General features: G+C 46.7%; 4 protein-coding genes across 6 annotated transcripts; 1 reads left to right on the top strand and 3 right to left on the bottom strand.

Annotated features, from left to right (window-relative positions):
- Nucleotides 1-87,913: 87,913 nt before the first annotated feature.
- Nucleotides 87,914-114,805, bottom strand: BUD13 (BUD13 homolog). Of its 2 annotated transcripts, none has more exons than XM_045556440.1 (10): nucleotides 114,309-114,805; nucleotides 111,564-111,657; nucleotides 107,965-108,049; nucleotides 103,235-104,218; nucleotides 101,399-101,616; nucleotides 99,721-99,826; nucleotides 99,226-99,364; nucleotides 98,724-98,908; nucleotides 98,407-98,488; nucleotides 87,914-88,325 (listed from the first exon to the last, which is right to left on the bottom strand). In XM_045556440.1, exons 1-10 carry the CDS (start codon nucleotides 114,692-114,694, stop codon nucleotides 88,232-88,234), a joined length of 2,373 nt encoding a protein of 790 aa, XP_045412396.1. In that variant the 5' UTR covers nucleotides 114,695-114,805; the 3' UTR covers nucleotides 87,914-88,231. The 2 variants fall into 2 exon arrangements, with proteins under 2 accessions (XP_045412396.1, XP_045412397.1); XM_045556441.1 differs by having other exon boundaries at nucleotides 107,965-108,068; nucleotides 114,309-114,396.
- A 3,271-nt stretch (nucleotides 114,806-118,076) lies between these two features.
- LOC123641568 (dynein light chain roadblock-type 1-like) lies at nucleotides 118,077-118,519 on the top strand. Its single transcript, XM_045556446.1, has one exon. The coding sequence runs from the start codon at nucleotides 118,118-118,120 to the stop codon at nucleotides 118,406-118,408; it is 291 nt and encodes a 96-aa protein (XP_045412402.1). The 5' UTR covers nucleotides 118,077-118,117; the 3' UTR covers nucleotides 118,409-118,519.
- Nucleotides 118,520-119,483: 964 nt separating this feature from the next.
- ZPR1 (ZPR1 zinc finger) lies at nucleotides 119,484-128,569 on the bottom strand. The gene is made up of 14 exons (XM_045556443.1): nucleotides 127,911-128,569; nucleotides 127,581-127,742; nucleotides 127,072-127,162; nucleotides 126,626-126,696; nucleotides 125,882-125,968; nucleotides 125,596-125,718; nucleotides 125,186-125,233; nucleotides 124,947-125,013; nucleotides 124,472-124,542; nucleotides 123,633-123,722; nucleotides 123,030-123,140; nucleotides 122,275-122,361; nucleotides 120,777-120,842; nucleotides 119,484-120,098 (listed from the first exon to the last, which is right to left on the bottom strand). Exons 1-14 carry the CDS (start codon nucleotides 128,079-128,081, stop codon nucleotides 119,964-119,966), a joined length of 1,380 nt encoding a protein of 459 aa, XP_045412399.1. The 5' UTR covers nucleotides 128,082-128,569; the 3' UTR covers nucleotides 119,484-119,963.
- A 1,426-nt stretch (nucleotides 128,570-129,995) lies between these two features.
- On the bottom strand, nucleotides 129,996-133,819 carry APOA5 (apolipoprotein A5). 2 transcript variants are annotated; one of them, XM_045556444.1, is made up of 4 exons: nucleotides 133,670-133,819; nucleotides 131,920-131,976; nucleotides 131,695-131,806; nucleotides 129,996-131,166 (listed from the first exon to the last, which is right to left on the bottom strand). In XM_045556444.1, the coding sequence occupies exons 1-4, from the start codon at nucleotides 133,761-133,763 to the stop codon at nucleotides 130,212-130,214; spliced, it is 1,218 nt and encodes a 405-aa protein (XP_045412400.1). In that variant the 5' UTR covers nucleotides 133,764-133,819; the 3' UTR covers nucleotides 129,996-130,211. The 2 variants fall into 2 exon arrangements, with proteins under 2 accessions (XP_045412400.1, XP_045412401.1); XM_045556445.1 differs by lacking the exon at nucleotides 133,670-133,819 and adding an exon at nucleotides 132,474-132,495.
- Between the last annotated feature and the right edge of the window lie 9,597 nt (nucleotides 133,820-143,416).

Genomic DNA, 143,416 nt, shown 5'->3' with positions numbered 1-143,416 from the left:
AGACCACGCCCTCGTTTCACTTGCTCAATCTTTGCTCTGCCTTCACCAACCACACAGCATTTCCAGTTCACTCCAGCAGCTCCCTACGGGCCACCAGGACACTCCTAATGTCCCCTGTCCATGGTGGACCCATTTGGGGAAAATTGTTATGGGTGGAATAGCAGGGAAGTAAGATTTCTGGAGATTGGAGGAGCCAGAAGAGAACAAGCAAGGCAGCTGGGCACCGCCACGTCCCTCCTAGGAAACGCCCAGAGAGAATGGTCCTGTCCTGCCTCCTTCCCTCTGGGCTCATCATCCTTCACTCTCCAGCACCACTCCTGTTCTTCTGCCCATTGCCTGAGCCTGGGATGTCTGTGTGAACGAGCAAACAGCTGGAGGCCATCCCCTCCCGGGGCCATGTTGCTGGGCACATGCCATGCTCACTGGAGGCTGGGGCCTCCTCCCTCCCAATGAGCCAAAATGAATAACCTGATTCTCAGGAAGGAGTGTCAATGAAGCCATGTGAAAGGAGAGGACTTGGATACTTCATGGAGGTGATGTGTGAGCACAGAAGGCGAGAGAGACAGGGGCTGGGGGAAGGAGGAGTAGAGCAGAAGCTGCCCTTTCTCTCACCACCCAAGAGTTCTATCCACCAACCCCACTCCTAACCCGGGCCTACAGACAACCTTCAAAGCCCTCCTCCTCCATGGAACCTTCCCTGCCTGCCCCAGCCTAACCAAGGTTGAGGACCACTCCCTCTAGTCCAGCAGTCCCCAACCTTTTCAGCACCAGGAACCGGTTTCATGGGAGACAATTTTTCCATGAACGGGGAGTTGGGGGAGATGGTTTCAGGATGATTCAAGCGCATTACATTTATTGTGCAATCAACCTCTCTGCTAATGTTGATCTGTATTTGCAGCTGCTCCCCAGTGCAAGCATCACAACCTCAGCTCCACCTCGGATCATCAGGCATCAGATTTTCATAAGGAGTGCACAACCTAGATCCCTCACATGTACAGTTTGCAGTAGGTTAGCCCTCATATGAGAATCTAATGCCACAGCTGATCTGACAGGAGGCAGAACTTATGTGGTGATGCGAGCAATGGGGAACGGCTGTAAATACAGATGAAGCTTCACTCTCCCACTGCTCACCTCCTGCTGTGCAGCGCAGTTCCTAACAGGCCACAGACCAATACCAGCCTGTGGTCCACGGGTTGGGGACCTCAGCTCTAGTCCACTGTCCAATGAAGCAGGACCATGTGGTGGAATTAACAAGGGCTCGGGAGGCTGAATGTCAATTTTATTTCCAGTTCCACCTCAACCAAGTAGGTGACCTTGGACAAGGTCCTCATCCTTAACAAACACAGGTTTTTCATCTGACAGTGGAGACTTGATCACAGCACCTACCTCCCCATATTGAGGGGATTAAATAAGATATTTGTAAAGCCCAAGAACTTAGCAGATGCTTGATCAATGGACTTCTCTAGTAATGGGCTATGTTTTCCAGTGCACCCCTCACCTCCTCACCTAGATTGCAAGCTCCAGGAGGGAAGTTTTGTAGCCCCCACCCACCCCCCTCACACACAGTGTGTGCCGGCACAATGCCTGGCACGTGGACAGCTTAATCCCAGCCTTCTGCACATAACAACTGATAGAGCAAGAGGGAGGAAAAGCAAGCAGAATCCTGGGAAGGGTGCTTTGACCCCCGAGGCTGAGCAGGAGGCAGAGTCGCATCCTTCTCATCTAGTTGTAAAGCGCCTGTGTTCATTATTTTAACAGTTATTCGTGATCAAACGATTTGGTGTTAATGTGGATCTAATGTATAAATCCATACGGGTCCCACAGTCATTTAACATTAATTAAATGAGGCCATTATAAGGCTGGGATTCCACTGAGTTTATTGCGCTTAGCAATTAATGACAGGAAACAATGGCCACTGTGCTTTCTTTTTGCTCCTGCCTTGTCCCTTTTCCCTCCGGGGGGAGGGGCGGCACAGGCTGGCAGCTGCCCTGGGATAGAGAGTGGTGCCCAGGGAGGACCCCGGCTGGGGTCCAGAGAGATGACTGACAGGTGGGGAGTTCAGTGCAGGCCCAGCTTGCCCTCGAGGAGCTGATAGCTCATAAAGAAGAAGTAAGGGCTTCATTGGCAGAGCACTGGCCTGGGAGTCCAGAAAACAGGATTTTCGTCCTGCTCTGCTGCTGATGCCTAGCTGTGCAACTTGCCACTCTCTGGATTCTCTCTGCATTGGTACTCATTTGCTTACTTGTGGATTGTCTCTGACTCCTCCCCGTTACCAGCTCCAAGAGACCGAGGGCTTCCTCTGTCTTACCACTTCAACACCAGTTCCCAGAACAGTACCTGGCACAGGGTAGGGGCTCAAAAAATTATTTTTCCATCGACTGAATCTCTATGTGATCACTAAGACAACTCCAAGACGGGTACTCAGTGCCCCTTGACATCTGCTCCAGAAAGCAACGGTCGGAGGGGGTGCAGGAAGAGCTGGGTTTATCCAGGAAGATTCGTAGCAGAAGGATGGTTGGGACCGAGTGCTAAGGGACAGAAGGAAGTCAGCCCGGAGAAGAGGAAAAGGTGGGTGTAGCCTGGCAAAGGCAGGAGCCACAGTGGTGAAGAGCTCCGAGTCTCAGCAGCTGCTACACCTTCAGGCTCCCCGCCAAGACCATTTGGTGCAACTATATTAATACTCACAATGCAAGACTCTCCCGTGGGCTGGAAAATTTCCCTTCCAAGGCAGTGATGTGCGTATCACTTCACTTTATTTTCCTTCTGTTGCCTTGATACAGGGAAGGGGAAAATATCTTCTGCTGTTTATACATATAAAACCAATGACAATAATTGTCGATTTGTATAGTACCTTTCAGTTTCCAGGACACATTTTCCTACACAGGAATGATAGTTGTATCCCCATTTGGCAGAGGAAGAGACTCAGAGAGGTGAAGTGACTTATCCAAGGTCACTCATAGAATACACAGCCTGAAACCTGAAAACCTCAGACCCCAAACTACAAATTTTTCCACAACCCAATGGGCTTTTCCAAATGAGGAAACTAAGAGAGAGAGAGAGGTGTACACGGCTAGCTGACAACAGCCCAACACACACATTCAGGGGGGCTAAGTTATCTGCAGGGCCAGAATGAGGCACAAGGACGACAGGGAGAAGGTGATAATGGCCCTTCCAGATCTGAGCGTGGAGACGGAGGTGACTTCAAATGAAAAATTCCATTATCATAGATCAGGGAGACAGGGTCAGAGACTTACGGTATTACAGAATCCTAGAATTCTCTGCTGACAAGGATGTTAGAGATGTCTACCATCTCATCATACACAGGACTCAGTTCCTCGTCCTAAGCTCTTTGATTTATCCTCATAATTTCTGGCATGAAAAGCATGATGCCATGCACAGAGCGGGCCTTCAGTGAATCTCTGATGCAGAGTGGGGCACGGCATGCAGGTAAGGCAGATTAGGTGCAATGAGTCAAATCACCACTGGCGCTCAGACTCTATGTGGGAGATCAGTAGGGAGTGGTGGGGACTGTGGCAAGTTGGAGAATATAAACTCTGTGTGAGGGCAGTATTACTACAGACAATTGTTGCCATGTGGACATGCAGGCCAAGTGTTACCGATTCTGACAATTTTTAAAAAAAGGTCAGAAATCTGGATCTCTATTAGAAATTCTAGAATTTTAAATGTTGGCATTTACATTTAAAGCACTGTGTGAGCCAAGCAAAATATGTCTAAGAGCAAGTTTCTTTTGTTTTAACAGCTTTATTGAGGTGTCATTGATATACAGAGAACTGCCCATATTTAATGTGTACAATTTGGTGAGTGTGGACACATGGAAACATCCGTAATACTGTCCCCACGATCAAGGTAACACATATCTAACACCTCCCAAAGTTTCCTGTGTCCCTTTGTTTTTCATTTGTTTGTTTGGGTTTTTGTGGGAAGAGCACTTAATATGAGATCTACCCTCTTAACCAATTTTGAAGTGCACAACACCATACTCTTAACGACAGGCACTGGGCTGTACAGCAGATCTCTAGAACTTACTCACCTAGAATAACTGAAACTCTATACTCATTGAATAATAACTCCCATTTCCCTCTTCCCCCATTCCCTGACAATTTGCTCTAAACCCTGGTGCTGTTGGTGCAGCCAACTGTTTTCTCTGCTTTCATGAGTTTGACTATTTTAGACACCTCATGTAAGTAGAATTATGCAGCATCTGTCTTTCTGTGACTGGCATGTTTCATTTAGCATAATGTCCTACAGATTCATGCGTGCCGCTGCAAATGGCATGATTTCCTTCTTTTTCAAGGCCGAATAATATTCCATTGTACATAGCTACCACATTTTCTTTATCTGTTCATCTAACAGCAAGTTTCTATCCATTGTCCATTGTTTTGACACTTGTAGTTAAGTGAGTTAACCCTGTTCAAACTCTTCCTTGTGAAAATGGGGCAACTTGAAGAGTTAAGCCGTGTTCCTAAGATTACAAATAATTAGCAGCAAAGCTTAAACCCCGAGCTTCCAGATTTCCAACTCAATTCTTAAACCATTGACCCAGGGATAAAGTCAGTGAGAGAGATCATGTACATAAGGACCCAGCAGGTTTGGGGACACATCATTACATAGTCTGCCATCCTTCACCCACACATCCCATCCAGCCCAGACCCTGACCCAGAATCAGGGTCCAGAAAGGCCTTGCCCACAGAAGAGGCACAGGCAGCACCTCCTGGCCTCCCTCCATCCAAAGCCTTGGAAAAGCCCCTCACACCCTCCCCAGGGACCATCCTCAGACCACTTAGAATGCAGCACCATGGCACAAGCCAGCTGTCACTTAGGCACTTACAGGCAGAACCACGGAAAAACCAAACCACTGTTATTACACTTAATAACCAGTTTCCACATCATCAACTCATTGGAGTCTGACAGGCGCTGTTAGGGTGTCAGCTCCCTCGGCCTAACAAGTCAGCGCTAGCTGGGGCGGGGGGAGCACCAGGCAGACTGGGCACCACCCTTCTGGGAGTCATTTCGTCCCCTCTTCTGCCCCACGCAGAGGATGCACGCCCAAGGGCAGCTGAGACTCAGACCTGCCTTCTGCCCCCACATACTCAGCAGCTTAGCAGCTGCACCAACAGCACCCAGGCTTTGGAGCAGGATCAGAGCCCTAGAGAAAGGGGCCCAGGGCCCGGGGCCCTGACTGATGAGATCAGGACCAGGACTCCTGGTCGGATCCCACCTCTACTGTGTGACCTTGAGTAAGTTACTCCATCTTCCTGAGTCCCCCTTCCCCATTTGTAAAAGGTGGTGCCTCAAAGGTTTGTTACACGGGCTGATTGGAATGCGTGCATAGTGCTGAGCATGGTGTCCACGCCCAATAAATCTCACGTAATACTGAGCTGTTACTGAAGGGAAGGGTGCAGAGGTTGGGGGTCCTGAAGGGAGGAAGCAGGAACTATTAGGAAATAAAACCACTGGGAAATGCTTCTGAATTGGCCTAACATACTGCGGGAGAGGAGATCTCTTAGAGCTGTCATTAAAATAGCTAATAATAATCAAACCTAACATTATTCCCACTGTCCCCTCTTCAGAAATGAGAAAACTCAGAGAGGTTAGCTTACTTACCCAAGGTAACCCAGCAAGCAAGAGGTGGAACTGGGCTTAGAAGCCAGGCAGTGAGACTGGAGCCTGAGATCTTGGCCATCCTTGCCCCTTCTCCCTGTCTCCTCCCTTTCCAGTCTAAGCACCAAGCACCAGGGTATAACAGGGCAGATCTGCTGGAGGTGGGGCAGGAGGAGCCACGTACAGGTCGGTAGAGTCTTAAGCTCCCACCCCCAGATTGTTCTGCACTGAGATTGCAAACGACCCTGGAGGTTTAGGGAGCAAGTCATGGATGGAGGCCAGGGCTTGAGGCCTGCAGAACACAGTAATCTGCCTGTCTCTCTGGGTCGAGGCCACACAAGCCACACTTCTGTGAGTCCCAGCCAAAGTGGTGGTCCCCACCCAGAGCCTCAGGAGACAAAGGGCCAGCCCCCTGACCAGGCCCTGGCACACACACCTGCCCGGTGGGCTCCTCCTGCAGGCTCCTCCTGCAGCCCCTCTGCAGCACTGGCCTGAGGTAGTGCAGTGCTGCCATCTTTTGGCTGCATGCTGTACTGCATCCCCACATACCAGGTGGGGCAAACCCACCCAGAGCCACAGCCCCAGGCCTGCCAGCTGCCCGTTTGCCTGTCCTCCCCCATCTCCGTACCTGGAAAGGGTCCAGCCAGCCAGCCCTGGCAGCGCAGCCTCTCCATCAAGTGTGGCCCAAGACACCAGACTAGCCTGGCAGCCTTAGATGCCCAGAGATGGTGGGCCAAGACCCCCAGGGGCTCAGGGCTGGCTGGAGTTGCCCCTGTCCCCCACCCCACCCCGAGCGTGTGCGTGGATGGCAGAGCAGAGACAAGGGCGGTGGGTGAGTGGGACAGAGCACCTCTCCAGGGACCCTGGAGAGAGGGTTTGCTGCCAGCTTTGACATGAGGTGAGATTCCCAAAGTGCCAGGAGCAGTTGTCCCTGAGAGGTAGAATTGTGGGTGATGAGTGGGGGCCAAGTTTCGCCTTAGCCCTCTGAAGGTACGCTAAAAAATCACTGATGAGAGGCAGATTAATTGAAGAAAAGGCACACAAAGTTATTTAACATGTGTACACAGGAGCCTTCAGAATGAAGACCCAAAGATACAGGGGAAATTGTCCATTTCTATGCTTAGGTTCAACAAAGTACAGACAGCCGTGTAGACATATGATTGGACGAAAAGGGCAGGACCTAATGCTCACAGAGTGGGGAACCCAGCAAGGCCTGTCTGTCTAGATTCTTCTCGGCCTCTCTGGGCAGCGCTCCTTCCTTCTCGGTATGGGCAGGGTCCCCTCTGGAACAGGGGTCTTGTGGCCTACAGTCAAACAACGTAGGTCAGATAACTTCTTTATGGCCAGTTTTTACACAGATAGGGCAGAGGGAAGTTAGAGTCATATTTTTAGGTTTTATGGCTGGCTTTGGGGGAAAAAGGCGTTCTAGTTTCTGAGAGCCACCTTGGGGAAGAGGGGTTCTAGTTTCTACGGCTAACTTTGGGGAAGAGTCGGACTGGGAGACAGGAGGGCAGGAGAAGGTCAGGGAAAATCTCTTGCTTCTGAGGCCTTTGTTTTGGGGTGCTGCTACTCCGGGTGGGTGAGCCTGGCTAAGCTGGGAGCCCCAACAGCATGGGGTTGTTAAGTTGTTTGACTGTTTCATTGTGATTATTCTATTATTTTTCTTTCTTTTGTCTTTATGCTTAATTAGAATTGCATATTTTTCTACAATACCTGAAGTGTCAAGAAATAATTTATGTTTATAAATTTGTCAGAAAATAAATTGGCCTTTAAGTAAAAACACAATAATTCTAGAGCAGAAAAGGACTCTTTCTTTCGCAGATGAGGAAATAAGCTCAGGGATAGGTCACTTGCCCAAGGTCACACCACCAGTTGTGACCAAGATGGACTAGAACTTCCCTGTCAGGACTTTTCTCCTTTGAGAGTTGAGGTGGGCCTTTTCTGGCCCCCCAGCTAGGGTAGGATCCCCTATTAGTGCCCACGACACCTGGCTTTCTGTCTACTCTGTCTCTCCCATGCAAGCTTCATAGGGGCAGGAACTTTATCCATTCTGTTAACTAAGGTATTCCCAGGGTCCGTGATAGTGCCTGGTATGTGACAGGCACTCCATAAATATGTATTGAATGGATGCATGGAGTTAATCAGGGAAGGCTTCCATGAGGAGGTGTGTTATACGTCCATTTTTGAAAAGGCACTGGTAATCAATCGACAGAGAAGACTGGAAGCATTCCCAGGGCTGGGGGATGGCCCAGAGCTGGCACACAGTAAACACTTGTTGGGGTGGGGGAGAAGAATGGCAGAATGGTGTGGATTGTCCTTCTGTATGTACAGGGGCCTGAGCTAGGATCCCATTTCTGGCCCTAATTCCTTGCCTCATCCTGGGAATCTAGGACAGAAGTCAAAAAACAGTCCCTCTCTGGGACAGGAAGGACACTAAGCACTGAAGGCTCAGTTCAGCCTGGCTGGGTCTGATGGGGTCTGGCCAGCCTGGTTGAACCTGGCCATATGGTCACACTGGGTGGGGCTGATGGGATCGTCTGGGTGGGTGAGCCTGGCTCAGCTGGGAGCCTCCCTCCTGCTCCTGGGTTTAGGATACCCTAGTACCTATCACGTCAGCCCGATCTCCCAGGGCTCTGATCTAAAGACATATGGGGGAGAGGGGGACCCAAAAGCATTGAGGCCAAGAGAAAATGTAAGGGGGTCCAAATAAGGTCTTGTTTTTTAGGGTCCTTTATAACATCACTCTTACTTTAGGAACATAAAGATACATTAAGATGTAATGATCATGTTGAAATATGGAAGCCATTTACTATGTTTAGGTACAGATATGAAAGTCTGAGAGAAAAATGGAAAATTTCAGCAGGGGGGAAATGAACACGTCTGAAAGGAAAAAAATTCTTCTCTTAATTTTTCTGGAAAAGTCCCTCAAAAGCTTCTTGGAAAAAGCTTCATTTCTCCTAGAACATTACATAATGTCTGTCTGACAAGGAGGCCAGAAGCCCTGCACACCTCCCTCAGACCCCGATGAGAAAGGAGCCACACACTCACTAAGCACCTGCTGTATGCCAGGCTCTGGGCTAGCTCACGACGTGCATTGTCTGGTGGGACAAAAGTAGGGCCACCTGGAGACCACAGGTACATGCAAACTGCAGAAAACCCCAGTGGACCAACAGCAATCGCCCTGACACTTGGGCTGGGGGTCTCTCAGCCTTGGCTTGCCTTGTCACAGAGAGGAGTGGGGTGACGCTAGTCTGTCCCAAGGCCTGGTATATTTGGAAAGCAGGGTGCACATGCTAGGGTGGGGTCCTGCCCTCTCCCCGCCTCAAACACCTCATGACAGCCCTGAACAGAACTCACCAGGCTTTGGGCTTCAGACTTTCCATTCCCTCCTGCAAAGCCCTTTAGCACCAAAACCTGAAGAGCCCAGGGTGCTGATGAGGGGCCCTCCGGGAGCTGGGACCAGGGATAATTTTTATTGTTTCTGAATTCGAAACAAGGATTCAGGGAGGGAGAGAGCAAAGACAAAAAGATGGAGAGCGGCTCTGACAAAGAGACTGGGAGAGAAAGAGAGATGGAAATTGACAGAGATGGAGAGAAGAAAGATGGAGAAACAAAGATGATCGAGAAAAAAGAAATGAAAGAGACAAAGAGACAGAGAAACAAGGAGAGAAGATTACACAGCACAGAGGGAAGGAAAGAGACAGAGACAAAGGACAGACCAGCAGCTGCAGGGCCAGGGGGAAGGGGGGAAGCTCCGCCTCTCCCGGCCGCCCCCCAGGGCCCCTCAACCCTCCCTGGAGGAACAGCTAAGAAATGGGAGGCGGGAGAGGAAGCGGAGACAGGCAGAGTCGTGGGTAACCTTGGAGACAGAGCCAGGGAGATGGGGTGGGGCAGCGCGCTGCAGGGGGTGGGGGCGGCTGGCCAGCAACAGGTCCTGCCACCCACCAGGGAGGGGGCAGTGTGGGGAACAGAGGCCAAGGAGAGTGACTTGGATAAGCTGGGGGAGGGAGGAGGACAAAAGATTACAGGAACAAATCTAAAGAGGCCAGAGGAGTCGGAATAAAGAGAGAGATTGTACTGAGAATCAATTTGGGAAAGAAAGAGCAGGGAGTTGGGAGCTGTGATAACAGGAAGAGGGGTGAGGCCGCAGGGCAGGTGGCAGTGGAGAGGGGACCGGGAAGAGCCAGCCCAGATGGCTGCACTGAAGTGAGGAGGGGCCGGGACCTTGGCGCTGGGCAGGGGGACACAGGCGGAAACCGGTCACAGCAGTCTGGCTGGGGAGCTCTGACCTTTAACCTGAGATCTGCTGGGGACATCCCTGCAGGGGCCACCCCAGCTGGGGACACACAGCCTCTGAATCCCCGCTGTCTGGCTCATTTGCTTGTGTCCCAAATTCTAGCTGAGCTCCCACTGTGTGACAGGTGCAGTGCTAGGCACTCTGGAGGACACGCATAGGCTAATAGGGAAAAGGAGGTGTGTTCACAAATAACAGAAAGATGACAATGACACAGAGGTACTCTGGGATCGCTCATTGCCAGCTGGGGGCCCAGCAGAGGAAGCCTCCCCCTGGGGTCATGCTTGAGCCAGGCCCTGAAGACAGGCAGAGCTGAGCCAGGGGAAGCTTCCCAGGTGGAAGGATAGCAGGAGCCCAGTGGCAGGCAGTAAAGGGATCCCGGTGTGAATCCTGGGCCTGCCACTGACCAGTGTGTGGCTGGGACAGGTCATCTCACTTTTCCGAGCCTCTTTCTCCATCTTGCAGAATTGCTTAAGGATTATGGGTAATATCTGTATAGTGCCTGGCACATAGTAGGTACTCAAGAAATGGTAGCTATCATTTTTATAAAGAATGAGTAGAAAACAGCGAGCTAGAATACAGGTTGGAAAAGGGGGGCTTAAGTCACAGCGTGGAAGCCTAGAACCCCAGGAATCAGACTTGGTGCACAGGGAAGATGCTGCCACAGGAGAAGCTGTGAGCCACACTTGGCGGAGCTGTCCCCAAAAAGCATTTGGTGGCATGCTGGTTGGTGGTTGGTAAAGAGCTGGGGGGCTTATCTTCACCAGCCAAAAAGAATAGCTAGTTGAGAGTGTGCTAGATTTAAAATGTGTCCACAATTTTTTAAAATACAAAGAAGTATTTCACTTCAAAAAGTGAAGCCAAAGTCCCCTCCACTTGAATGTGGCCAGACTTAGGGACTCACTTCCATCAGAAAGAATGTGGCAGAAGTGACAGCCTGGCCTCTGAAACTAGGCCATACAAGACCTTGCAGCTTCCCCTTTGCTCGTCACCCACTCTGGGGGAAGACGTGCCCTGAAGACACTCAAGCAGTCCTATGGAGAGGCCCACGTGGCAAGGAACTGAGGCCTCCGGCCAACAGCCAGTACTGACTTGCCAGCCATGCAAGTAAGTCACCTTGCAAGTGGACCCCGAAGCCCCAGTCAAGTCTTCAGATGACACTGCAGCCCTGGCCAACATCTTGACTGCAACCTCATGAGAGACCTCGAGCCAAAAACATCTGGCTAAGCCACTCCTGAGTTTCGGGCCCACAGAAACTGTGAGATGATCAATGTTTATTATTGTTTAAAGCCACTAAGTGCTAGAATAATTCATTACACAGCAATGGGTAGCTAATAAAGGGGGCTGTGATTGGGTCTGGACCACAACCCCCAACAGGGCATCAAACCCACCGCAGTGGCCACTGGGGCCCGGGTTTGAAACAACGGAGCCCAATCAGTGCCCACAGTTGGTGGGGTAGGGGCAGTGAGAGGACAATGCAGAGACACCCAGGCAGGACACCAATAGGTCCTGCCACAGATGGAGCTCTGAGGGGCACAGGCTGGGTCTGGACTGTTCAGCATTCCCAGGAAAGGCAGCAAGACTGAGTAGGTCCTCCTCGTCCCTGGCTCTTCCCGTGTTGACACAGCTATGCAGCTTGCCTGGGCCGGCAGGCAGCCCAAGGTGGGAGTGAGCACAAGGTGGCATTTGGTGGAGTGCTGGGGTTGGTACTCCGTGAAAATCTCACCTGGCCTCAAACCCCAGTCTCCCACTTATGATCTGGGTTATCTTGCACAAGTCACCTTGACTCCCTGCCTCAGTTTCTCATCTATGAAATGGCAATAATAAACCCTGCCTCATGGGGTAATATTCTCATGGTGCGGCAAAAAGCCTCATTACATGACAATCAAATGAGAAAAATATCCGGCATCAAGTGCAAAGTTAGAGGTCCATAAGCTAGGTGCACCCAGCCCCTGAAGCCAGGAGAGCAGGCACAGCTGGGGTCTCCCGTTTTCCTTTGCCTTCTCACTCCCATGTGACCTGCATCCTTTAGGATAGGAATTAATTCATACAAAAGCTTACAAGGAAAGATTTACCAAGAAGCAAAGAAAAGAAAAGCACACTGGTTGTTTCTGTCCCATGACAATCTTCCCACTTGTTTGCATAGTAAATCTCGGCCTTGACCTCATTCCATTCTCGTCACAACCTCGGTTGCTCACTGAGGCACGTTTGCTCACCTCTCTAAGCCTCAGTCTCCTCATCTGTGAGATCAGGCTAATAACTACTGGAGCCATCCAGTTGTTGTAAGGGTTAAATGAGGTCATGGGGAATGGGCCTCCAGGGCTCTCCGAATGTTCAGGATGATGGTGACAATGATGAAATTTCACCAGGGCCTGCAACACTGAATATACTTTTATAGCACAGAATTTAAACAACTTGGAGATCCTGATTTCTTTTATAGAAAGAAGCCCATTCTCTTTCTGAGGCCTTCTCCTTGAGTAATTAAATGTTGGGAACCCCAAGAAATTCTGACATGGTGTAAGAATCTGTCCTCCTCCCTGCACACCTGCTGCCCTGCTCTGTCCAGCATTCTTCATCTCTGGACCTGCTAGTATACCTCCCACGTCAGTGCCTCTGCATGTAGGGGAAGGGCATATTAGATGGGTAGATGGACGGATGGGAGGGTGAGTAGGTGGATGGATGGATGGATGGGTAGATGGATGGATGGGAGAGTGGGTGGGTGGATAGATGGATGGGTGGGTGAGTGAGTAGATGGATAGGTGAGTGGGTGGGTGGATGGGTGGAAGGGCAGGTGGATGGATGGAAGGGCAGTTGGGTGGATGGATGGATGGATGGATGGATGGGAGGGTGGATGGATGGATGGATGGATGGGTGAGTGGGTAGATGGATAGGTGAATGTGTGGATGGATGGGTGGGAGGGCACGTGGATGGATGGAAGGGCGATTGGGTGGATGGATGGATGGATGGATGGATGGATGGATGGATGGATGGATGGATGGATGGGAGGGTGGGTGGGCAGGTAGATGGATGGATGGATGGAAGGCAGGTGGAGAGATGTAAGGATGATTTGAGGCTGTCCATCACTCCAGGCCCTGTGGCAGACCTCACCTTAGGTCTTTCTTGGGGCTCAGTTTTACAAAGAGAATTCCTCTCCTTCAGGGACAGAGGAGAGAGAGGAACATCAACCATCCCACCATAATTAGTTCTCAATCTTAATTATACACATTTCTGATACACACATCAAGTTCACCTAATTAGGCTGTCCTAGCACCATCTCTTCCTGGAGTGTGCTGAGGGAGGCTGGGCTGTTCTCCCCAGAAGGGAGGGAGGCTGGGGTCCTAGCTAGGTCTAGAAGCCTGTGCTCTTCAGGCTTCAGGGGGCCCAGCAGCCCAGGGGAACACACAGTGAGCAAAGCAGGAGCTTCCACCATGTCCTCAATCCCACTGAAGTCTCAGGATTCTCTGGGTGAGGACAGAGAGTGGGGAAGGAGAGCAGAGCCCCCTCACAGGAGCCCCCATCACCACCACCCACCCCGGAGATGCCCCAAGAGGAAAGGACTGGCCAGTGGCCGGGAGATTATTTTGGTATCATGGAAAGAGCCCTGTACTTGGGTCCAGAAGCCTTGGACTAAAGATTTAGCTCTGACACCTAGTGGCCGTGTGACCTTGGACAAGCCATATGACCTTGCTGAGCCTCATTTTGGCCAGGATGTTAGATTGGATGATCTGGTAAGATCCCTCCCATCTCTCAAGACTTATCGAATCAAGAACATAAGCATCAAGGTCATTCAGGAGCTTGTGATCTGGACACTGGGATCGAGTCAGGAGAGTTCCACCCACCAGCTGGCCGCCAGGGGGGCTGGATAGGTCAGAGAAGCCTCCCAGGCCCCCCTCTCAAGACTATGACTGGTACCAGGAAGGACCCCCTAGCAGAGCCCGCAGGCTGCACACTATGGACTGGGGTCGCAAGGAGGCTGTGGCAGCGAAAGGAGCCCTGGGCATGCCACACACCCTGTCCTCTCTGCCCTGTGTGGAGCAGGTACACTGCTAGCCACAGAGATCCCAGGGGATGAAGAGCCAGAGCCACCGCCTAGCACCCGAGAAGGGCTCGTGGCCACATCCTCCGCGCAGCAAGTCCTCAAGAGCCAGGCAGCAGCTCCAGCCACAGGCAGGGCTGAGCTACCTATCCTGCTCCAGCCACCACCTTGAACTCTGAGCCCCGTTCTCCCTGCTGTGAGTGCCACCTGGCAAACCCAGACAGCCCTAGCAAGGACATGGAGACAGGCCAGGTCCCCAGCATGGACAGCGATTCATGGTGTTTCAGCTCCGCCTGGCCAGACTCCACCAATCAGGAGATAGGTCTCCCTGGACCTTGCCCTCCGCTGCTCCAAACAGAGCCGGGGAAGAAGGACGGGGAACACGAATGGCCAGCCCTCGCCTTCTGCCGTGATCAGGGAAGGAGAAGAGGGCTGGCACCACCCAGGTACCTTCCAGGTAGCAGCCTGAAGACAGTATCGGGATCCTTTGCCTCCTTCTGGGTTCCAACCCAGCCTGTCACCCTGTGGCCAAGAGCATCCCGTGCCCCTGGCTCCAGCCACAGCTCCCAAAGTCAGCTCACCCTGAGGTGAAAGCGCTGAGGCCAGGAGGGAAGACGACTCTCCCACACAGCAGCAACGGAGAGCAGGCAGCCATTCACAGTCAAGGGGTCATGTGGCTCTAAGGTGGAGGGACAGCATCAGACTCCCCCTGGGGTCCGACTGATCCACATGGGAGGGTCTCTAGACAGACAAGAGATGGAGGCCCGAGGCACGCCTGGCTTGCAGACTGGCTCCCCCTGTCCCCATCACGTCCTTGCCACTAACCTGCCACATGAACTTCCCTGAGAGACCTGGCCCCTCTGTGTCTAAGCTTCCTCATCTGTAAAATGGGGGTCATTTCTGCCCAGCCTCCCCCTCAGCTCAGGCCTTCTTGGGAGGCCCCCTGAGCAAATGCCTTGCATCACTCATAGATGCCAGAGCTGAAAAGAGACTTCCGGAACATCCACCCCAACTTCCTGGTTTTGCAGTTGTGGAAGAGGCTCAGATAAGTCAGGTAACTTCTCCAAGGTCACACAGCATGTTGTGCAAGAATGTGAATTCAAACACTCATCCCTGTACAAATACAAGGTATTAGTAACAGAAAAAATGTTTATGTAACAAATATTTGTATCAGTGATAATCTGATGAAAGCTATAGACTTTCCCTCTGAAAAACACTCCTATGTGTCAACCTGCTGACTGCTCATGTGATCTTAGGCTCCTGAAGCCCATTCATGGACTAGCTGGTGGTCAAGGATTCTAGCTCTGCCACTGTGTGAGCTTAGACAACTTACTTAACCTTTCTGTGCCTCATTTCTTCAACAGCCAAAGGGGACAATAATAGTGCATGTCTCCTAGGTTGTTTTGAGGGTTTAATGAGTTTGTTTATAAAGTACTTGGAACAATGCCTGGCACATAATAAATGCTGAATGTAAGTTTGCTATTGGTATTCCCTAAAGATAGTCTTGGCATCCCAGGAGCCCCAGATGCCAGGGCAGCCATCCTCCCAGGGGTCCTTTCAAATATCCAGGTGTACCTGCTCAGGTCTCCCCCAACTCCCAGCCTCTCCTGGGCTGGGTCAATAAACTCTGTGAGATTAGGATCCCACCCGCCCCTGCCTTCCACAACGACCAGGCAAATGCCCCTCACTCAAGCCCTGCCCATCCCCCACCTGCCCACTGCTCACCTGGGCAGCCACTGCCTGCAGTTCCAGGAAGCCACCTCTCCCCTCCACCCCTGCCCTGCCCTCCCCACTGCCCAGGAATCAATGCAATCCCCTAAAAGCTCATAACTCGGAGGTAATTATAAGAAGCATCAATTACCCAGCAATGTGGATTTCATGAATTCAATTAATTTGCATGGCGATCGATACAGGAGGGTTTGCTGGGGTCCCCAGGGGGAGTTAGGACATTGTTCTGCACGCTATTGATTTTACAATGTAAAACAAAACCTCTCTCCTCGAATTCATAGATGCCCATTCAGCCATATTAACTTTCAGATCATTTATTTTTGTATGTCTTTCAACTCTGTTTGTTGCTATCACACAAATGCAGAGTATTACATTGTAGGGAATAATTGAATCAATACAGTCATGCTACACCAGGCCTCCCGGCTGGAGCAGGAGGAACTAGTCAGCAAGCTGCTCTTCTCCCCACTCCTGCCCTCTGCCTTGCCCAGACAGCTGCCCCCCTCACCCCACCCCAAACTCTCCTCTCCCGACCAGGCCACTCCCCTAATCCTAGGTCTCCCACTCTGTCCCATGTATCTACTTCATTCAAGATAGACTTAAAGTGGAGGTGGAAGAATGTGGTTAGACAATAAGAAGAACTTTTCTGGCAGTGGATGGAAGTTCAAGGAGGGTTGGAGGGAATACAGGCTCCCATTTTCTGAAGGGTTTTCAGAACCCAAAAGATTCCAGCATGAGAGAGGATTAAGTCAAGGGTGTGGGCTCAGGGACCGCTCAGGGACCCTGGGCAGGGGGAAGAGTATTGCTTTTCCTTCCCCAGAAGCAATAAGATCGAGGAGACAGCATTTCCTGAAATTTAACCCACCCCATTCTCTCCAAGAAGGCCAAATTTTATAGGAGGAATGGCATGGAAAAAGTCAAGGGCCCCCCAGCCTTAGCCTCCCGGGCTCCCTGGCTCAGGTGCCCCAGCCCTGCTCTGTGCCTGAATCCTGCCCCTTCCACACCCAGCCAGCCAGCTCCCTTGGGTGCTCCTTGAGGCCAGGCTATACTCTGAGCAGCGTCTGGGGACTCCTGCACACCCTACACACACACACACACACACACACACACACACACACACACACCCCAACAGTCCAGATACAAGGCTGGGGGCCACCAACCCAGCCACGCCCCCAAGAGAGCCAGGGCCACCCTGCCTGCCCCGACCCAGCCCCAACCCCGCACACTGCCCTAAGCTCCCCATGTCTAGAGAAGGAGAGAGAAGCCTTTTTAATTTGCCTCTGCCCCCCGCCCCCGTCAGGATATTAGACAGCTAAACAGCCCGGCGCCTGTTTCCCTCAGATAACCAGCTCCTGACGAGCCCCCTAATTGTCCCCGGAATCTCAGCGCCAGTGTATAGAGTAGGTCATTTAACCAACAGTACACACAACTAAATAAAAATCCATTTTCCAAGAGAAAATTCTATTCTTATCAGAGTTTTGCAAGAGGGTTGCAAGCGGCCCATGTTAATTGAAGCTTTGATGTTTGCAGGAGGAAGCCTCTAATCAACGCCACAAAGGGGGCTGACTCACCACGGTGTGCCCCTCGGCTGGGCGGGCCCTGGGGAGTATGGGGTGCCGAGGGCTGGGGCGAGGACAGAGGGCTCAGGCCAGTCACCAGACACCATGCGCCCCAGCCACCGCCCGGGCCCAGGGCCAGGCACGAGGACGTCAGGGAGGCAGGTGGCCGGGTCAGAGAGGCCAGCGAGGCCGGAGGTGAGCAGGATGGTGTTAGACAAGCCTGGGGTCTAAATCCACCGTGCCATTTGCTCACTGTGTGGCCTTGGGCAAGTCACTTGACATTTCTGAGCCTCAGTTTCTCCTCTGGACAGCCATAACCCTCTTTGCATATCCTGAAAAGCCATTTGGTAATGATCAAACAAAAGTAAAACCAAGAAAAGGAAGTGTCATTTTTGAGAACATCCTCTGACCCAGACTAGCTGCTGAGCACCCCACAATGTGGGTAGTATACATAGCGCGTCCTGCATGCTTACTGCTCTCTGATGACTGCTCCATAATACTCCGTATCCCGTTTAATCTTCAAGGTGGGGAAAATTAGCCCATTTTGCAGGGAAGGAAACGGAGGTTGAGAGCAGCTAAGTATCTTGCCCCTAACATCCAGGCACACAAGCGCATCGTTTCCTTTGCTCCTCACAGCAATCTCCAAAGCAGGCGGGTAGGTACCTGGAAACAAGAAGACAGGCCCTTGGGAATGTGTGTGGGTTAGTGAGATATTATTCATAAAGAGCCAACTCCAGCTGGACCATAGCAAGCTCTCAAGGACTGGCAGCTCCAGCCCTGTGATCATGGCGGTGGTGGTGATGGTTTTCATACCCAGCACACGAGAGCTGCTCAAAGAGACAGTTAACAGTAGCCATAAAATTATCATCCCATTTTCTAGATGCAGAAACTGCAGCTCAGAGGATTTCAGTGAGTTCCCGGTGAGTGGCAGTGTCAAGATGTCTTGCACCCTGCAGAGCCACGACCAGTCCACTGTGGCCCTGCTGCCCAGTGCTTTATAAAGGCCCCCGTGGACTGGGGCTGAGGTGGGAGGGAGGAGAAATCCCAACACGGGCCTGTCTGGCTTGGGCACTCGGGGTGTGAAGCCTGGTCGCGGGCACCAGTCATGAGGAGGAAGTGTCTTCAGAAGAGAGAGGAGGAGGAGTGGGCGGATGTGCCAGGACATTAGGCTAGAAAGAGTTTACGCTCACATTCAACTATTTCCCTGTGACCTGCCAGTTCTGTGCCAGGGCCTGCGGGCTCGGAGATGCAAAGACATGTGGACAAGAGGCTTCCATTCCCATATGAGCCATGTCTAAAGCCATGAGAGCTTCAGCAGAGCCTGCCTGGGCCCTCGGGGAAGACGAGGGAGCTTTTAACTGCCATTCCCAGGATGCTTAGGGGTGTCAAGGCAGGGAAGTGAGGGGTGAGAGGTTCACTGGGAACTTCCGCACTCACGACTGCATTTGTTAGCTTTACCAGCTGAGATCAACCAACAAGGGGGACACCGAGGCCCAGAGGGCTCCAGCGACTTGCTCAAGATTACAGGGCCTGCAGGATCTGATTGGAACCCAACCCCAGGTCTTTGGACTCTGAGTACACTGCCTTTTCCACTAGGCAGTCAGGTATAAAGTGTAAGTGGCCAGCTCGAAATCAGGAGTTAAACGCAGGTGGGCAGGAAATGGGCACTGGGCAGAGCCTGGGTAGCCTGCCCTCCCCACAGTGCACCAGGACCCGAGGTCGCCAACAGGTGGTACCTCTGCCCAGCTGTGTCTGCAGCGCGTCAGTGACACTTGGCCCCCAAAGGGAGTGGCCATGGGGAAGGGAGGCAGTGGCCATGAGGAAGGGAAGGTGCAGCAGGCCACCTGGGGGTGAGCTGAGCAGTCCTACAAGGGTGGCAGCCTCCAGCTTCTGCCTTCCCAAGAGCTGTGGGGCCTGAAAAAAGACGACAGGGAGGTTCAGGGACCCAGTTATCGAGTCCAGCTAAGATGGTGGGATACATCGGGACTGGCAAGCGTCCTGCTCCTTAACCAGCTCCACTGATTCCATTTGCTGTGGCAGCAGCAGGGCTTTTTGCTATGAGCTGGCATGCCAGGAGTCAAAGATCCACAAGCGTTTAGAAAAATCCTTATAAAGCAGAATGTCACAACCTGAGTCTCCTGATCATGAAATCAACTTCCAGGAAAGCCTGACGACTCCAAGTCTCCTAACTGGTCTCCGAACTCTGTCCCTCTGTCCCCTCCACTCTGTACTCTGAAGCCAGACAGGGCAAAGTCTGACAACGTCCCTCCCCACCCTGAAACCCATCAGTGCTTCCTCACTGTCCTGGACATAAAATCCAAAGATTTTGCTGACAGATGAGACCTTTCTCTTCTCCTGCAGGCCTGTCCAGGAGCCTTTAGTCTCGCAGGCCCCTCCCCATAACCATCCCCCTACAGACAGCGACCTGCGCACCCGGCCCTATCCTGCCCACGCTGTCCCTCATCCTGCAACATCCCTCCCCCATTGCTGTGTCCCTCCCATGTGTAATGGGCTGCATGAATGGCCACCATTCTGAAGAGGTGGAGTGTGTAATCCCCCGAAAGAAGTATAATATATTTCCCTGCCTCTTAACCTCGGGTGCAGGCATATGACTTGATTTGGCCAATGGCAAGCAAGCATGTTGATTTTAATTAAAGAATCCGAAACTGAACAAACAGTTCCTAGCAGGTGGCCATACAAGTGTGAAATAAGCAAACTGTTTTATCTGCCACAAACTCTGCTTGTAAATTTCTTCAAATTAATCCCAGCGGAAGTGACATAACTAGAAGTTTGGAAAGTGCTTGTGTGATTGTGCTTGCTGTCTTCTGCTGTCTCCATCACCATTAGAAGACAGTGCCAGGTGAGCCTCCTGCTCTCTGGAGGAGGATAAGAGACCCATGGAGCAGAGTTGCCTAATCGGGCCCGGCCAAGGTCAGCGGACCCTCAGCCAACACACAGAAGCATGAACTAGATAAACGGTATCATTATATGCTCCTGAGATATTGTAAATGAGGTATTGTAAATGTTTGTTACACAGCATGTTGTAGTGGTAGCTAACTGATATATCATTTTAACGTGAATCATTTCTATCTACTCATTAGATCTCAGCTGAGATAGATGTCACGTCTTGTTGGAAGTCTGACCTGAGCCCCTCACCTCTTCCATAGTTCAGAGCATGTGCTCTCACAACACCCAGCATTTACCCTTTCTGCAGCACGTAGCACACATTAGATTATAACTGCTATTTCACTTTCATGTCTCTCTTACTGATTCTGAGCTTCTTGAGGTCAAGGACTGCATGTTGTTCACAGTTTCTGACACGGAGGAATTCCATGACTATTTGTTGGAAGAATAAATGTGGAGTTTGCCTTTTCCAAGGGGTGGAAGCAAAGAGGACCTCTCACTTTTCCACCCCAGACTCGTGTGAGTTCTCTACACTTCCTGTCAGCCCCTGACACATGCACACCTGCACACTTGGACCGCACAGTTACCCAGGCTGCACTTCCCTACCCTCCTGCTTGCTTGGTGACGAAGCGCTTTTTGAACCACTTTGCTCCATCTTTCTGCAATATCCTCCAGCAAATCAAGCATCCCCTTCTTGGGATGTTTTCAATCTGTTTTATGTTGATTTTAATTAAAGAATCCGAAACTGAACAAACAGTTCCTAGCAGGTGGCCATACAAGTGTGAAATAAGCAAACTGTTTTATCTGCCACAAACTCTGCTAGTAAATTTCTTCAAATTAATCCCAGCCTCCGAGAGTCTGCTGATTCCAAGGAGAAAGCTAAGCAATCCCAGCCTCCAAATATTTGCTTTTGTTACAGTTCCTGGAGCCAATGACAAGTGGTGTCCACCGTTGCTCCACCCTATCTACCTTGTCTCCCAGACCCATCTCTGCCAGTCTATTGGCCCAAGCCATCTGCCCAGAACAAGGCTGATGCGGCCACACCACTGGGCTCCACAGCCAGAACTCCTGTGGGGTGTCAGATGTCCAGGGAGAGCTCCTAGCTCGCCTTCTTCTGAGCACCATCGTCCCCCAGCCCCAGCCATCCACTTCCGCTGCCAGCCCTCCCCCTGAGCCTGGCCCATCTCACCGATGCCTGCCCATCCCAGGGAGGAACAGGCTTGGGGGCTCAGGACAAGCCTGGCTTTCCTTCCCCTGGTACAACTCAGAAATGCAAGGAGCCCTGGGGAAATGATAACCACCCGGTCTCGGCCAGGGGTGTAAGGAAATGGGCCACCTCCTTCTCCGCTGATCAAAGGGTAAATTTTCTCCGCATTTCCGGAGACCAGTTTGTCTATGCATATCAAAAGTGTTAGAAAAAATTCCACATGTAGGACTTAACCCCAAAAGATAATCATCAATGTGCGTGATCAATGTTCACCTCAGAGCTGTTGATGACAACAAGAACTGGGAACAACGTGCTGTTCAACAACAAGGGTTAAATAAGTGGTGGTACAGCCATACAAAACATTGCAAAATAATACGTAATAATGTGGAAAATAATCCTGTGATTTTAGTGGACAAAGCAGGTTATAAGACAACATGTACAGAATGAATTTATTTTCCTTTTAGTTTTTTAAATGTATACATAGAACCTATTATATTCTATATGTAGTATTACATATTCTTTATGTAGTATATATCCTACATGTATATGTAGTATATTATTCTATATGTAGCATAAATATCCCATGTTATATTCTATATGCATAATATATTATATATTCTACATGTAGTATAGATATTGCATAGGTATTATTCTTGATCTGTAATGTGTGTGCACATAAGAAAAAAGGACTGGAAGGATATAAACTAAAATGTTAAAAATGGTTGTCTCTCTAGGTATTAGGACTATAACTAATATCTTTCTTTTCTTTCTTTTTTTAAAAACTATCATTTTGATAGTTTTCTAATTTTGAGAGCCCTGGTTAGGGAGGCAGGAGACCTGGGTTATGACCTAGCGGTGACACTGACACAAACAGCGTTATGCCATCTCCTGGCCTGACTCTAGAGCCCGCTTTGGAGTCATTAATATCACACTGTGTCAATTTCCTGATCTACATACAATGTGGAAGAGAAACCAGGTCACCTGTAAGGTTGCACCCAGCCTCCAGTCTACGGTGTGTCCTGAAGCACATTTGGGAGAGAAAGACAAGCATAGAAATAAAAGGCACAAACTCAGCAGAACCGCATCCAGTGCAACCTGTTTTCCTGGCTCACACCAGCCTCGGAGCCGTAAATAAGCATCCACCATGTGCCAGGCGCTGCTCTGTTACACACTCTGTACAAGGGGATTGCAGAGTAATAACCTGCATTTCTGCCCCATTGTCACTGCAGGACCATCCCTAGAGCATGGTGGTATTTCTGGTCATACCCAGGAAAAGTGTCACATGTGCTCAAGTACAAAGTACAGGTCCAGTCATTGGCTACCACCCCTTCTGCTGGTGGCACCAACACTTCTCCTGAACACCTCCCCACCAGTCCCCTCCAGCCCACGCAGGGCCAGCACTGCTCTCAAGACTCAAGGTGCCACATCTGCATGGCAGTTGTCAGCAAAGGGGAGAAATTCTCCATATCTGTTAAGGTGACACTAGCTGCTGTATGGAAAAACACCTAAATCTCATCGAACACAATAAAAGTTCGCCTTGTGCTTATAGCACAGCCCAATGGGGAGTCTGCCCCACAAGGTCACTCAGAACCCCAGTCTCCTTCCAGCTTGTAGCTCCACCCTCCTCTGGGACCCCGGAGTCCTCTCAGGTCTGCTGGCAAATGGAGGAACAGAGCAAGGATTGCACAAGGGAGCTTCTTTATACAAAGCCACTGTTGGAAGTGCCACGTACCTGCTCACATCCCACTGGCCAGAACTGTCACGTGGCCACACCCAGCTACAGAGGAGGCTGGAAAATGTAGCTCAGCATGTACAGCCAGGGAGGAAAGGAGGCCGTGGACTCTGGTGAGCAACCGCGGCTGTGTCCCCTCCTCTCTCCCTACTTTCTGGTGGAGTAAATGCAAAATGAGTTTCTATACATATAAATGCTTTTCTATGGAGAGGATCCATGCCTGTCATAAGATACTCAAAAGGGTAAGAGTCCAAGGAACTAGAAAAAGAAAGAGGGGGACAGCCAGGGACACTCTGTGTGGTCCCTGTCCCAGCAGGAGGGCCGAGTGGTAGCTCACAGGCAGGCACAAACCCGACCAGATGCCAATGAGACAGAAGTGCTCGCCCAAGTGAGCGAGCACACAGGAACAGGCAGGGCTGTCGGGAAGGCTTCCCCGGGGTGAGCAGAGCAGGCCCCGGAGGATGAGGATGGGCAGACAAGAGGCCTTCGGCGCAGGTGCTCATCCCTCTTGGCCCTGAAGGAAGGGACGCGGGAGGAGAGGGGTCTGGGAAGGGGTGGGGGAGGTCAGCGGGGGCTTAGGAAATGGGATGGGGGCAGGTGACCTGCTTTGTAGCCTGACCTGGGCAAACATTTCCAGGGCTGGCAGCAGAGCAGGGTGGTACGGAGCAGAGCCTCTAGGGTCCCACAGGATTGATGTTACGTATTTAAAGCCGTGAGATTGAATGCAAGCACCTGGGAAGAGAGAGAAGTTCAATAACTGAGCCCTCAGAGTTTGCGGAGCTCAGGGAGAGGCAGCAAAGGAGATGAGAAGGAGCATGCGGAGCCCCAGGAGAGGCTCACTGGGCCTGAAATGTCCCTTGGTAGCTCAGACAACAATCACAGAATCTTATAAACTGAAAAACTAAGGGATGAGACAAATGATAACTGACTTTGTGGACCTAAGAATGCTGAATCCCCAGCTAGCAATGAGAAAAGCTGAGAATTAGCCCAATTTACACTGCAAAAATCCACAAAAGCCTCAGGGACTGACAGGGCCAGGCACCGCTGGAACTAGGGGTGGAGGGGAACTAAAGGGGGGAAGAGTAGAAGCACCGGGCTGGGTGGCCAAAGGCATGTTCACTTAAACCCCTCTGAGGCTCAGTTCCCTCAACTACAAACCTATAACATGGGCATGGTTGCCTTGCTCACAGGGGTGTTTTGCAAAGGAATTAAACAAAATGGCAAGAATTGTTTGTACACACTGCTGCCACTTCCTCTCCTACCATTCTCTCTAGAACTCATCCAACCAGCTTTTGTCCCCATGACTTGAGAAGACACCACTCATCAAGGTCACCAATGACCTCTGCACTGCCAGACCCAATGGCTGCTTCTGAATCTTCATCTTGCTCTTCAGACTATTGGACACAAGCGATCACTCCCTTTCCTGAAAGCTTTTCTTCACTTGCCTCAGGGATGCCACTCTCTCCTGGCTGTCCCCCTCCTGCACTGGCCACTCCTTCTCAGTCTTCTTTGCTGATTCTTCCCTCCCTCACTCTGTGATGCTGGACGACCTCTCCTCCCACCCCCCACTGGCAGAACCCTGAGGGTTTACTATCCAGAAAGGGTAAACCAGAGGTCTGTATGGGCCAAACAACACAACTGATAGGGCGAGTACCAGACTATAAACAATGAAAATCATTTAACGTGCAATTCTAAATTTGGGAACCAGCAACTTCCAGCCCTGATCATCTGCTTGGTTCCAGAGTGCTGGCAACCACACCTTGATCCTTCAGGCAGGAGTTCAGTACTTTCTGGGAAATATGACCAGCCCAAGGGGAGATACCCAAGACCCTGACACTGTTCTCCAACACACAGCCCATTGAAGTTGGCAAGCACCCCTCAAGCTCAGAGCTCATAATCAGCTCTTTAATTTGCTGCTTAACTTATGAGCTGACAGCCAAGGATTATCAGATACTTGAGGGAAGAAAGCCTCTAATGCTAAAGATAGAGGCCAAAGCAAATAAACAAGAGAAAAGTAACCTGGAGGAAAAAATTGTTCAGAGGAAAGAAAATTTCAAAAAAAAAAAAAAATTAACATCTTCGGAGAGGTAACAGAAGATACTGCATCCACAAAATAAGAATAGAATGCTATAGGAAAAGAGTATTGAATGAAAAAAAAAGAGCTCTTAGAAATTTGTGATAGCAAAAAATGAAAAATTCAATAGAAAAAAAAAAGAAGATAAATTTAGGGAAATACCCCAGGAAATAGAGCAAAAAGGTGGAAAATAAGAGAGAAAAAAGTGGCTGGCCATGGTAGCATGTGCCTATAGTCCCAGATACCTGGGAGGCTGAGGCAGAAGTTCGAGACACTATGATCATGCCTATGAGTAGTCACTGCACTCCATCCTGGGCAACATAGTAAGGCTCCATCTCTTAAAAAAAAAAAAAGTATAAAACTTAGAACACTAGATTCAGAAGATTCAGCACCAAATAATAAGACAAGAAGGAAAAGCATGGAAAAATAAATCAATAAAACAATTCATAAGATTTCCCCAAAACTAAAGAGCACAGTCAGGGTGGGCTTGGTTATGCTGCACTAACAGACAACTCCAAAATCTCAAATGCTACACATCATCTCAGTTCAGCAGGAATCCAGGCTGTTGGAGTTTCCACCTATTTCAGTAATAGAAAAGGGACCATGACAAATGGCTGACCAGCTCTTTAAAAAGTTCTGTCAGGGTGCTGTCCCAAAATGGCAGAGTAAAAGCAATCTGGCTTCACTCTCCCCCACAGAAAATCCAAAACAAACATTCAGTGCCAAGATTATCACTGGCAATATCTCAGAACTCAAATCTGAGACTAAGACAATCCCCTCGGCCACAAAGAAGTGAAAAACTCCAAGCAGATAGAAAGAGAAACAGGTTTCTCTATCCATAATTCCCCTTCCCCAATCTGTCAGGCACCACACATGGAAAATTTCTCCTGGACTCATAGTTTCTACGCTAGAAAAAGTGAAGTCAAGATGGAGAGCTTCCCCACCATCTTGGATCCCCTTGCAAGAAAATTTTTCCTGCCTCAACCCACAGGAAGCATCTGAGTGACTGCAGGGAGAAAAAAACCCCGGGGGCAGCTAGAGACAAAGAGATGAAGGCAGGACTAGAAACCCCAGCCCATGAAACTCTTCTTTATCTCAGCTAAAGGAGATGCCAAATTGGAGTAACTGTTCAGCAGCACCATGCTGTAGAAGGCATACTCCATGGGTCTACTGAGTACAAACTCCTAGCCAGCCTTCCCACACAGCCAGGGTATACCTCCCCACTCCCCATGCAGGACAAGCAGTACTCTGAATGTTTGGATGGGCAGTCTTCTGAATGTTTGTGAGAACCAAGGTAAACCCGGGCTTAAGGCACTATCTAGTGCCAAAAAGGAGGCAGCAATCTAGGATTATGGGAACTCACAAGCAACTACAAAGAACTTTTAAGCAAATATACCCTAGAAAGATCAAAACATGCCAGACAGTGAAGACTGGAATAAATAACTAATCCTTCAGTGGAAGGCCATAGACATATGTTCACAAGAAACAACAGCAAACAGGAAACTATGACTTCCCCAAACAGACAAAGCAAAGAACCAGTGACCAACCCAAATGAGGTGGTAATGTGTGAGCTCTCGGATCAAGAATTCAAAATAGCAATTCTAAGGAAACCCAGCAAACTCCAAGATAATACAGAAAAAACAATTCAGAAAATTATCAGAGAAATGTAACAAAGAGATTGAAATCAAACAGAAATCCTAGAACTAAGAAATATATTTGCTGAACCGAAAAATGCATTAAAGGCTCTCAACAGCAGAAGTATCAAGCAGAAGAAAGAATCAGTCAGTTTGGAGAGAGATTATTGGAAAATACACAGTCAGAGGAGAAAAAAGAAAAGAATGAAAAGGAACAAAGAATGCCTACAAGATATGGAGAATAATCGCAAAAGAGCAAATATAAGTCATTGGCATTCAAGAGGGAGTTGAAAAAGAGCAAGGGGTAGAAACTTATTCAAAGAAATAATAAGAGAAAGTTTTACAAGCCCAGAAAGATATGAACATACAGCTAAAGAAATCATCAAACAGATCACAAACCCAAAGAAGACTACCTCTAGACATATAATAATCAAACTCAAAGGTCAAGGACAAAGAGGAGATCCTAAAAGCAACAAGAGAAAAGAAGCAAATAAAATATAAAGGAGCTCTGATTTGTCTGGAAACAGACTTCTCAGCAGAAATCATAGAGGCCAAGAGGGAGTGGGACAAAATATTCAAAGCACTAAAGAAAAAAAAACTGCCAACTGAGAATACTTACCCAGCAAAGCTTTCCTTCCAAGATGAAAGGATAAAGTCTTTCCCAGACAAATAAAGGCTGATGGAATTGATCACAACTATACCAATCTTACAAAAATTGCCAAAGGGAGTTCTTCAATCCAAAAGAGAAGGATGCTAGCATGCAAAAAGAAAACATCTGAAAGTATAAAACTCAGTGATAAAAGTAAGTAAATAGACAAATTCAAAATACTCTAATACTGTAATTGTGGTATGTAATCAACTCACATCTCTAGTATAGACTAAAAGACAAAACTATCAAAAATATTAATAACTATAGCAACCTGTTAAGAGAGAGATAGGCAATATAAAAAGATGTAAATTGAGAAAACAAAAGTCAAAATGTAGGGGGGAGCTAGGCATGGTGGTACACGCCTGTAATCCCAGCTACTCAGGAGGCTGAGGCAGGAGGATCACTTGAGCCCAGGAGTTCAAGACCAGCCTGGGCAACATAGTAAGATCCCATCTCCAACCAAAAAAAAAAAAGTAGGGAGGGATGGAGTTAAAGTGTAGAGGTTTTTTTACCTTTTCCTTTCTTTCTTTTCTTATCTTTGTGATCAAATTTACGCTGTCATTTGTTTAATATAGCTTTCTATATCTATATGATGTTTTTTGTAAGCTTTATGGTAACCACAAAGCAAAAACCTATAATAGATACACTAAAAATAAAAAGCAATGAATTGAAACATACTTCCAGAGAAAATTACCTAGCCACAAAGGAAGAAAGGAAGAGACGAGTTACAAAACTACCAGGAAACAACTAGGCCCTTATCTACTAATAATAATATTGAATGTTAATGGACTAAAACCTCCAATTAAAAGACACAGAGTGGCTAACTGGATTTTAAAAACAAGACCTATATGCTACCTACAAGAAACTCACTTCACCTATGAAGAAATCCACATACTGAAAGTGAAGGGATGCAAAAATATATTCCACACAAATGGAAACCACAAAAGAGTAGGAGTAGGCTATATTTACTTCTGATAAAATAGACTTCAAGTCAAAGACTGTGAAAAGAAACAAAGAAGGTGACTGTATAATGATAAAGGGGTCAATTCAGTAAGAGGATATAATAATTATCAATATTAATATATATACACCCAACACCAGAGCACCCAAATATAGAAAGCAAACATTAATAGTTCTAAAGGGATGCACTGCAATACAATAATAGTAGGGGACTTCCACATCCCACTCTCAGTAATGGACAAATTATCCAGACAGAAAATCAACAAAGAAACATTGCAGTTAAACTACACTCTAGACAAAATGGACCTAACTGACATTTGCAGAACATTTTATCCAACTGCTGCAGAATACACATTCTTCTCATCAGCACATGGAACATTCTCCAGGATAGACCATAAGTTAGGCCATAAAACAAGTCTCAAGAAATTCAAAAAAGCCAAAATCATATTAAGTGTCTTCTCTGTTCACAATGGAATAAAACTAGAAATCAATAACAAGAGGAACTTTGGAAACTATACAAGTACATAGAAACCAAATAACATGCTCCTGAACAGTCAATTGGTTAATAAATAAATTAAGAAGGAAATTAAAAATGTCTTGAAACAAATGGAAACAGATACACAACATGCCAAAATCTATGGGATACCGAAAAACTGTACTAAGAGGAAAGTTTATAGCAATAGACACCTATATCAAAAAGTAAAAAGTCTTTAAATAAACAACCTAATTATGTACCTCAAGAAACTAGAAAAGCAAGAATAAGGCAAACCCAAAGTTAGTAGAATGAAAGAAATAATAAACATTAGAGCAAAAATAAATGAAATGGAGACTTAAAAGATCATCAAAATGAAAAGTTGCCTTTTTGAAAAGATAAACAAAATTGACAAACTTTTAGCTAGACTAACAAAAAAAAAGAGAGAAAACACAAATAAAATCATAAATGAAAAAGGAGACATAATTGAGACCACAGACATACAAAGGATCATTAGAGGCTATTATTAACAACTATACACCAACACAGCGAAAACCCAGAAGAAATAGATAAATTCCTGTACACACACAACCTGCCAAAATTAAACCATGAAGATATAGAAAATCCCAATAAACCAGTAACAAGTAATGAGATCAAACCCATAATAAAAAGTCTCCAAGCAAAGTAAAGCCAAAAAACTGAAGGCTTCACTGCCAAATTCTACTAAACATTAAAGAACTAATACCAATTCTACTCAAACTCTTCAAAAAAACTGAAGAGAAGGAAATACTTCCAAACTCATTCTACCAGGTCAGTGTTACCTTGAAATTAAAACAGAAAAAGACACAACAATAAAAAAAACCACAGGCCAATAGGTCAATATCATTGATGAAAATAGACCCCAAAATTCTCAACAAATGCAGCAAACTGAATTCAAAAACACATTAAAAAGATCATTCACTATGATCAAGTGGGATTCATCTCAGAGATGCTAGCATGGTTCAACACACGTAAATCAATAAATGTGATATGTCACATTAACAGAACCAAGAGAAAAACCCATATGGCTATTTCAATAGATGCTGAAAAAAAAACACTTGATAAAATTCAACATCCGTTTATAATAAAAACCCTCATCAAACTGGGTATAGAAGGAACATACCTCAAAATAATAAAGGCCATATGTAACAAACCCACAACTTACATCATACTGAACAGAGAAAAACTGAAGGCCTTTCCTTTAAGATCTGAAACAAGACAAGGATGCTCACTTGCAACACCTTTATTCAATATAGTACTGGAAGTCCTGGCCAAAGCAAATAGGCAAGAGAAAGAAATAAAAGGCATCCAAACTGGAAAGGAAGAAGTCAAATTAGCCTTTTTCTCAGATGACACAATCTTATACTTAGAAAAACCTAAAGACACCACCAAAAAACTTGGAACTGACAAGTAAATTCAATAAAGTTGCAGGATACAAAATCAACATATAAAAATAAGTAGCATTTATATACACTAACATCAAACAATCTGAAAAAGAATTCAAGAGAGCAATAACACTTACAATAGCTACAAAAAGTATAAAATACCTAGGAATCAATTTAATTAAAGAAGTGAAAGATCTATACAAGGAAAACTATAAAACACTGATGAAAGAAGGAGGCCACAAAAAAATAGAAAGATAGTCCATGCTCTTCCATTAATTGGAAGAGTTAATATTGTTAAAATGACAATATGACCCAAATAATTTACAGATTCAATGCAATCCCTATCAAAACACCACTGACATTCTTCACAGAAATAGAAAAAAAAAAAACACTAAAATTTGTAGAGAACCACAAAAGACCCTACCAAAGCAATCCTGAGCAAAAAGAACAAAGCTGGATGCATTATATAAGCTGACTTCATTAAACTTTACTATGAAGCTATAATAACCAAATCAGCATGGTACTAGCATAAAAACAGACACATAGGACCAATGGAACAGCATAGAGAACCCAGGTATAAGTTCATGCATTTATAGCCAACTCGTTTTTGACAAAGGCACCATGAACATACATTGAGGAAAGGACTATCTCTTCAATAAATGGTGCTGGGAAAACTGGATAACTATATGCAAAAGAATGAAAGTAGACCCCTCTCCCTCACCATACATAAAAAAACAAATAAAAATGGATTAAAGGCTTAAATCTAATACCTAAAACTTATAAGAAAATATTGGGGAAATCCTCCAGGATATTGGTCTGTGCAAAAAATAATAATAATAATACTTCAAAAGCACAGGCAACCAAAGCAAAAATAGACAAAAGGGATTATATCAAGCTAAAAAGCTTCTGTACAGCAAAAGACACAATCAACAAAGTGAAGAGACAAGCCACAGAATGGAAGAAAATATTTGCAAACTACTCATCTGACAAGGGATTAATAACCAGAATATATAAGGAACTCAAACAACTCAATAGCAAAAATAATAATAATAAAAACAAATAACTCAATTTAAAAATGGAAAAAAGATCTGAATAGATATTTCTCAAAATAAGACATGCAAATGGCCAACAAATATATGAAAAAATGCTCAACATCACTAATCATCAGGGAAATGCAAATCAAAACCACAGTGAGGTATCTTCTCACCCCATTTAGGATGGCTACTATCAAAAAGACAGGAAATAATGAATGCTGGCAAGGATGTGAGAAAGAGGAATGTTCATACACTGTTGGTGGGAATGCGAATTAGTATAGCCACTATGGAAAACAGAATGAAGCTTCCTCAAAAAACTAAAAACAGAACTAACATATGATCCAGCAATCCCACTGCTGGGCATATATCCAAAAGAAAGGAAATCAGTATATCAAAGAGATATCTGCACTTTCATGTTTATTTATTGTAGCACTATTCACAATAGCCAACATATGGAATCAATCTAAGTGTCCATAAACAAATGAATGGATAAAAAAAATGTGGTACATATATACAAGGGAATATTATTTGGCCATAAAAATGAAATCCTGTCATTTGCAGCAACATGAATGAAACTGGAGGTCATTGTGTTAAGTGAAATAAATTAGGCACAGAAAGACAAATACCACATTCTCACTCATATGTGGAAGCTTGAAAAGTGGATCTCATGGAAGTAGAGAGCTGATTGGTAGTTACTAGAGGCTGGGAAGGGGAAGGCAGGGGAGGAGATGAAGACAGGTTGGTTAATGGGTTAAAAAATACAGTTAGGTAGAAGAAATAAGATCTAGTGTTCAAAATAGTACCGTAGAGTAACTATAGTTAACAATAATGTATTGTATAGTTCAAAATAGCTAGAAGAGAATTGGAATGTTCCCAACATAAAGAAAAGATAAATGTTTAAGGTGATGATATACCAATTACCCTGATTTGACCATTACACATTGTATGCATATCAAAATATCACATGTACCCCAAAATAAGTATAACAATTATATATCAAGTTTTAAAACTCAGCAGAAGTGGCACACATCATTTCTATTCGCATCGCCTTGGCCAGTTAGTAATACAGACTTGTGTAACTTCAAAGAGTCAAAGAAGTGCAACCTTACCATGTACTCAGAGAGAGAAGAACTAGAGATATGTATATAATTACCAGTCCATCCTCTGGTCACCAAATACTTGGCTCACTCTCCTTACCAAGCAACATACACTCACTCTTTCCCCAAAGACAACAACCCAAAAACTCCATCTAGTCATAGCAACAAACACAAAGTTCAGGACCCCTGGCTGAAGTGTCATGGTGTGTACACTAGATCCAGATGTGGCTCTCCTCTTAATTTAGAGACCTATAAGCTAAACATAAATTTTCTGTTCCACACATCCATGACACAATGTTGGAACGGTGATAGGATAACCACAACAGCCAGTCCCACCGAGAAATGGGAAGACTGGGAAGACACATCAGACACTGGTTCATAGCAGTTTTGAAATCCTGCTGGGCAGACATTTTGAGGGCCCAATCCCCGGGAGCAAGGATGCTGTTGGACTGGGCTCCCATTACGCTACCTAGGTACAGCTTCTTTGTTCATTATACTCCATTGCTCTTGACTCTTTTCTCTGACAAGGAATGAATGTCTTTTCCATTATTCTCCTTGGCCCTATCTGAAGTGAAGACAGGGGAATATTCTCTCCTTGAGGACTGAGTCCTTTTCTCAGATCAGTTTCTACTGATAAGTGGGGTCATTTTAGGTCTTGAGTAGCCTTTCTAGGTCCAGACTGGTGATTCTTTTGGCAATACAACCGCCTCAATAACTTCTTACCTATTTGAGTCTGCCAGCAGTAGAATCCTGTTGCCATGCCCGTATTTCTTTCAGAGACATAGATCCCAAAGTCACATGTCTTTGATTTCTCATCTCCATATCTTCTCTCTTCATCTAAAGATCAATGTACCTTGAGCCTATCAGGATTATCTAAGGGGTACACAGCATTGGTCTCTTTTCCTCGATGCATTTGTCCTATTTAAAGGAATAACTGGGTGCACATCCTTGAAGGATCTTTACTCTGAAACAATCTCAACCTATTTAGAGTTTACAACAGTGGCCATACCCTTATTTTGACCCTTGCCACAAGAATACATTTTAAGTGGTCTTTATCATTCAAAACTTTTCTCAATTTTATCTCTTACCATTTGGAATCCAAAATTATGGCTTTCCCAAATGTTTCAAGGCCCAGAAACTTTGGAAACTCTCTATTTACTTTGCTTTTTTCTTGCATATTGGCCAATTCTTTTCTGAGCACACTCTTTCTTATAATACTTTGCCAAGCTGCCAAGCACAGTCAATAATAACCAAACATATGCTAACATACCGTTTCCCCATATCTTCATCTTGAGTTACAATTTCCTTAAGAATGTGATCTGACTCCCAGACAATTTTAATGAATATTTCCCACTGCATAATATAAATTTCCATCTTATCACCTCCAATACAGTTTTCTTGCATTCACCACACAGCCCCTAGGCCAGGCCATTTATTTTAAGCTTTCTCGTTCATTAGTACTGTACTCCTTTTCTAGGAGTCAATCTTTGTATCAGTCAAGATGAACCGGATTGTGCTGTGACAACAAACAATCCCTAAATCTTGATGGCTTAACACAATGAAAGTTTGTTTCTTGCTCAGCCACATGGTGGGGAGGAATATGTTCCAAGTCATTCTCACTCAGGGATCTAGGCTGACAGAGCCTCCAGCATCTCAACTGTGTCCATCAGCAGCAGAGAGGAAATACAGTGAAGTACATGCCATCTCTTAAAGCCTTATATCCAAGGGATACCTTTCATTCTGCTCATGTTTTTTTTCTACAGCAAATCACATCTCAATGCCTAACTTTAAGAAGATGAGGGTCTACAATCCTTTCCTGTGTCCAAAAAACGAAGAGCTAGAAACATTGGTGAATAATACCAATTGCTACCACAAATGCTATACCTAGACAAATTATCACCTACTATGAAGTAGAATAATTACACTTTTCAATTTTGCAAGATCTCAAAAATTTTATCTCCCATATTTTTTCATGAGGCTACAGAGCTTGTCTTCCACCAAAACAAGAGAATAAGCCAAGCAAGGGGAAAGCCTAGAGAGAAGCAAAGGGAATCTCCTAGATGGAGGTGAAAATAGATCCTAGAGTGACCGCTGTTCACAGCACATGGAAGACAACTGATCTGGACTGGAGCACTATGACTCAAGATAGGAATGTCATCACCATACCTTTGCATTTACGCCATCAATCTGATAAGACAGACAAAGATATGAGATTTAGAAACAAGAAATTCAACCCAGGAGAGAGGTGAGGGAAACCCAAAAATGGCAGCAAAGACCCAGGGCAACAGGGGTGCAACAAGCCTTTAGAGTAATCAACCAAGGTAGAAGGAAGGTCTTCAGGAGGGATGGCTCTAATTTTTTAAAAAATGGAACTAACATATTACTTCGTGATACTGGCCTTGTCGTAAATCACACTGAAAGGCTGTTAGGAAGTGTAGGGAAGAATTGGCGATGGGTACGCATAAAACTAAGCAAATTAAAAACCAGGGCAATCTAACTCTAAAGGAAATACAAAAGACCTAGAATAAGGAGAGGGAACTAAGTTGGAGGTATCACCCTACTTGATTGCAAGACTTACTTGTCAGGGTGGTATTTGGATAAGGACAGACATACAGATCAATGAAATAGAAGAGTCCAGAAATACACCCAACATATACGTACGATCAATTGATTTTTGACAAGGGTGCCAAGGTAATTCAATAAGAAAAGGAAAGTATTTTTAACAAACTGGTGGAAAATTGGATACCCATATGCAAAAAAGAAAAAGAAAAGAAAGAAAAAAGAACCTCAACATCTATCTTACACCTTACACAAGAGTTAACTTGAAAGGAATCATAGACTGAAATGTAAGAGCTAAAAATTCTAGAAGAAAACAGGAGAAAATCTTTATCACCTTCAGTTAGGCAAAGAGTTCTCAGGACACAAAATTTAAATACTAGAGCTCATGGCCACCTTTAAATTTTGACCAAGGTATGTTTTAGGCAGATAAAAAGAGGTCTTTCTTTACACAGCTGAATCCAATTACTTTCAGTCCCCCCACTCTCTCTCCTGGAACATTTCCCTCTTCCCCAACCCAAACCCACAGCCAACTCTTATTTATCATCCTGTCTCAGCTTCAGTGTCACTTCCTCCAAGAAGCCTTTCCTGACACCCTAAACTGGGTTAAGTTCTCCTCCCTCCACTCCTGTCTCTTCCTGGATTGGTTGATTGATTGACTGATTGATTGATTTAGTACGGATGTGGTCTCGCTGTGTTGCCCAGGGAGGTCTCAAACTCCTGGCCCCAAGCCATCCTCCCACCTCGGCCTCCCGAAGTGTTGGAATGACAAGAATGAGCCACCACGTCCAGCCACTTCCTGGATTTAGCACCTACCCCTCTCTATTGCAGTGGCCTGTAACACCTTCTAGACTGGAAGCCCCACAAGGAACTGGGACAGTGTCTGACTCGTTCCCACTCTTATTCCCAGTGCCTGACAGATGGTGGGTTCTTAGAATGTTTTATTAGATGAACAATTGTGGAATCACATCCGTTATTATTACCATCAGGACCAGCGTGAGAAGAAGACAGGGCAGAATTATTACTTCCTTTTGTAGATGGAAAACCTGAGGCCCAGAGAAGTAAGGTGATTTGCCCAAGGCCACACAGCTGATAAGAACTCACCTGACTCCTCGGCAGGTGCTTTTTCTCCTTGGTACGTTGCACCACCTCTCAACCGTGGCACCCCAGGTTGCCCCCACCAGGCATATAAGGGCGCTGAGATGGACATCTGGCCTCACTTTCTCGCCTCTCAATTTCCTTGTCTCACTCACCCCGGCTTCCCTCTCCTTAGCAGGAAGGCTTGGTGGCATAATGGGTGAGAACAGACACAATGGATTTGAATCATCCCCTAACCACCACCAGCTGGGTGATCTTGAACAAGATGCTTAACTTCTCTGAGCCTGTTTCCTTAACTCTAAAATAGGGATACCTCAAAGAGTCATAGTAAGGACTTAGCACAATGTCAGCACATATCAGCTCTGGTTATCTGCTTTATACTCTTTCTCTAACACACGCAATCTTCATGTCTCTCTTCCTCTCTGTCTTTCCTCCTTTTCCACCGGCTATTGGTCTGTCCGTCTGTCTATCTCCCAAACAAGCTGCAGTCTCCTTGAACATACTGGGCCAGGCCTGAGAGACTCAGGGGGTTCTAAGGGCTGAGACTTCCGTCTGTCTATTGGCCTGGATCAGGAAGAGACCTTGTTGCAGGAATGGAGCCACACCCACACACATGGACATCTCCCTCACCTGTCCCAGGCAAGGCCATGAGGGACCTGTGCTGTCCAGAGGCAGTTGGAAGAAAGGCTTGGGAGGTTGTGGGCATGGAGGAGCTAAGGCTGAGTGGTGGGGACAGCCCTAGGGGTCTCAGGCCTGGCTGAGAAGGAAACAGGTGACACAGCAGTGGCCCTGCCCTCAGGGAGAAGCAGAGGGCCAAGCTTAGCCCCGTGCCCCTTTCCCAAGAGTGGGATCACCCAGCAGCAGGCCCTTAGCGTGGAAGGCACAGGGGCCACTGCCCGTGCCCGGCTCTGGGTCTTATAGGTGGAGGGTCATCGGGCCCCTGGAGAGGCTGCATCGGGGGGAAGCCATCCTGGCCTCTGCACCCCGGGCCAGTGGAAGGAGCCAGGACCAGTCTCAGAAGACGTAGGTTTGGGTGAATGCACAGCCACTTACTGGTCACGTGACCATGGGAAAATCATGCAATCTCTCTAAACCTCAGTTTCCTCGTGTGCAAATGTAATAACAATATATGCCTTGCTGAGCGGCTATGAAAATTAAATTTAGAGACAGCAGGTAAGAAGGCATTGAAACTACATGGTGCTCTGTGACATTGGGCGTCATTGTCGGCACAAGCTGGACGGCTCCTGCAACTACCCGTCATCATCCTGCCCCATTGTCACAGAGGACTCATTATCAACGGTGACACAAGACACACCAACACAGTCTGGCAACATAGTCCAGCTGAGCCCCCAGTCGGCTGCTCCGTGACCTTGGGCTATTCCACCTGTGGGCCAAAGTTTCTTCTTTATATGAGGGGGACGGGACACAGTATTAAATTTTCAGGAGTGCTGTGTGCCCATTAGCCCCGTGTTGGTAGCTTGAACTCAGCCATGGTGGGAGTATTTACACCACAGACACCAGCAGACACGACATATCAGGGCGCCACGGTTTAGGCTAACACTCCAAATCTCCTCCTTCCAGTGGCTGGCCAGGGACGGAGCAGCTGGGCCAAGCAGATTGCCCGCCATGCTCAGCATCCGGCTGCTTCCCGGGGACTCACCCCTGATAAATATGGATGCACACCTGGCCGGCAGCAGGCAGAACCCCCTGCCCCTACACACGCACACGCACATACACACGCAGACACACACCCCCTCCGCCTGGTGGATCCCTGGGCACAGACAGGGGCAGGCGGGAGGCAGCCCGTGCACTCGCCAATTACAGGAACAAGGCTTGGAGCCCCGCCTGGCCTGAATATTACATGAGGCCCTTTCTCCCTCATATCCCTGCTCTCCCACCTCTCCCCACACGCGAACACGCGACAAGGCAGAAGGGGAGCTTGCCTAACCTGTGGCATCCCACCCGGTTTGTAGCTGAAGGGCACCACGAGCAGACCCTGCCCCCTCCCGTTATGACTTCCCCCTCCACAGACCTCCACATCGTGCAAGAGCAGTGCTCAGGGTGTGTCATCCATCCAGATTGCGAGTGCCTGGTGCCCCCTGGAGTAGGGCCACGCCACACTCTGTCCCCTTCACCCTCCCACCACACACACCCCATAACGTAGAAGGCAAATCACATGCAGCCAGGCAAGGGAGGAGGAGGTGCAGAGATGTGTGGCAGGTTGTTCCGAGAGGGAAGCTGGGCCGTGTCCCTGCCCTGCCCCACCCCCTCCATCCCCATCCCCCCACCGTGTCCCCTTAGAGTGTTTTTTGTTTGTTGCTCTTGTTGCTCTCTTCTGAATCAAGCACTCGGGCACTCTGGCTCTCTGTTACGGGTTGAATTGTGTCCTCCAAAAATGCCGTGTAGAAGTCCCAACCCCCGCACCTCAGAATGTGACCTTATTTGGAGATGAGTCCTTGATTATCTTTACAGAGGTAATCGAGCCAAAATCAGGTCATTAAAAATCAAGTTACAAGTTAAAAAGATCATTAGGGTGGACCCTAATCCAGTATGACTGGTGTCCTTATAAAAAAGGAAGAATTGGACACAGAGACACATAAAGGGAAGACGACAAGAGGCAGAAGACAACCATCGGCAGCCAGGCAGAGACCTGGGACAGACCCTCTGCTCGCAGCCGTCAGAAGCGACCAGCTCTGCCACACCTGGATTGTGAAATCTTGTATTCTAGCCTCCAGATCTATGAGACAGTAAATTCTGTTGTTTCAGCCACGCAGTTTGCGGTGCTTTGTTATAGCAGCCCCGGCAAAGGAACACACCCCTCGCTCTGAAAGAGCCAGGTGAGAGAAAACTGCCTGTGGGTACCTCGGTTCCAGACTGTTCCAAAGCATTCACACTCTCATAGCCACGCCTGATCCTCACATCGGATGATTCCTTAGGCCCAACAGGTGCTGCTCCTCCCACTCAACAGATGAGGAGACTGAGGTCCAGAGAGGCCCACCAGAGTTAATGACCAAGCAAGGACAAGAGCCAAGGCCTCCTCACTAACAACCCAAAGGGATTTCCCATGCCAAGCTAAACTTCTCTTCCTAAATTTGTACAGAATTCTATGAGACCATGGTGATGGGGGAGGTAGAGGCATCTCCCTCCACCGGAGGAAAACTTTCAGACACAGGCCCTCCACCCTGGGTGCACCATGGAGTCACCCAGGCAGCTTCTAATCAGTCTCACGCCTGGGCCCCGCCACAGACCAAGCACATTGGCATCTTTGGGGGCAGGGCTCAGGCACCGGTATTTTTTACAGCTCTCCAGATTGTTCTAATGTGCAGCTGAGGCAGGGGGCCAGGAGCTGGAGGGTTCCCTGGTGGGTCCACTGGCTCACAGCATCATCATCCTACGATGCAGCAAGGGAGTGGGGCCTCAGCAGGCAATCACACCTCAGGAAATGTGACATAAATTAAGGTGCGAATTGGTACTCGTTTTTGTATGAATGCCTAGAAAATGTCAGGGTTGGTGGAAGTTTTTCCAATTCTTTTGGGGGGAGGTGGGTCTTTAAAGTACTAATGGGAGGAAAAATCATGGTTTTGCTTTAAGTGTGGGCCCTGACTTTTCCATCTTAATCAAATATAATTGCTCACCATGAAAATGAAAGAGCTACACTGGCACACTCGCTAGAGCCAGGCATGTGTTAAGTGATCCTTACAGCATTTATTCTTACAACAACTCTACGAGGCACACATTATAATCCACGTTTTACAGATGGAGCAACCGGCTTAGAGATGTTACGAATATTTAGCCTGCCCAAGGTCATCCAGCAACCAGGGTGGTGGAGCTGGAATTCCAGCCAGGCAGTCTGACACCAAAGCCTGTGACTTCGACCACCAACTACACAGTCTTCTACAAAGCCCTTTAGCATTCATAGCACTCATAACCCATTTTTGGAAAAGGCCCTAAAATAAGTATTGTATTGATAGACATTAAATGTTTAAGCAAAACGCCTTTTTCCCATGACTTCAAAATTTCCAAAGGTTTTTCGTCTCTAATTTGGAATCGAAGAACTCAGGCACTAGTAGGTCCCAGCCCAAGAGGGAGCAGAACAGGCTCCTTCGTTCCCAGCCTGGTCACGGGCCCTGGCATCCCCCACCCCCACCCGCTAGCTCCAGGGCCCTCTGTCGCTGGAAGGAGAGCGAAACACGGGCCTGGACTGCCCTCTAGTGGCCACAAGTATACCTGCAAGCGACACCTCCACACCCACCCCGGACCAGCAGGTGCACAGGGCAAAGCCCCATGGGCACAGCCACCGCGGCTGAAGACTTTATCCAGGCCCTGGAGCTGAGAGGCCTGGGCGCTGCGGCCCCAAAGGCCAAACCAGGCCGGACTCATCCTTTTCACCTCATCCGCCTCCCATCCCTCCTCAGCGGATGGGGGTGTTACGAGTCACCAGGAAGGTGCTTCTCTGCTGGCACTGGGGGAAAAAATCATAATTAAATTAAATTTTTAAACATGCTTTTCCGCTGGCATTGGAAAATAAATAAATAAATAAAAGTCAGAAGGAAGCCCCGCCGCCACCACCAGAGAGCAGCACTCTGGCCCTGGGGCGATGACCAGAACTCTGAAGGAACGTCCTCGGTGCTTCCCCAAAGCTGGCCTGTGGCCTCCTGCCAACACTCCCGCCCCCTCCTCTCCCTGTGCCCGGTGTAGACCTGCGCCCGAGCACGCTGCCTCTGCAGGGAGCCTTCTCTGCGCCCCTCCACAGTCTCTGCCCACCGGAACTCCTGCCCTGGTACCGGCAGTCCCTCTCAGCTGGCCAGAACACCTTTCAGGACAGTCAGTTTTCCCTCCTCCCCCATCCCCCTTCAGGGTCAGGCTGATTGGGGTGTGACCTCCCCAGGGGCTGGGGGGCACCTCGGCATGAAGCCCTCCTCCTGCTCCCCTCCCCTTCCTCCCCACCCCCCAGGCCTGAGTGCATTAGCCGCCTTCAGGTTGTCAGGAGCAATTCCAAATGCCCCATTTATATTCCTGAGTAGAGGACTTGTTAATATGGAGCCTGCCTCTGGGGACATGGGAATGCACTGGGTGCAAGATGACAGATCACAGCCCCACGGCCAGGCTGAGAGCACTAATACTCACTTGCATCTCATTCGTCAGGGCTGCCCCCCCAGCCACTGGGCATCAGCTACTGCAGGGGCTGCGGGCGGGGCCCTCGAGGACCCCTGTGGGCTCCAAGAAGCTCAGGCTTGGTGGGAGATGGCAGAGGGATCTGTCCCACCAGCAGGCCAGGGAAGGGCCCAGCAGTGGGGCGGGGGGGACAACCCCACCCCTAGGCCCCCAAAGTGAATATGGGTGAGGCCCAAACCAGAACATTCCTTGGGACAAAACTCCCAGTCCTGGCTCCAATGAGAGAACCAAAGGCCCAGAACGCCAGCAGTTCCATCTTGGGCCACCAGCCAGTCTCTGCCTAGACAAGTGTCCAGTCAGGCCAGTGGGCCACGACAGGCCCAGGACAGTTGCTGCTCTGGTTCCAGCCTGGAGGACAGAGTGTGGCTTTACACACACACGCACACATCCCAACCCAGACGCAGGGCAGGGCACGCGGCCACCCTGACGGGCATCAGCATAGTGTGCCTGGTGCCCGGTCCCCGGCAGGGCGGGTGCGCAGCGTGAGTAATGGCGGGCGAGGGATGCACCCGAATCCTGATAAGGGAGAATAATAACTTGTCAAAGATATATATGATATGTGTTTGCTTTCCCGACGGAATATCTATGGGGCTAATTCATCAAGCCGGCGGGCTGGCTGGAGACCCATGGAGGGAGAGAGGAGCATGTGACGGGGCAGCCGCCCAAGCAGTGCCGGGAGCGGGACTGTGGCCCGCTGGGGCCTCCTGCCCCTCCAGTGCTCAAGGGGCCTGTGGGCTGGAGACACCCCAGGGCCCCAGAAAGCACTGAAACTGGCCCTGCCCACCAGGGTTCCCCGTGCTCCCCCAGGTGCATTTTTGGGTCTGTAATTCGTAGTAGGTGTCCTGGTAATTCAGGAAGTTCCCCGTTCTGTCATGTGCTCCTTCTCTCCTCCCCTTCTGTCTTTCTTCCTACCAGTCTGTGCAAAGCCCCTGGTTTGAGAAGCTGAACGATGATCAGAAAATGTCTCCCCTTCTGGAGAAAACAGAACCTGGTCTCTGGGTAGGACAAAGCCAAGAGGGCAGCTCCTGTCTGGGTCCCGTCTTCTCCTAATCCGTGCATCTCTCTCCTCCGCTCCCCTCTCCCTGCCGCACGCTGTCCCCCACACCCCAACCCTCCCAGGCCTTGGCAGAAGAAGGAAGAGAAAGAAAGAAGACAAGAGGGCCTGTTCCCCTTGCCTAGGTCATTTCAAGGACACCGAAGCCAGAAAACCCACCTAGAAACACACAGTGCCCATAGGAGGCTCCACCGGCCACAGAAACGCAGAGGGGCCCAGAGAAAACTCCTAACCAGAGAAAACTCCCTCATCTATGTCTTCATGTTCACCAGGGGATCAGAGCTCCCTTTCTAGTCCCTTCTCTGCCTTGTTCCTCTCTTTTTGCCATAGTAATGAAAAGACATTGAATTTGCATGCGTCCCAGACCTCCCCCAGCTGTCTCCTGGAGTTCTGCCTGTCCCTAGCACCTGCACCCTGAGCCCCAGCCAGCCAGCCTGGGTGTAGCCAGGGACCAATCTCCGGAAGGGGAACCCCAAAATTCAAGGTCTTGAAGGAAGGGTCCTCAATACATCCTCCCCAGGACTGACCCCCAACACCCAGACCTCAGCGGGGTGCCTGACTCACTGTGTGTTCCACCACCTACTACTGATTGCAACTCCGTCATCTGCGTTGGCTCCTGACACTCATCACCCACCTGTACCCACTCATTCAACAAAGGATGGAGCCCCCGCTACGCACCGGGCCTGGTCTTGGCGCTGAAGACACATGAGTGAGCAAAACAGATGAAGAGCCCTGATGCTGGGGAGCTTAGATTGTTAAAATATTGAAACGTTTCCACACTGGTAGGTAGACACCCACTCACCCAGCTCTTTCCGCCCCTACCTCCCCATGCCCAGCAGCTAAAGGGTTAACTGCTGGCACTGCTCAGAAGGCTTCTAGGACCCTGCCCAGGTCCTTGCCTGGCACCCATCCTGATTACTCAGAGCCGATGTCACGCTGTTGTTAAATATTTTGATGTGCACCCCTGGATAGCACATTCGTAGCCCATCCTGTGGGAATTAAATGAGAGCTTCTTGTGAAAGAATTACCATTGGCTTTTTTCCTTCCCTTCCTCTTTCCTTCTCCTTCCTTCCTCCTTTTCTTTCTTCTTCCCTTCCTTCCCTCTTTCCCTCCCTCCTTCTCTCCTTCCTTCCTTTTTTCCCTCTTTCCCTCCTTCCCTTCCTACCTGTTTGGGGACTAAGGTCTCCCTCTCAGCACCATTACCCGCTCCCAGCCCTCAGCTCCGGGCACAGATCTGGGAGACCACCTCCCGGTTCACACAGCTTCTCCCCCACCCCAACATACACACCCAGGGCCATCCCAGCAGCGGATCCTGAGCGCCAGGAAATACGAGGCCGGGCTACAAGAGTGCCGGCCTCTCCTCCTCCCTCTCCCTCCCCATTTCTCCCTAAGGGACACTGATAGCCCATTCCCCTCTCTGCCGCCTCTGCCCCTCTCCCTAACCCCCCACCCTGCCCTGTCCACAGGGTGCAGGCCCAGAGCTGGAGGGCACTGGCCTGTCCCCCTCCCAGGGTGTGGGGAATGGGAGAGGAAAAGGGGGGCCGTGCCCTCTGCCAATGCAGCCTGAAGCCGGAGAGCAATTAACTTGGCATTTTCAAACAAGGGCAGAGGAAGTGGGAGCCACAGGACTGAGTCAGCACATCGGAGAGGCGGGCGCCAAGCTGGCTCAGCTCGTTAGCAGGACGGGGCTGAGCCAACGAAAAACAAGGTCATGGAGAAGGGGATGGAAGCCCCCAAACAGAGACGGGGTCAAGGAGGGCAAGTGAGAAATGGCTGCAGGCCCCCCTCCCCATCTCCACCCTGCAGCCAGCCCGATACAGTCCTGATTGCCAACTGCCCCAAGACCCACCCTCACCTGCTCACATCACCAGGCAGTGCCTGCCCCTGCCCACCAATAAGCACACATTCCCCAGGTATCTGCTTCACCGGGAGTAAAAGGTGAATCAGACACACACACCCTTCCAGGAGCTGGCCTCCCAGAAAGGCTGGCCCAGGCCCCGGGGCCTAAGGAACAGCACAGGGCTAGAGACAATGGAGGAGGAGAGATCCCGTGGCTGGGAGACTTCATGGAAGGGGTGGTCTTTTTAGTAGCTACATTTAAAATAAGGTATGCATAGCTGGCCTTTTTCCAAAAGGAAGCAAAGCAGCTGAATCCAGCCATCGGTACTACCCGCATCATCTGTGACCCTCACATCGGCCTGCAAAGTGCCTCTCACCTAGGAGGAAAAGAGGCTGGGGAGTGAGGGCGTGGGAGGGGTAAATGACTCGCCCAAACTCATGCCGCTAGAAAATGGCAGAGCTAAGATTTACACGTGGGTTTGTCTGACTCCAAAGCCTGTGTTCTTTGTAATTCAGGGCTTCTGCAGGAAGGATTCAGCTAGGCTCAGAGCAGGGGAAGGCACTGAAGGAGGGGAGGGGACAAGCTGGAGAAAGGCCCAGATGTGAGAATGAATGAGGTGACTTCTAGCAATTAGGCTACCAGCCTGTGAGGCTGAGCGTGTCTCCAGCACCCCCAGGACAGGGCTTCACACTCAGGGGGTTAATGAGCTTGCCACAGCTTGAGAAGATCACCTAAGCCACCTAGCAAAGCATCCTGGCAGACAAGAACCAGGAATTTACCAGAACATGGACCATATCATCAGGATTGCCAATTCTACCGGCCTTGATTAATTTTTGATCCTTGAGAGAGGGATGTCCAAGAGGCTGTGTGTGGTTCTCTCTGGTCTGGTGTGACTGGTCTTTTCTGGGTAAGGAAGGTTTAGGGAGTGGGCTTAAGGCAGGTCCTACAGGCTGGGAGGAAGGCCAGTGACAATCAAGAACTGGGCAAAATCTGTGCCCCAGCCACAGCCACACTGGCCATGAGACTCAGGCTCCCAGATGGGTGAAGGGATTCCATTGCTCGGCTAAATTCCTGGCCCAAATTTCCCATTAGCATCAGCCTCAGAATTCCCCTCCCTCCAAGATTTCCAGCCTGGGGACAGCCTGGGAGCTGCCACTGTTGATACCATCACCCCTGGTCTTATGATGCCACCTGTCCCCACAGTCTCATTTCTCCTCATCTAAATGTGGATAGATTTTTCCCTTTTCTTCATAGTCTGCTCACATGAGGTTAGAACATTCTGAAAGTGACTTTTATTTAAAAACAAAGATCAGATAAATACAAAATCATGCAACGGACAAGTGCTCCAAACATGTTTGTTGAATGATAAAATTATTCCACTAGAGTAAGTTCTTAGAGACAGGGGTTTTGACATTTTTGTCTACTGTTGTTTCCCTGGTCCCTAGAACAGTGCCTGGCATATAGGAGATGCTCCATACATCTTTGTTGAACGAATAAATGGATGAGGAAGGAATGAATGAGCCGAATGAATGCCCTGCTTGGTGCTAAACGTGGTTCTCCCCTTCGCTGAAGCTCATTCTTCTCCCTTTCAGCTCTACATGTCACTGACTCCCTGCTCCCCTCAGCATGACTTCCAAACAAGCCTCACCACCAACCCACCCCCTCTTCCTGCGCAGACTCCTCTCTCCAGCCCCTCAACTGTGCACTGCACCCCTTCCGCCCTGCTGACCACACCACCCGTACCCGCTCTTGCTGCCATCCTGAACAACCGCTGCTTGCTATGTACCAGGCACGGCACTGAGCACTCCACGTGAACCGTCTCGTGTGAGCCTGTGCTACACACAGGTACTACCACTGCACCCATTTGAGAGACAAAGAAACCAAGGATTAAAGAGGCCCAAGGTCATGTAGCTGGTAAATACCAGAGCAAGGACCCCAGATCCTTACCTGTCTGTTTCCAAAACCCAGGCTGTCTACCGCTAAGAGTGATGGCAGACCTCTGACATCCACCAGGCTACCTCCTAACGTCTTCACGTAGCACCGCAGTCAAGAATATCAATGACATTGAATTTGCCCCAAAGATGTTCATTCAGTAAATACTGAGCACCGACTATGTGTTCAGTGGATGTATGAACTATAGGAATGACGAGCATTGGATCCTTGCCCTGGAGTCGTTATGGTCCTTGTGGTAGGTATCACCTCTGCCTGGGGTCTGTTGTCCCGATCAGGCCTTCCGTCTCTAACGCTGGATTCTCTGCACCAGACGGTCCTAGGGAAATCCCTCTCACGTGGTTTTCCTGGTCCCCACCTAAGGCAGCCTGCAGTTCTCAGCTTGCTTGCAGAGCGGACCTGCCCAGCAGGTCCTGTGCTTCAAGAACAATCAAACACAGGTTACCTTGTTTCCCCGGGGGCTCTCTAGTGAGTTATTGCTCAGGGGCCTGCCGGGGAGAAGGTGTTCTGGGACCCCAGCACTACACTCTTGCAACATCAAAAACACTTTACATACTTTCATAGTGAGAAACACCATCACCACCAAGCAAAGCAGCATGGTATCCTAACAAAAGCGCCCAGCAGGCGTGGGTCACAGATAAACGAATCATTCCACCCGAAAGGGGCAAAAGATTCTACCTGGAAATTTCCTAAGCGATTACCGGTCTAACCCTTCACTTTAGAGATAAGGACGCCTGAGACATGTCGGGGAAGGTTAGACTCATTCTACCTCCTAAGAGATGGAGCCAGGATGTGGACTTGCTTTTATGGTCAAGGGCTCCTTCCCAGGTCAAGGGCTACTTCTGTGTCTCACTAATCTGTGTCTCTACCATCTGGGTTAAGACATCAAATGCTATTAGTACCTTGGAAGCTCCTTTTCCCCCATCCCTCCACCCCCCAGCTGTGACCCTCCCTGCATTGCCCTAGAGTTAACCATTATCCCAACTATTGTGTTAATCCTTCCCTTGCTTTGTTTCATGGCTGTGCCACTTTTCTGTGTCTCTGTAACAATGTACTGCCCTTTGCTTACACAGCTAGGTTTGTGCTTGCTACTCCGTTTTTCAAAACCAAACAGGATCTGTGATCTCTTCAATGCTTAACACTGTTATGTTCAAGTTTTCCCAACACAGTGAACTCTGAGCAGATGCCTATTATAAAACCAGGCCACAAAAACATGTACAGAGTCCTCCCATCAGATAGCACCAGCTCTCTCCTAAAAGCCACTTTATTTTAGGCACTGAATTAATAGTGTACAAATGACATGCACAGTAATGTGGAATTAGCATATGTCTTGAATTTTTTTTTCAGGAAAGGATTTTGTGTGTGTGAACAAGTCAGGTTCTTTTCTAACAGGGCTGTTTTGATCCCAGTTGTCTGACATCAGGGACCTGCCCTCGTGTTTGGAAGCAGAAAAGAGACCCCAGGAGGGTGTGAGGAAAAACAGGCTCAGAGGGTCTCCTAGACCCCTCCTCTGCCCCCACCCTGCCAGCTCTCAATACGATGGCTTTGGCCCACAGCTGCCCTAGCCCAGGGACCCGGTGGCAGACAGAAGCAGACCTACTTTGGTTTCCATGGCAACTGCAGGCATCAGGAGGCCAACTGAGTGAGCCGCAGCCAACAAGGCAGCTGGTTTGAAGGGTGTTGATCTCTCTGCGGACCAGCAAGGCAGAACCACCAGGGACCAGAGGTAGCAACCAAGCCAGGAGGAGCCATAGGAGCTGGGCATACAAAGCCCACAGGGACCTGTCTGCAGAGCTCACCCACTCACCCATAACCCTCCCTCCCTGACCCACCCAGGCAGAAGCACGTGCTGAGCAACGCATATCCAGGCTCCCCGTGAACACAAGCTCAGACCCACATTCGCACTAGATACATCCCAGTTTTACACCCGGACCCATCTTCACACACACAAATACAGACCCCTGCATGTAAATGCTCATTCACACATAATGTATAAGACTGACACCCAGAAAGATCCAGATTCTCTATACAGACATACTCCCACTCCACCAACACTGCACAAGCAGGGCACATGCTATTTGCACCTGACACACGCACAGGCCTGTATTTCCTGGACACGCCCATGCTCACCTGTGTACTCACAGGGACACCCCCAGACACGTACATAAAGATGCTGATCACAACCTCCAAATGCTAAAACTCAGAAGCGAAGGAGCCCAAGCTTTCTGAAATGACTCAGAAGCAAGACTGTGGTCCCATTCAGTGCTGTAGCCAAATCACAAAAGCCTAGCAACGACTCCCCTGGCTGGTTGCCTCATAAACCATGCCCACCCTGGAGGTAGGCCTTTAATCTTCTCTGTTTATTTACTCAGAGCAGTTCTTTTTTGTGTCCTCCATAAATGCCAAAAGGATAAAAATGTGTTGTTCGGGCTTGAAATAAAAATGTTGATGACGGACTCGCAGAGACACCCATTCCTCTTTAAAATGCCCAAGTGTTCCCTGGGCACACCCTGCTAGGGTCCCTGCCTGCTGACCCCTGCAAGGCAAGGAGAAAAGGCCTGCTGGTTACCGCTCCCGGAGGGGCTCATGCACAGAGCATGGACCATCTCGCTAGGCCAGGGGGCAGCTCCTGACCTGACAGGGACACCTGATAGCCACAGGCTGCATCCACAGGGGTCCTTGAAAACAGGAGGTCACAGAGATACTTTGTTGGGAATCTCTTGAAGCACATTTGAAGATTCACGACATAATTTCAATATTTTCTTAATGGCAACTTGTTAATTAATGTGCAGAAACTGAAAGATGTATGTAGTACGTACGTGTGTCTCTATAATTATTGTAATAATAACAATACTAATACTGGGCACAAAAAGTCAACACCTGTTAGCTACTGTCATTATTGTGATTTTACATGGATAACGAAAATAATCTAGAACTTAAAAGTAGGGGGTTGTTGAGATGAACATCCTTTATTCCCTGGGGTTTTAACTCAATAAACAGTTTTCGGTTTTAGCAGTATCGGCATTAGCACCATTATGTGGCACTTTACAAAACAATTTCACATACACCATCTCACCTGTATGCCTGAGCATCTCCTGAGAGAGGGGGTGATGCTGGGGGTGGGAACAAGTCACCACCCAGTCCCAGGCTTGGTAAGCCCCAGTCCCAGGCCTGGAAGAGCCCACAGTCTAGTGAGGGAGCAGCCCTGAAACAATGCCAGAGGACACTGGGTTGTCACAAAGGCCCTGCAAAGGGCACTGAAGCACCGGAATAGGAGTCATTCATTGATAGGGAAGAATCAGGAAAGGCTGGAGAATCAAAGAAAGCTTTGAAGAAGAAGCCACATTGGAGCCAGGCCCGAAAGCACAAGTAGATTTAGACAATCCAAGTTCCGGGCTGGAAAAGGGCACGCACTGAAGTCCCGGCACCGCTGTAGAACGGAGGGTGGTGAACCAGTGGGGTGGGGGCTGGGGGCAGCATGGGGAAGTGAAGCCATCACGGTAAACTGAGGCCAGATTCAGAAAGGCCTTGCACCGGAAAGCCAAAGAGTTTGTCCCCAGAGAATCACCAGGAGTGTGAACCGGCCAGATCTGGGCTCTGCTCTGGCGAAAGCCCTCGGGTAGCCTGGTGGCGGGAGCCTCAGGTCCAAGCAGGAGGGTTACGATTGTGCCCTCGCATGCGCAGAGCCAGAGGCCCAGTGGGAATCCCCGCACCAGCTGGGGGCCTGCCCCATGGAAGGCTCTCCACAGGTGTTTCCTGAACTGCACGGCCGCGGGCTCACGCGAGGAAAGTGGAATTAAGAGTCGGGTGACCCCGAGGGCTAGTTCGGGCGCGCTATTGACTGGCTGCAGGGCCTTGGGCCGGAGATTTAACCTCTCTGGTTGTCGATTTCTACGCTGGTGAAACGAATCCGATAATGCCCTGACCTCCCTTGCGTAGCTGTTGCGAGGCACGAGACGGAGCAGGCTGGAGGCGCAGCAAAGGCGCCGAGCGCGGCTCCGGGCCGGGACCCAGGCGGGCCGCCTCCCCCAGCGCCCGCGCCGGGACTCGCCTCGCTCCAGGACCATATGCTAGGAGAGGGGGCTCGGCCGTCAGCAATTACCTGCGCCCCAAACGCGACACCTGCGCTCCATTTCTGCACAGCCAGATGGTGCAATCTGACCGCGCCGCACACCCCCTCCGCCCCGCTGCGGCCGCTGTGCGGGGACAGTCCGGGCGCCAGGCGCCAGCGCGTAGGCCGGTCCCGGGACGCCCACGCCGGCGAACCTCGGGGCGGACCGCAGTCACCGGGACCCGCGCGGCCGGCGGAGGCGCGGCGGCCGGCACCAGCGAGGACGCGGGCAGGCCCGTGGGCCGCCAGGCCGGGATGCCCGAGGCGCCCCTTCCCTCCCTGGAACAGCGCCCCCCCCCCTCCAAGTCCAAGGGAACAGCTTCTCCCCGCTCTCACAACTGCGCTGAAAGGTGAGCAGGGAAAGTACTGGCTCCCTGCTTTCAGGTGGAGAAGCTGAGGCTCAGAGAGGTTAGGTGGCTTGTGGGTGGACACGCACATATTAAGAGATGGAGGCAGATGGAAACCCAAGTCTCCGCAACTCCAAGTTCGCTGTCCTGTCGGTGGGCGCTGCTCTGGCTCCACAGACCACGTTGGCTAAATCCGGCAGGCAGCAGGAACTAGCTTTGCCTCCTTCCACCCCGGTGGCCTTGCCCTCCCTGTGCTGCAGGGCCCCGTCCTGAACACCGTGCCCATCCCCCTCAGGTTAATGAGGATCTGAGTGAAGCACAGGATTAAATCACAGCATATACACAAAGAACACCTTTAAAAATATAGATTCTTTGATACCATTGAACAACCCACTCTTCTTGCCCCCTATCAGGAATAATGGGGAGCTGGCTCTACTACTCGTGGAATTTTAGATTCTCCAGCGTGAAAGAGAAGAAGACTTTTTTAAAATATCTGATCTCAATGTCACCCGTGGGTGAGGTTGCTATTTCTTCTTTGCCCCGTGCTGGTGATTAGAAACTTCTTGCTCCTCACTAGCTGAAATCCATCAGTCTCCATGTAGACCCAGTCATCCCTATTGGAGCCACACAGAGCAAGTCAACTCTGTCATTCTTTTCACAATGCAGCCTCTGTTAGGAGGCAGCCTTCTCTCTTCCCAGCTAAAGGGCCTGGTTTCTCTAACCATTCCTCAGAAGTCAGGCTTGTGAGTTCCTTTCTCTGTCTGGTCATGTCCTTCAGGGCTCAGCACAAACCTGAGTTCTTACCACGCACCAAGTAGTGTGCTAAGTGCATTCCCTTCATCGTCTCATTGCCTCTGACAACCACCCCAGAGGGCAGGTGCTATCATTAGCCCCATTTTACAGGTGAGGAAGCTAGGAACGGAAGGAACTTGCCAAGGGTCACACAGCAAGTGGCAGAGCCCACTCTGCTGCCCTTCGTAGCCCCCAGAGAACTGTACTCTTACCAGCAGCTCCAGCAGAGGGACAAGAGTGCTGTACTCGGAGTCAAGACGTCTGGCTTTGCATCCCACTCTGCCACTTATTATTGTGTGACCCACGCAAGCCACCTATCTCAGTCTCCTGATCTGTGAAGTGGGGATAATTGTAGTGTTACCTAGGCCATTAGAGATTAAGACAGATTTGTCCACATGACCTGCCTGACCTTAGGCCTGATACTCCCCATGAGCTCGCCTGCCCCTCCAAGAGTCCCCTGCAACTGGATTCACAGGAACTAGAGCAAGTGAGGGGATTCATGCCACACCCTACGGGGCTGGGCCCCTTCCAGGTTGGGGAGCCAGGTTCTAATCTCCAGGCCCCCCAACCTGGCCTGAAGTCACTCTCTAAAATGATCTGTCAAATGACAAGCAAAAATATATTACCAATTTAAGAGCGTGATTTGCCTGCAACTTTTTAATCCTCAGGCTGTTGTTGAATAGATTAAAGTGTCTGCTTTGATCCATGCATTTAGATGGAAACATAAATATAGCCATCACTTATTCTCTCAGCCGCCAGGATGGGTGTCATGCTGCATCACTCCGGCTTCCGATCCAGCCAGGCTAATGCATGAGAATGACCTTTTTGCCATTCAAATCCCTCTTGCATTTCAGCCCTGACTTTTCTGCTCGGGCCAGTGCCCATCAGCCGCTACCTAATTTGACCACCACTCACGCTGGGACAAAGTCACCCGGGAAAGGGTTGGGGCAGCTGGGCTGCGGCGGGCGGGAGCAGCGGCCTCCCGGTCGCCTGGTGCCGCGAACTTCCCCCCGCTCGGCCGGGCCCTGCAAGAATAAATCTCGGGAGAAATAGATTTTGAAGAGGAATTTGGTACATAGATCTTCTGTCAGCGGAGCAGACTCCGGCTCAGCCGTTTTTCAGGCTCGCTGCTTATCCAGAAATACATCTATTTTTACATGGATCTCTGGCGAGATTTCCTCTTCCCTCGCGGGGTGGGAGGCCGCAGAGGGAGCCGGAGGGCCGGGCGCAGCGACACGGAGAGGGGGGGGGGGTCGGTGCAGAGCCCTGGGCTTCCCCCGCTTCCCTCCATCCCCGGCGTCCTCCCTTGGCCCTTCTGCCGAGCAGTGGGGCCGGCCTCCCTCTGCCTCCGTCCCCGCGCCGGCCCCTCTGCGCCCCCTCGGCCCACCCCCCCCCAAGCCTGAAGTCCCCCGAGGGTCCGAGGCTTGGTCTGAGCTGTGGACACCGCCCACCCCCATAAGTGCGGGGTGTGGAAGCCACAAACACGCACACTCCAAGCTCCCTCCGGAGCACCCGCAAAGACCGGCTGGGCAGTGCAGGGTTTTTTCTGGGCCTGCCTGGGGGTGCCCACGACCAGTGGCAGCCGGCTCTGAGCGGCCGCCAGAGGAGAAGTGGCTGTGGGGAATCCCAGAAGTGGGTTCTGGCAGGCAGTTAGGCCTCAAACAACGGCCTGCGAAATGTCAGAAATGGCAGGGAAGCTGAGATGCAGGGGGTGGGGGGCTTGGGCATATGGAGGGGCACTGGGGTGACCACGTGCCACGTGCTGATGAAGCCAAGGGCCCTAGAGCCAGTGTTCTCCTGCTCCCATGGGGCCCTTTGGCAGGCTGGACACCCTTACACCTCCTTTTCCCAATCCCCCTTGAAAAAATTAACACCTCTTACCCCAGGAAGCTTTGTGCTACAGAGACCCAGCCCCCCAAGATAATCGGGCGAGAGAAGATAGTCCCAGGATAGGAATAACCCCGCAGTGGCTCCATCTGTTGCTCTGCCTGGCTCTGGCCTCTGTCCCTTCCCCACAGGCCATCCCGCCACCTCCAAAGTCTGCCTGTTCTAAGATGCCCAGGGGTCCAGACCCAGCCAGTCCTACCCAAGTACCCAGGCCCTAGCTCCAGACTTCAGGAGGCAGCACAAGGCCAGTGTGCAAACCTCCACCTCCCAGCCAGGCAGGTGGGCCCTTTGTGAGCTCAGCCCTACCCACCAATGTTTATGAATCCACCCTTGGTCTCTTCCCCCTGAAGCTTCTGGTTCTATTCTTAACCTCATCAGCCCATGCCACTGTGGGGGCCGGGTCTCTAAAATTATGCACCCCTTCCTTCCAGCTGTGCCAGTCTCTTTCTCCGTCCTGCTTTCCAATGCCCTGTGCCTGCCCCCATCCCTCCCACGTGCCCCCCCAGTCTCTGGGGGCCCTACTGAGCCTCCTATGTGTTCTCACTCCTTCCCTCCTTCCACACCACCCGGTCTTTCCACAGCCGCCTGCGCCCAGAAATGCACATCCCCATCACCACCAACCATCTCATTACCAATGCATGGCCTTTGTCCCACCCTCCTGCCTGGCCTCTGCCCTTCCTAACTCTGCCCATCAGCCCTCCCCGGCCTCACAGATGGAACCTTGCCTAGTTCCTTTCCTTCCTATATCTGCGGGTGCTCGCTCTCTCTCTCCTTCCTCCTACCTTTTCTTTGGTCATCCCTCAAGGCTCTCTCCCCAAGCCTTCAACCATGGCTTCCATGTGAATAGCTCACAGACTTGTAGCACTGGGTCTGGCATTTTTGGTAAGTGTTCTCAGGTGCTCCTAAGACAGTTCCAGGTTGGCAAGAACTCTACTCCCTTCCCTAAGTCATCCTGAAACAAATGCATCATCTACCCTCGCTAACTAGCTCCTCCTCCTGGAGTGACCAATAAGCCTTTTCCCTTGTTCCCAAGCCTGGATCCTAAGTTAACTTCACCTTTCCCCTCACTCTTGCACACCCCCAACACACACACACAACCAACCACCAAGCATCCTCTAGTTCTCTCTGAAATGACTCAGCACCTGCCTGGCCTTTCCATTCTCGCTACACCCCAGCCTATAGCCCTTATTTCCATTTGCCAGGACTATTGGGGGAGCCACCTAGTCTGTCCTGCCCCATGTGGTAGGCAGAATACTGCCTCTCCCTGAAGATACCCATGCACTAACCCTGGGACCTGTGAATATGTTAGAACACATTACACGACAAAGGAGACTTTGTAGATGTAATTAAGGTTACAGACCCTCAAACAGAGATTATCTTGAATTATCCAAGTGAGCCCAATCTAATCATATGAGCCCTTACAAGCAGAGAATATTCTTCAGCTGCAGTCAGAGAGATGCAGCAAAAGAGGAAGTAACAAAAGAAATGTGGCAGAAGGAAAAGTCAGAGCTCAAAAGCATGAGAAGGATGTTGGCTCTGAGACGTGGGAGCCCAGGTGCAAGAAAGGATGAAGCCTCTAGAGGATATGGGTGGTCCCAGTTTACAGCCAGCAAGAAAATGGGAGTCCTATAGTCACAAGGAACCTGAATGAATTTGGAAGCAGACTCTTCCCAGAGCCTCCCCATAAGAGCCCAACCAGTTGACATCTCGATTTCAGTCTCGTGTAACCCAGAGCAGAGAAACCAGTCAACCCATCCTGGACTTCTGACCTGCAGAACTCTGAGATAATAAATTTGTGTTGTTTTAATCTGCCAGCCAGTTCCATGGTAGTTTGTTGTAGCAGCAATAGAAAACTAATTGTCTTAGTTCTTTCCTGCTGCGGTAACAAAAATACCTTTGACAGGATAATTTATTACCATAAGCAACAGAAATTTATTTCTCACAATTCTGGAGGCCAGGAAGTCTAAGATCAAGGCACCAGCAGATTCAGTGTCTGGGGAAGGCACCCTCTCTGTGTCCTCTTATGGCAAAAGGGATGAAGGCCAAACAGGCTCCCTCAAGCCCTTTGATAAGGGCACTAATTCCACTCATAATGGCAGAGCCCTCATGGCCTAATCACCTCCCACAGGCCCCACCTCCTAAGACCATCACCGTGGGGGTTAAGTTCCAACATGTGAATTCTGAGGACACCAACATTCAGACCATAGCACGAACATACCCCACCATTATCCATTTAGCAAACTGGCTGCTATAAGATCAACCTCACATCCCAGCACCTTTCAGGACTCCCGACTGCATATCACATATGTCCCAAATCCTCAGTCTGACAATCAAGAGGGTCAGCCTGCAATTTCCTTTTTAGCTTACCTCCTGCAAAAACCTCCACTTGAAATACACCGGCCACCTTCACATCTCCAGAATTGCTTCCAACGTCCCACCCCCAGCTCTGTGCTCACACTGTGCCCTTATCTAGAATTCCGTCTCCTTTCCCCTCCTCTCAGCCTCCCCTGAGTGCCCCCCCCCAGGGCAGTCTCCCTCCAGTCTGCACAGGCCTCTCTCCCCTGGTCTCTCTGCTCGTCCACGTGGCTCTCAGTGCACACAGCCTGCTGTTAGATTCTGTCCGCCCCGGAGATCCTTCCCAACCTAACGGCAAGACCCACGGCTTTCATCTCTCGTATACCCACAGTTCTGGTACAGAGCTGGGGTCAACAGAAAGCTATGGAGTTACAGATAAAATGAAAATGTTTCCAGCCAGCATCCTATTGAGCACTGGGTCACAGATGTGAGAATCTGAGTGGTCCCATCCGTCCTAGAGCTGGCTGCCAGGGGTCAGCAGGGAGGGCAGAGGCCTCGGGCCGGGAGGCCCCTCTGAGTGTGGTGAGGTGGGAAGGGGGCAAGAACAATTCCAAACCACGCAGCAGCCCCTGCGAAGGCCCAGAGCAGGGCCTCTGAACCCTGCCAGAAGCAAACCTGGACACAGGGAGCAGGGCAGGGCAGCCAGGGCCTGCAAACTAGCCAGGACCAACCCACCTGGCAGTGCAAGGGGAACAGCGTGGGCTCTTGCACAAAAGTGCCAGTCAGACACCTTTGAGGACTAGGGGAAGGCTAAAGAGGGAAGGGAAAAAGAGAAAAGAAGAGATTAGGAGGGAAAGGAAAGGGAGGCTGGAGGGGGGAGGGTGAATGAAGACAGGGGAAGGACAAGAGGAGGGGAGAGAGAAGGGAAGTGGGAGCAGAGGCGGGGACTTCTCCCTCGATGGCCACAGTGGAAGTGCCACAAGCCCTAGAGTGCTCCCAGCCCACCGGGGTTACGGTGAGGTGAGGAGAGGGCAACAGCCCACCCCACTGGCCACCACAACTAAGAAATTATGTAATTAATCAAAAGCTAATGAGAAATGTGTTTTCTCTCCCAGCCTAGCCCCACATCATATTCTTATTAGCTGAGGTTATTACAATAGTAATCATGCGTGCTCCAGGCGCAAATTGGGTTTTTTGCTCCACTGCCACCAATTTAGAAAACCATTAATGGCAAGATAAAGCCCCCATGGCTCCCACCAGGCTGAGCTGAATGAACCTGCTGCTGGTCCCCTGCTCCCACGGCCACACGCCCATTGTCCCCAGGGGTGCACTCCAGAGCACCCCAGGAACCAGGACATCGCACAGAGGGGGCTAAAAGTGGGGGGTGGGAGAGGTGCCGGGCCTGGGATGAGGGATCCTGGATTTCACACACAGCCTCCAGTGCAGCCACTAGGGCAGAGACAGCCCCCGTGAAACCAAGCACAGAGCCAAGTTCGCCTCTGGGATCCAAGTCATCCCAGTTTTCTCCTGAGCCCTTCTCCCCTCAGAATATGTTCTCTAGAAAGAGTTAGCTAAATTTATGGTTCCCAAACCCAAGTGTATAATCAGGCGCTGACCTTTGATGAAGTTTCCACTAGCAAAAAGAAGGATAACATAGTTTTTCATAAAGCTAAATGTACTCAATTTTAAAGATGTTCTTAATTCTAAAATTGTCCCTTCCTATTTTGTTTCTGGTTTTACATGTGCACACACGTATGTGTGTGTGTGTGTGTGTGTGTGTGTGTGTGTGTCTGTAAAATATATATAACCTTACTTGGCTATTATTCAGGACTCTTTCAGTTAGTTACCAGGGATGGATTTAAACTGCTATTGTAAAACTAGAGATGTATTGGCTCGTGTAACTAGGAAGGACAGGGGTAAGACCAGAAAGTCAGATGGTATTGTCAGGAAATGGCTCTCTCCCTTTCTCCATCTCTCTTTGCATTGCCCTTGTTGTTGTCTCTTACTAAATTTGCACTTCCTCCCTGGGATGTGGTCACGGGTGGAATGGCCCCTGGGTTGGCACAGCCAAAGCCTGCTCTGGGCTTACATTATCCCTGTGCAAGATCTCAGAGGAGAGAGATCTTCGTTCACCCTCAGCACCCACATATGAAGTCCAGCTCAGGGTTCTGACTGTCCCACCTTGGGCCACACATACATTCTAAGGCCAATCACCGTGGCCAGGGACACCATGGTGGCCAGATCTGAGTAAGAGGACTACTCCTGAGGCCAAAGTGACCGTTCTGTGCCTCTGCCCCACTAGAACCCTAGTGCCCTAGAGGGAGCAGGGATGTGGTAACCTATAAAGAGGGGTGAGGAACGCTGGCCAGACAAGGACCACAGACATCCACTACACCTGACGAGATAAAAACAGTAATAAGATGTCAGTCCACACACACCCCCTGCAAGTTTTTTTTTCTAAAAGTCTTGGGAACCACTGAGTCAAACACTGAGCCACTGGAAAATGTCAAAGACCATTTTGCCCATGTAAATCTCCCGGGATTCACAGAGAAGGAAGTTACACTCCACCACCCAGAGCAATGAGGTGCTGATGGTAAGGTCTTAGCAAACTCACTGGAGGAGCTGAATATCAGAGGACCTGTATACGACAGCAGAACATGTTGGTGACTCCTCCAACCCATTCCAGATTATTCTCCATGAAAACCGAGCTGTGAATCTGAAAGGTTCTCATAGTGCTATGAAGGTAAGGTCAGCAATTTCACTACAGCGGGAACTTTCCAGGGGCCTAAAGACCATGTGGAAATCCAATCAAGACAGCTTAAACACACTTCCAGAACACTGGGCCCTGGGGCAAAATCTCCAGAATACCGGCGCCTCAGCCCTGCAGTGTCAGTATCCCCATGGCTTGTCCAATCAATCAATCAATCAATCAGAAGTATGGCCACTAGGACAGCCTTCTCTTAAGGGATGCTAGTTATCTATCATTTATTATTATTTAGTTGTTTAAACTTGTTCTCTACAGAGTCCCCCAAAATAATAAACTGCCCCATCTGGTAGAAAGTGTGAAGGATTTGGAACAAAATACACCTGACATTGAAATCTATCTCTACTTCTTACTGGCTGTATGGCTTCGAGCAAAACTATTGGACCTTTCTGATCCTCAATTTCTTCATCTGTAAATGGAAATATACCTCCATGCACCTTCAGAAATGGTCCATGAGCACCCAGGAGGCCCAGAGACATCCTTGCATCTTTTGATATACCTTATTGAGCACTTACTAAGTATCAGGCACTATGTGAGGTACTGAGTCTGAAGAAAAGACTCAGCTGGAGGTCTCACTAAGAATGGTGGGGAGAAAAGACAGATACCCAACATGCATGGCACAAAGGAGAACAGGATTCATGTCGTAAGTGAGGCACGATCCAAGTGCTGTGGGCATTTAGAAGAAGGTGTTGCTTCCAGCTAAGGGGTAGGGCAGATTTGGTGAGGGAAGTGCCTGTCCTGGTCTGGAAGGGCAAATGAGATGTGGTGATGAAGAAAGGGCACTCCCTACAGGGGGGATGGGCCAAGCAGGGGTCTGGAGACAAGAATACTTCTCTAGAATCTGGAGAAGGCCACGGTTGTAAGAGTCCTCCTTTCTGGGCCATCCGCTTCCCCTTCTGCTACCATAGCTCTACCCTCTCCACTGTGCATTCATGGGTGACATTGGCTGGGCATGGCCAAGGGGTGGCATGGCAGAGGGGTTACCTCAGGACCTGTCCCTGGAGGATCTTGGGTCAATGACACCCTCAGCAGGACCATGGATGTCCTGCCCTCCTCCTGCCACCTCCCTTTATCTCTCTCTCCAGCTTGGCCAAGGTTCAGTGCTGCTAATTAGCAGCAGTCAGCTCAGTTCCCCCATGCCCACCCCTTGCCAGGGCGAGGACAAAGCTGATCACTGAGGCTTCCTTTCCCTGCTGCAGGGAAGGCACAGCGGGCGGCTGGAGGCAGGGGGCAAAAGGGAAGTAGTAGCAGCTCCCGGAGTTGGCTGTGTGGATAATAAGGAGGGAATGGAGGTTCATTTGGACTAAATATTGTCCTAGGCTTAACAAGCTAAAGGTCTCTCTAGCTCCTGCTTGGGCTAAGCCTCTGTAATAACTAGAAATCCTAGCAAGAAAGTGCTTGTAAAAGCCCTTTTCCACAGTGTCTCATTAGTTTAGTCCCCAAACAACCATGGAAGACATGTACTATTATTAAATTATAATTATTATTGTTATTATTATTTGATGTCTTTCTTGCTTGGTCAACTCTAGGATCCACAAGAGAAGGGACATGTCAGCCTTGTCACTACTGTGTATCCTCAGTGCTACATACAGTGCCCAGCATAGCGTTGGCATTTGATAAATATTTGCTGGGTGGGTAGATGGATGGATGGAATAATAGATGGACAGGCAGGCAGATGGATGAGTGATTAATTATCCCATTTTACAGATTCAGTAACTGAGGCCTGGAAGGAAAAAGTGACTTACTCAAGACCAATTAGTCGGCTAGTGGAAGATCGGCCCCAAGTCCCAGTTCATCAGCCTCCCCATCTGGCATGCTTCCCAACACCCAAAACTGTCTTTCTTCTTTATTTTTTGAACATGCTCAGCCAAGAAAGGCTCATCCTCCTGAAGCTCTGCTCCCAATCCTTCCCCTGGCAGTTGGTCAGAAGCCAAGCAACTGCCAACTCAGCTCCGACAAAAAGAGCAGGATTCCCAGAGCCCATGACCATGGACTAGACACACGGAGGCCCTCTCTGATCACCATTCTGGGAACACCTGACTGCTGACTGGTGGCAGGAAGGTAGGCAGTGGCATCTAGAGCCTGAGCCCCCACAGAAGAGCTGGTCACTGATGGCGCAGGGTGAGCAGCACAGCACTTGGAATCACACAAACAGTTAAAAACCAGCTCCTTTCCTTCCACAAGCACCTGCCTCTCCTCTCTCTCCATCTCCACGAGCCTGGCTCCCAGCCTCTCCAACCTCAGCGTCTTTATCGATAACATGGAATAACGATTCCTATCACACAAGGTTAAACTCAATGAGATGACGGGCGAAGCCCCGGCTTATCTCAGATCCCGGCGCTGCCTGTCTGCCCTCCTGGCTGCTCTGAGGCCCCCACGTCACACAGACATGGGCCCAGTCCTTTCATGCTAATCTGGAGGTCTCCCTGCAGCCTCACTGCCCCCCTCCCAGCCTCACATGCCACCCTAAGGGCCGGGAGTTCTCCCTTCCTGCCTGGTTCTGTCCCCACCTCTGCACCCAGTGCCGAGTCAGGGCCCTTTCTCCTTTGGCTCCCGTGTTCTGGGGCAGCAGCCGGCTTGCCCTCAGGGTCCCGGGTCAGTCCTCAGGCTCCAGACAAAACCTCTCCCATGGTGAGTTCTGTCTGCCCAGGAGGCCACCCTCAGATTCCCCACGTAGACCCTGGGCAGGTCATCTGACTCCCCCTGAACCTGTTGTCCCCTCTTCCCCTCTGGTTTTTGAGAAACCCCCAGATTTCTTTGCCCAGACCGAGCAAGAGTCCTTTGCCTCAGGCCCAGGAGCCATTTGGGGTTTACGGGAGCAGAGGTACATTTTATAGGAAAAGGGTCTCTAGCTAGAGGGGTCTTTCCCAAGAAAGCTTGCGATTCCCTGCCGGGAGACCCCATCTCACCTTCCACTCCGCCCACGACAGGCAGCTCGGGTTCAATCCATTGTAACTCAGTGTGAATTGTGTCCCTTCAGAAGCCCACTTGACAGGACTCCTCCTGCCTACCTGAATTTCAAGGGCACAAGGCTTTGCCACTTAAATTACCTGAACACCACAGACTTTAGGTCCCTTCCCCCGACCCTGGCCTCAGCACAAGGCATGGCCTCATCACTCGCTCTTCCAGGGGCTTCGTACATGAACCATCCTTCCTGCCATGTCTCCTCCAAAGCAGAGTCTTCTGGGGTGTGGCCTGCAAGGCCCTGGTGGATTTCCTTGATGGGAACCGGGTTCTATACACAGTGGATGCTGCCTTGATGCTGTGACCAGTCAGAGGTGAGAGGGCCTGTGGTTACAGCAGGTGGAACCGGGGGCCATGGGGAAGGTGGGGATTCCATAGGGTCCTAGAGTTAACATCTTAAAGGATCCAAAGAGACCACTTGATTGAGCCAATCATGCAAAAAACCACTTTAGCTCCTTCCACATACTCAACACCAGAGACACAAAGATAGACAAGACACGGTCCACTGGGATGATATTAGTGGCATTCCCACTTTACAGAAAAGGCAACTGAAGCCAGGGAGAGGTCAATGCCTATCTAAGGTCAAACGATAAGCAAAGGAGAGGAACTAGATAAAATACAAGTGTCTTGGCTTCTTAGGTTGGCTCGAGGGTTCACAAAACATGGCCCCAACATCGTGGCCAGCCTGTATGTCCTGCTCCAGATGTGGCAAAATGCCCGGGAGGGTTGCCTGAGAGTGGACAGTTACCAGCGTTAGCAAGTCTCTGTTTTGCCTGAGGCACATACAGGGCTCTTGGCAGAGGAGGGTGGGCAAGAAGCCGGGAAGCCACAGCCTGTGCATGCAAATGAGGCAGCTGCATAATTAATTAACATCAAACAGTTTCATTAAGAGATGGAGCTTTGCGGCTGTTTCTCTTGGAAAAAAAAAAAAACTGAAACAGCAGGAAGGGGACAAGAGAATGGAGGCTCCAACTGCTCGGGCCCAACGCAGAAGCTAATGATTCTGCCCTCTGGGGGTGTCAATGATCTCTTAGGAAAGAAGACTTCAGCCCCCAAATCTTAGACCTGGGCTTTCTGGAGGTCTCTCCTCCCTCCTGGCACCAGTTACCTCCATCCAGGCCTCCTCCAGGAGCTGAGGTTTGGAAAAGGAAGGTGGTCATCACCAGGCTGAGCTGAGGGACATCCCATCCCAGCAGAGTGAGAGCTCACTGGGAACAGAGATCTCTGGCTTCCGAACAGTGGCTTCCCCAGGGACGGGGCAGATGCCCTAAATACCCCAGGACTCAGATGCTTAGGCTCCAACATGGTGTCAAAGCACTGTGGGACGGAAAGAAGCCACTTGAAAAAACCAAACCTGGGGACCTATTTATCCTTAAACCTCCAGCTCCCCTCCCCACTTCCCCTCAACAACAACTATTCTTTACAATGGAAAGAGGAAGGCAGGAGAATGGAGAGCTCCTTGTCAAACTTCCCAGGAGCTAATGCCACAAGGTTGGAGCCTCCCTGGGCACCAGGCATAGGATATGGCCCCCAGTTGCCCTGTCTACAATCCCACGGGCAAGGGGGATGACCTCTCGGAAGAAATGCCACCAACTCTTCTCGACCCAGCTCTGCTTCTCTTTCCAGCCGCCTTCTCATCCTACGCTCGCCCTGTCTTCCATCCACATCAGAGCACTTGCTCTCCCCTGGCAGCCATGGCCTCCCCCGCTTCCTGCGGCTCCTTCTGCTGGGAAGGGTCCTGCCCTCCAGATCCACTGATGCCCAGTTCAAACAGCCCCTCCTTGTGAAGCCTGCCCCGCCTTCCGCCCTCCCTGCCTGCCGTACCCTGCAAGGTGAGGTGTTTTCTTCCCTGCGCTCCATATTTGTATTGTCATTATGAATTTGCTTGACAGACTCTGGCCAGGAAACAATGAGCTCCCTGAAGGCAGGAACTATATCTTTCCGCATCTTTGTATCACGAACACCTGGGCTCAACTTCAAACGTGTGCCAAATGAGTAAAATCTCTTGGACTGAAAAAGATCACAGATACCCACCTCATGCAGGCCTGACACTTGGCAAATGTCTCAACCATCCCGAACAAGATGTTTATTCTCCTTTTAACTATATCTTAAATCCCTGAGATTGGGAAGGGGTGGGGGTAGGGAAGAGGCCCTCAGCAGGCTGGGTTTCCGGGATCATGAGCCCAAATACAAGTGGTGCTCCTAGCAGGGAGGTGCCTTAGGCTGAGCACCGGACAACGGCAAAGGCCTAGGGTGCTGGGAGAGCCAGGCTGCGGGCCCAGGGGACCCATCCAGGTGTCGTCCAGAAGTGCGGACTCCAGGGACTGAAGGAATCCAATGCCTCTGGACTTCCACGGCCACAGTGCTCCACACAACCAGCTGGCTCCACACAGCCGCCAGCCCTGCCCGGCTACACGGGGCCTCTTGCCCAGCATCCTCTCTGCTGCCCTCACCCGCCCTGTCCTGCTCCTCCAAACCTGCTGACCAGAAGGGAAGGGATCCATTTCAAATTAACAAGGTTATTAGCAGTTAATCACCTGAGGTATCAATGTAATTGAAAAGAAAAAGAGAGAAAAGAGGCTCATAAACATTCCCAGCCTCCCACTTTCTTCACCAGCCCTGGTTGGGGGGGCGGGGGGGGGGGGGAGGGCGAAGAGGGACCCTCCCCCACACAGGCCTGCACAGACCTTGTCTTTCCTTCTCTCTCGGTATTTCTCCACAGGCTTCCGCCCGTTTCCACAGGGCTGTTTGGTGCAGGGAACCAGACCCAAGCAGAGCAAGCTACCTGCCCTGCAGACACTTCAGAGTTGCGGAGAAATGCTCGGAAGAAGCCACACAGATGCAGAGAGATTTATTTCGTGTTGGAGGTGTGCAGGGAGGAGGCACAAATCTGAAACCTCAAGTTGTTATTTTTCATGATTTTTATCTTAGATTGTCCTGTTATTCTACAATTAAGCATGGATGGCATATGTCAGCATTATTAATTTTTAGTCCCAAAATCACTGCCACCAGAGATACCATGACAGTCAGGGATCATCTCCCTTCCCCTCCTCCCCACTGCCACCCACCCTGCCAGGAAGTACTCAGGGCTGCAGGGAGGGGTAGGGCAGAGAGGACGAGGCCCCTCCCTTTAGGCTGACCATGCTGCCTCTAGTGCTTGCTAAGGAGGTCCTGAGACAAGGATGCCAGATGCCCACAGTTCTTATCAAAGGTGGGCTGCAGAAAGTTCGCCAGAGGCCATCCTGTAGCTGAGACCCCCCCAGGAGCCCGGGCCCACAGAATCCATGAAGTGGCCCACCCCATGGGAGACCCAACCCTCACAGCGGTCTCCCAGTCTCACCAAATTGTTCCCTGTTTAGGATAAACTAGTAGGAGGAGCATAACCTGAAAGAGCCAAAAATCCCTCTACCCCCCAAAACTTTAGCCCCGAGGCGAGTGGCAGGTGCAGATGGCCCATGCTTGCTGGCCAGGAGCCTTGGCAGAAGCACTGCTGGGCCTCTGCTGTGGAGGGAGGAGGGGTGAGCCCCAGCGGGAAGGCAGCACCCCCGCTGCGCCACACCTCTGCACGCCCTGGCTCCTGCCACACCCCACCCTCCCTACCTGCCTCCTCCCCACCCCGTTCCTTTCCCTCAGCCAGGCCCTGGCTCCCCAGCTTAGGCTATGTCGTCTCCCCTCTGCCACCTGATTTTCCTGGGCAGTTCTCAGCCCTGAGCTGCCAGAGTTGTCAGGAACAGACCCCCTCACCTCCCTCCCAACCTTCCAGAAGCAACAAGAACAAAGAGCAGAGCTGGGGAAGGGAAGAGTGCATACAAAGCTCCTGCATAATCACACATGTGTACCAGTGTGATCGTAAGAAGCGTAACATACATACAGAAAATTGCATGTATCATAAGTTCGTTTTCTAAATTGAGCATTTACTATGTGACAGGTAAGTAACATTATTAGCCACATTTTACAAATGGGGAAATTGGGGTTCAGAGACCCTCAGTAATACGTCCAAGGTCACACAGTTAGTATGAGGGAGGAAGGGACATGAACCCAGGCAGTCTCTCCAAACCGAGTAAACCCTCCATTCATATGCCTGCCAGTAAAGCCTGCCATGGGGGGTGAGGGGAGATGGTCGGGAGCCAAGGTGTATTAAGACTCCCCCCACCCAACTCCACATGGGGAGGCTGCTGCCTACCACAGGGCAGGAGCCCGTCCTCTCCTCCCCGTGCCCAGGCTGAAGCAGGGGGCAGAGCTCTTGGTAAGGGGAAGCCAACCCACCTGGCCAGACTTCCCCAACCAGTGCCTTCAGCCAGGGCTCTGGACCTCATCCTCCTTGCTGACTTCCTTCCCTTCAACCTCTCTGCCCTTCCATCCACACTCCCAAGGGCAAAGGGACCCAGACGGGGGAAGGAAAGACCCAGGCTAGTTCTCCTCCTTCCCTGTCTGCAGGGCTGCTCCCATCCCCCCACCCGCTGAGTTGGCACCTTGCAAAGTCACCTTGCACTCACAAGGTCTCCCATGCCAGGGAAGGCAGCCAGTGGAAGCCCAGCAGATGGGCCCTGACATGGGCAGCATGGGGGGCACCAGCTGCTTGCATAGGGGAGGGGGCTTGGGGGAGCTGATGCACAATCCAGACCTGGAGTTTGAGGCCGTGACCAGGGCTGAGGGCAGGCCCCAGGAGGGTGCCCAAAACCTTCAGCTGACCCTGGAACTGGATTCATCTGGGCTGGGCTGTGCATCTGGTGAGCCACTAAATGTAGAATATGGACCCTGAGTGGGTGGGTGAAACTAGAGAAAGTGACTCTGACCCCCACAGCCCCCAGGAACCAGAGCTTCACTCCAAAGGAACCAGGACAGCTCAACCAGTCCTAACCACTTTCCTTTCTTTCCTGGGAACCGAGACTCCTGTGATTCAAAGGAGAAAACAAAGTAGGGAGGGAAGGAAGGAGCCCAGAGCCCACTGCCTCCTCCTCACCACCCTGTGCATCTCTGGCCCTGGGATTTGCCTTCTCTCTGGTTCTCTGCAGGCTCTGGACAGACGGGGGTGTAGTCAGATCCATCTGAGCTGCCTTCAGAGCTCTCCCTGCCACTTACTGACTCTGGGAAAAATCACTCCACTCTCTGGATAACAGTTTCTGCATCTAAAAAGGTGGGGGTACTACCCACCTTGTGGTTTATTGTACAAATGAAATGTAGGCATGTAGGGCACAGAAGAGGCAGGACTGTTGTCAGGAAGGGCCTCGCAGGGCTGAAGTAGTGAGCCTCAGTAGGGCTGGCAGGGGACTTACTCAACAGCAAAGCCCAGTCTTGGAGCTTGAGCACCCCGGGGATCTAGAAAGGATTTCATAGCAGTACCTGCCTGTTAGGCCTCATCGGATAATGGCCTTCTTCCCTGTGGCCCAGAACAGAGGTAACAACCCCCCAAGACCAAGGCTATAGGGTCATATGTGGGTTCTTCCAGGAGCCTACGGGGGAGGCTGTGGCAATGCAGGCCCAACTGAGTGGCAGAAATCTCCTAAGTCCTGCTACAAGCAGGCAGGCAGCACAGATGCCCACTAACCAAATGTTTGAAAGGTAGAAGGTCAGGATCAAGTTCCAGGAAAGGGTCAAGCCCCCTTTTCAAGACCTAGACATGGTCAGAGCAAGAAATAATAAAGGCGGGATGGACAAAGCGCCAAACTTGGGCATATTCAATATCAGCTAGCAGATATTTAATTCCTACTCTGTCCCAGGTGACCACCCAGTTTTAGTCATTCTCAAGATTCCCAAAGCAACATGATCATCTCTCCTTCCCCGGGTGCCTCTTCTCAGGAAATAGCAGCCCTCCATGCGAAAAGCCCAGGTGTCATCCTGGATCCATCTCTCTCACCCCCACAGTCCCCCAGGCGCCAGCTTCTCTCCCCCTTCTGTGACTCCTGAGCCGCCCACCATGGCCACAGCTCATCATCTATGACACAGATGGCGGCACTGCCTGCAGGTGAGACCCTGCCCCCAGCCGTGCTCCTCTCCACACTGCTGGTCTTTCTAAAACACAATTTTAGTCATGCCTGCCCCCTGCATAAAGTCCTTTCTTGCCTCCTCAGAGCCCACAGAATAGTACTGAAATTCCACGGAACCAAAGCCCCTTCAGCCCTACCACTCCCCAACACAATCTGTCCTCCACTCAGCCCAAACTCCCTGCCAGTCTCCAAACCTCCATCCTCCCTCCGCTGGGCCTCTGCACATGCTGTTCCTTTGTCTGTTTCCTAAAGAGGCTCAACTTCCTTGAGACCATCTGGAGCTCTGCATCCCCAGCACTTGGTACACAGAAGTGGTGTCTTGACTAAATGAATGGGTGAGATGGGAAAGGATAAGTAAAAAAATCCCATGAGGTTGCAGTATTTTCCCCATTGTAACAATGAGGAAATGGATTCAGAGAGACGAAGCACCTTGTCCATGGTCACACAGAATCAGCACCACGTCCCATCACCCTTTGCTACCTCACAAGAGCCCTGCAAGGACCAAGACAAAAGTAAAATAGGGTAAGAACCCAGTATGGGTTTAGGGCAGCACAGGGCAGGAGCCGTAGTATCGAGATAGGAGACGGAGAATGAAGACTGTTTCCCTGTTCACGGCTCACGGGGAAAGAAGAGCCTTCAGAATCTAGGAGGTTTTAATCAGAAGTCAGAGGAGTAGAGCCGCGGTCCCAGTAGGAAAGAACTTTCCTCCTCCAGGAATCAGGATGGGACTAGAAAAACCCTGTGTCTGGAGTGAAGACAGGACACTGGCAGGACCGGGGTGGGGCGTGGTAGGGGGACTAGTGGCCACGGTGGCAAGACTGCATGCAGGTTATTAAGTCTGGGGAACCGTGTGATTCTGTAAACAGAAGTAACCCTTTCTTATCCGTAAACCCTCACCAGGGGAAAAAAAAATTAATTATCTATCACAGTCTCAGGAAAAGAAATTTGGGGACACTCAGCCTAGGCCTTTGGCCTGTGAAAACCTCAGCTTCTTAGCCCTGTTAGAAAAATCTGGGCTCCTTGGGGAGAAGATAAAGGCTCGGATAACCCTGTTATCCCTACTCCCCACCTCTAACCCTCTTTGCAAAGCGCTCCCCAACTCTCAAAGGCCAGCTCCCCGCCTTAGCCCTTTCCAGAAGCCTCCCTCCTGCCAGCATCCACGGCTCCTCTGAATGGCAAGAGTTCATCCTCAGGCTCCTGACCTTCCAGTTTGTTCTGTGGTCTTCTCTGGACATGGAAGACCATCTCCCTAAGGCCCAGGGTAACTGGGGAGAGCAGGGAGATGATCTTCCATCATCAGCCACCTCAGCCTAAGCCTAGGCCCAGCCCCAGCCCCATCCACACCTGTGCAGAGCTCAGGGCTCCACGGCCTGGCGGGGGCAGCAGTGCTGTGGCTGGCTAGCATGCTTTGTCGAGATGTCAGCTGCTGCCCTACTTCACCAGGTGGAGCCCAGGATGGCAGCACGCCCTGGACAGCACCAATGCTGCTGCTGGGCTGCAGGAGCTTGGGCTCTTCTGCCCCAACTTTGCAGCAACCAAGCCAAGCCAAGCCAAAGCCACTCCCATGCATGCCCCGCTGCAGGACGCTTGGCTGCAGATTGAACACCAGGAAGGGAAAGTCACTTGACTCAGGACACTGACTTAGTTCCTTTGTGCCCCACAGAGTTAGGGAAACGTGGACGCAGGGTAACTGTGAGGCCCTGGGCAACACCAGGTGCCCATCCATCCTCACGGTGAACTTGCAGCACTGTTAGCATGCTCCGTATGTCACTTCACTAGACCCTGAGGAATCTGCCTGGCTGAACCAGAATATGCCCACCAGTCCCCGACCCAGCGGGCTCCTCACCATCACCCTAGCCCAGACCTGAAGGCTTAAGTGACAGAGGTGGCAACTGGTAAAAGGTCAGTGGAAAGTAGCAAAGAAGCTCTGCACAGCTCCCGCCCCTCCATGGTGGGCAGCCTTCCCCTCACCCCAGCCCACCCCTCCTCCTGCTCAGCCAGTTCCAGCCCCGCCATGGAGCAGCGAGGAGGAACTGGAGAGGGAATGAGGATCCAGCGCAGACCGCGGGGCCCTGGCCACCCACTCCTCCACCCCTGGCAGCACCGAGCCCCATCATCAGGCGCTAATTAAATCCCCCTAATGAGGAAATAAGGATGCAGGAGCCAGCTCCACCATGGCCTCCCCGGCCCACCGCTCTCGCCTCTCCATCGGACTTATCGCTCGTCACAGGATGTTTACAATAATTTTTAATTTGTGCAATTATTAATCACTTTTCTATCTGCCTCATTTGCATAATAATTAGTCATCTCACTGTTTGGCATGCCTGTGAATGACAGTGTTTTAAATTGAATTAAGATTTTAATATTCTATTTTCCTGCTTTCTTCCCCCTCCACACGCTAATCAAAGTCAGATTTGGCAGCCAGAGGGAGGGTGGGGCGGAGGTTGGCAAGCGCTGGACTTGGCCCGCTCTGCACTCCCGAGAACTGTGCCGGGAGAAGGGCATGTCTGGAGAAGGCAACGGCAGCCACCCCTCCCCCAAACCCTGGCACTTGAGGGGTCAACCCAGCCTTGGCTAACGGAAGTAGCGGTAATGAGTGAGGAGTGGGCAAAGGCAACTGGGGAGGGAGGGGATCACACTGGCTCAGTGGCACCAGAGATCCAGAAAAGTACTTTCATTTATTTTTTTTCCCCAAATAGGCTGCTTTTTAAAGGGAAGTTGAAAAGCATATTACAAGCCAGTAATTGATCCCTGGTTACTAGTCTAGGTTAACTTTGATGGCTCAGAATGCCCCAGGTAGAGAAGCAGGCCGGAGCAGTCTAAAACCCATTGCCATTCTTCAGATGTACTGAGAAAACAAATCTCTGCAGTGAGTGTGATTCCCCCGCCTGCACACGGCAGCAGGCCTCTGCCTGGGCGGCTTGCTCGCAGAGGCGTACCAGGGAGCGTGCGCTCCCACTGACAAGGGGCAACGAGCAGGGGCCCACTGTCCTGCATCAGGGGGCAGCTGTGGGTTTACAGATCTCTTGCTTTCTGCAAGCCCCCTCTGACCACTGTAGGAATTCTGCTCCAGCCTAGAAAAAGGCCTGCTCCACCTCAGCCTCCCGCTGCTATTGCCTCGCATGTTGCCATGGCAATCCCCGCGGCAACCAGGGATACCCATCGCTGTTCCAGAATTCTCTGCTTAGGCAGGGCAGCTCTGCCGCAGTCTGCTTAAGACACCTCCCCTTCTGCCATGGTATGACCACCAGCACATGGTCGGCAAAGCCTGGTACTGGCCTCTCCCTTCAGGTGAGTAGGGAGAGGAGATGGGCGCGAGGGACCCGTGCCGGACAAGCAACCAGGGGCCAGGCCATCACGGCTCAGGAAGGACCAAACTCCAGCTCAGCTTTCCCCGAGCCGGAGTAGGGCAAGGACCCCATCCTAGTACAGGATCCCTTCCTCCCAACTCTGCACTTAGGGGTCAAGGGAGGGAAAGCCCCTAGATGGGGAAGGCTAATTTTTCTATTTTCTGTACAGACAGGGTCTCACTCTTGCTCAGGCAGGCCCCAAACTCCTTAGCTCAAACCATCCTCCCACCTCGGCCTCCCAGAGTGCTAGGATTACAGGCGTGAGCTACCACACCTGGCCTACAGGGAGTTTTTGAGAAACTGGGCCCTAAGGCTTTGGGCTGTGTCCCCAACCCAAATGAGAGGAAGCACATAGCCTTCGTATGCTATTGTAAACCAGAGGAGGCAATACTTCGCTCCGGTACATCATTTCTCCGGGCACCCCAGCCCTGTAACTGCAACCAACTTCACCCACCACAGCCCTTCCTCCCACAGCCCCTGAACGGGGAAGGGAGCCTTTTAGGCAGTGAGACACATAGCTGGTGCTGCAGCAGCCTCTGCTGGCCACCTTGGCCTTCCACAGCTCACCTTGGGACGAAAAGAAGGCCAGGGACCCTCAGAACTATGCTTACCATGAGTTCCAGCTGACCTGGGACAATTCTGGTTTACACCTGCTGTCTCGGCATAATTATTAATAGCAAACACACGCACACACCCTTCACTCTCAGTATCCCAGTTTGGATGATAAATTAAATGGTCTCTAATCACAGCCAAGTTCAGGGTCCCAGAATGCCTGGGGAGAAGCAGGCGAAACGCTGAGCATAGAGATGAACAACCTCCTCTCCGGCCCCACCCAGAGGAGGAGCTACTCCCTTTTAGGAAATTCAGAGTTCGCTGCCCTGAGCCAGGGCAAAGGCATCTTGATAGTCCTACCTGGGGCAGGAGGGAAAGCAGACAGTGGGGAGAAATACTTGACGGAGGGAACAGAAAGAAGAAAGAAAGAAGAGCAGATGCAGCAGGAGGGCGGGAAGCATGCAGGGAGTAGAATGCTGTCACCTCATGTGTCCAGCAGGTGGCGACACTGAGTCGTGTGCAGTGCACCTCCCCATTGCAGCCGGGCAGCCTCGTCCACCTCGTTGCCTTGTAAGGCTCGGGGAGGGGCTCCTGCCCTTCTGCAAAGCCCACCTAGATGGCAAAGCCTCTCTCCCCTTTACCCTACTCTTCATCTGCTTTTCTCCAAATGATCCCCTCACCTGAACCACAAAATTTGTAAGTTAAGACATTTCACAAGCCCACACACCTCCTCCCTCACCCACCCAAGAGACAAGGAGACAAGGAAGAGAAGCCAGAGCTCCAGGGAACGAGACCCCAGACTCCTTCCTCCTGCACTGGCGCCTGGTTGATGAAAGGCTCCTTGGGAACCCCTTTTTCTCCACCCATCTGGGTCAGGAGTTTCCGAGAACAGAGGTATAGGGACCACTGTGGGTTTTTTGTAGGGTGGGAGTGAGGTCATAGAAATCAGAAACCATCATTCAGAGAAGTTAATGCAAATTAGCTGCAAAGTAATTAGCTGCAAAGTAAACAAATGCACATTTTTTATATCAGGAGTCACCAGTTGTGGCATTTGGAGGACCAAGAGAGCAGCGACAGTCCCCACTCCACAGAGCCTTGGCAAAGGCAATGAGAACAGAGCCCTGGGCTGGTGCAGAAAACCTGGTGCAGACAGGTTTTCTGCACCACTGTCCCATTCCCGAGTCCCCACTCCTGAGTCCCTCCACGTGATGCAGTGGCCAGACCTGCAGGAAGCAGGGGAAGTCACATCCTGCACTCAATCCGCTGGGAGTCTAGTTGACTGGTCCTTGGGCCTCAGTCCCATGGCCCCTCCCACCATTGCCCCTCCAGGCTAATGCCAACATTCTCCCCAGGGATGTGGCTGGAGCCAATTTGGGATTTTGTCCCCCTTTTCTCTGTGCAGGAAAGGATTATTGTGAAAAGGAAAAATTAGGATCACAAAATTCTTGGGAAGATTTCAAAGATGCCCTGCCTACATCTGCACATCATTAATAAAATAGCTGCTGAGTTCTGGAACCCTTGCCCAGTTCTTACCTGCAGTGGAACCTCAACCTAGCATTTAGTTGAATTCAGCAAATATTTGAGTGTCTTCTAAAGGCCAGTCCTTGTGCTGGAGACTGTGGTCTCTGCCTTGAATATGCTCTTAGTTTGGCAGGGGGAGAAAATCACATCATAATCATTGTATAATGAGATTGATACTGGAATCAGGTAGGTACAAGTATTACGAGAGTGAGCCCAAAGAGGAAGCATTTAATTCTGCCACTCTACCAACAGCAAGGGAGCCAGGGAAAACTTCACGAAGGAAATGACATTTGAGCTGGGCCCTGAAGGAGGAGTAAAGGTTTGCTAGGCAGAGGAAGACTAAGGCAGAAGCAGTAGCTTGGAAAAAGCAGAGGCCTGAAAGACTGGTGTTTGGCCAGGCGCAGCACAAGGTTCGGAGAATGCAGGGAAGAGGTCGGTAAGCCAGGCTGCCAGTGGCCTTGAGAGAATGCTGAGGAGATCGGACACACCCTCTAGACAAGGGCTTCATCCTGAATCCGCTTCCTGCATAACCCTGGCGGACGCTCCTGTCCTCAGCCTCCCCTGTCGATATTGGGATAATCGTGCTTCCCCCACTCTGTTCCCAAAGGCTCCCTGTCGCTGGCCCTGGGTTGGCTGGCAGAGCCACTCCAGGAATATCTGACAGGGAAGTTCATGTGCTAATTCATCACTCATCTGATATCACACACATGACCATCAATTAGCGCAGCTGATTAGAAACCTCCACTCAGGAGCTGTGGGGGCTCCTGAAGGCACTGAGTGCACTCGGGCCTCCTCTCACCCAGAGTAATCACCCCCACACTCATTCATTCATCTGAAGAAAGAGCATAGGCTTTGGTATTTCTGTGGTCTTTAGCCTCAGTTTCCTGACCTACACAATGAAGATGTTAGCATCAGCTTTGTTAGGTGGTTGTAAGATTAATGTATGGAAAGTGCCTCCATTTAGTGCCCACAGTAGTACTAAATAAATGATAGCTATTAGTTCTGGAGTGTAAGGCCTTGGGCCAGGAGCTAGGGATTTGAAAATGAGTAAGAGACAGTTCCTGACCATTGGACCTCACAATCCGCAAAACAGCGTGATAAATGTCTTCAAACTGCCATGAAAACTCAAAGAAAGGCTGAGTCAGTAAGCAGATCCTGTCCTGGGGGCAGCAACAAGTTTCAATTCTGAGTTCCTATGTAGAAGTGGGCAGACAGGGCCCTTCTAGCCCCTGCCATGTAAGCTGGGGGTCTCCCAGTATCTCAGATGGTTGCTTCAGCAGTAGCTTTGTCTCTGTCAGCACTTTCTCTTTAGTTCACACTGAAAGACTTTCCAAATTGGGACTCAGAAGCTAAGTCCTCTCCAGCATGAGGCCAGGCTAATCTGAGCCTCAGGAGGAGGAATGGGTCCAAATAACCCCCAACTCAGCCTCCTCCTCTCCTGGACCAAGAAAAACCAGGAAAAAGCCCAGCATCCCACCACTTTTCATGTTGAAAAAGTGTAGAAGAACAAGAAAGGGGGATTTCTAGAGACTAAAAGTAACTATATTGGGTCCAAAATACCAACTGCACAAGTAAGAGATGGGGGCAACACGGCTCCCTCTCCTCTCTCACAGGATGTGTAAGGGAGTCACGGGAGCTTCTGATAACAGGTCGAGCAGTGGGAATCAATGGTGTGGTCTGGTCACCATGAAAGCTAAGTCAATCTTAAAGACACTGATTAAAACGCAGGGTGTCCCAAAAGTCACCATACATAGGGAAAATGGGAAATTGTAGCTAAATGTACCTTCATTTTACAAAATACTCATTACAAAATTTTACATAGTTTTTCCCTTGTATGGAGACTTTCAGGACACCCTGTGTAATATCTAGACTGAGGGAAGTGACACTTACTGTACTCTGATCAGAGCCCCCTGGGCATTATGGCCCCGCTGTAACCGGAGTGAGTTCAGAGAGGATGGTGTGGGGCTCAAACTCATGCGTAAAATGGATAGCTGAAGAAACCGGAAAAGAAAGGCAAATGGACCCAACAGCTTTCTTCTAATGGCCCTGTAACTGTGACACTACTTCCCGAACACAAAGGAGGTATCACAATAAAGGCGGGAAATGCCTTACTGTCAGCCATTCAGCCACAGAAATCCTAGAGACAGTTCTATCAGTTTTGCTCAAGGCCCGTGTGACATATTCCAACCCACACCAATCCACCACTGCGGGATGGTGCAGATTCAGGAATAGTCCCTCTAGTCCTTTCAGTCTGTCCCTGAGCTCCGTTTATGACTCTTGGGACCCATCTTGAGATCACCCTCCAGGGTTAACCTCCAGGCATCCCTCCAGACCTCTGCTGACCTCCAATCTCTCCTAGGATCCTTCATCCTTTTCCTCCTGCCTCTTCCTCTTGTGTCAGCCCCAGCATGGTTGTCATGCTTGGTTCTGCTGTTGGATTGGGGGTGGAGGAGAAGAAAGTGGCCCTCTATGAGAAGTGTCTGTAAACACAATTAAACCTTCTGTGTATGAAGATTAATGTCCTACTATCTTACTATGTAAAAGATTGTCTGCTTCCTTTCTTAAGTTTCAATACAAAACCCTGTTCCTGCTACCTTAACCTTGTGGCCCCAAGAAGGGAAGCAGGTAGGGCACAGGAAGAAGATTTATCCTAACACATCTAAAATGTTGTTAGATAGAAAAGGGTTAGTCTGTTTTTATAAGCTGCAAGATGGATAATTCAGACAAATGGTGAAGCCACGGGGAAAGACAATTGAAAATATCTAGAGTTGCTCAGGAATGGAATACATTATGGCCCAGGAGGGGTGACAGAGTGGAAAGTGTTCAAACAGGGGTGGGAACAGCACTTCACAGAAATGCGTGTTGCCAGGGGATGCCAGCACTGGAGTAGGTGTAAGAATTAGCTCTTGTTGAAGACCCTTCGAACTTTGATTCTAGAATCAATAAAATTAACACTGCATTTCCATGGGACTAGAGCGGGGACTGGCATTGAGCTAGTAAACTGATGGAAAATACTTTAAATTAATTGGTATGGAGAAAGTGGAGTGAACAGAAGTCCTTTAAGGTATCTTCCGACTCTGAGATTCCTATTTTGTGATTCCAGGTTCTCAAAGGGAGCCAGCGACTGGCAAATCTATACAGCTGACAAGATGCAGCTCGACCTTCAGGACAACAGCTGGTGAGTGCACGTGGGGGTGGAGGGACGGAGTGGAGATGAGGGCAGGAAAAGAAAGATACCTGAAGGGCCAGAACTTGGACATGAACACACGCACATACACACACACACCCACGCACACACACACACACACACACACAGTAGAGATCCAGAACCAGACTTGAGGCTGGTGGCAGAGGCAAGGCCCAAAAATCTTGAGGCCTAATTCCACAATCACCCCCTGCCCTAGCTGCTGGTCATGGTAGTCTGTTGCTGGTGACACAGCTCTGCCTCCACCTCCTCTCCCAAAGCCAGTGCAGTGGTTTTCACATGCACAGAAGGCCCACGGCAACCTAAGACACCAAACCTCAGAACCAGTCCATTTGCCAAAGCACAGGAGCCCACTCAGGAGCTGGGGACAGCAGATAGGGCTGAGCAGAGAAGCTACAGCCAATATGACCCAGCCACTGGGTCAAAGTGTCCCCTTTAGCCATCTCTGTAGGCTCTGAGACTGTGGGTAAGTGTCCCCTAGGCACATCACTACCTGGCATCCCCCTTCTTACTCCCGTCCCTGTCCCAAAGCTCCTGCTCTTTGCCTCCCTCTCTCCAAAGCAGGGAGCACAGGCAGACGACATAGTACGCTCCCTGTCCTGGGCCCTGCCCAGACCTAGTGATTCAGACACAGCCCTCTCAGGGTTCCCATTGCCTGCCCCCACTGTGACTGCAGGCTCCCCACATCAACCGCAGGTAAGATGGCCCTCAGTAGCCCACTCTCTCCATCCTGCAGGACACCTACGTTCCTCACCCCACTCTGTCTCCTCCCATTCACACAGGCAAAAAGGGGGGCTTTCTTCACCAGTCAAAAAGCTGCCCACCCTCTCCCAATCTCCCACTCTTCAACCTCAAACACTGAGTCGTGAGTTCTACTTGTGTCCAAAACGTGGCCAGTACAGAGGACCACCCTTCCTCCCTCTCCCTGAGGAACTAGAGAGGGTTCCTCAAGGTCTCATGGGGTGTAGCCTTGGAAGCAACCCCTGCCTCAGCTCGACCCATCTTATGCTCCTAGAGACCATTCTTTTCCCCGCCCCTTAGGAGACACCATGGCAACTGCACCAAGCCCAGGGGTGGGGTGCCCTTCTATCTGGAGCCCCAGGAGATCCACCCGTCTATTCAGGAGTCCACCACTGACCATCTTTGTGGTAAGCCACCCTGCCCCCAACCAGCACTACCTTCAAGGCCAAATGAAACAACCAAAAAACCTCAAATCCTCATTAAAAAATAACTGCTTTTGAAATGCCATATGCCCTTAAATGCAGAGAACTATCCACCCCACCCTACTCTTGCCACCAGTTCTTACTGATCTAGCCTCAAATAAATTCAAATTAGAAAGCCAGACATGGTGGCTCATGCCTGTAATGCCAGCGACTCAGAGGGTCACTTGAGGCCAGGAGTTTGAGACCAGCCTGAGCTACATAGCAAGACTGCCTCTAAAAGAGTAACAAAAAATTAGCTGGGTATGGTGGTACATGCCTGTTGCCCCAGCTATTTGGGAGGCTGAGGCAGGAGGATCACTTAAGCTCAGGAGTTCAAGGTTGTAGTGACCTATGATTGCAACACTCTAGCCCAGGTGACAGAGCAAGACTCCATCCCATCTCTTAAAAAAAAAAAAAATTGGGTCCTGTATGGACACTACCACCAGCACCTACCTATCCCTCAGTAGGGGCAGTGGGTAACAGAAGGCTGCCACGGGGACGAATCACTAAAACAGGCCAAGCACTTCTCCTCCCCTTCCTCTAGACACTGCCACTACCACTCCTGAAGAAGACCTCGCCTGCTTGACTGCTCTTCTCCAGACAGGGCAGCCCTCAATCCCACCCAGCAAGAGACGCTGGCTCTCCAAACACAGCCAGAGAATAGTGACCCTGGTGTTCAGGTAAGGTCAAGAGTGAGAATGGGGTCAGCAGAGACTGGGGACATGTGCCACTTCTGCAGCAGACACGCTCTGGAGGTATCTTACTATTTTAAGAGAAGATACTATTTATTAAGCACCTAGGACATGCCAGACACTAGCTAGATACTTTATTTCAGATCCTCTCCCTAGACAGGAATATATTATCCTGATTTTACAAATAAGGAAACTGTGGCTCAGAGAAGTTAAGTAACTTGCTAGAAGGTAACCCCGATGACCTCTCACTCTAAGAGACTGACCCCCACTGATGACTGTCCAGCCCCATTAATGAAGGGAAGGTCAGAAGGACCACCCTGAACAAACTGTGCTTCCCACCAAGGGGGCACAGCAGCAGGAAGCTGCTCTGCAGTCGTTAGACGCCCAGGAGGAAATAGCCCCAGGAGATATTAAATACCGTCTGGAGCCCCTTCACATGGCTCCACTGGAGATGAAACGCCCAAGCTGCTTTGGCCAGTACTCCAAGCCTCAAGGGGTCCCCTTCAGTACAACCTATGGAGAAAGCTTCAAGCCCTGGAAGATAGAGCCCGTGACTCACTGTGGGGAGAAATCCTCCCATTCAGGTGAGACTTGGCGTGGTGGGGTCCAGGTAATAGGGGACAGAGGAATGGCATTCTGTGTAAAGCAAAATCTGAATCCTCTGTTCCCGACCCACCTTACTTTACCCTACCCAGGAGCAGTCCCATGCCCCAGACACACCCAGTGGTGGGAACCACCAACCCAGGAGAATACAGTACAAAGCAAGGGCCCCGGCCCTCCCTCTTCAAGAACCCCTTAGGTAATATTTGGCTACAAGGACATTCTCTGGGAAGGCACCATCCCAACCGCCCTGTCCTAGCCTTCCCTCCTGCCTGCTTTGGCTAGGCCAGCTGCCGGTCCAGGCTTTCAAAATTCAGGTGAGGCCACTCTGGGATTCCACACTAAAGACCCTTTGTTCTGGTCTTGGAAAGACAACTCCAAGGTCAGAGTGTTGGAAGAGACAGTGCTGATATATTTTGGGTCTGCTATCCCCATTAAACAAAAAGGGGGAGAAAGGCCCAGAAACAAGAAAGGGTTTAGTCAAGTTGAGCCAGTCGGCAGGAGCTGGGGTCCATGTTCCCCACCTTTAATCTCATGACTTTGCCACCTAGGGGAGGCCCTCTGCACACTTTCTTGCCCCCCCAGATGACTACAACATGACCACTACTCATCAGATTTCCTTCCAGAAACCTCTTCTTGGTCAGTCAGTATTCTCACCCCACATTCAGGGCAGAAAAGTAGCACGTACAGAGCACCCGGGCCATATGGAATACATCAGCCAGTATCAGAGGGACTTCCAGGCCCCAGGGTAAGTCCTTGCACCTGCCCCAGACAAGAGCAGCCAGGGCTTCAAGTGAGTAACTGGTACTGTCAGCAAGCTGCGGTGTTGCCATGGGGGAAGGGGCCAGAAAAGGACCCTATTTCCCAAGACAAAGGTAATAACATCAGAACTCAGTCATTCATTCATTTCAAAGACATAGCTATAGAAGGCAACATAGCAAAGAACTAATTATTTTGGAGTCTTGGATCTCCATCTAGCTTAGCTTTACTTAGTCCTCTCCCTTTGCACAAGATTTGAGTAAGGACAAAATGCATGCTGTTCATAATTGGGGGTCGGCCCCTTCCCCTGTGCATCCATGGGAGACATGAACCCCAACTGCAAGCCAGGAGGTGGAATAACCAGTCTAATCCAGTGCCCATGAAAGCACAGGGAATCAGGCTTCCCACTTGCCTGTCCTTGTCCTGGCTTCTCCCTGTTAAAGCCTGTTTCTGCTAGGGCTCAGGATGGCCCTATACATCCCTCTGACTCATCCCTATCAGGTTAGAAGGCCCAGCTCAAACCCAAAGCCAGTAATACACGCTTCACAAATGTTATAGAAACTGTAGTCCTATTCCAAAGCAGTGGGTGAAAGGATAATCTTCACCCGGAAGTGATCAGGGACACCAGCCTAGCGACAAAAACCGCTCTTCTCCCCACCAGCAAACGTACTTCCAAGCTCTTGTCTCCCAGGATCCCAGTCTCTAAGCTGTAGCCTCTAGCTGCCTGACAGGGCGCTTTAGAAATGCTCTCCATGGCCCTGTCCTTTGGCTGCAGGTATCTCGTCCTCTCTGCTCAGTTGTAGCATGGTAACTGAGGTGTGTGAAAAGAAACAGAGATAAAATAAATTAAAATTTTATGTTCAGAGAAGCAATAAAGAAATTTTAATTTGATTACCTGAAAACACACTGTACAGTTTAGGCCAACCCACAAACAAAAGGCCAAGAAACAAGCTGATGACACAGTACCCTTCTATTTGTGTGCCTGACTTGGCTCACAGGGGTAGATCCCGACCTGTAGAAATATTTTTCCCCTTGCAGCAAATATATCCAGCATGTGCAAAAGGAAACTGCCCCTGGCTGGCCGCCCACTACTCAGCTGCATCAGGAGCTGAGCCGGCCAAAGCAGATGACCATCCTGGGTGGGAACAGCACTGCCAAGTTTGATGGAGACACAGTGACCAGGGTAAAGTGCCCAAGCCCTCTGTCAAGAGGTAATCAGAATAAGGGTCCTAACTATTCCTTCAGGACAGGGGCAGGGAACAAAAGAGTTTACCCTGCCAGCATACCACAACCCTACTTTTCTTGGGAGACCCAGGGATGTGGCTTTTCCTAACGTACAACCATTCAGACCCTGATCTCTCCCTGACCACAGAGGTAACTTACGTACACACTTAACATATATGTTTGACACATAGTAAGTACTTAATGAAAGAGAGCAATTAAAACTATTATTATGATGTTCCAAGACATGCATTTCTCTCTTCCCAGTTGTCTTATCTACCCAAAACCCCTGTAAAAAGAGTCAAGGGTAAGTGCCCCTCTAGCACACTTGGGGTCTTCAAAGCCAAGTTCCAAACTGAAACTACCAGCAAGAAATTCTTCCAGGACTGGGGAGCTCAGCCTCAAGTATGCTATGGACCCCATGACACAGGCTATGAGAAGCCCCCGGTAAGAGGTGCTGTGGGCAGGAAACAGTCCCATAGACTGCCCCCTCACCTCCTACCTTGCTACGACAGTGAGGATGGGTAGGGGGAGAACTGCAGGGAGAAGAATCTGATGTTTAAATTCTGACTCTCTCCCAACTCAGAGCAATTGTGAGCAAGTGAAACCCTCCACACAAACATTTCCTCTCCTGCCAAAAGAAAGAGAAAATAAGGTGGGTGCAGTGGCTCCCGCTTGTAATCCTAGCACTTTGGGAGGCCGAGGCAGCAGGATTGCTTGAGGCCAGAAGTCGAGACAAGCTCTGAGCAAAAGTAGGACCCAGTCTCTACAACAAATACAAAAATTAGCCAGGCGTGGTGACGCATACCTGTATTCAGTCCTGACTACTCAGGAGGCTGAGATGGGAGGATTGCTTGAGCCCAGGAGTTTTGAGGTTGCAGCGAGCTATGATGACGCCACTGCACTATACCCTAGGTGACAGAGTAAGATCTTGTCTCCAAAAAGAAAAAAAGAGAGAGAGAAAATAAAATGGGCCCTGCTTACTAAGCACTAGAGATTGTATTTTTACCTGCGAGAGGATAAAGTCACTTAGCTGACAGAGGGCGCTGGGTGTGGTATGTGGAGAGGGGAATACGCTCCTTTTTCAGCTGACTGCACTCTCTCTATCCCCTCCCCATGGGGTGGGCTCACAGGCACCACCTGAGGATCAAACCACCACCAGGACTGCCTACATGCCCTTGTTTTCTGAAAGGGTGAAGCTGTGTGAGCCCAAGAGCAACAGCATCAAGTCTGAGGCAAGCAGTTTCTCAACTGAGCACAGGAAATCATTCAGGTACAAATGAGAGACTGAGTCATCTGCAGACATGGTAATGTAGTTTGCAAAGAAAGCCAGCATCACAGGGGAGACATGACTCAGTTCCAGCCCAGCCCCATAATCTCTCTATTTTTACAGGCCAGTCCAGCTGCCTGAAAGCCAGCTCCAGAAGGATTTGTGTCTCAAAAATAGAAAATCAGAGAGACTGCCCAAATAACCTACATGAAAATACACGCTTCAGCACACACATTTCCTAACCAGCTCAAGTGGGAAACTGAGGTTTCAAGATGGCTACCTCATATCCTAGATGCAGCTTTCTCATTGGGGCTGCCCAGCCACACCCTAACCCTAAGCCAGCTCTCTGACACTAACTGAGCAAGGGTGAGTAACCTCTTTAGAAAGGAATGATGCACTACAAGTCCTGAAGGTCAGTGTGTTCCAGGAGACCCAAAGGAAAAGGAGGTCAGAGCGATTCCTTCTTACCAGTGCGACAATGGCAATGGCAAAGCGTCAAGGCTTTTCCAGTCAGTACCAGCAGCTAATTATATTCTATTTGAGCCAAAGTGTCTGCTCAGTGGTTCTTTTATTTTTTTTTACATTTTTTAATTCAGATATAATTCCCATACCATAAAGCTCACCCTTTTAAAGTGTACTAGTCAGTGCCTTTTAGCATGGCTCACTGCTACAGTCTAAACTTGAGAGTGGAAAAGGCAGCATAGGAAAGGAAGGAGAGCAAGAGGGTCTGAATTTGAGAAAAGAAAAAAAATCTTCTATGTAGACGAAGGTTTCCAAAGCCCAAGAAAGGGAGATTCTGGTAAAACCCTAAATACTAGGTCTTTCACTTGAAATTTTTTACCATATTGGTAACAGGGTTATGTACTGGATCTAAGGCCTATTATTTTTGAAAAGTGTGTATAGCCCCAGGGCCCTGCTTTCCTCAGTCTAGAAAAGGCATTTCACACTGCCCTCTAGTAGCCAGCCTAGGAAATGACAGCCAGCCAGGAGCTGGAGAACTTGGGATCTCTGCCCAGTAAGACATGCCCTGTTCTCCCATTTAAAGGCAGAGTAATTGGGGTGCGGGGAGGGTGTTAAAAATTTCCGCCAATATCTACTAAACACAGAGCACACCTAGAATAGAATCTATCTGTCTCGCCTATACCTTAGTCTCTGCTTAAAAACAGATAATAAATTCCTTTGTTAAGGAAAAAAAGTGATTTAAGATTTCCAAAGCCATGGGGGCCTACTGAAGTGAGGTGTTCCTAAGAAACAGTGTGGGGTCCCACAAAAATCGAGTTAAAACCTGAACCCATGTTGAAACAAAACCGAGCTGTGCAGAAGAGACGTAACAATAGGCTTGCTGAATGCCACCTCTGCCAAGGAAAGGGGCTGGCTTGCAAAGTAGCTTACTTGTGTATAATATAATCTCAAAAGTAGAAGCTTAGAGTAGGATCCTGTCTAGAGCCTGCATTCCTTGGGGTTTGTTTTATTTTTAAATAAACTTTTTATTTTGGAATAATTTTATATTTACAGAAAGGTGTAAAAACACTAGAGTCTTGTATACTCTTCACCCAATTCCTCTAATATTAACATCTTATATAGCTATGGTACATTTGTCAAAACTAAGAGATTAACATTGGCATATTCTATGAACTTCAGATTTTATTTAGATTGCACCAATTTCTCTATTAATGTCCTAAGCTTAGGTCTTTTAAAAAAAAAATGTTTATAGCAGGGAGCCAAAGGACCAGATAGGCAGTGCGGCTTAGAGAAAAGAACACCAGGGTCTAGTCCTAATGGCCACATGCAAACTATAGAACTGGAGAGTTTTATTTTCTAAGCTTTAAAAGTACTTTCATCTCACAAATGCTGACCTCTAGACACAATTTCTGTTTACCTTTCATCTTCCCACCTAAGCTCTTCTCCGACAATCACTGGCCAGAGTTAGGGAAGAGACATCCCTAACTTGGTAAGTGATCTCAGTTGATATTCCCATTAGAGAATGGAGTCCCTTTGGGATTTCCAGATCTCAAAATTATTTCAAATCCATGTATGTCTCAAATGGCTGAAGGATGGACAGCCTTTCTTCAGGAGTCTGAGAAGTGCATAATGTGGCAGAGATAACTGTCCAACATCTACTTTTCCCTTCTTTTTGAGCACACATCTCAGGCTTGCGACAAGGTTCTAGCCAACAGAACAAGTGGAAGTGTATGCCAGTTCTAGGGAGGGCCCAATCCTCCAAGCTCTGCTGAACTCACTAAAATGGCAAGACCTAAAGCAACCTTGGAAACCATGTTGAAGTTGGCATCAGGCTGATCTCTAAACCATTACATAGAGTATACCCCTCCCACTTCCTCAACCTGAAACTACCTAGACATTGAGTAAGCAGAGAGGAAAAAAACTTCTATTTGGAGTCTGCTATAGCAGTTTAACCTAGCATAACTAATACAGGTACTAAATGTCAATACCATCAGAGTAAGACCTTGCTTCTGGAGCTGCACTTAGGGTCTTCAGTGCACAGAACTGAGTTGATCACAGGCCTTAATTCATAGCACAGTTATCACTTTCATCCACACATCCATCCATCCTTCTTTTGTTTTCCTTTCCTCCCTTCCTTCTCCATTCTAGTCCCATGCCGTTCTCTCCCAGGCCCTATTCTATTGATAAAGGTATATATCATCCTCCTTAAAAAATGTTGTTTTGTGTGTAATTTACTTAGCTGATTTTTGCTGTAAATCTCATTGTTTCTTTCTTTCTTCTTCACCTGGAGTCTATCATGTTGCTAAGGTCCTAACAGCCAACATCTGACTGCTTTTAAAATAATATTTCATCATATACATACACCACATTTTGCTTATCAATTCCCTTAGTCATGGAAAGCTGCTTCCAACTTCTTGCTATCCAAACTATACACAGATAAACATCCTTATCTGTAATATCTTGAGGATTTGTGCAAGTTTTTCTTAAGGATATAACCAGGAGTGCAACTACTGTCATGTACGTACATATTTAATGTATTAGTTACGTGTTGCTGTATAACAACTACCCTAAAAGCAAATTACCTATCCTAAATGTCTTAGCAGCTTAAAAGAATAACAACTCACAGAATGAGAGAAAATATTTGCAAATCACTTATCTGGTAAGGAACTTGTAACCAAGATATATAAAGAATTCTTTACATAAGTGTACCTGTGTACAAATATATATGAGATATATATATATATGTATGACAGGTAACCCAAATGAAAAATGGACAAAGGATTTGAATAAACATTTCTCTAATACATATATAAAGATGCTCAACATCATTAGCCATTGGGAAAATGCAAATCAAAACCATAATTGACATACACCACCTCACACCCACTAGGATGGCTATAATCAAAAAGACAATAAGAAGTATTGGCAAGGATGTGGAGAAATTACATTTCTTTGAAAGAAGTTTGGCAGTTCTTCAAAAAATTAAACATGGAGTTACATATGACCCAGCAATTCCACTCCTAGGTATTAATATGTATCTAAGAAAAATGAAAGCATACATCCACACAAAACCTTAACCATGAATTATTCACAGCAGCATTATTCATAATAGCCAAAAAGTAGAAACAACTCAAATACCCATCAAATGATGCATGGATAAATAAAAAGTGGTATATCCACACAAGGGAATATTATTCAGCCATAAAAAAGAATGAAGTACTAATAAATGTTACAATATGGATAAACCTTGAAAATATTATCCGAAGCTAAAGAAGCCAAACACAAAAGTCCATATGCTGTATGACAGTCCCAATCACATATCATATGAAAGTACAGAATAGGCAAATCCACAGAGACAGAAAGTGATTAGTGGTTGCCTAAGCCTGAGGGAGCTGGGGGAAAGTGGGGGGTGACTGCTAATGGGTACAAGATTTCTTATATCCACAAGGTGATGAAAATCTTTTAAAATTAATTGTGGTGATAGTTATACAACTCTGTGATATACTAAAAACCACTGAATCATATACTTTAAATGGTCAAATTATGTAATATATAAATTATCTCAATAAAGCTATTTTTAAAAACATACGAAACTTCTATTATCTCACAGCTTCTCTGGGTCAAGGACTTGCAGCTGGGTGTTCTGGCTCAGGATCTCTCATGAAGCCGTGGTCAAGTTGTCGATCAGGAATGCAAGCACCTGAAGGCTTAAATAGAGCTGGAAGATCCACTTCCAAGGTGGTTGGCTCACATGGTTGGCAACTTGGTATTGGCTATTGGTGAGAGGCCTCAGTGCCTCTCCACATGGGCCTCTCCAGAGGACTGCTTGCATGTTCTCATGACATGGAGGCTGGCTTTCTCTAGAGCAAGGATCCAAGATAGTACAAGGCAGATGCTTCAATGTCTTTTATGACATAGCTTCAGAAGTCATGCACTACAGTACACCCTATTGGTCACACAGGTCAGCCCTATTCATTGTGGGAGGGGACTACACAAGGGCTTAAATACCAGAGAGCAGAGATTATTGGGGGCCATCTCGAAAGCTGGCTACCACACTTAATGATGATAATGACAATGATAATAATCATAGCTAGTAATTTTATGACACTGTGTGCCAGGCACTGTTCTAAGCTTACAATAAACCCATGAGGTGGCCAGGCGCAGCGGCTCACACCTGTAATCCTAGCACTCTTGGAGACCAAGGTGGGAGGATCTCAAGGTCAGGAGTTCAAGACCAGCCTGAGCAAGAGCGAGACACCATCTCTATAAAAAACAAAAAACTTAGCTGGGTGTGGTGGTGTGCACCTATAGTCCTAGCTACACAGGAAGCTGAGGTAGGAGGATTGCTTGAGCCCAGGAGTTTGAGGTTGCACTCTCCTATGATGATGCCGCTGCATGCTAGCCAAGGAGATAGAGCAAGACTGTCTCAAAAAAAAAAAAAACCCACACCTATGAGGTTAATACTGTTATCTCCATTACGCAGATGAAGAAACTAAGGCACAGAGAAGTGGCTTGCCGAAGTCACACAGCTAGCAAATGACATTGCTGGGATTCAAATTCAGGCAGTATAGCTCCAGAGCCACACTGAAAAATTAGGTAATATTGTATCCTAGATATTACTTAATTTCAGTAAGTTTCATCCATTTGTTCTCCAGAATGGATGCACCAGCTGAAATTTTCTGTGAGTCTTGATTCCCCAGGAGAGTTCAGGCTCTTGCTTATTTTTGCCAAACTAATAGACAAAGTAGAAATTCATTGTTTTAATTTGCATTTCTCTAATTACTAGTGAAGTAATACATTTAGTAGCCATTCTGGTCCTCTCTTTTGATTTTACCTATTCACATTCTTCACATATTTTTATTTGTTGTCTTTTTCTTCCTGATTTGCAAGAGCTCTTTCTATATTCAACCCCCTATATGTGTAATCCCTTGTCAGTTTTAGACATTGCAAATATTTTCCCCTAATCTATACACATCTTTAGCTTTGACTATGGGATGCTTTGCTGAATAGAAATCTTTAATTACGAAGTAGTTGAAACTATGTTATGGATTGTGCTTCGGGATCTTATTTAAAAAAATCTATTTTTGGCCGGGCGAGGTGGCTCACGCCTGTAATCCTAGCACTTTGGGAAGCCGAGGCGGGTGGATCGCTCGAGGTCAGGAGTTCAAGACCAGCCTGAGCGAGACCCCGTCTCTACTAAAAATAGAAATAAAAATTATCTGGACACCTAAAAATATATATAGAAGAAATTAGCTGGGCATGGTGGCGCATGCCTGTAGTCCCAGCTACTCAGGAGGCTGAGGCAGTAGGATCATTTAAGCCCAGGAGTTTGAGGTTGCTGTGAGCTAGGCTGACGCCATGGCACTCACTCTAGCCCGGGCAACAGAGTGAGACTCTGTCTCAAAAAAAAAAAAAAAAAATCTATTTTCACTCCAAGGTCACAAAGACATTCATCATTTGCTCCTACTAGCTTTATCATGTTACCTTTCATTTAGGCCTTTAATTGCTTTGGGGTTTGTTTTTATTTTATATGGTATGAGGATGCAACTTTATTTCTGTCCATTTAAGCCAATTTTTCTGAGCACCATTATCCATCTCCCTATTTGTGACCCCACCTTTATCAGACACCAAATATCTCCAAATATCCATGTTTTTATTCCTGAGTCTGGTTTAGTGCTAATTCTTGTTTTCTCAGAGGAAGGATTTATCACTAAGAAAGTTTTTGTTCACATTGCATTCTAAATTAATGAAAAAATCCAACTATCACCCCCAAGATCCCCAAGGATTCAATATAAGCTTATATTCTTCCCCAAAACAAAATACCCAGTTGAGAATGTAATTTTAAAAAAATAAATGTATGTTTATTTAAAAAAGAAAAAGAAAACGCCTAATTAAGAAGAAACCCTGGGACACTGAGAAATCAATGCTTCCTCTGAAAGCCAGCAAATTGCCAGTGTTGTCATACTTGAGAAGTACAGGCACCTCAGTCCAAAGATCAGGTCTCGAATATTCTTCTGTGGCCAAAACTGGCATTCAACAAGTTGGTGGTTTGTGTGGGCCCTGATTATTAGCATAGACAGCTGTTACATCTGGATGTCTTGCTGTCCTTTGCCCACTAACACAACCCAGAGCCATCCCCACAGCCTCAGAAAAGTTACATATCTTCAACACTCCATTTGTAGGCAAGTTCCTCCACTGCCTTCTTGCCGGCAAATCTGGCAAAGCGCTTTTGTTCAAAACCATTGGATCTGTAACCAAAAGAGACACACTATTCAGACAGAACCTTGAACTGTACATTTATTTTAAAAGAAAGAGAAGAGTTCACAATATAATGAGTAGTGAGGAACATAAGGCAGTTATATGAAAATATTTAAGGCATAAGCAATAGAACCAAAGGGACAAAATATATAATTTATCCTTTTCTTAGTCCTTGTTCAAACGCTTCTCCCATTCTTCAATAACAATTTCAAATCTGTACCACTCTCTAAAGACCCAGCTCACTCTCAGCTGATGTCCACATCTTATACTTTATCCATTCATTAAACAAACATTTATTGAATTCTCATTATATACTAGGCACAGTGGTAGGTACTGTATGAAAATGAGAATGACATAGCAGATGAGTTGGGGATACAAACATTTAAACAAATAATTAAAATAACAGCATAAACTATAGTAAAACTATGCCCGGACTATTATGGAAACAGAATGGGGACCTTACTCAGCTTGGGGGAGGCATGGTAAAAAGGGTACTGAGGGATGGATAAGAAAGGGCTCATGTTTATCAGAGGGCTGGGCTTGGGGAGGGCCAGAAGGGTCTGGAGGTTATTTCAGAACAGAGCACAGTGTGAGCAACAAGAGCAGAGGCACAGAAATAAGAAGTAGCCTGGTATGTGCAGGGAACCAAAGGCAAACTGGTTGGCTAGAGCCTGAAGTATGACTAAGGAAGTAACCATGAGTCAAAGCTGGAAAGGCAAGCGGAGGCCAAATCATAATGAGCTTCGTAGGCCATGGTAAAGAGCTTAGATTTCATCCAGAAAGGATGAGCTTAGAGCAGGAACATAAACTGCATTTCAAAAGATCACTCTGGAGGAGATCTGAGGCAGGAAAATCACTGCAGTGGTCCAGGCAACAGATGATGAAGGCAATGACAAAGAGGGACAAGAGAGAGAAGACACAGGAGACAAATTAAGTAGAACTCCATGACTGATTAGGTACATAAGGACAAAGAAGAAGAAGGTAAGTTTGCCTCACAGGTTAATAATTTGAGTGACTAGATGAATGAGGCTGCCACTAACCAGGACAGAGAGCACAGGAGTAGGAGCAGGCTTAGAATGGGGGAAGCTGGTGAGTTCAGTTTTAAATACGTTCAACAGAGAAATTCAACACACAGCTAAATACACCAGACTCACCTGGAAATACAGACTTGAAAATCATGTATGTACAGGTGGTGGTTGAAAATATGACTAGGTAAGATTCAGCCAGAGTGAGAACGCTAAGGGTTACAGATGGAGCCCTGAGAAACATTTAGGGAAGGCACAGAGGAAGAGATGCTCACAAAGGTGGCCAAGAAGAAACGATAAAAGAACCAAGGAGTAGGGTGTTATGGAAGCCAATATAGGGGTGAGTTTCAAGGAAGTAGTGAATGGACCTCAAATCCCTTCCAATTACTACGCATTCTCAGTCTTATCTAAACTTATCACAGTCTTATCTAAACTTCTTGAAAGAGCCTGCATCCACTGTCCCTGTTTTCTCATTTTTCATTCACTCCTCAACATATTAGAACTCGGCTTTTGTTTCACTATACCGAAAGCTAGCTCTTTTTCAGGTCATCAATGACATTCCTTGTCGCCAAATCCAATGAATCCTCCTTCCTTCTCCTCAAATCAGTCAAAAGTCCCACCACCCTAACCCCTAACCATTTCCCCACTTCCTCCTCTTACTACTATCCCTACTACCACTGTCTGAAGGTCACAGTTCAGATCTTCATCACCTTTAACCTGAGCTACTACAATACCTTTGTGTCTACTCTCTCTACTTCCAAATTTATGCATTTCAAATCCTTCACATTACTGCAATAATGATTTGTCTATCTAAAATTCAGAGCTGCTTTTAATCCTTCAGTGGCTCCCTTTGCCGCTAGGGTGAAGACCAAGCTCCTCAGAAAGTCTTCCAAGGTGTTGTGACCAGGCCCCTGCTCACCTCTGCTGTACACTTCATACAAGTCCATTTCACACTTTGTGCTACCTAACAACAGCAAACTGCTTATTCCCACCCACCGCCATAACTCCCCCATAACACCATATCCTTATGACTGTGCACATATAGGACCCTCTTCCTTTAACACACTTCCTTTTTATCTTGGTTGGTTACTGACATTTAGGAAGCATTCCCTCACCACATCCTCCTAGGGCTGAATTTACTCTTCCTTTGTTCTCCCAAAATGCCTTGAAAATCCTCTATAGTAACACTAACCAAGCATTAGGTTGGTGCAAAGGTAATTGTGGTTTTAGCATTGTTGAAATTTGCCGTTTGATATTGGAATACATTCTTAAATGTGGTTATGTTATACATCATTTTAATGCACATTTCTCACTTTATGCTTTTTTGCTAATGACTTATTACTTGCTGTTTATTTCATATTTATTTTAGACTATGAAAATGATGTTAGAGAAGAAGCAAATTCAAGCGATTTTCTTATACGAGTTCATAAAGCAGCGGAGATAACTTGCAACATTAACAATGCATTTGGTGCAGGAACTGCTAACAAACATACAGTGCAGTGGTAGTTCAAGAAGTTTTGCAAAGGAGATAAGAGCCTTGAAGATGAGGAGTGCAGTGGCCAGCCATCAGAAGTTGACAATGACCAATTGAGAGCAATGATCGAAGCTGATCCTCTTACACTACAGAAGATGCCAAAGAACTCAACGTCAACCATTCTATGGTTGTTTGGCATTTGAAGCAAACTGGAAAGGTGAAAAACCTCGATAAATGGTTGCCTCATGAGCTGACCGAAAATCAAAGAAATCATTGTTTTAAAGTGTCATCTTCTCTTCTTGTAGGCAAAAACAAAGAACCATTTCTCAGTTAGATTGTGACGTGTGATGAAAAGTAGATTCTGTATGACAACCAGCAACACCCAGCTCAGCGGTCGGACCAAGAAGAAACTCCAAAGCACTTCCCAAAGCCAAACTTGTACACAAAAAGGGTCGTGGTCACCATCTGGTGGTCTGCTGCTGGTCTGATCCACTACAGCTTTCTGAATCTCAGTGAAACCATTACATCTGAGAAATATGCTCAGCAAATTGATGAAATATACCAAAAACTGCAACACCTGCAGCCGGCATTGGTCAACAGAAAGGGCCCAATTCTTCTCCACAACAACGCGCGACCCGGTCACACAACCAATGCTTCAAAAGTTGAACAAATTGAGCTACAAAGTTTTGCCTCATCCACCTTATTCACCTGACTTCTCACCAACTGACTACCACTTCTTCAAGCATCTCAACAACGTTTTGCAAGGAAAATGCTTCCACAACCAGCAGGATGCAGAAAATGCTTTCCAAGGGTTCATCAAATCTCAAAGCACAGATAATAAACAAACTTATTTCTCATTGGCAAAAATGTGTTGACTGCAGTGGTTCCTATTTTGATTAATAAAGATGTGTTTGAGCCTACTTATAATGATTTAAAATTCATGGTCTAAAACCTCAATTACTTTTGCACCAACTTAATAGCATTGAAATTACTTGTCTGTCTTCTTCTCCAGATAGAAAGTGAACTCCTAGGCTCAGGGATTATCTCACACTAATTGTGGAATCACTGGTACCAGATACATAACTGCTTAAAGTTATAATATGTATGCTAAGGCCTTCCCTAAGGGATAAGTAAGGTGATAGAGGGCTTTAGATAAGTGATGTGATAGAGGGAAGAAGGAAAGCTTATTCTAAGTAGCATCATTTCCAACCTTGGAGACATGAATGGTATCCCAGAGCACCAAGAAACCACTGCTTTTTGCCATGGGGAATAAGTATTTAATACTTATGAGAATAAACACCAGTATGATAATGCAGATAAAAGAGATATGAATAACAAACCAAATCCTAAATAAACAGAATCAAAAAACAAATTTCAGGAGAATTCACAGTGGAGAATCTAGAACTAGAGAATCAGGAACCCAGAGTTCTAATTCCAGTTTTATCAGGTGAGCTGCATGACTCGAAGCAAACTGCTTATTTATTGGACTTCAGCCTCTCTTTTAAATAATGGGGGTTAGATTAACAGATCTTATGGGTTTTTCTGACTGTTACTATAGATCTGTTCTGGAAATATTCCCTTGCAATGAGCCAAAAAGAGACACAACTATTAATAGAAAAGGTGATGAAAGAATAAATAACAGAAAGAAAGCAAGGATGACAAAGGAAAATAAAAGCAGAAATCTAGGATAAAACAAGAAAAAGAAGCGGAGAAAAGTAACTTGGAAAGATGACAAATTAAAGAGCAGTAAAACACTAGGTCAAGCAGAGTTCTAAGTTTTGGGTGCCCTCCCTAGCCAAAAAAAAAAAAAGACTCAATGTAGCAGGGAACATCTGTAGGGTTGTGGCTATAAAAATACCTACTTCTAGCTATATGGCAAATTAGTATTCTAAAATATTCTTCTACTACCAAAGAGCCTATGAACATTGAGCTGCAACCCATAGAAGTAAACTAGCCTAAAACCACAGTCACACTAAGGACATCTGCCAATATGTGGAATGAGAGTTCTGGATTTTGATGGCACCCTGAGGGACAGAAGACAATGACGTAAGCCCATATAAGATGGGAGATGGATTCCAGTCATGGCACAATAACTAGAGCAGACTAACCTACCCTCAAGTAGCAATTATAAAAGACCTGAACAAGATCAGAAATACAAGTATTTCAAAGTATTTGAAGGCATGGGAGAGCAACCAAAAGCAGGCATAAACTGGATGGGTGTCTTTGTGTGAAAAGAGATTTGAGTCTTTTTGCCAGAGGGCAACTTCCCAATCTGCACAGCTCAGGAAAGCAGAAAGCCACAGCCTCACTGGCGTAAGGTGTCAGTGCAAAGTAGACAGAGCAACTAGGAAATTAAGGGAGAAATCTTGGAAGGGAAGGAACTGCAATAGGGATGAACCCCAAATCTATAACAAATTCAACTCAAATCCTTGGCCAGCTGTTGAACTATGCATGTGCAGAGAAAACCACATCAGGCTCAAAGAAAAAGTAGCAGCTAGAAACAGAAGGAACTGAGCAGAGATTTTAGCTGCTATCCGCTTCAAAGGAGACAGAGTCTGGAGTTCAAACACAGCCATGTTAACTGTCTCTTAGAATAGAAGCCAACATACTTAAGAGAAATACAGTATAATAGAATCTAAAGTCTCTACAATATATCATTCATAATGTCTACTAATAAAAAAATAACCACACTTGTAAATAAACAGGAAAATATGATACATATTTAAGTAAAAGCTGTCAACAGAAACCAATCCTTTGGTGAACCAAATGATGCAATTAGAAAATAGGACTTCAAAATACCAGTTATACATTATAGATATTCTCAAGAAAGAGGAAAATGTCTCATAATAAATACACAGACAGGAAATCTCAGCAGAGAAATATAAGCTATTGAATAGAAATTTTAGAGTTGAAAAACAAGCAGCTGAAACAAAAAATCCACAATTGACAGTAATTGACAGAAAAAACAAATAAAAAAAAAACCAGGATACAGGTGATCTAAACACTGTTAACCACCTCGACCCGACTGACATTTGTAAAACACAACCCCAAATAACTAGAGAATATACATTACCTCCTAGTACAAACAGAACATTCACAAGGTAGACCACATACTGGGCCATAAAACACATCTTAATAAATTTCAGAAGACCAAAATATTATAGAGTATATTCTCTGACCACAAGGGAATTAAATCAGAAGTCAATAGCAGTAAGACACCTAGAAAAGTCCAGATATTTGGAATTAAACAATGCACTCCTAAATAACCCATGAATCAAGTAATAAATCAAAAGGAGAATTAGAAAATCTTCTGAACAAAAATCCAACATACATTCATGAAAAAACTTTCAGCAAACTAGGAATAGAAGGGAACTTTCTCAACCTGATAAAGCTGCGGTCCCCAAGCGGTCCACGGCCGGTTAGGAACATCACCGCCCGAACTGCCACCCCTCCACACCCCACCCATGGAAAAATTACCTTCCAGTGAAACTTAGGAACCTGCCGCACAGCAGGAGGTGAGCGGCTGGTGAGCTAGCGAAGCTTCACCTGTATTTATAGCCACTCACTTGCATCACTGCCTAAGCTCCACACCCACCCCATCTGTGGAAACACATTTAATGGTAAAAGACTAAATGTTTTCCTTCTAAGATTAGGAACAAGGCAAAGATGTCTGCTCTTACTACTTCTATTCAACATCTGCACTGGAAGTGCTAGCTAATGCAACCTGGAAGAAAAAGAACCAAAAGGCACCCAGACTGGAAAGAAAGATGTACAACTAACTGTCTGTATTCAAAGACGGAATGATCCTTGAGGTATAAATTCTGATGGAATCTATTTTAAAAAGCTATTGTACATACTGAGCTTTACTTGAGGGAAAACAACTGACAATATTTGTTGCCAATGATAAAATGCAAGATTTCAAGTGTAAATTAAAATTTTAAAAAACCATATGCGTCACCATGTACTCTTTAGCTTCCCATTATTTAAAGACTTCTGTGATAAGATCAGAGGTGATGTTAACAAAATTGATTTTTTTGATATTGTATAGTGAAAATATGTCAACATTTGGAGGTATATGAAACACCAGCAAATCATTATTTTACAAATGACCAATGCACGGTGTTGTAAAATCATGCATGGGTAAAAGAGCCACGAAATCAATAGGTTTTACGATAATAGTATGAAAAGTTCTTTGATCTGATTTCAGATTCCACGTAACTAATCTTTAAGAAACTAGCACTTGCTGAGTTTTTGTGTAATGTCAAAAAATATAAAAGCCTTCCTTTTCTAACTACCTATGTGTGAGGCTGAATTTTCTTCCTATACTTCAGCTGAACAACACATCACAACAGACAAATGCAGAATCAAGCTGTCCACTATCAAGTCACACATTAGTGAGATTTGCAAAAATGTAAATCAATGCCATCCTTCTATTTTTTCATTTGGAAAATACAGTTATTTTTCATAAAAACATATGGTAACTATGTTAATATGAAATGGCCTTATTATTTTTTAAAATGAATTAATATATACTTTTTAAATTCTCAGTTTTGATATCTAATATGATAAATATCAATAGATATAATCCATACAAAGAAAAGCTTTTTGGGGTTCTCTATAATTTTTAAGAATATAAAGGAGTCCTGAGATTAAAAAGTTTGAGAATCATTGTGCTAGATATTAGAAAATGCCCTTTAGTAGGCAAGAGGAGATGGGGTCTAAAATGTAAGCAGGGGGACTGAATTTAGGTATGAGCAAATATAGTTCATTCATCCTAACATAAGAGGAATTTAGAATATGTGGGTACAGATGCTGGTAGATGGACAGATGCTAGCAGGTGACAAGCATTTGTGAGACATTACAAGTGACTCAAAGACACAACATATAGGAGGCTTCAGACCACAACTCATCACTCATCCTCTTCAAACCTAAGAAATTAACATTAAAAGTGACCAATGTCTGAAACAAAGATGTCCAATCTGAACCACCTGAGTAGTTTGTCCAGAGCTTTAAGAACTATTTTGAAAAAGAAACAGGATATTGGTCTGTTCAGGAATTCTATTTCTTCCTGGTTGAGCCTAGGGAGGCTGTGTGTTTCTAAAAATTTGTCCATTTCCTCCACATTTTCCAGTTTGTGTGCACAAAGGTTTTTGTAGAATTCATAGATGATATCTTGTATCTCCGTGGCGTCAGCTGTAATTTCTTTCATATTCCTGATGGAGCTTATCAGAGATTTTTCTTTTCTGCTCTTAGTCTACCCAAAGGCATGTCAATTTTGTTTATCTTTTCAAAGAACCAACTTTTTGTTTTATTAATCTCCCATATAGTTTTCCTGTTGTCCATTTCATTTAGTTCTGATTTGATCTTATTAATTTCACTCCTTCTGCTGGGTTTGGGGTTGGTCTGTTCTTCTTTCTCCAGCTCTTTAAGTCTATTCATTAGGTTGTCTGTTTGTAAATTTTCTGTCTTTTGGATATAGGCATTTATGGAAATAAACTTTCCTCTCAGGACTGCTTTAGCTGTGTCCCACAGATTTTGATAATTTGTGTCTCCTTTGTCATTTAGTTCAAAGAATCTTTTGATTTCTGTCTTGATTTCCTCGTTGATAAAATAATCATTCAGGAAAAGGTTGTTTAGCTTCCAGAACTTTGAGTAGAAATGAGAATTTTTGTTAGGGTTGCTTTCTACTTTTATTCCACTGTGATCTGAGAAGATGCATGGTATAATTTCTATTTTTTAAAATTTTTTAAAACATGCTTTGTGTCCTAGGATATGGTCAATCTTAGAGAATGTCCCATGAGCTGATGAGAACATATATTCAGTGGATTTTGGGTAGAATGTCCTGTAAATGTCAGTCAGGCCCATTTGTTCTAGTGTTCTGTTTAAGTCCATTATTTCTTTGTTTATTTTCAATAAGAACAAAATGGGAGATATTAATTTACCAAACTTCAAACTATACTACAAAGGCTGTGGTTATTAAATCAGCTTGGTATTGCCACAAGAACAGAGACACAGACCAGTGGAACAGAACTGAGAATCCAGATATAAAACCATCCTCATATAGCCATCTAATCCTTGACAAAGCAGACAAAAACATACACTGGGGAAAAGCTTTCTTATTCAATAAATGGTGCTGGGAAAACTGGATAGCCACATGTAGAAGACTGAAACAAGACCCTCACCTTTCACCTCTCACAAAAACTAAATCACGGTGGATAGCAGACTTAAACCTAAGGTGTGAAACTATTAGAATTCTAGAAGAAAATGTGGGAAAAACTCTTATAGACATTGGCCTTGGCAAAGAATTTATGAAGAAGACCCCCAAAGGCAATCACAGCAACAACAAAAATACATCAATGGGACCTGATTAAATTAAAAGGCTTCTGCACAGCCAAAGAAATTGTCACGAGAGCAAAACAGACAACCTACAGAATGGGAAAAAATTTTCGCGTGCTACACATCCGATAAAGGGCTGATAACTAGAATCTATTTAGAACTCAGGAAAATCAGCAAGAAAAAAATCAAACAACCCTATCAAAAAGTGGCCAAAGGATATGAATAGAAATTTTTCAAAAGAAGACAGAAGTATGGCCAACAAACATGAAAAAATGCTCAGCATCTCTAATCATCAGGGAAATGCAAATCAAAACCACAATGAGATATCGCTTATCTCCAGTGAGAATGGCCTTTATCAAAAAGTCCCAAAACAATAAATGTTGGCATGGATGCGGAGAGATAGGAACACTCATACACTGCTGGTTGGGACTGCAAACTAGTGCAACCCCTGCGGAAAGCAATATGGAGATACCTTAAACAGATACAAGTAGACCTACCATTTGATCCAGCAATCCCATTATTGGGCATCTACCCAAAAGAACAAAAGACATTCTATAAAAAAGACATCTGTACTCGGAATGTTTATAGCAGCACAATTCACAATTGCAAAGATGTGGAAACAACCCAAGTGCCCATCAATACATGAGTGAATCAATAAAATGGGGTATATGTATACCATGGATTACTACTCAGCTATAAGAAACAATGGTGATATAGCACCTCTTGTATTTTCCTGGATAGAGCTGGAACCCATTCTACTAAGTGAAGTATCCCAAGAATGGAAAAATAAGCACCACATGTACTCACCATCACACTGGTTTCGCTGATCATCACATAAGAGCACATTTAGGAACAACCTTAATTGGGTGTCGGGCAGATGTATGTGTGTGGGGGGGCGTTGGGCGTATACATAATGAGTGCAATGCATCTAGGGGATGGACACACTTGAAGCTGATTGGGTGGGGGGGGGCAAGGGCAATATAAGTAACCTAAACCTTTATACCCCCATAATATGCTGAAATAAAAAAAAAGAAAGAAAGAAAGAGGAGGAGGAATGTTCCAAGTATGGAAAATAGGATTTGTGGACCTTACAAATAGAAGCAAGCTAAGTGCATATTTTTCACCTTGTGAGTAGAACACAGAATGAGGAAGAGCGTAGAATGATTTAAGAATGGTTAGGGAAGGTCAGAGTCTGGTGGAAGAGAAAACAAAAATATAGGGAATACTCAGGCTTACCTGTCCACTCCATCCCAGCGATAGCCAGGCCAGATATTAAATCTGTTGGGAGGAGGCGTTGGACCACTGTAGCGGGGTCTCACTAATGAGAGTGAGAAAAAAGAAGTTAGTTATCTACATAGTTTAATTCAGAGCTGATGGCACTGGGGGAAAATTTCTATATAGAAAAATTAGTTGAGTTGAATTTAACTCACAAATAAAATGAACTTAAAACTTTATGAGAAAGGCTTCTTTGCACATAGCTGTTACCAGCACGCTAATGATTCTCTCTCTTCATATAAGTCATTTCCAGCTCTGATGAATCCCAAAAGTCCCACCTTTTTTATTCTTGTTCGCCTTGGCCTTACTCTTCTTGATGAAGTTGGCCATGGGGTCCCCCTCTCTTTCTTGTTCTCTTAACATCCGATCCAGATCTTCGTCATCAATATAGCGGGCCAGAGGCTTTTGCATCTCCTTCATTGCATCCTCTACATTTTGTTGCTGTTGTTGGCTCTGGGCAAGCCTGGGCAAAAAAGAATCAAGAGTGTTTGCTATCCTGTTTGACATTTCCACACCTACACTGAGATGGGCCACACTGCTAAATTTGGAGAACCTCCTCTTTCTAGTAGCCTAGGCCAAATATTAAACAGGGTAAAATTCCTAGAATTCCCACTGGCAGTGTGGGATACGTCAGTACACTAGGAAGGAGATTCGGCACATAAATTTCCCATTCCTGGTAACAGCTTTGAAGGCAGAACAATGAACTAATGGTCAGAAGAGCAAAGAAATTACTTGCTCCAGTCACTGCCATTTTGTTTTCCCGTTCAGTGGTTCCCTTACCCTTTTCCCCACTGGGCATATAGTTCTTCTCTCTCTAAGTCCTTCTCTGCTTTCCTCCTTTGCTCTAAACGTTCCAGTTTCAAATTCCTCTTACGACCAAACTTATCTCGAAATACAGTTTCAGCATATTGGAATTCAGCTGCAAAAGGAAATTACACTTTTTAAGATAAATACCAGGTATCAAAATAAGAAACAATATTCTAACAGATAAAAATCAACCTTTTAGGATTCTGATGCTAGATAAGAACCTTTACAGCCAGATCACAAGTTCCTACCAACATCTAGGTGCATACTGGTGCTGGGCCTGAGAAATAGCATTTTTCAAGAAGGAAAGAATAACTTGGACCCGCTGAGAAGTTAAAATAATACGTAAAACCAGAACTAAAATTTGATAGCAATCAAAAGTTTAAAATATCAGGTACAATAAGCTACACTTAGAAAGAAATAAAAGCTACATAGCCAACACTGGTCTCTGAACTTTCATTTTTTTTTTACCTTCAAATGCCATAGTTTCTTGGTCCCGTTTCTTGAGCTCCTGCTGCTCTCGCTGTATGTCAGTTAACACCAACCCAGTTCTAGCCCCAGAATACATATGTGTAGCCTAGGCAATGGAAAAGGGAGCATCCAATGTTAATGAGACAATGCAGCAGTAGGCTCCATGGGTATACAGTTAGTTGCATTTTTGTCTGATGACCAGCAATAACCAAACCAAAAACTCTGGCTTTATAGTTTCATTATTCACCACAGGATTCACAAAATATAAAAGAAATAAAATCTAACTTCACAGAAAACTTAACAGTACCATAAGTTTAAGAGTAAGCAGAAACACGAAGCAACAATATGTCAAAAGGACAGCTAAGCATGTGTATTTATGACTTTTCAGTACACAAACTGCATACATGAAGACTCACTCTCAGGTCATCTGATCAAAAGCCAGTAACAAGCTCTAAGAGACCTACACTGATAAAATATTCCATTTAAAGTACAAACTCAAGCAAACCTACGATAACTTAAATTGTGGATATATTTCAGGATAACAACAGAATATATAACCAAATGAAAATTTTTTACTAATATCTACTTTGTACCAAGATAGCAAACCAACTGACAAATGGAGTACACAGTATATCCTGATATCCTCAGGCAACTAACTTTGATTAATCTTAAATTGTCCATAGACTAAACAGATACATAAAAATGTCAAGGGATCCAGTTGAAACAGAGACTTCACTTTGTTCCCCCAAAGACAGAAATCTCACTTTCTGAGTTAGAACACGCTGCTGGTCTACACTGCCAGAACCAGTCTTCTCAGAGTCTTCTACAGAGAAGACGTACCTGAGAAGTCTGCCTTGGAGAGTAAAATGCACACCATAGGCCCCATCATTTTCTTTCTTAACAAATTCACAAATGAGATTCCTTTATTACTACTAGTGTTCTTTATAATTACTCAGGGTTCATGTGGATTTTTTTTATGGCTAATTCATCAAGCTTTATCACAGATTTAAAACAAAGCATTGACTTCTCAGAAAATACAATCTCTAAAAGTAGTTTTATATTTTAAGTATTTCTCTTTAAGCTCTGGATAGAGAGACCTATAGTCCAATGTATAATAATAAATTGCTAACACTAAATGCTTACTTTCTCCCAGGCACTGTGGGAAGAGTTTTACTTATGCTAACTCATTTAATTCTCACAATAACCATATGAAGTAGGTACTACTATTACTCACATTTTACTAAGAAGCTGAGTTCTAGAGATATTAAGTACCTTGTGCAAATCTCACAGATAAAATTAGGAGGCAGAAATAGGATTTGAGCATGTGATTCATTTAACACAAGGTTTGTACTCCTAAATCCACTCTGTGAACTACAGCCTCAGTTTATTTATAAGAAAATAGGAAGTTTTTCTGGATCTATTAAACTGAGATTTATATAAATATAAGGTTATAAAGGCAGAAGCTACTTGACATATCTGGTATTTATAAGTCCATCTGGGCTGGGTTACAGCCAGCTCTGCCTTCAGAGAGAAAGAGTTCCAAAGGTTCTTTTAACTAAGATTTACTACATTTCCAAGAGCTATGTCCTTCTCCTCTGGCTTGATTCTCTGGGACTTGTACAAAACTAAAAGAGAAGAGCCACTATAAAAGAAGAATATGACTCCTGAAAATCCTTACCTTCTTTCCAGGAGGCTGACTCCTTCGAGGTGGAGACAGATCAGAATCAGAAGATTTGGTCCTCTGTTTCCTCCTTGGTGGAGAGAGGTCAGAATCAGAGCTCCGGTGTCTAGGCCTATTCCGTGGAGGTGACAGATCTGAATCAGAAGCCTGATGCCCTGGACTTTGTTTATGCCGTGGAGGAGAAAGATCTGAATCAGAGGCTTTCTGGCCATCACCTGGGTAGGAAGAATCCAATGTGTGACTCTGTTGTCTCCTAGGCAAAGAACTTTTATGAAATTTCCTATGGCTGGGAGAAGAGCCTACAAATTAAAGAATAACTGCTCTAATACCCTTAGAAAAATCTAAAAAAAACACTTTACCAAGCTAGTGCACAGTATTTATTTAGTCTTTCTGTGAAGAACATCATTAACCTAAACACAAACATGGATGACATGGGAAAAGAGCAAAGTCAAGGACAACTTTTATGACCAACAGGTAGAATATGGGGTTCTATTCCCAAGTGACCAGCGACTATGACCAGTATGTGAGATCTCAACACACTTATCAACTTTATCCTACCCCCACAATGGGCAAAACAACTTGTGGTGTGGCAAAAGTCAGAAATACCTAGAACATATTCTGATGTTCTCAGACTGAAGAATAACAAAGCATTTTAATTTACAAATTAAAATAGTACCTATAAACAAAAGATGGAGTAAAAAAATCTCACCACACAGGTCTAATTTCTAGATGTGTGTGTATATAAGCATCACAAATCACCTCCCAAAGAGCAGTATGTATCAACAGACTCAAAAACATCCACATCTTCTGACCCAGGACATCAACTTCTTAGTTTTCTAGGAAACCTATGTAGAAGTAATTCAATTTCCAGGAAATCTATCTAGAAGTAGATACGGAAGTAACCCAAAATAGGGACAATAGTATACAAGCATGTTCATCACAGAACTATAAAAGCAAAAACTTAGAAATAACCAAAAACATGCAACATTAGGGAAACAGGCAAATTTACATAATGGACCACCATTAACTATTATATTAACATAGAGTTGTTTTTATGGCATGAGGAAGATTATGTTAAGTAAACAGGCAACATTACACATACAGTATGTATGTTCTGCATGGCCAAGGCTCAATTACATCAAAAATGCCTACGAGGCCGGGCACGGTGGCTCACGCCTGTAATCCTAGCACTCTGGGAGGCCGAGGCGGGTGGATCGCTCGAGGTCAGGAGTTCAAGACCAGCCTCAGCAAGAGCAAGACCCCGTCTCTACTAAAAATAGAAAGAAATTATCTGGCCAACTAAAATATATATATAGAAAAAATTAGCCGGGCATGGTGGCGCATGCCTGTAGTCCCAGCTACTTGGGAGGCTGAGGCAGTAGGATCGCTTAAGCCCAGCAGTTTGAGGTAGCCGTGAGCTAGGCTGATGCCACGGCACTCACTCTAGCCCGGGCAACAGAGTGAGACTCTGTCTCAAAAAAAAAAAAAAAAAAAAAAAAAAAGCCTACAAAAAAACTAAAAGGACACTGGCTACAACACTGATTGCCTCTGAAAATCTGTGTCACTTTTTTTCTGCTTCTTTATACATTTCTGTACATTCTGAAGGTTCTGCAACAAACATGTTATACTTTTATACAAGATGGGGAGAGTAAATAAAAGGATATATAAAAACTTACCTCCCTGCCACTGTGATTTTTAATATTACTGAGTCCAGCCCCTCACGTTTCAAAACTTTTCCAAAGAGACTCTATTCTCACACCTAATAAAGCAAGTAAAGGTCCAAAAGAAAGCTCCCAAGGAATATGTCCCTCTCAGGGACAGTCATATGCTCACCTTTAGAATCAAGCCGCTTCTTATCTCCAAAATGGGATTTTGCTTGCTTTTTTCGTGGAGGAGAGAGGTCCCAGTCACACTCATGTTTGCTGTTCTTTGGCAGTGGCCTCTTCTGATGTGGAGAAGGCTTGCTAGAGGCTCTTTCTGGGGCTTTACTAGTTTTGTTTCTGGGCAGTGAATGAGTGCCATCAGGAGCCAAATCAGGGAAGTCATGACGGGCCCTCCTGAGTTGCCATGTGTTGGAGGAGTCAAGAGTCCTAGGTTGAGATGTGTCAGGGGAGCTGTTGCGGGCCCTTCTAGGGGAAGGGATATCTGAGGAATTGCGATGGGCTCTCCTAAGAGGAGATGGATCTGGTGAGTCACAATGAACTCTCCTAGGAGATACACCTGTAGAATTACGATGAGGCTTCCTGGAGGGAGAAGGATCTGGAGAATCATGACGGGCCCTCCTGGGAGGAGAAGGATCCGGGGTATCGTGACGGGCCCTCCAGGGAGGAGAAGGATCCGGGGTATCGTGACGGGCCCGCCTGGGAGGAGATGGATCCGGGGTATCGTGACGGGCCCACCTGGGAGGAAACGGATCCGGGGTATCGTGACGGGCCCTCCAGGGAGGAGAAGGGTCTGGGGTATCGTGACGGGCCCTCCAGGGAGGAGATGGATCCGGGGTATCGTGACGGGCCCGCCTGGGAGGAGATGGATCCGGGGTATCGTGACGGGCCCTCCAGGGAGGAGATGGATCCGGGGTATCGTGACGGGCCCGCCTGGGAGGAGACGGATCCGGGGTATCGTGACGGGCCCTCCAGGGAGGAGATGGATCTGGGGTATCGTGACGGGCCCATCTGGGAGGAGATGAATCCGGGGTATCGTGACGGGCCCGCCTGGGAGGAGAAGGATCCGGGGTATCGTGACGGGCCCGCCTGGGAGGAGATGGATCCAGAGTATCATGATGAAAACGCCTATGTGAGGACAGATCTTCACTGTGGCCTAAACACAAATAGCAAAGAGTCAGATTCCCATAAATGCTCTGTCCACCCCTCACACTCAAATTTTCAAAAGATGTTACAGCAGCACACATCTGAGAACTACCCAGAAAGGCCAAAAGGTCTGCACAGCTCTCTGGGCTTAGGGACAGCAAACAAGAACTGATGAATATCTTAAGAACAACCCCTCTTATTTGCCTACCAAGTAATAAGTCTGCAAAGCATTTTAAATACATTTTTCATATTATACCCTTTAAGATAAGCAGGGCAGGTACCCTTGTTTTACATCATGAAAACAGAGGCTCTGAGGAGCTGAGTGATTTCTTACCTAAGGTCACAGCTACTAAGAAGAAGAGACAGGCTAGAACCCAAGGCTAGAACCCAAGTCTTCTAACTCCCAATCTAATGTTCTTTCTAAAACCTCATTTGTGCAGAGTTCCCAGTCAGTGGCTCCTACCAATATTTAGCCTAGATAATTTATAGTTTGTACTCATTCTTCTTTCAAAAGGTAAGCTAACTAAATGTGTGCATATCAAAATGAAATATTGGTAACTATATTTAATCCATGTCATTGTGCTCCTTGTTAGAGGGGAAAAAAATACATCACAAAAAAAGAAGGACCAAGTATTTACTGATCACCTACTATGTGCAAAAGCTTTATACAGATTATCTCATTTAATTCTCACAAGTCTAGGAGACAAATATTTTTATCTCCATTATAAAGATAAGGAAACTGATGCTCAGAAAGATTAAGTAATTTGCCAAAGCCATACTGCTAATAAGTGGTGAAGGAATAAACATCTAAACCCAGATTTGACTCCAGATCCATGTGTAATATTTAAAATATGTATATCTTTAAAATAAAAATACATAGTTGAGGAAAAAATAGGTAGTTTGAGACCTTCAATTTTCTGAGGCATAAGAAAATGAAATATTCACGGCAACTGAGACATTTCTAAAATCCAGTTCTTCCTCTCCCTCTATTTCTTGTCAATGAGCTCCACAGCCCAAACACAAACAAAATCTGGGTAGGACCCAATGCATATTTGTCAAATGGATGGATTAAACTAAGTCAACTCTTTTATTTGGGGGGATAAGCCTTTCTGATTGGAATCCACCCCACAGATAAAAGTACTGATGTCTGTGGAGGACCCAACAGCAAACCTAATCCATGAGGTTGATAAATTCTATGACATTTCTAAAATGGAAGTAAGGGTCAGAGATTAGTGAGAGTATTTCCAATAACATATTGGGATGAGGCAGTGAGAATGAGGCAAAAGAAAAAGGAGTGTGTGTGTGTGTGTGAGAGAGAAAGAGAGAGACAGAGAGAGAGAGAGAGACTTCCCAGACATACAGATATGGAGACCAGAAGATTCTCTTTGGAAAAAGAATTATGGAAAAGAGAAACATCAAAAGAGACAGAATAATGGCCAGTAAACATATAAAAAAATGCTCAACATCTCTGATCGTTAGGGAAATGCAAATCAAAACCACAATGAGATATCACCTAACTCCAGTGACAATGGCCTTTATCAAAAAGTCCCAAAACAACAAATACTGGCAAGGATGTGGAGAGATAGGAACACTCTTACACTGCTGGTGGGACTGCAAATTAGTACAACTCCTGGGGAAAATAATTTGGAGATACCTCAAAGAGCTAAAAATAGAAACATCATTTGATCCAGCAATCTCACTACTAAGCATCTACCCAAAGGAAAAAAAGATATTCTATAATAAAGACATTTACCCTCGAATGTTTATGGCAGCACAATTCACAATTGCAAAGATGTGGAAACAACCCAAGTGCCCATCAATACATGAGTGGATTAATAAAATGTGGCATATGTATACCATGGAGTACTACTCAGCTACAAAAAACAATGGTGATCTAGCACCTCTTATATTATCCTTGACAGAGCTTGAGCCCATCCTTCGAAGTGAGATATCACAAGAGTGGAAAAATAAGCACCACATGTACTCGCCATCAAATTGGTACTAACTGATCAACACTAAGGTGCTCGCATGGTAGTAACATTCACTGGGTGTCGGTCAGGTGAGGGTGGGGGTGGGTAAACCCACAACGAATGAAGACAGAGCACACTGTATGGGCGAAGGGCACACCTCTAGCCCTGGCTTGGGCGAGGCAAAGGCATTACTTGTAAACAAAATGTTTGTACCCTCATAATATTCTGAAATAAATAAATAAGAAAAGGGAAACACAACTAGAGGACAAGGCAGAAAATAATGGATAAGACTGAAAAGAATTCTGAAAAAGTAATCCTGAAAATAAAGTTTTCACTCATAAAGCTAAATAATAATGTACTAAAAATTACCTGAGGCAATGGTGATTACTAATCTGTAGCTAACTGTCAGTTGTTACATATTTTTTTCTAGTCAGAATTGGAGGATAATTAACCTAATGGCACAAACTATTACAACAGAGACAAATCCTGTTTACAAGCTAATTCTTTCATCCTCCACATGTGAAAAAGGAACAAGCATGAGGGGTAAACTAGAGCTACACAGCTAACAAGAAGGAAGATCCAGCCAAGCACAGTGGCTCATGCCTGTAATCCCAGCACTTTGGGAGGCCAAGACAGGAAGATCACTTGAGGCCAGGAGTCTGAGACCAGCCTGGGCAACATAGCAAGATCCATCTCTACAAAAAATTTTAAAAATTAGCCAGGCATGGTGGTGTCCACCTGTAGTCCCAGCTACTTAGGAGGCTGAGGCAGGAGGATTGCTTGAGCCCAGGAGTTCGAGGCTACAGTGGGCCATGATCACACCATTGTACTCCAGCCTGGACGACAGAGGGAGACTCTGTCTCTAAAAAAGAAAATGGAAAAAAAAAGAAGATCCTTGTTTATGAAAGAATAAATAAAGGAGGTGAAAAAACAGCATGCTTTCTGGTCACGTAGAGCCTGAATGACTGCTGGAACCAGGACTGTGACTCACTGGTCTATGTCCCTTAGCAAGTAGACTTACCTACAAAGTTACTGAAAAAGGGGGAATGACTGCTAAGCCTCAAGTGATGATTTACCATAGAGCAGTAGGCTACAAGAATCAAATGCCTACTAGCAATTCAACAAATACTCATTAAAGGTACTCCTTGTGCTAGGTGGGAGAAATATCATGGCAAATAAGACTAGTCTCTGCTCAAACAGTTGTGACAAACAAATACCTTTTATCTCATTCTCAAGGGCTCAACAGTTTTTTTAAAAAAAGAGAATAAAATTATTAGCCTAGGAAGAGTCTAAAGTGGGAAAGTGGAGGATAATGCACTGTAAAATACAAATATTAAGGGAAGAACAGAGAAATTTGCTAACACAAATAAAAAGGACAAAAAACATTGGTCCTTGACCTATATAGTAGTCACCTCATTCTGAAGAATAAGAAGTAGCTAAAGTTTCCAAATTCTGTTCTTCTGTTTCTTGTAAACTCCTCCCAAAGTCTTGCCTATATACCAAGTGCTCTCCTATTCTGCGTCAGAGAGGAGAAGGTGCTGCAAGGTCTCCAAATGAGTCTCTGACCTCAGTAATTCCAATACCAAAACATAAGAAAAAAAAGAGAGATACCTGGTCTCTAAGTTCCTTACTACCTCTGAAGTCCTGAATTCTTTTTCTGACTATTTTTCAGGCTCAATGGCACACTAAAACAAACCATGCATTCCTCTATAAGAAAAGTATGGGAAAGGAAAAAAGGTCTCCCCTATTACTGGGAAATTTAGATTTATCTATTGATGGAACTTACCTCCCAGAAGCTTCCATTTAGCACTGGAACGAAAGGCCTCCATCTGCTTTACCTCTTCCGGCCGCTCATCCACAAACTCAGCTACCTGCGGGAGTAAGGACTTCCTATGTTGAGGAAATCCACGGGATCCAGTGAAGGACCACTGTTATCTCAAGAACCTGAAGCTATGAGCATTTCTATTCCTAATGTAACGGTGCACACCCATACAAAACAGTCATGAAGAAACATGTAGTGGTCCTCAGTTATGTCTGCTCCATAAACATCTGATTGTCACAGTATTGGTTTAATCATAGATCTTTCTCTAATGAATTTCCCTCTAAAGGTTAATTTCTTTCACTACAAACCCTTCTATTAACCTTCCAGGAACACAACTGCCACATGTAAGCTAAAAGCTAAATTCCATTTACATTTTTATTTTTACATTGAGTGAAAACATACGCTGCCTTCAGTCATACCTATCGTTAATCAAGGACTTAGGGGTCCTATGGAAACTTTCTTGTTATAGGTAGTCACAATGATAGGTTTTCTTGAATCCAACCAAAGGAAGCCACTAAGATGTACATAGAATCACAGAATCTTTAAGGATAAAACCACACTTCATATTCTCCAAACTCCCAAACAAATAGGAATCTTCTCTGAGGTATCCCTGATAAATGATCACTCACCCAATCCCTCCCTAACAGGGAACTCATTATCATACAAAGCAGTCCTCTGCATTTTTGAAAAGTGTTAGAAAAGTATTACAACAGTTTTATTGAACCAATATCTACCTTCGTATAACTTCTATGCATTGATCCTAGTTCTGATCTCTGATGCAACTAAGCCTGTTTCTACACCACAGACTGTCAAAGATGGCTGGCATAACAAACTCTAATTACAGAGTAGCAACTATGTCCAAGGCACTGTGTTGTTCTTTATTCATATTATCTAACTCAATCCTCACAATAACCCTGCAAAGAAAGACTCCAGACCATTGAACTATGACCCAAAGAAGTTAATTAACTTTCTCAATGCCACAAGCTAGCAAATGGCAGAAGTGGAATTAAAATCCAGGTCATAATTTCCCTCTACTTCTCCCAAAAATCCTACCACCATTCCTCATATAACCTAGCTTTGAGATTTCTCACTAACATTAAAAGCCCAGGCTTTCAGGAAAGATAAATTGAGATCTAAATCCCTAGCTCTGCTACTTAGCATTTGTGTAACCTTTGGCAAATTATTCTAAGTCTCAGTTTCTTCATTTGTAAAAGCAGGATTCAAAGGATTGCTATGAGGATTGAATAAAATAATTCACATAAACTTAGCAGTGCTTGGTGCATGGTAAATGCTCGATAAATTTTATCTATAGTCATTTTTGTGCTGTCACTGCTATCGTAGTCATTATAATTATTTTGCCATTATTATTGGTGGTGGTGGTAATCTTGCAGTAACAAAAATTAATTCAAGAATCAAGATCTGTTTTAACCAGTGCAGAGAGCAGTGGGGCTAAAGCCTCCTTTGTTTAGGTTTTGGGCCATCATAAAAGCAAAAGACAATATTATAAAGGAAAACTATTAAAAAATTAAAAATTTTTTTTTTGAGACAGAGTCTAATTCTGTTGCCCGGGCCAGAGTGCCATGGCATCAGCCTAGCTCACAGCAACCTCAAACTCCTGGGCTCAAGCAATCCTCCTTCCTCAGCCTCCCAAGTAGGTGGGACTACAGAAGCACCACCACCATGCCTGGCTAATTTTTTCTACTTTTAGTAGAGATGGGGGTCTCACTCTTGCTCAGGCTGGTCTAGAACTCCTGACCTCAAGTAATCCTCCCACCTCAGCCTCCCAGAGTGCTAGGATTACAGGCACGAGCCACAGTGCCCAGCCAAATTAAAACTTTTAAATGTCAAAGCTATTATAAATGAAATGAAAAGGCAAATGATAAAATATACCTAGAACATATAAGAGATATGTTCTTGTATAAATATCAAATAAATCAAATCTAATTTTCTACAAAACGGACAAAGAAACAGGAAATTCACAAAATACAAATGCCCAATAAATACATGAAAAATTATTCATTTCAATAGTGTTCAAAGAAACTTGCTCACATGCCAAATTGGCATAAGTTTGTTGTTGGTTTTGTTTTGTTAATAATGCTTTAATACTGATGAAGTGGGCAAACTGGCATTCTCATCACCTCTACTGGAAGTGTAAATTGGTAGCCCTTTTTGGAAACCAATACGGGAATATAAAACAGAAGGACCATACCCTCTATCTATTAATTTCATGGGAATAAAGAAATAAACAGATTCCTATAATGATTTATGCACAATTATTTATGATATTTTAAAACTGGAAACAACCTATGTGTCCCATAGGACAAGTTAAATAAATATATATATTGTACTAATATGCAACCATTAAAAATCATATCCTCAAAAACTATTTGAAGGCCTTACTAAAGCATCCACAAAAAAGTGAAAGAGCACACTGCAAAACCACATGTACAGTATGACTCCAATTATGTTACAAAAAATAAAATAAAAGCATATATAATCTATAAAGAGAAAAAAACTGAAGAGATACACATTCAAATGTTAGCAGTTGTTATCTCTGAATGGTCACAGTAAAAGTAGTTATTATATTCTTTTTAAAACTTTAAACTTTCTTATAATTCCCAAATATTCTATCATAAACATGTATTTCTTTTATAAAATAAAAAAAATTGTTGATATTAAGTTTGAATGATTTGTTCTGACAAACTGAACTGGCTCCTAAGATCTCTATTATCTCTCTTCCAATTACTAGCAAACCATTTTTTAAATAATCTATTTTAGAATTTTACTGAGAATTAATATTAAATCCACAAATCTGGAATCCATCTTTATAACCTTTCAATTCAGCCTATCAACAGCTCTTCTTTTTACCTTGTTTCTCAGAAATTCTCAACAATGGTTTCATACATATACCAATGAGAGATTATTAGCCTATGCTTTTGGCCACCTGGCTCTTACTCATCCTTTAAAACTCAGCTAAGATATTTACATCTTTCACAACATCTCCCAATAGAATATAAAGTATGCTACCTCCCCTGTGCTCTAATGATACTTGGTATGTATGTGAAATACATCTCCAACATTTATTGCATTGTTGAAATTCAATCTTTCATTCTAGGTTATAACCTCTAAAATACAGATACTATGTTCTATTAATCTACATAGTTCCGGGACTTAGGCAAAAGTATATAATTTGAAAGCTTAGTTAAATCAATGAATAAAGGAGCAAATAAAAAGTTCCCTATAATTGAACCTAAGAGTTGCTTTTAAGGTAGATTCCAACAAACTGAACCACAGCTAATTTGAATTATGGCTCTATCACTGATGTTGAAGAGTCCTCCCACTCTCTGTGATCTGTTCCCATTTCTAGGTTGATGGAGCCCTCCATAAACACAGAAGTCAGTGTATAGGCATCATCAAAGAACACTACTTTAAACAACTCTTTGAAAACTGTCAATATTTTTCTGCCCTCAACTCCTCCCCCTCTACAAATTTACCCTACACTGGGAGGAGAGATTGAGAAGATTGCTTCATTTCAAAATCCTGACAGCCCCAAAGATACATACCACAGGCAAATCTCCATCATCTTCCTCTTCCTCCTTTTCTGGTTTACTGGTAGAGATAGATGTCCAGCTCACATCATCATCCACAATCCGCATTCTAAATGGGAACAACAAAAAGATCAAATAGAAACAGTCATTCTGGGATACCAGCCTAAGAACATTCATATTTTGGTTTTAGGATAAAGCTCAAAATCCGAAAAGATCCTACATGGTACAGTCTTTGCCTACATGGCCAACTTCATCTTGTACAGCTGCCCCCTCTGTTGACTACTTCACAGGTCACCCTTTGGTCCCTAGAAATGAGCCAAATTCCTTACCACATCATTTTCACATACACAGTCCCCTCCCATGGCCTGACCTATTCTTCTTATTCTTTAGGCCTTACCATAAATATAACTTCCTTGGGCATACCTTTTTTGACTGCTTCCCTCCATTCTCTCACTACCCCACACCTACCCAAGTCTAAGAACCCGTTACACACTCTTGGAATATTGTCATTGCATTTATAATAAAGGAATAAATCAATTAGTTGTATAATCAGTTGTTTAAATCCTGTATTCCCATTAAACTATAAGCTCCACAAGAACAGGGACTATGCCCTTTTTGTTCACAGAGGCATCCTCAACACCTTGCAGTAACTGGCATAGAAAGTACTCAATAAATGTTTGTTACGTGGATGAACTATAGTTGAGCCCAAATAATAACAATGACTGCCAAGATATGAAGAGTTATTCAAAAAGCAAGGGATAGTTAACGTAACATCTCTAATCACAACAACTACCATTTAATATAAACAGTATTATTCAGTATTACTCTCATTTGAAAGATAAGAAAACTGAAGCTCAAAGAGATGAACTATCTTGCCCAAGGGCACACATCCTATAAAGTGGCACCACTAGGATTCAAACTCTGATTAGTGTTGCTCCTGAGTTCAAGCTATTGTCACCACATGGCAAGCTTCCAAAGGACTCTTGCAAGTCACAGGGGCAGAAAAACAGAAGGCCAGAACCAAACCAGAAAGAAAACAGACTAGCTCTTTGGAACTATGTGACTTCACTGGGTATCTTAGGGCCCTGGGGCTGCTACAAAGCAACACAAACAGGGTGGCTGAAAACAACAGAAATTTAGCAGGGCACTGTGGTTCGTGCCTACAATCCCAGCACTTTGGAAGGCTGAGGAGGGAGGATCGTATAAGGCCAGGAGTTCCAGACCAGCCTGGGCAACATAGTGAGGCCTCGTCTCTACAAAACTACAAAAAAAATTAAAAATTAGCTAGGCATGGTGGCATGCGCCTGTAGTTCTAGCTACTTAGGAGGCTGAGGCAGGAGTCACTTGAGCCCAGGAGTTGGTGGCTACAGTGAGCTATGATGGCACCACTGCACACCAGCCTTGGGGACAGAGGAAGATCCTGCCTAAAAAACAACAGAAATTCTCTCTCAGTTCTGGAAGCTAGAGGTCTAATATCAAGCTGTCTGCAAGGTCATACTCCCTAGAAATTTTCTAGAGAAGAATCTTTCCTTACCTCTTCCAGGTTCTAGTAGCCCCAGGTGCACCTTGGCTTTTGGCAGCATAAATTCAGTGCAAACTCAGCCTACAGCTACACATGGTCATTTTCCCTCTGTTACTGTCTCTGTGTCCCAATTTCCCTCTCTTTAAAAGGACATTGGATTTGGCACCCACCTTAATCAAGTATCATTTCATCTTAATTGATTACATCTCCAAAGACCCTATTTCCAAATAATGTCACATTCTGAGCTTCTGGATGGGTAGACAAAAATTTGCGAGGAGGAGGCACTATTCAACCCACTACACTGGGCCACAAAGTTTTCTCATTTGAAAAATGGAGATAATAAGAATACCAACTTCATGGTAGTGTGAGAATTAAATAAATTCATATATGTTTAAAGTTCTTATAATGGTGCCTGGCAAGAACTGTATAAATGACAAGAATTGTATAAATGTTAGTTGTTCTTGTTAGTAGTACTATTATTAAGAATCAGAGGAGGCCGCGCGCGGCGGCTCACGCCTGTAATCCTAGCCCTCTGGGAGGCTGAGGCGGGAGGATTGCTCAAGGTCAGGAGTTCAAGACCAGCCTGAGCAAGAGCGAGAACCCATCTCTACCAAAAATAGAAAGAAATTAGCTGGACAACTAAAATATATAGAAAAAAGTTAGCCGGGCATGGTGGCGCATGCCTGTAGTCCCAGCTACTCGGGAGGCTGAGGCAGGAGGATTGCTTGAGCCCAGGAGTTTGAGGTTGCTGTGAGCTAGGCTGATGCCACAGCACTCTAGCCCGGGCAACAAGAGTGAGACTCTTCTCAAAAAAAAAAGAATCAGAGGACGTGATCAAAGGTCTCTGATTCAGGACCAGAGTCTTCGGGATTGGGGGACTCCCACAGACAGGTTCTGGGCCCTAAAACTCCAGGCACAGAGGCTTTGAATCAGCTCCATCCTTCTCCACGGGAGAAGACGGAGGGTACAAAGGCGGGAAAAGAGTAAAGAAAGTTACAGCTTGGCTTTAATACGTGCAAGCTCCTGCTCGGCGCGAGGTGTAAGCGGGGCAGCAGCAGCAGCAAGCTGGGGCTTAAAGGGGAGCGAGCGAGGCCTTAGGCTTAGCCAGGGTCGGCGGAGCCGTTAGAGGGAGGCCGGCGGGCCAGGAGAGAAGGAAGCGCCGGGCAGCGGAGGGCGGAGTCGGCACGGGTGAGGGTGGCGAGCCGCCCCAGGCACCGCCCCCGCCAGTACCCACTCACCCCTTGCCTCCGGCCCCGCCAGACTTCGGCCGCTTTTTACGGCGCTTGCGACTGGATTCGGAGCCCCCGTCGACGCCGGCATCTGCCCCGGACAAGTAACGCTTCAGATACTCGGCCTTGGAGAGCGGCGGAGCTGCCGCCATGGCAGCAGCGAGGGCGGGGAGACGGCTCGGCGCTGGGGACAAACTTCTGGAACGCGAAGCGGACGGCAGCCGGTTGAGGGGGTGGAGCCAGGACCGGAAGTGGCGCGCGTACTTCGACCCGCCCAGAGTGACAGGTGAGGCCCGGTGAAGCGCTGGTAGGCTAATGAGGGACGTGTGCACCTCTGGGGCCGACTCCACATCCCTATGACGACGCAACCACGTTTCTTCTTTTCGTCCATCCATCCATTCATCCAACAAACTGCAGCAAGCGCCGTCCTGGCCGGGAGGCTACAACCAGACCCAAACAAGATGCCGGCCCCAGCAGCCCAGGAAGCGCGGGAGCGTAGTTAAGAACGCAGGCTGTGGAGTTGCCGCGTACCTGAGTTTGAATATTGGTTCCCTAACTTACTAGCTGCACGAGCTCGAGCAAGTTACCCAAATTAGGATAATAATGGCACCTGACTCACAATGGTTAGAGGACTGAAATAATCACTGTGCAAAGTGCTTAGCAGTGTTTGGCACAAAATTATCAGTACTGTATGTTATTTTTATAGCATAGGTACCTTGGGGGCGGGCATTTGCTCTAAGAGGCTTCCAGGTACCATTCAAGAGAGGAAGTCAGGAACTCCAAACCCAACATAATTACAGTGAAAAATGTGGTTTCCAAAACCTATGTAACTTCCCCACGTTTGATATTACCGGTAGCCCCTAGTTAACTCTTGAAGGAAACTATGTAAAGTCTTTCCAGTGAAAAGAACCTGGATGTATTTCCAGCACAGCAAAAGAGGGAAACTAGAGAGAATGAATTCTAATGTTCAAGGTTTGGAGAGGGGTGAAGACTTTTTTCTTGGGTGGATAGGAGTTAAGAGCTTTACCTAAATTATTTCATTTAACCCTCACAATTCCCAGATAGTTTTATTATCGTATTTTCCAGATGAGAAAACAGAAGCTTGGAGAGGTTAATGACTTTGCTTGACTTCACACAGTCAGAACATGACTCTTGGGAGCAAAGGCTAGCAAAGTGGGGTGCTAGATCTTATATTTTCATTTCATCATGTTAGATTTTTTGTCACTGTTTTAAAGTATTAGTCAAGTAGGCATAGTTATACTTTATGAATATATGTATCTTGGGATACATGTTCAAACAATTCTTTACTAATATAATACAAAACAGGCTTGGAGATCACTGCCTTGAAGCATGAACATTTAACCACTGAGCTATACTGAGTGGTTGCAGCCCAGGTCCAGAAAGGAAAGCAGGCTGGGTCTCAGAGGGCTTGTGAGAGGGGGATACTGGACTGAGAGGATAGGGCTTCTCCAGCTGGAGGGCCCTATAGGTGCCCCACACACAAGGCTGCCTTGGCTTCTAGTCCCATTGGGTGTATCTCAAACTGCACCGCGCAGCCCTGCCTCCACCCCGGTGTCAGCAAGCATTCAGAAAGTCTCCCATTTCTGCTCTAGTGAATATTGCTAGTATAGCCCTCCTGACCCCCATCAACCTATCTCTCACCCATTCGTCTTCTTCAGTTCCACCACTCCCCATCCTACCCAGTCCCTTAGCCTAACAAGACCCAACATGTCTCAACTCTACCTCACAGGGCAGTTAAGTAGGACCAGATGCCATCTAATAAAACAAAAACAGTAATTATGGATTCAAGCTCAAAATATTCAAGAGCTCAGGTTCCAAAGTCAGACTGGCCTAGGACTGAAGCCTGCCTCTTAGAAGCTCTGCTACCTTCTGCAAGTTACCAACCTCTCTGAGACTATTTCCTCACTTGTAAAATGGGGATAATTGTGCTTATTGAAATCTACTTTTTCCCAGAAATTATTAATATTTAAAGCAGAAACAGAGACACTTCAGAATTTTTGTGAGGATTATAAAAAAGTGCCTACAAAAGCACTTCACAATTAACTCAGTCCTCACAAAAACGCTACAAAGTAAATGTCCTTATTCCCATTTTACAGACTAGAAAAACTGAAGCACTGGAGGCGCCAATACTAAACTCGGAGGTGAACACACAGGATAAGCACTGACTCTTTTCTTGGAACAGATGAAAACACTGCCATTTTCCTTAAAAAGGAGTGTATAAAAATGTTTAAAAAAATAAAGCCTTAAACACTACTGCCCTAAAAATTTAAGCAGAGGCACCATTCCCTGCAGTGCAACAGCCACGTACCCCAGGTATACAAAGAAGGAAATACACTGACAATGTTGTAACAACAAAAGCGTTACCATCATTAAAGCTTTCAGTTAGCCAAGTCAACTGCGCTTCGTGCTTATTCCCAACACTGACCTCACATCCTCCACTCACTCATCACAGCGCAGACGCACATGCCATACCCGCCCGTATGTTCACGGGTCTGACTAAACATGGCTGTATTTAACATGCTAGAACTATGAACTAGGAGGCATGCCCTCACAAAGCACTATCCTTTTTGAACACAATCATCAAGCTTTCTGCTTAAATTTTATTCTCATGGCTTTGAACTGAATTTGCACATTCTTGGGCTGCCACTTTGACTGCCTCACCTCCCCTGGCCTGGCAGCAGGACCATTCCCATACCCTGTTACCCTTTACTGTCCTAACAGGGCTTGATCTAAGATGTATGAAGATTCATAAGCATCTGCAGAGGGTGACCTTATAACAGATTTTATTAATCATGTACCACACGCTAGGGGCTGTGGGGTAAGACAAAGTTAACTAGACGTAAGCTCCCATCCCCACAAGCTTTAGGAAGTGAGAATGGAGTTGAGAAATACTTTAAGAGAATGGTATGAAAGTGAAGAATGCCAGGCCCTGGAAGGGCAGGCGAAAGTACCTTAGCTGGGTTATCCCAGTCTGGCACCTGGCCCTCAGTCTTTACAGATTCAGAAACTCGGGTTATCACTTCCTGGTAATTGGTTGGAGTCTTGGAGATTGCCTCACCAAACACACAAGAGACTCAGTAATAAACCAGAGTGCCATTTTTTTCCTTCACAATGGAAAAATGAACCTGACACTGGGGTTCACCTTCACAGAGCACACCTACCCCTGGGGAAGTCCATTCAAAAGACCAGATGGTAAATCAGAAGGTTGCCTGGTAAACTCAGATTCCCAAGTCAGTTGGAAACACATCTATAGACAATCTCTTAGGGTAGACTACTTGGACATGAGAAGTCTATTCAAAGCATTGTACCTTTATAGTTTGAGTTGTTTGCCAATCTGAGTCTCCAAATTCTTAAAATATCTTACTTGCCCTCACTTACAGAAATTAGAGATACAGGTCTGGGAGTTAGTCCCACGTGACAGTAAGATGCCAAAGAATCCAATACAGAGAAATGTCTGAAAGCAGAACTTTTGGAAATACATTTAAGGAAGAGGGAGAAGGCAGAGATTCCAAATAAGGAATGATCAGAGTAAATTGAAAATCAGGGATACAGTAACACAAGAGCCAAGAGAAGGGTTGAGAAAAAATGGTTCACTATCCAATGTGACAGAAATACAGAATGAGAACATTTTCTAAGTGGCAAATCACTGGTGACTTTTGAGAATAGTTTAATGGAGCGGTGAAAGTAGGTATCTGATTGCTAAATTATCTCTAACTAATTCTTCAGAGTTGGCAGACGCAGGCAGGCTGGGGACTGGGCTGCGAGTCGGCGACGCAGAGCTACTGAATCGGTCCAAAATGGCAGAGGTGGAGGAGACACTGAAGCGACTTCAGAGCCAGAAAGGAGTGCAGGGAATCATCCTGGTGAACACAGAAGTCATTCCCATCAAGAGCACCATGAACAATCCCACCACCACACAGCACGCCAACCTCATGCACAACTTTGTCTTGAAAGCACGGAGCACTGTGCATGAAATTGACCCTCAGAATGACCTCACCTTTCTTCAGATTCACTCCAAGAAAAATGAAATTATAGTTGCACCAGATAAAGACTATTTCCTGATTGCGATTCAGAATCCAACCAAATAAGCCATTCTCTTGGCTCCTTGTGTCATTCCTTAATTTAATGCCCCCCAAGAATAATAATGTTGATCATGTCATCAGACTGGCATGTGGAAATCACCTCAGATCAATCCAGTGACCATGGATTCCCCCTCTGTGCCAGTCTCCCCAGAGTTCCCAGGAGGGCCTTCTTTCCTCACTTCCAGGTTTTGGAGCAAGAGCTTGTGAGAAGCTCACATCCAGCTTCCTTCTGACCTTCAGTTCACTTTGTTGCCCTTGGAAAAAGCTGTTTTTCTTTAACTAAAAATAACTGAAATGCTTAAAAAAAAATTCTTCAGAGTTGTTTGCAATATAAAGCAATAAGGTGGGTGATAACATCTCAATTAACTGATCTCTATTGAGCAAATACCCTGCAGTCTGGACCACAGAAGTCACCGTTTTGTTCAGGAGAGGCAGCAGACCACAGTGCAAAGAGCACTGGCTGGGGAGTTCAGGGCCCTGGGCAGCAGAGTGCTCACTGGTCCTTAACTTCCTATGCAACTGTAGGGTCCCTTCCCTCTCTGGTTGAACATGTTTCCCCATTTGTAACTGAGAGTGGGACTAGCAGATCTCAAATACCCCCACTGGCTCTAACATTCACCAGCCTCAGAGCTTTTGCATTTGCAGTTCCCCCTGCTCAGAAATCTCTTCCCCCAGCTACTCTTGTGGCTCACTCCCTTACCACCTTCTCAGCTTTGCCTTAACGCCAAACTATCACCTGTTTGGTAAGATCTTCCTTGGCCCCACTTTCCCCAGCACTACCTTTCCCCATTGCCTGCTTTATGTTCCTCCATAACACTAGTCACTATCTGACATACTGTTTTGTTTGCTTATTGCCAATTTTCCCCACTAAACTTTAAATTCCATTAAAGCAGAGATTTTGTTCACTGTTCTGTGATGTGCCTGGCATAAAGTAGGCAAGCAAACATCTGTTGAAGGAATGAATAAAATGCCAGCTCCAATCCCCAAATTACAGTGGCCACACTGGAGAAAATTTTCTTTGGGAGGCTGAATTCTAACAGCATGATATCACAAAAGGACAGAGTGAATACAGAGGCGAGTGCTGGTTGAAAGCCACCATTTTAATAACTCCTTCACCTGTGCTGGACTCTCTCCCCTCAGGAGACTCCTGATGAAAATCAGTATTTTATATACCCACAACCAACTCCCAAACTCCAGCTGTAACTTTATTCTACCTTCTCCAACTTCAGAGTTCCAGCCTTAGAGGACAGAGCATTATGTGGAGGGAAGGTAAAGACCTGATAGGAAAAAAAGTGATAATGACAGGCCTCATGGTCCATTTCCGGGTTTCTTCCCAGGGCAATTCAAAACCTCTAAAATAAGGTCAAGTAACACAAAAGGCTTGTACTTGCATCACCAGCTGTTTAGAAAGTGTGCGTAGGTCTCTGACTCAGACCAGGTGTCCTCCTCACCATGGGCAGGGGCTGGTGGGGAGGACACTCCCAGCCTTATTCCAATAGTAATAAATAACCCTGCGGTATAAGCAGCACTGGAGACTGGCCCATGCATGACCCACCCACTGCTACCGCTGTGGAGCCAGGCCAGCCTCATAGCCCTCCGTCTTCATGTCATTGAGCCCTAGCTCCTCGTTTTGATCAAAGGTGCGCTTATAACGCTCCACCTTCATCTCAGGATCATCTTCAGGTGCATACACATTCTGCAAGGCCAAGGACAGATAATCAGTGCCTGTGCCATTGTGCCATTCCCCCTCCCTGCAGGCAGCTTCCAAGTCCCACTTTCCCAAGAACTTAATGAGGTTTTTGTTCTCTAAGGGCCTCCAATTCCCCAAGGCTATGCTGAACTAGTGGACAGCAACAGAGCCCACATGGGTCAGGAGTGGGACAGCACAGCCCCAGGCAGAATCAAGGAACCGTCTGCCTAAAAAATTTTGTATATGTACTTTCTTATGAAAAGTGTGGCAATGGTCTTAATTGAGGAAGGAACTCAGAATAGTTTTGACTGACCCATAAGTGCTCCATAAATATTAAAGTTACATCAATCACAAGACTATCCTGACCAATCAGCTTAAAGCCTCTCAGTTTTCCTACCATTTCTCCTCATGCTACAATCAGATTTGCAAATTGAAAACTCCAGAGCTGGGGATAAGAACTAGACTATAGGAGGAAAGGAATCTAGGAGTATCCTTTTTTTCCCTTCTTTACATACAGTTATAACCCCTCTCACCTTCCCCCCTTTCTCCTTTATTTTCTAAGGGGTTCCCTGATAAAAAGCAGTCCATTTAGAATCAAGATTTTCAGTTTCTGGGGAAATGATACAAATTCAAGGAAGATCAGAAAATACTTCTCCGTGAAACATCATGGAAGATCTACGATACCTGCAAGTAACTGTTTCCTGCTGGATCATCCATAATAAAGTGGGCCTTCACGTTACCCTCGATGATCTAAAGGAGAAAGAGAATACAGCAGGTAAATTTTACATGCTCCTGATAGGAAAGGGCTATGTCTGCCAGACAAGAGCCAACCCAATTTACATTACAGAATCTCCAAAAGTTTTAAGAATGGTGAAATTAGGTACCTCTGGTAGTGGAATGGAAAGGATCTAAAATAAGGACTGTTTGAAAGTTATTTCATCCTCAATCTCATCTCCCACTCCAATGGCCAACAGTTGTTTTTGTTTCCCTGAAGAAGTTATCACACCCAGCTATGGGCTGGGGATACTGGCCCAGGCAAGGGGAGAGAGGAATCAAAACGAAGGTTAAATGAATGTATGCTTATTGGAAACAGACATACACACACCCCCGGCCCTCTTCCCATAGCTCTCAGAACACTGCCAGCCACGCCTTTACCTTCAGGTTAGGAAATGGAACAGAAACTGATGAAAATCTGACCAGCACAGGAAGAAAGACCTAACAATTCTGGAACTGGGGGCTACCTTAACGAAATAGCTGAGCTAAATCTCCCTAGGATGAGCCCCCTGTCAACAAGACTCACCCCTACTCAAGTTTTTACTCCTCTACTTGTAAGCAGACAATCAATGATTATCAGACATCTAAGCAAGGGCCCTAACATTGCTATTTTTAAAAAAGCTCTTAGAAAATAAAAATGCTGGTGGAAATGAAAACCTCAACTTAAGGGTTGGAAAATAAAGTTGAGAGAATCTCCCAAAGTAGAGCAAAATACCAAGAAACTGAAAATAAGACATAAAAAAATAAGTTACAAAAGACCAGACAAATAAGTCTAATATCTAAAACCCAGGAGTTTTCAGGATTAAACAGAGAAAAACAATCTTCAATAGAATAATTCAAAACAGCTTCCTAGAACTGAACCACAAGAGTTTTCCAGATTGAAAAGACCTACCAAGTGCTTAGCACAGTTGTTGAAAACTGACCCACACCAAAGCACATCATGAAATTTCACATCACTAGAGACAAAAAGATCACAATAGGTCACACACAAAAGAAAGGAATCAGAATGGCTTTAGCCTTCTCAATAGCCAAACTGGAAACTGGGAGACAGTAGTGCAATGTCTTCAAAATTCTGATGAAAAATCATCTCTATCCTAGAATTCTATCCCCAGTCAATAATCACTCTAGTGTGAAGGTAGAATAAAGAAATTCTCAGATAGGAAAGGTTCCAGAAATCTCATTTCCCATGTACTCTTTCTCTGGAAGCTACTTCTGAGCTACTTACTTTGTTGGAGAAGCAGCTCCAACAAAATAAGCGAGAAAACCAAGAAAGAAGATGACACGGGATGCAGGAAACCAGAATAATCACCAACATGATGGTTAGATGTTCAAACAATGGCAAGAAATGAGTATGCAGCCTCTTATTCACCAGAGGACTACAAGTACTAACTGGCCAGTGTCCTCTCACCTGGTCCAACTTCTGGCTAAACTCCTGCAGTTTCTCCGTCTGGCCAGGATTGGAACTGTCGCCCAGTGTGAAAGGGTTCTTGGTCACCTGCAATAAATGACATCCAAATTGCTTAAGTACTGGCTTTATGTTTGTTAGGCCCGAAAAAGCCAGGCAGGGAATAGCAGTGGGTGCCCGGTCAGGGAAGCCTGGTTTCCATTTATCCCACACCACCTTTCTGACCTAGGCAGCCACTCCTCGGGGTCTATGGGGGTCAAGATGACAAAACTGGCAATGTGAAACAAAACCTAGGAAAATGTTCTTGTAGTATCATCTCTAATCCTAATTAGAAGAAGAAATGCAAAGAAAAAGTACAATTTACAAAGACAAAATGCCCAACAAATGAGAATCAATTAAGTGAAATAATTCATCAAGACAAACATATGGGCTAAGTCACCACACATATATGTATCTGTATGTTGGGAAGTGTTAGGTGCTAGAAGGACTCTCGTTCCCTCACTTCACAGTGAAATAAATGACTTACTCAAGTCATTTTGACTTACACAAAATAACTACAATGTCCCCAAGTTAGGCCTGGGAATTTCCATTCAAAATTTCCCATAAACTTAGCTTTACAATCCAAAATAACACTTAAGTCTCTTAAACCAGCTATAATGTAAACCTCCAATCACCAGCAAGGAAGGCAGAGGTCTTCTAGTCCCTTTCCCCACAGCCAAATTGCTAGGAGAAGCTGCAGACACTACTTAGAGACTCACCAGTTCCCGGACGTCTTTCAGCAGCCCCTCCAGTGTGGTGAACTTGCCCCCGAGGACAGCCATTCCCAGTTCAAATTCTAGCTCCGGAATTTCCACACTACACGTCTCAGACTATGAGATGACAGGTCAGTTTAAGCTCTAAGTCAGGAGCAAAGAAAGCCAACCAAAGGCCTCCTGCCAAATTAATACCGCCAGTGATAGTTTGGGGACAAAGTCAGCTGTCCCAGTTTTCTCTGACTCCCTAGTTAAAGCTAGAGACTCACTCCTGTCCATCAGAACCACAGAAATGGAACTAACTTAATAAAGGGAAACTCTGAGTCACAGCTTTAAGCTGTCAGGTATCCTGTCATTAGGAATCAGAGAAGAGGACCCATATAAACTCTGGAAGCCAAAAAGCTGCCAAGTCATTGCAAAGAGCTTATGGGTCACCTTCTGAATCTGTAATTCCAACCATGAATTAACCCTGCGCAGGGAGCCTCAAACCCAGGGAAGTAGGAGGTACCTCATGTCCCTGAACCTTACTTTAAACAGACAATTTCCCCCGGACAGAGACAGCCCATCCAGCCTATGAGGAAGATAGCCACTTGCTCAAGCAGGTGTTACCTTGAGGAGGTCTCTGGTCATATCTGAGGGATCTGTGATGTGGAGAGTGATCCTGGTACCCAAGGGCTCTACTGCTCCTCCAGATTTCACCTGCACAGGTAACAGTCAGGAGCAGCAACAGAGAGAATAGCTTGAGCCTCACCTGGTACCTGGGAGGCTCAGCACAGGCTTGGCCCTCCAATCAGGCCCACTAACAGCTACCAAGGACAGAGCATTCAAAAGTGACAGTGGCAGTGGTCACCCACACAGAAAACACCAAGAGCTATCCAGGAACAGAGTGCCTAGCCCCAGTAACATGCCAAACCTATCCCAAATCGCTAGGAAACTCTGAATTTACCTTTAAAAAAAATCTGACTCTTGGGGTTGAAAGAGACTTTTAAGTGTTTATTCTAGTCCTTTCATCTACTGTGTCCAATGTGTGGATCTCCTTCGTAATATTCTGGTTTAAGAACTTAATCAGCTTATACTCAGATATACTCAGGGAAAGGGAATTTATAACTCTCCAAGGCAGCCCATTCTATTTTCAGGCAGCTCTATTAAGTTCTTCATAATGAAGTTAAAATCTGCCTCCCTGAACTTCTGCCGCTCTGAGGAGTGGGTCAAAAGTCTCCTCTCTCTTCTACATAATCAACCTTTAGTATGTCTTAAACAAGTTCTGGAATCTCTGTTCTCTCAGCTAATTCCCAGTTCCTTAAAGGGCTCCTCACCCTACCCAAGCCTAAGAGAAAGACCCAAACTGCCCCACCCCCAATCCTGAAACAGTACATTTAGGAAGGATGAAAGTTAGAAGGGGGTTACCCTGAAGCTAGTTTTCTTCCCAAACGATGGCGCCCACCCACCTCATTGGTCCGATGCCCGCAGTTCTCGCAGTTGGTAGCCATGATGATAATCTCCTTAAAGTGAGGGATTTCTGCAAGATGGAATTAAGGAAATCTACTTCCAGGAAAGCAAGACCACCCTCTGGGGAAAAACAAAGCCAAACCCCACACAGACGCTGGTCCCAGGACTACAGGAAATATATCACAAAAGGCAACCTAACTCTGAATCCTCCAGAAAAAAGCAAGATCTCAACTTGTGGTGATCCCTGTTCACACGTTTGAAGGCACAGCTCAGATCACACACATATGGCCTCAAACCACAGCCTAATTTTCTCTTTGAACCCAAAAGCCAAGGTATACAGTCTAATCAAAGGCAACATCCTCCTTCTCAATGGGAAAAAAGTATATGCTTTCCTTGAAGGGATGCTCCCAGCCTGATTATAATCTTCATGCCTGAGTCAGATGAAGAGCAACCCAATTGCCTGACAAAAGATACGTACTAGCTTCATGTTGGTCTGAGCCGGGGCATTGCATTCTGGGCAGTTTGTGTTGAATTGCAGCACCTGTAACACAATATAGGGACACAGGGTGAGTCCTCCCAGGCAGGATGCCCAGGCTACAGACATTCAGTTGGTATACTCATGCTCATTCATGCTGGTGGTGAGGAGACACTGAACAGCACTGGTCTCAGCCAACAACTCTGCTCCTCTCTCAACAGTAGCCAACATGACTCACTTCATTTCTGAGATCTTCCTCTTGTGGCTTCTCTGCTGGTGCTTCTGCCTAAAATAGCAGAGATGCAAATCACAAGTTGGCAGGTTTATCTCAGCATCCCCAACACCCTGCTTTGGAGTGAGAGAAAATACTCTGGCTGACTTATGTCAGCTGCTACCTCATGGGTTGGACAGAGAAGCCAGAAAGCAAAGCCCCAGTCAAGGGAAGAACAGGGCTCAAGATAGGATCACAGCCACTGCCATCGACTCTGGGAAGTTTACCCAAGTCCTTGACATCAGCTAGATGAGAGGCACAAACAAGCTGAGATAGGGTACACAGACCATCAGCAGCAAAATATATTCCCACCGACTCCAAGCAATCCAGACTGTAAGAATTCCAGAGCATTCTTCTGGCTTCTTCAGTCCACTCACTTGGAGCCCCAGCATCTCTTCTTGCAGTAGGGTCCGGTTGTAGTGTGTGATCACCAAGGCATCATCTTTCTGGGGAGCATGGGGGTTTTCCACAAAGCTGTTCCCTGCAGGATCGTCAATGATCTAACACATGGGTAGGTAAAGAGATACGTCATTGCAACAGGAAATCATGTACAATCCTCCACCTACCATCAGACCACTCAGGCACCACACTGGAAAAATTCCAGACAGTCTTAATGGTCTCTCCTCCCCTAATAAAGGGCAACTCTAGTCCCTCAATACTCACCAGAGTGAAAGGGGTGGCCACTTGCTTTAGCTCCTTCAGTTTGACAATGAACTCATCAATTCTTTCAGCTGTGGCATCTTTGTTTGCCTGCCATGAACAGAGATGAAAAGCATCAGCCCTGGTGGTCTACTTTATGTCCCACCCCTTGTCATACCCAGGTCACTTCCATTAGGAAGTTGCCACCTGTCTCAGTTTCAGTGGGAACAGAGTGACTCAGACTTCACAATGAGATGTAGCAAACAAGTATGAAGTTGATGCGTAGTGGCAGATGAGCCTCATCTTCTCACTCATTCAACCATTTAGCCCAGGCACTCATGCCAGGTTAGGGATATAAAAGTAAATACGTCACAGTCCTCTCATGGGGCTCCCCAGCTATTTAGGAACACAAATGACTAAATATGCAGTTATATTACTTCTATCATAATAAATATAAGATACAATGGAATAGTCAAGGAAGCACAGATAACCCAAGGGGATCAGGAAAGGCTCTTTGGAAGTAATGTTACATTATCTGTCTGAGATGAGGCCTGAATATATATTGGGGGAGGGAAGTAGAAAGGACAAAAAGGACAAAAAGTACAACATATGCGACACCTTGGCAGTTAGAGCATCAACATATGCTTTCCCAAAAAGTTCTCCGGCATGTAGTCAGAGACAGTTTAGACACATGGGAACCTGAACATTATTTAGACACATATTAGCAATTATTCCTTGAGCTGCTGTAATCAGAAAACCCCAGCTCACCCTTCGTGTGGGCTGGTCCTGTTCCAGGCCAAAGATAGCACGGTTGATCAATCCTTCAACAGTGGTCAGAGCTGGTGAATGAGAACAAAAGACAAGTAAGTCTTAGCTCTGCTATCAAGTGCCTGTATGACCCTGGGCAACTCACTTGAACTCTCTGGGTCTTAAATCCCTCACCCATAAAATGAGGCAGCCAGGTATAAGGTTCCATTTATCTCTGATAATAGTGGTACCAAAATTCTATAATAAACACATTATAGTCTTACTATTACTTTCTACTCCAGCTATATCACTTAAGCTTTCCACTCATGTTAAACCAATAAAGACCACAATGATTACATAACGAAACCCATACACAAGCCATTAGATATGGCACCAGAGGATTTGCAAGAAAGCGGATAAGATTCCAGCTAGGTGTGAATGCCCAAATACCCTGATCTTAATCTTACCTCCCTTCTGGCTGAAGGCAGGAATTTCAAAATCCAGCTCAGGGATCCTTGTGGTGGCAGAGTCAGTCTTCACTACTTCTCTGTTCATGTCCTGGGTAGAAATGAAAACTTTCAGTCCAAAGAGGTCAGCCTCTTCCCAGGAAATAACCACTGTCAGCCTCCATCAGACCCCAGCCCAGCTGTTTCTCCCTCTCTCCCCTCCAGAGGGTCCAAACTACTCCTTCCAAACAGTACAAGTGGTGTGAGCCAGGCTGTGGAAATGGTGAGAATACTACTCATAACAACTACTGCTCATTTCATACCCCCTGACACAACTTACAAAGCGTTTTCATAAATCGTACCTCACTGGAGCAGATGAAAGCACCAATCCCATTTTACAAAAGAGGAAACTATATGGCTCCGAGACATAGGAGGATTTATTTAAGGTCCAACCGCCTGGACCAGATTTCTGACTTTAGTCCTCGAGCTTCCTCTAGGATACTGGGGTACCTGCTCGGAGCTCCTCTCACCTCCAGGGCCCTGACAGTCAAAGTGTAACGCACTCCCTGGTCCTGGATCCTGCCTGCCGACTGGATCTCCGTGTTGTTCCAGCCACAGTGCTCACAAGAAAAGGAGCTCACGATTATTTCTCTGAAGAAGGGGATCTTGGTGAGCAGGAGGCGCGTTATGCCCTGGGGACGCAGAAAGCAGCGAATTAAAGAATCAATGAAACCGCCCAGCGGTCTCCCGGGCGCGCCTCCGGGTCCCGGACTGGGCCCACCTGGTCGTGGGTCCAACCCCCGGTCCCTCCCCGCCTAAGCCTTACCCTCCCGCTGCCCGCGGCCGCGCCCCCGCCTCACGTTGTTGTAACAGTTCATGCACAGTGACTCGATCTCAGTGGGTTGCTGCTCCCCGTCCTCGGCGCTGATGGGCCGGAACAAGTGTCCTGCGGCGAGCGACGGGGCAGGGTCGGGCGAGGGGGCCGTGGTGGCCCCCGGAGGAGCGGTCTCCACGGCCCCGCTGGCCGCCATGACCGCCACGCGCAGCTCAGGCCTGGGCTTCCGGCTTCCGGCTTCCGCTGCTCTCGCGGCCCCACCCCCTTTACCCGGCACTTCCGCCTGCTGCAGCTCGCGCCGTCTGGGAGGAGGCCTCCGGCTCTGGGCCGTGGAGGAACAGCCGCTGACGAGGACTCCCGGTTCCCGGAATTATGTGGCTCGGCCTTCCAAAGCCAGCCAGACCCACCTCAACTCAGCCGTCACTTCCCCCAAGACGCCCTTTCAGACCCAGGGCAGTTTGTTGCTCCTTTGCGATAGCTCCACTGCACAGGGTTCTGTTGGTCCACGGAAGAGGCCTGGCTTGTCCCAGGGTATCCCCGAGGAGGTGCGGCCCGGGCCTGGGCTTGCTTCGTTTCACTGTTGAGCCAGACGCTGCTTGGATTCTAAGTCCCCCTCTCCGGGTGGCTCAGCCTCCTCCTCTCTCTCAGTCCCTCAATCCCTCTCCCTTTCTGTTCTTCCCACTCCCTATTTCTGTCTTATTTCTGTCCTCATAAGCACCTCCCCAAATTGCAGCCTCAAATACCCAGCGCTTATTTTTATCCCCACCCCCTCATCCTCACCACATCCTACCCTGGCTGACTCACCCTTTCCCAGTTTCCTAACAACACAAAAAACACCTCTTTTTTGGTACTTTTCTTTCTAGCACTTCCTCTCCCTGTGCTGGGGACAGCCCAGTTCTGTCTAAACCCAGGGTGTCAGGGAAGACCTGCCTGCCAGAGTGATGAGCCCAGATTCATGTGGGATCTGTGCTCCAGGAGGGAGGGGGAGGTGCTGAGACCAGCAGGCTGAGCTGGGAGGAAAGAGTGCTGGACAGGAGGGTGCAAAGGGAAAGGGGTGGGTTTACCCTTTCTTCTCCCTCAACCTCTCACTTCCAACTGCACAGTTCCCAGAGGATCTATGAGGAGCTTTGGTGCCCTTGAATGAGTGTGTATATGGAGGAGAGGGTTGAGAGTTTGGGGGTCCCAAGAAGAGAGTCAGTCATAAAAAGAGACCATTCAAAGTCTGGAACAGCAGGAACAAAGGAGACAGGCCACCCCAGCAGTCTCAGGTCCACCAAGGCCACAGTTCCTCAAGTGACAGCATGCATTTCATGCACACCATCCTGTGGGAAGCAGGCTGGTGAGCCATGTAGGTGCAGAAGGAGGATCTCTAACCCAAGCCCACACCCCAGGTGTGACAGCTGTTGTCTAGCCAGGTGCCCTGAAGCAGAGCCCAGCCACAGCTCCTCTGACAGACCTGGGCTGGGAGGGGGTCACTAAGAAAGAACAGCAAGGGAATGGAGTGGGTGATAAGGGTGCTTTGGGGACAGTGGTGAGGTTACTGCTTCAGACATGGTCTGAATGAGAGCCATTCCAGGCAAACTTCGATCATAAGCATCGGTTTCATGTGAGCCAGAAGTCTAGACTTCAGCCTGGAGTCAGGAGGTAGAGGCTGGAGATGGGGAGGGCACACAGTATGCTCCCCAGAGGTTTAAGAAGCCCCTAAAGTGCAGAGCTATGTAAGGAAATATGGGCTCTGTCCTCTCCCATCGAAGCCCCCACAATACATACCCACCAGCATCAGAGCCAGCAGGGATATATACACACATACCATCAGATGCTCTCCCTATCATATTTCACTTTTTTCTCCCTTCTATTCCCCTAATAGAAGCTGTCGTGGCAGCCCTGGGGAGACAAGTGCTCTTTGTGGACCAGCCATAGCAGTGGCCATCAAGCAGTCAGAAATGACAGGAGCCAAACTCCAGAATGTAGTGGCACAGGCTTCCAGCACTATAGCCAACAGGCTTGCAGGTAATTAATTACTCGCACATATAGTGCCTCTCCCTCCCTACTCCCTCGCCCCTGAATGGAGCCACTCAGGAGGATTCCCAAAGGAGCACAGGAAGCTGGGTTTGCAAAGCCTGGTGAGTGTAATGCATCCAGATGGGGAGTCGCAGGAGGCTGGATGTGCTGGGGAGAGTAGCTCCTGCAGTGGCCTCGCCGATTCTGTGCAGGACCCTTCACCATCCACCCAACAGGCCACTTTCAAGGACTGAGCCATGCAAGAGGCTCTGGTCCAGGGCTCCCCAGACAAGGAGCTGGGAAGTGGACCTGGGCAAGTAGACCCTCAGGGCTCCTCCAGATGGCCATGGCCCTGGTCATGAAGGTTGTAGGTGATGTCCTCCCACAGGTCGTCCAGACGGGCCTGCAGCTTGCTCAGGGCCTTGCCACTGTCCGCTTGTTGGAACTCGGGGGCGAAGGCGCTGTGGCCTGGAGGGGGCGGCGCTAGTTGCTGCTGGACCTCCTCAGTCTCCTGGTCGATGGCGCGAGTGAAGGCAGCGATCTGCAGGAAGGTGTCGTGGCGGAAAGCCTGGAGTCGCTGACGCACCTCATCGGAGAGCACGTGGGGGTCTGGGCCGGCCCCCTCCTCAGCCCCGTCTGCGCTGGCGCTGGCAAAGGCGCTACTGAGCTCTTTGCGCAGCTGGTCCAGGTTCTGCTGGATGCGCGCGTGCAGAGCCTTGGCCTTGAGCGTGAGTTTGTGCGAGAGCACCTGCACGCAGCGGCTGAGGCGCGAGGGGCTGGCGGCGGCGTGCGGAGCTACACTGCGGTGCAGCGCCTGCACTTGGTGCCGGATGCCGCTCACCAGGCGCTCGGCATACGGGTGGAAGAGCTCTTTGACGCGGCCGGTGTGGTGCACCACGCGGCTCTGCAGTTCCTGCAGCAAGCCCCGCGCCTCGTCCACACTCCCCAGCAGCTGGGCCTTGGTGTCTTCTCCCACCAGGCGCAACTGCTCCTGCAGCTCCTGTACGCGCAGGGCCGCCTGCTCCATCAGATCCATCGTGTAGGGCTTCAGCTGCTGCCGCAAGCCCTCCAAATTCCAGCCCACCAGCTCGTGCGCCTCTGCCATGTAGGGTTCCAGGCGCGTCCTCACCTCCTCCAACTCCTTCTGCAGCTGCTGCCGCATGCCCACCGGGTCCTGTGGGAGCCGAGGAGGCTCCCTCCCCTGTCCACTCAGAGGGCCCAGCTTTTCCAGTAACTTGTCCATGTTGTTGAGGTCTTGCTCAAGGCTGTCTTTCAGGCTCCTGGGGAAGGGGACAGATCCAGGTCATCAGACAGCCAGCCCCTATCATCTCCTTTGCCCCAGAGACGTCGCGCACTGATCCTCTGGGGGAACTAAGGATGCAGGGCAGTGGTCCCAGGGCCCGGTGCTCTAGTCCTAAGCCCCGGCCACCCTCAACTCCTCGCACACAAAGCACAAACACATCGCATGTGCAAATCCAGACCTACAGCATTGTCCAAGCAAGCACAGATGTCCCAAGACTCTCACATGATCCTTTCATTATGGGGGCTCCAGTGGGGCTCCTCTCCGTTTATCCCAGGCCCCGAGCCTCAGTGAGCAAGGGGACAGTAGCTGTAGCAACGTCAAGGTGGGGGCTGTGGGCAGGGCATGCTGAAGAGCCCTGGACTGCCGGGAGATGGGGCAGAGCTAGTACCACTCTGTTCCCTGTGTCCCAGTGGGGACCACGGCAGTTGAAGCTTCAGAGGCAGCGCATACCCCATCCCCAGGCTGTCTCCTCCCTTCTCCCACACCCCTTGCCCTCACCACTCACGCATGGTCCCGCGCCAGCTTCTGCTGCTGGATGTGCTCCACCCTGCCTTTGTCCCTGCTGCTCTGGCTGAAGTAGTCCCAGAAGCTTTTCCTGGCCTGGGTGGCTGAAAGCACTGTGGATAGGGATGGGGTGATTAAGGGCTGGGTTCTCCTCCCCCAGGGTGCACAGGCCCCTCAGCACAGCCTCCACCACACCCCCACATTAAAGGCCGGATTGGAGACCCACCTGAGAGGAGAGCCAGTGCCCAAGTGAGGACTGCAGCCGGGCTTGCCATTATCAGCTCTGAGAAGGAAGAATGGAGGCCCACTTAGGGTGAAGAAGAAAAGGCAGGGATACCTCCTAGGGAGCTTGCTCCAGGGGGCCCTGCTCCAGGGGCAACTTGCCCCAGATCCTGTTAACCCTTCTGTGGGGTGTCGGGAGCACAGAGCTGTTGGGGCTCAAGAGGACTGACCTAGGGGAGCCTGGGAGGCTGGGAGGGAAGGCGTGTCCTCAGACATGGGGGAGGCTGCTCCTTTCTCGCCTCAGTCACACAGTAAGGAGCTTTGCAAAGCTTCTCCCCACCACCACCTTTCCCAGACCCCAGGACCAGCTCCCTGGGCTCCTCTGCCACCTCTCCCCTGCTCACCTGTTTTCCTAACTCCCATTTCATGGCGGGAAAACAGAGGCATATCAAGGGGGAAGAAGCAACTCTGCCCCAGTGTTCCAAGAGGATGTCTTGGTTGCCCCCCCACCTGCTCTCTCCTGAGGCCCCCTGCAATCCCCTCCCTTGGGACTCCAACCTCGCTCCCTCTGTCCTGGCTGTTCACCTGCTCCGTTCTGGGCACAGAGAGCAGACATTCTGCTTTATACTCCAGGGGCCTGGGCCTCTGGCAACAATTGCTCTGAGTAAATACCACGTGGAGGTTCAAAGAAGGTTGACCTCAGCTGCCTTCCAGAGCTCACCTCCTGCCCTGTTCCTGGCACCCAGAGGCTTAATGAGTGCCTTGGTATCAGGAGGCTTTCCCAGTGGAGAAGGGCTTCCTGGAAAGCTTTACTAAGAATGGGACTGAACTCCTCACTCTGTTCTCCCGAAGCCTCATGACCTTCACCAACCTGCTGGCTGGCCCATCAATAGTGAGGAGCCTGTCTATCTGCCAAGGGCCCCTCTCTTACACAACTACCTAGAGGCACTGTGCCCCAGCTGGCCAGATAGGGACAGCGGCCAGCTGGTGACCGGAACCTCAGCAGCCCTTCCCAACTCCACCACAGGCTACTCAGACAGCCTGGGAAGAGCCAGCATTCAAAGGGTTAAAGACCTTCCCACATCCTGCCATAGTCCTGGAGCAAGCGGGGAACCCCAGGCAGGGTGAAGATGAGATGGTAAGAGGCATCTTGGCCAGGGTCTTGGAGCCCAAGGAATTGGAGCAAGAGGAGGATTCTCCCCATGGAGAAAGGCTGAACTCCATGCGTAGGGCCTCTGAGGCAGGCAAGCCAAAAAGCCCAGATCCTTCTCTGATGACCTGCCTACTCCATGTAGTGTACTTATGCACACGCATGCATAAGCTCCTGATTCTTGCTCCTAAATGTGTATCGAATGGATCCCCTGCCCCCTGGTTCCACCACTGTCACAGCCCCAGTTATCGCCCACCTTGATTGTGTTCATAACCCCCAACAGGTCTCTTTGCCGCAGTCCTCCCAGTTCAACTCGCCCTCTATGATGGCTTATCCCAGCTCATTTCCTGTCTCATCTCCTGCCACACAAAACCTCGGCATTCCCACCTCTTTCAGGATCCTGGCCCTGTATACATGCTGTTCCCACTGCTTGAAATAGCCTATCTCCTGGCAAACATTTATTCATTTTTTTTCAGACTTAGTTTGTATTAGGCTTGGCGGCAAGTGACAGAGACAGAGAGAGAGAGAGAGAGAGAGAGAGAGAGAGAGAGAGAGAGAGAAAGAGAATAGCTTAAACAAGTGGAATTTTATTTTTCTCTCTCACGTGAATGTAGCCACCCAGGGCTCCTTCTGTCTTGTTTCACTATTATCCTCAACAAGGGCTCAGCCCAAGTTCCAGCTGCTCCAGCTCCAGCCATCAAGCCTACCTCCCAGGGAGCAGGAAGGAGGAAAAGGAGAAGGACGTGTTCCCTCCCTTTAAAGACACATCCCAGATACTGTTCTTAAAACTTTTACTGACATCCCAGTGGCCAGAGCTTAGTCACATGGCTACACTTAGCTGACTAGAAAGCTGGGAAATGTAGTTTTTATTCTGGGTGGCTGTCGGTCCAGCTGAAAAAGGACTCTATTACTTAGGAAGAAGAGGAGGATGGATTTGAGGGGGCAATAGTGGTCCCTACTGCACAGCTTCAGTGTCACTGCCTTGTGCGTGTAGTCACTGAAGGGTACATGATCGATGACTCAGGAGGGTGGCAAGACAGAAGGCAGGGAGACTATTTAGGGCTGTTTCAGTGATCCAGGTAATTAATCCAGTAATGAAGGCCTGAGGAAGGCAGGGAGGTGAGGGTTAGAAGGTAAGTAAATATCTGAGGGATATTAAGGCGGCACAATTATCAGCACTTGGTGACTGATTGGATGAGGGAGAGGAAGGCAGGAAGGAATTCAGATGATTCCCAGATTTCTGGGCAATTAGGTGTTGGTGAATGTTCCTCTCACCAACAACGGGAGCCTACTGAAGGAAGAGCAGATTGGGACAGAAAATGAGAGTTCGGTTTAACAGGAGTCCTAACTTGAACCCAAGGTGGCTTTCCCATGGGCACAGGGCAAGCCCAGCTGGGGTCTATTTGAGTATTGGCTGAGAAGCCTCCTAAGAGAAAATGTATTTGAAAATAAAAAAGCAACAGGAACTATAACTCAGACACAAAACTACAGTTATCAAAGGAGAAGGGAGACTCAGAGTATTTGGGAAGGGTGTGTTTTCAAGGGATGAAAGAATATGGAAGTAGAGAGCCATGAAAATTTGGATTTTGATTATTTGTACCCACAGGCTGGTGTTGCCTGGTACCAGAAGGCCCTCCGCTGGAGATGTTCTGGCAGTTGCATATAGATGTCTGGAGCTCAGGAGAGACATCTTGGCCAGAGACTGAGTTTTTGGAGTCATTGGATGATAGTAGCAGTGGAAGACTTGGAATTGGGTGAGACAACCCAGGGAGAATATGTGTCAGGAGGAAAGAAAAGAGCTGAGGTCAGAGAACACCAGTATTTATGTGAAATCTAAGAGGAAATGACCTACAGAGGAAGACTTCAGTGGAGAAAATTAATGCTCTCCAAAGATCCATGCACTCCCCTGCATTTCCCAGACTCCTTTACAATTAGGTTGGGGCCATATGATTAATTCTGGCCACTGGGCTGGGAATAGGAAAAAAGTGGGTCACTTCTGGTGGAGGACAATTAAGAGCAGATGTGAGCTCTCCATGCTTTCTCTTTCCTTCCCATAAGGAGGAAGCAATGAACTATAAGATGGCACCATTTACAAGAGGGAGGGAGAGGGTCTGTATTCTCAATTAGTGCTTGGAGCAGCCCCTCCCACATAAAAGAGGGGCAGTCAGAGAAGAAGTGTCATCAAAAGAGAGAATAATCACAGTAAGTGTATTGGTTAAATTAGAAATCTGGCTAATCTGAGAGAGACCCAGAATAACAGTGGCTCACACAAGTTAGACATTTCTTTTTTCTCCCACATAAAAATTTGTGCTGGTCTAGCAGCACTGCTCCACAAAGCTGGCCAGGGTTTGGAGGCTCTTCCATCCCTATGTGTTGCTCTTTCCACATGATCTAAGATAGCACCCCACCATGTCCCCGTCCAGCCGCTGGAAAGGTGACAAAGGGGAGGAGAGTGTACTCTCCCTTCTTTTAAGGGCAAAATCTTAACTTCTTCTTCCACTCCATTGGTTAGAACTAGTCACACTACCTGTAAGAAAGGCTGGGAAAGATCATCTTTATTTTGAATGGCCATGAGCCCAGTGCCCAGTTAAAACTCAGAGATTCTATCCTCATACGTTGCTGGTGGGCATGGAAAATGGTGCAGTTGCTTTGGAAAACAGTCTGGCAGTTCTTTAGTGGTTAAATGTGGAGTGCCCTATGACCCAGCAATTCCACTCCTAGGTATAAACCCAAGGCAAATGAAAACATCATCCCCACAAAGAACTTATTCGTGAATGTTCATAGCAACATTGTTCATAATTGTCAAAAAAGTGAAATGTCCATCAAGTATGAATGGATAACAAAATATGGCATATCCATATAATGGAACATTACTTGGCAATAAAAAGGAATGAAATACTGATACATGCTACAACACAGATGAATCTTGAAAACATTACGCTAAGTAAAAGAAGCCGGTCACAAAGAGCATATGTTATATAATTCCGTTCACATAATATGTCCAGAAAAGACAAATCTATAGAGAGAGAAAGTAGATTAGTGGTTCCCTAGGGCTACGGGGGTGGGGGTTGGTTGGGGAGAAATAGGGAAATGCTAATAGGTGTGGGATTTTGTTTGGGGATGATGAGAAATGTTCTAAACTTCGATCTGATGATATAGTTGTGCAAATCTGTGAATATAATAAAACTATTAAATTGTGAATTTTATGGTGTGTGAATTATATCTCAAAGACATTTTAAAAATCAGGCATTCTATTAACTGTCACACCAAAGAAAGCAAGATTTCAAGAGTGAGATTTCAAGAATTAATGGCTTGACCAGGAGTGGTGGGGCACACCTGTAATCCTAGCACTCTGGGAGGCTGAGGCAGGAGGATTGCTTGAGATCAGGAGTTCTAGACCAGCCTGAGCAAGAGTGAGACCCAATCTCTACTAAAAAATAGAAAAATCAGCCAGGCATCATGGTGCATACCTGTAGTCCCAGCTACTCAGGAGGCTGAGTCAAGAGCATCACTTGAGCCCAGGAGTTTGAGCTGCAGTGAGCTACAATGATACCACTGCACTCCACCTGGAGTGACAGAATGAGACTCTGTCTCAAAAACAAAAAGAAAGAAAGAATAATGGATTCCCACTACAGCACATTGAACACAGCTAAAGTCATGTTTTCAATGGTTTTCTATCTCTACTCTTAAAAGATGCATTTCCAGCCACTTCACACACATTAGGTTAGCTGTGATTTTTTAAAAATTAAAATTAATAAACAGAAAATAAGCATTGGTGAGGATGTGGGGAAGTTGGAACCCTTGTGCATTGCTAGTGGGAATGTAAAATAGTGCAGCCACTATGGTAAACAGTATGACTGCTCCTCAAAAAAGTAAACGTAGAATTACCATATGATCCAGCAATTCCACTTCTGGGTGTGTACCCAAAAGAATAGAAAACAAGGACTGGAACAGATATTTATACACCCATGTTCATAGCGACATTATTCACAATAACCAAAAGGTAAAAACAACCCAAATGTCCATTAACAGATGAATGGGTAAACAAAATGTGGTATATCTATACAATGGAATACTATTTAGCCGTAAAAAATGAAATTCTGACATATGCCTGAACCTTGAAGACATTATGATAAGTGAAACAAGCAAGTTACAAAAGGACAAATTTGTGATTCCATTTGTATGAGGCATCTAGTCAAATTTGTAGAGATAAAAAGTATAATCATAGTTTCCACAGTCTAGGGGAAGTGGAGAATGAGGAGTTACTGTTTACTGGGTACAGAATTACTGTTTGGAAAGATGAAAATGTTCTGGGGATGCACAGTGATGATGTTGCACAACAGTGTGAGTGTAGTTAATGCTACTGAACTGTACACTTAAAATTGGTTAAAATGATCATTTTTATGTTATATATATTTTTCCACAATAACAGAAAGCATTTCTGGTATTCTAAGGTGTTTGTTTTTCCTGATAACTAAACTGAAAGAGGCTATGCTATAAAATACAGCTGCACTGGATTGTCTGTTTGCAAATTACCCTCATTGTTCCTTGTAAGGTCCTTTCTGTGATGCAGTGGAAACACTTGGAACTACATTTCCCAGAATCCCCTTCTCTCTATGGGCCTAAGTTAGAGTCAGCCAGTGTGAGATGGAAGAGGAGAGGCCATTACTTTTCATTGGCAGTTGCAGAAGCATGGTCAGACTTGGGGTTTAAAGCAGCTTCTGGCTGGCCTTCTTAAGAATCGCATGCTTTGGTATTGCAGGCTGAGATCATTAGGTGACCTTCCCATTTGTAACCACTTACAGGTGAGCTTTTGAGAATCACGCCTTCAGAACTGCAAGCTGAGATGGTCACTCTTCCAGCCCTTGCAACAGTTCTACAAACCTTTACTTTTCTACATTAAAGCCTTTCATACTTGAAATACGTGAAGTGGCTTCTGTTTTTCTGACTGCACCTAGATTGATACAATGGGTAAATGCAAGACCCACTCATGCTTCCCTATTTGATGGTATCTTATAGTTTTAGCATTTAACGTGTTTGGGTTGGTTGGAGGTATATGTATATGTGTGTATTATGTGCTTTGTGTGTGGAACCATTTGGAATAATTGCAGCTAGAATGACACTTCACCCTGAACACTTCCTCATACATTGTGAAGAATAAGGACACTTTTACATAAGAACAATATCATTATCACGCCTATGAAATTCCTTAATATCCTCTAACATACTACATATTCAGATTTTCCCAATTCCCCCAAAATGCTTTTATAGCTGCTTTCTTTCTTTCTCTTTTTTCTTTTTAAATTCAAGATCCAACACATTTCATCTGGTTATTATGCCTCTGTAGTTTCTTAATTTAGAGCAATACTCTCTAACCCTGCTATTTGTTTGCTTATTTATCATGACATTGACATTTTTGAAGAGTGCAAGGAGGATGTCTTGTAAAATGTCCCACATTATGGATTTGACTGATTGTTTGCTCATAATTAGATTGAGGCTAAACACTTTTGGCAAAAATACTTCATAGCTAATATTAGGCCTTTCTTCTTGTACCATATTTGGAGGCACAAAATGATTTGTCGCTGCCAAGTTTGATCACTTGATTAAAGTGGTGACCACCAGATTTATCCATAGTAAAACGTGCACTTTCCTTTAGTAATTGACAAGTATTTGTGGGTTGATACTTTGAAGCCATGTGAGCATCCTATTCCCCACTAATTTTTTACCCAGTGATTTTAACATTCATTGATGATTGGTGCCTGAATCAAATATTACTCTGGGAATTGCCAAACAGTGATAAGACTGTCATTCCATCTACATTTATTATTTGATTTCTTCCATAGGTAAGAAAGAGCTTCTAGGGAACTTGTTTTCAAATATAAAGACTTGAAACAGATCCTTTCCACAGGAACTCATTTATGTTTCCATTTTCTGGGCTATTTCCTTGTATTTAGTATCATGATGTTTGCAGACAGCTGCATTTTTAGAATAGAGTTGCCGCTTTGGTTTGTTTTTTGTTTTTGTTTTTTAATAACCAAGAATTGCTGATGCAACCTGGATGTGCAGTGAAAAGGATTTTAAAGTGTGGATTTGTAAAGGTTAAAAGGTTCCTTATTCTTTCGTGCTCTGCAGCAGCATAAATTTTGCCATAAACACATGAGTTAAACAAATATATGGATCTCAAATAAATGCACAATATGCACCAAGAGAGAAGCTCTTCTAGACAGTCTTTGTCTTGTGACCTGTTCTTTAAAAGAACATTAGTGAATTCTCATCCAAAAAGTAAGTAAAACTTGTTACAAATTGTTCTCCTTCTGTTTGGTCTTCTAAAACTCAAGAGTAAACTGCCATGCCGCAGTCTTTACTCAGTGTTCCTAGATTACATCGCAGAACACACCAGGGACGTGGATATGATATAATAACTATTCATTGTGGATCCTTTCTACACTGTTTCTACTTCTATCACCAAGCCTTAATGGAGGTCTGGTTTTTTTAAAAATCAATATACATCTCAAATACACTTCAAAAAGAAAGGTATTTGTGCTTAACACAGCATTAAAATTATCTAGCAAGTACGTAGTAACTCTTATAAGCACTTTTGTATGTTTTGAAAGAAGTTCTATTTGTCAAAAAGAAAAATAATTAAATAGAATGGCTATAAGTGAAAAATAGTCATTAACATATAAAATTCATTTAGCTATAGTTGGAGAGGGAATTAGTAAACTAGAAAGCAGATCTGAGAAAATCACTAGAAAGAATCACAGAAATATTAATTAAAAGAAGAAAGATATGAAGTGGAAGTTAAGAGACATGGAGGACAGAATGGGAAGGTCCAATGTATCCCCACAGAATTTCCACAAAGACACTAGAGGGGATATGGAAGAGGCAATACTAAAAAGATGATGGCTGAGAAATTTAAAAATTGAAGACAGATGTGACCTGAATCTTTAGTTACAGGAAGCATCCTGAGTCCTGGTAGGATAAATTAACACAAATCTAAATCAAGATGTATCACGGTGAATCTGCAGAACATCAAAGACAACGAATATCATAAAATCAACCAAAAAGAAAAGACTACTTATCTACAAATGAAGTATATGATTAAACTGGCAACTGACTTACCAGCAATGTATCTTCAAAAGACTCAAAGATAAATTAATGGTCAAACAAGAAGTATACTCAGATGAACTGTGATTTTAGTTATTACTAAAAATTGGTGAAATACCAGCAACTGCATATAGTTCTACCTAACAAAATATGTTTGTATGTAGTTTGTCTTATTCACTGCTGTATTTCTAGTGCTTAGACCAGTGCTTACCACGTGCGGGGGACGGGGGGGGGGGTGGGGGCTCAAAAATATATATTGATGAAGGGACTAGTTTGGAGGAGGTGTTAAAAATAACAACTAAAAATTAGAACAAAGTAACAGAAATGAGACAGATCAAAGTTAAAGCACTCAGCAGTCTTTGCATTATTCAGGAGGAAGATAGGAATATTGATTATCTTTACACTTTGTTAGGTCAGACAAGAATATTAAAATTTTAAGGATAACCCATTAAAATAATAGAAAGAATGGATACCTTTCAAACTAGTACATGGGGAAAAGAAACTAAAGAGCATCTGATTGACTTCTAGTAAAGGATGATGGATTGATTGCATGCATTAGCCTCTGCTGTTTTCTGAAATCCCGATAAGATGGCATCAAAATGCACTTTTTAAAAAATGCATACACCCACAAGGAGAATAGAAAAGGAGAGAAAAGCTACATCATTCTGGAAGCTGAGAAGCTGCCAGATGGCCCATTGGTAGTAACCAGGCACAAGTGAGATGAATTTTGAAACTACAGTGGAGAAAGCCAAGAGCCCCCTGATTTGCACTACCAAACTCCCCAAAAACCAACATTAACATCAACTGATTCTTCTGGAAAAGTGGGTGACAATGGGGCTAAAAATATGGCAATTGGCCAAGAGTCTGTTTGAGAAGCTGCTGTCCTCTTCAACTCTGCTCAGCTGGGTTACTGTCCTTCCCTCAACAGCAGCAGAAAACCAGAGGGCTTATTCTCTGGAAAGGGTAAAAGAGTGAGCCTCTGTCCTGGAGAAAACTAGATATTTTGGGGGTCCAGGGTTCTTGTACTCAAAAAAAAATTAAGAAAAACTTTATATATAAAATTTTGAGACTCCTCGCTCTACTATCTTTAACTTTATCCAAAATGTTGGCCAGTTAGACTTTATCTTCCAGGAAGGAGATTGGAAGAACATTCTCCCTGAGAAATTTTACAAGCCCAAGAAAATATACCTAAAGAAACTGATCTGGGGGTTCTGTGGTCCAGATGGTCCCTGCTAAATTGACCCATGGATTCAAGACTTCATATCAGCTTCTTTTTTTCTTCCAATTTGCCATGAAAAATTTCAAAAATACAGAAAAGTTGAAAGAACAGTACAATGATCACTAGGTTTCACCTACTCACCACCTAGGTTTAGTCGACTCCTTGTGCATTCTATGTGTATGATGAACCATTTGGAAGTAGCGGATAACCTGCACTCTTCCTCACAATAACTCCAGCTTTCATATCCTAAAAAATAATGGCATTCTTCTTCAAAACCACAATACCATTATCATATCTAAGAAAATTAACAATAATTCCACAACATCATTGAATATACAGTCCATGCTCAAATTTCTTCATTTGTCCTTTCAAAAAGTTTTTATTGTTTTGTTATTTTTTAAAGTAATATTCAATGACGTTTCATGAATTGCAGTTGGTTGTTAAATACTCTAGTTTCTATGATAAAAGCATTCCTACTTTTTAAAAATGGTATTAACTTTTTGAAAAGACCAAGCCAGTTGTCTTGTAGAGTGTTCCATATTCTTAATTTGTCTGATTTTGTAGTGTCATTTACCTTGGCCCTCTGTCTTCCACGTTTCCCATAAACTGGAATCTAGATCTAAAGGCTCAGTTATGTTCAGATTATGTTTAAAGTATTTCTGGCAAGAATTCTCTAAAGGTGAAGTGAGAACTTAATATTACATCACATCAGGAGGCACACAGTATCTGTTTGTCCCAGTATTAATGATGCCGAGTTTTTTCACTTGGTAAGGTGGTTATCCTGGTTGGACATGCTGGTTGGAAAGAGGTTATTTCCCTTTGTAATTAGCAAGTAACAGAATTTGATCCCCTAGCACCCTGAGATAGTTTGGCACCCTGAGATACCTGGCAACCTGATGAATTCAGCATGCGTTCAAGATCTTTGCCTGAATTGCTTATTACATTGGAAGAGTTGCAGAATGGGGATTTTCTAATCCTATTATTCCTTCTATCTATTTTAGCTGACATTATTCTGTAAAGAAGAGCTCCCTCATCAATGGAGATTAACTGCACTTCTTCCTAAAGAGGCAGGGTAAATGCTTCATTCTCTCCCTTGACTAGTTTACAAAGTAAGGAGGTGGTGAAATATTCTCAATGATGGCAAATTCAGTTTTATTTTTTCTTTTGGTTGTCACAACAGACTCATGGAATTGTTTTCCTTTTCATTTCTTTTTACAATCAATTACAGTCATTACAATACAGTACAGCCATGTTTGATGCTCAAACCGTTCCTAATGTGGGCAGTGAGAATCCCTTCAACCTGGCTCCTGTGTTCTTATAACATGTCCCATTAATCTTTGCGCATTTCCTTGATTTCTGGTACGGCTCGATGTCGCAAGCTTACTTTGTACTTTGTTTGCCCCAGGCCTGGGCTCAGCCATTTCTCCAAGCAGCCCTGGTTTGTTTTAGTGGGGAATAGTATTTAGAAGCCAGGATCTGTGTGCTTGGTGTGCTCATTGCTGTTGGGTTGTCTTTGCTTGTAGGCCCCTCCAGTTAACTACAGAAAGGAAGTACATGGAAAAAAAATTATGATTTCATATATTATAGATATTTCTAATTCAAATTTTAAATTACAGAATTTTTTCTTAATATATATATTAATATATATTTTTTAAATCGAGACATGGTCTCCCTGTGTCACCTAGACTGATCTCAAACTCCTGGTCTCAAGTGATCCTCCCTCCTCAGCCTCCAAAGGACTTGGGACTATAGGTGTGTGCCTCCCTGCCTGCTTTTATTTTTCTTTATGTATCTTTTTACTTACATATGTAGTAATTTTTTTTAACCTATAATACACATAAAATAATTTCAAATAATAGTATCAACTCTACCAATTTTAAAGTTGAACATTTCTTTGAAGTTCTTTTTGTTCTTTGAATATATCTAAATAAAGGTGCACAGTCAGGGTTCTATGTTCAAAAGTCGCTTGGAATAATTCTTTTTCTCTGTATGGTTGTGGTATCAATTTAATATACAGTTAGGTTC

The sequence above is a fragment of the Lemur catta genome, chromosome 7, assembly GCF_020740605.2.
Source record: "Lemur catta isolate mLemCat1 chromosome 7, mLemCat1.pri, whole genome shotgun sequence".
NCBI classification, from domain to species: Eukaryota; Metazoa; Chordata; class Mammalia; order Primates; family Lemuridae; genus Lemur; species Lemur catta.
Note: the sequence above shows the minus strand (reverse complement) of the source record. Positions and strands in the feature narration are given on the sequence as shown.

Excerpts from the sequence above, each read along its gene's own strand:
- BUD13 (XM_045556440.1), bottom strand. The coding sequence starts at position 114,694 with ATGGATGGACGAAAAGAAGAAACGTGGTTGCGTCGTCATAGGGATGTG. Across the intron at positions 104,219-107,964 it reads TAAATGGAAGCTTCTGGGAG|GCCACAGTGAAGATCTGTCC; the intron begins GTAAGTTCCATC and ends ATTTGTGTTTAG. Across the intron at positions 98,489-98,723 it reads GGCGAACAAGAATAAAAAAG|TGAGACCCCGCTACAGTGGT; the intron begins GTGGGACTTTTG and ends CACTCTCATTAG.
- LOC123641568 (XM_045556446.1), top strand. The coding sequence starts at position 118,118 with ATGGCAGAGGTGGAGGAGACACTGAAGCGACTTCAGAGCCAGAAAGGA.
- ZPR1 (XM_045556443.1), bottom strand. The coding sequence starts at position 128,081 with ATGGCGGCCAGCGGGGCCGTGGAGACCGCTCCTCCGGGGGCCACCACG. Across the intron at positions 123,723-124,471 it reads GCGGGCATCGGACCAATGAG|GTGAAATCTGGAGGAGCAGT; the intron begins GTGGGTGGGCGC and ends TTACCTGTGCAG. Across the intron at positions 120,099-120,776 it reads CAGGAAACAGTTACTTGCAG|AATGTGTATGCACCTGAAGA; the intron begins GTATCGTAGATC and ends TTGGCCTTGCAG.
- APOA5 (XM_045556444.1), bottom strand. The coding sequence starts at position 133,763 with ATGGCTGGAGCTGGAGCAGCTGGAACTTGGGCTGAGCCCTTGTTGAGG. Across the intron at positions 131,977-133,669 it reads CCCTGGGTGGCTACATTCAC|AGCTGATAATGGCAAGCCCG; the intron begins GTGAGAGAGAAA and ends CTTCCTTCTCAG. Across the intron at positions 131,807-131,919 it reads GGCACTGGCTCTCCTCTCAG|TGCTTTCAGCCACCCAGGCC; the intron begins GTGGGTCTCCAA and ends CCCTATCCACAG.